This window comes from Sorex araneus, chromosome 2, assembly GCF_027595985.1.
Source record: "Sorex araneus isolate mSorAra2 chromosome 2, mSorAra2.pri, whole genome shotgun sequence".
NCBI classification, from domain to species: Eukaryota; Metazoa; Chordata; class Mammalia; order Eulipotyphla; family Soricidae; genus Sorex; species Sorex araneus.
Window position 1 is genome coordinate 45,875,442 of NC_073303.1, and position 144,179 is coordinate 46,019,620.

Here is a 144,179-nt window from a genome sequence, read left to right on the forward strand (position 1 = left end):
TTGTTAGACTTCTCAGGGAACCTCGCCATTGCTCATGATATACCCAAGAAATATATGAAAACATAGCATAGCAGGTAGGGCGCGTGCCTTGCACGCAGCTGACCTGGGTTCAATTCCTCCGCCCCTCTCACAGAGCCCGGCAAACTACCGAGAGTATCTCACCCACACTGCAGAGCCTAGCAAGCTACCCGTGGCGTATTTGATATGCCAAAACCAGTAACAATGATGGTCCTCATTCCCCTGACCCTGAAAGAGCCCCCAATATGCCATTGGGCTACACTAACACGCAACAGGGACAAATGGAGACATTACTGGCACCTGCTTGAGCAAATTGATGAACAAAGAGATGACAGTGATACAGTGATTCATTTAAAATAGGGTGCACATAAATAAGTAAATAAAGTGGCTCTTTTCACAGAAAGAAATATCTTGTGGCATAAAAGGAACTGAAATGCAAATATAAACTTTGAAAACATAATAAATGAAAGAAGTCATTCACAGAGGATACATATTATATGATTTAATTTATACAAAATATTCAGAATAGGCATATCCACAGGAATGGAAAACAGCTTAGTACTTTTCTAAGATATGTTTGTGTGTGTATAGATGCCATGAGTTGGAGAGCAACTACTATTGAGTTTAAGATTTCTGTTTGTAGTTAAAAGAAAGTTCTGCTCTCATTGTCATGATTACATGACTTTGTGAATATACTTAAAACAATTGAAATGCATACTTAAATAGGTAAGTTATAAAAATGGAAAAAATTCAAAAAGACACCAAAACTAATTGCACTTTAACAAAAGAAGAAAAAGACCTTGATATGAGAAAAATCCTCTCAATGGAGGTAACTTTTTAAAATTAAGGAACAATACAATCTTGCACTATCTTCCAATGAGGTAAATTATTTTTTAAGGAACAGTCACTCAGGCAAATATGTGGCTGTGTATTGAGTCACAGGAGGAGAAGTTTATTTTGAGCATGGAGTTTCCTATCATTTTGAATCCAGTGCTTAGGACCATGTCCAGAAGTAGAAGACATGCAGTATTTCCTGACTTAATGCCACTAAAAAGAAGAAATTAGAGGGGCACCGAGGAGAACCAGCTGACTGCAAATCACATGGCCACAGAAGGCACAGGACCCAGTGCCCGAGCATCCTTACCTCACGCTGGCATTCTCACCACTGAATTCACATGCATGTGGCCACGTTCAAAAGCTATCCTTGAGTCTTCAGTACTTTTCCCTTTGGGGAAGCAAAACCTCCCTGATGACCAAAAGAAGAGGGAAGTGCATCATTTGTCGGTGAAAGTTCACTCTGCCATCAGGAGTGAGTTGGAGGGAGAAGGCAGCAGAATAGGCTGTTTCTCCTGGCAGTTTAGGATACAGATGCATCTTGTTGGTTCCACTGAGATAAGCATCTCCTTCCATGGTTCTCTCAGTAATGCTGGCTTATTAGAACTCACTTGTCTTAAAAGTCTCATAGTATTACATTTTTTAAAAAGGTATGCCTATTTAAAAATGACTGTCAGGGAGCAGTGTGGGCCCGTCTGGCAGTGCGCAGGGGTCACTCCTGGCGGGGCTCAGGGAGCCATATGCCGTGCAGGGATCGGACTTGGGTCAACTGTGAGGAAGACACGCACCTAACCAGCTGTATTGTCACTCTAACTCAGGCTTGTATGCTTCTGTCTTTATTTAAAATAACGCATATAAAGTAAAAGTGACAGTGTCTTAACTGGTATTCCTCCTTTGTGAACAAGCAAATTTCCCTATTTCAGTAGCTAGAGTTGAATCAGTGTTTTTACTTGCAAGCTAAAGCATTCTAGATGCCTTGCGCATGTTTTAATTTAAAGAAATAAAGATGCAGACCTGGGGACCTGGGAGATAGTACAGGGTTAGGGTGACTGCCTAGCACGCATACGACTCGGGTTCAATACTCAGCACCACGTGGCTCTTGGGTGTAGACCTGGAAATCCTGCACACCACCAGCGGGGCCCTGGAGGCCCCTGACAGCACAGGCCTAAGCAGCACCATCCTCTGGCTTTACAGCAGTACAGGGAAGCCTGGGTGTCTCCTTTTGCATTAAACCTCTAGCTTGGGGAGTCAAGAATCACCAGGAAATCCCCCACGTACCCACCAGTGCTAAAGAAATAGTAAAATGCACAGTGTAGATCATATAGTTTTAGAAATGTGTATTAAATTTTCAGTCAAACTGGTGAAATGTTTAGGAGGACCAAGATCCTACTAACTAGAAAAAGAAAGCGCCCTCTCTTATCTCATCTCCCTAAAAATGAAGTGGGAGAAAATAAAAATGTGAAAATTACTGATGGTAAACAAAATGGAAAAGGAGAACCTTCCGGACATGAGTGGGGAAAAGTGCTAGGTCATCCAAAAAACGGAAGTGTGAGTATCACAGTGAGGTCAAACGCCCAGCTCCCAGAAACCACTTCAGTTCAGTGAATCCGGATGATTATCACTCCAATCTTGAGAGAAGAAAAAGTAGGGTTAAGTCTTAGCTTTGTGTCTTTTGGATGATGGGGGCAGCAAAATGGCCGCTGTGGAGATGAGAGGGCAAGAGCAAAAGCAAAAAATTGGCAGAACTGTTAAGACTGGAACCCTCATTGTTGGGAGTGGGGCAGATTGGGATAAATGCTTCCATCTTGCTGCATACTCTCGACTGCAAGGAGGAGGGAGCCTTGTACGTTCCACCAGGCTCACATGGGAAGGAGAGACATCACTCCAGCTAAGCCCACCTGCTATGCTCAGAGGTCATAGGAAAGCAGAAGGCACAAGGTTATAGGAAAGGTTATAGAAAAGCAGAAGGCACAAGTGTCTGAAGCTCTCAATCTTACTTAAGCCCAGGTAAAGGATTTTAAAAAAATCTGCTGGAAAGGTCAAGGAGTTGTCATCCACAGAGAAACAGGAAAAGAGGTTTTTCTTATCTGTAAAAATAACGTAAAAAACACATTAGCAATGATGCTAGAAGGGAGAAAGAAGAATCAGAATAAATACATAAAATAGAACCAGAGCAAATCAAATCAATAATGAGGTACCATAATGCACCAGTGAGAATGGTATATATTAATAAAGTCTGGAAATGTTAATAGCATATATTAATAATATGGTATAATTAATAGTATATATTAATGAGCTTATATAAATGGTATATATTAACAAGTAAACGAATAGCATATATATGATTTATTAATAAGTATTAAGAGTATATTAATAATAGTATAGGGCATGCCTAGCCAAACCTTAGCACAACAGTATATATGAATAAGTATATATAAATCATATATATTTATAAGTCAGTTTTGACGGGGTTGTGGTAAGAAAGGAAACCTTATTCACTGTTGGTGGGAATGTCATCTGGCTCAACCTCAATAGAAAGCAATATGGAGATCTGTCAAAAAAACACAACTCTTGTATGACCCAGTATTACCACTCCTTGGCATCTATCCTCCAAATAGATTAATTTAAACAAATATGTGGGGGTCCTGTCCTGTCCAGCAGGGAGGACCCTTCGTGGAGCTAAGGAGGGGATGCAGCCTAATGAACAGACGCAGAGCCAGGAGGAGGAGGAGAGAGAGAGAGAGAATTTATTCTCCTGCAGTTACAATACTTATACCTCTCTGCTGGGAGGAGGTGGTATAGTATGCATGCTTGGACCCCCATAGGAACAGTAGTAAAATGCAGATCAGGCATGGGCGTTGGCTAGTGAGAGACCAATGGTGAAATGATAAGATCAGCAGTGGCGTCTTTGTTACAGGAATCCCAAGCAGCCTCCGCTTGACGAGACGATAAGAGCCAAGCTCTGTAAAATGGCTCCCTACATCTCCCCCTGTTTTGTTTTAAATTAAATGTGGTCAGGGGAGGCATTGTCTGGTATCCCTTGTGACACAAAGACTCCATTTTTGCAGGGAGAGGAGGGAAGGGATGATCAGGTCTTATGCAGGGGGCTCCTCACAGGCCCCATCAGTCCCTGGTCTTGGAGCATCCTCTATGCTATCCAGAATACCTCACAGGGAGCTGGGCCCGGGTATCAGCCCTCCCTTGCAGTGCTTTGCCTGGCAACCTGATCCACAAGAATAAATTCCTGGGAGCCCGGCATCCTCAAGGTAGAGAACTGGGGGAAGATGAGGTATGAATCTGAACAGAGGTGTGAGCGTCCTGCAAACCAAGCCAATGATAATGAACCTGTATAGGCTTGGCTTCTAATTGCTGAATTTGTTGTCTAATAAAAGCCAAGATTTGATTAAAAACGCAAGGGCCAACAGTAACTAACAATAATACAGCTGACAGTGGACCCAGCAAGGGGAGTAAGTAATCTTAAGTCCTACTCTGAGCTTAGTCATGGAATCACGGACCACTCCCGTGTGATCTGCAAAAAAACAGCATTAGAACGGCATTCCTCCCCTAGGGCAGCACATAATCCTCCCCTGTTGCAACAATAATAAGTCCAGTCCTCTCCTGTTCTGCAACACCACTTCAGACAGGAACGTCCGGGATTTCTCAAGATGACTGATGGAGGTTTCCATCCTCTCCAGTAGCTGCTCGAAGGGATGAGAATCCGCTCTGCTGGGTTGAAAGTGAATTGATACCAGTCCCATCTCCTGCCAGTCCAGTTCCAAACAGCGTGGCTATGGTTAGAGTGGATATCACCTCCCTCTTCTGAATGGGATGATGGGTTACCTGTGGGGATAAAGAGTCTCCTTCATAGTAGAGGATTCAGGGAAGCACAGTGACCATCACATAAAATTCATTTAGTTCCATATTGAAAACATTGATTTTCCATGATCTAAGAGCACTGTAACAGGAGTCTGGATACTCCATCCAATATCTTTTTTTCATTTTTTTGCTTTTTGGGTCACACCCGGCAATGCACAGGGGTCACTCCTGGCTCATGCACTCAGGAATCACCCCTGGCGGCACTCAGGGGACCATAGGGATGCTGGGATTCGAACCCGGGTTGGCCATGTGCAAGGCAAACGCCCTACCCGCTGTGCTATCACTCCAGCCCCTCCATCCAATATCTTTTCTATAGATCTTACCAAAAGGTACTAGAACAATTCTGCATGTGAGTTTCTTATAACAATACAGTTTGATCAAATTTCTTTCCTTCAAACACAACCTCAAACCTTCTACACATTCCTTTATATTCATTCTGTCCTGTAACTTTCCTTCAACCAATTTCAAAGTCAACTTCACTTTAACAGGATTCCCTTTCTTTTTCCCACTGATGATACCTACATCCATTATCTTTCTGACTTAAGACATACATCTATATTCCTTATAGTCATCCCACAAGTTTAAACTCTTATTTTTACTGAATTTAGTACAACATGATCTCCCAAATTTGGACACTGGTTACCAATCATCTCATTTAACATGACAAAACTACTCTGCAGTACCATTCAAAAAGCATTATATCAGTTCTATAGATTTTCAAAAAGTTTTAAAGATGATCACAACTAAAGTTCTTACAACATATTCACTAGGCGAAAGTTCACTTTACATTAGAAATTAACCAGAGACATCTTTGGAGCACTCACAGATCACCATGAAACAGTAAGGATATCACACTTGTGCACAAAGTTCTCTGAGGATCAGGATTAGGTTGATACTGTAAGTCCCAGACTAAGTCCTCAGGCCAGTTCAGTCTGTCCTTCCCCATAGGAGTCCTGTGTTGCTGACTCTTCCTCAGATTTCCTTATGACTTCCAGCTGAGATCTGTTTGAGGTTGAAGTTTGGAGGGTTGTGGAATCTCAGGTGGTTTGGGGTCGGTATCAGGAGGATGAAGTTTACTCAGATGAAGCTATAGCAGGACCCAGAGTACAGTAGTAGGTGTTATCTGTTAAAATATAAGCATAGACTTTTCCTCCTACAAGGAGGTCTCCCACCATTTCTTTTTTGTGTGTTTGTCAGATTTTAATGCAAATATTAGAATCAATTGTTTCCCAAGCCCTTTCTCATTTACAAAGTTGCAAGAACCAGATACTTGGAAGAGTTAAGAAACTGGATTAGCAAGTCTTTTCTGCTGGGCAAAAGTGTGATTAGAATTCACTGTTGAGGTTAGGGAGGGTCTGGATATCCAGTCTGACTGAGGCAGAGCTTGCTGAGCTGGGAATGCAAGGGGATGGGCAGATGATCATTGCAACCCTCAGTACAATAGTCAAGATATAGAAACAACCCAGAATGTCCAACTACAAATAGGTGGGTCAAGAAGTTGTGTGACTGGTCCAGCCCCTTTGGAAAACAATATGGACGATTCTCAAAAAATTAGAAACTGAGCTTGCATTTGATCCAGCAATACCACTTCTGGGAATATATCCTGGAGAAACAAAAAAGTATAGTCGAAATGACATCTGCACTTATATATTCATCGCAGCACTGTTTACAATAGCCAGAATCTGGAAAAAACCCGAGTGCCCGAGAACAGATGACTGGTTAAAGAAACTTTGGTACATCTATACAATGGAATGCTATGCAGCTGTTAGAAAGGATGAAGTCATAAACTTTGCATATAAGTGGATCAACATGGAAAGTATCATGCTAAGTGAAATGAGCCAGAAAGAGAGGGACAGACATAGAAAGATTGCACTCATCTGTGGAATATAGAACAACAGAGTAGGAGACTAATACCCAAGAATAGTAGTATATAATACCAGGAGGTTGGCTCCATAGCTTGGAAGCTGGCCTCACACGCTGGGGGAAAGTCATCCCAGATAGAGAGGGGAACACCAAGTAATATGTGATTGGAGATCCTGCGCGGGAAGAGAGATGCATGCTGAAAGTAGACTAGAGACTGAGCAGAATGACCACTCAATACCCCTATTTGGAACCACAACACCCAAAAGGAAAGAGAGATATCAAATTGGAATGTACCGCTACAGAGGCCGGGTGGGGTGGGGGGATGGGACTGGGGTGGGTGGGACGGATACTGGGTTCATTGGTGGTGGAGAATGGACACTGGTGGAGGGATGGGCTCTTAAACATTGCATGAGGGAAAAACAAGCAGGAAAATGTGTGAATCTGTAACTGTACCCTCACTGTGACTCACTAATTAAAAATATATATAAATAAATAATAAAATAAGTTATGGTATATATAGACATTTGGAACACTGTGTGTAAAAAAAGACAAAATATGCAATTTGCTGCTCCATGGAGCTAGAGGGAATCATTCTGCGTGAAGTGAGTCAGAAGGAAAGGGATGTGTACAGAATGATCGGGAATTTAAAGATACACAGAAAATGAGCAACATGTAAGCAAAGGCAACACAACTGGATAGCTGGCCCACAGAACTGAGTTTGTGGGGGTGGCCGGGGAGGGGGGATTTGAACTGGAGGGGACTTTGGGATTTTGGTGGAGGGAAGTGGGTACTCTGGTGGAGGGTGTGGTGTTGAAACTAAATATGAATGAATCCATCATTTGTTTATTGAGGTACTGTGGTTTTCAGTATTGTACTGTATTGCAAATTGTGTTTTAAATAACTATAATACAAATAAAAAACTCAAAATAGATCTTAACAGCAACATTTGTATTTTTCAATAGCAATAATTGGAGCATGAGTTAAATGGAATCATGATTTCAAAAAAGAAGAAAATGATGATCAATTTAGAATTCTATGCATTCCAAACAATTTGTCAAAGTTGAAATTAGAGCTTTTTGGAATATAGAAGTTCTTTTTGGAAGAATTGACTTCCATTGCTCAGAAAATTCCTGGAGACTGTGTTCCACTTAAATAGTACAATAAGGGCTGGAGATATAATATAGCAGGTATGGCACTTGCCTTGCACACAGTCAACCCAGGTTTGATTCCAGATACCTCATATGGTTCTCCAAGTTCTCAAAATTCCTTGAGTTCAACAATTTACTAGAGGGGTTCCTGGACTCACACAGCTTGGATTTTAGTTTCCCATTCTACTGAGAATGAATGAATTACATCAATGGACAAGTTGGAGCACTGCGCCCATTGTCACTCACAATTAAGGAAATTCAAACCAAAACAACAGTGAGATATTATGTCATGCCTGTGAGAATGGCACATATCCCGAAGTCTGGAAATAGCCAGTGCTGCAGTGCTGGTGTGGTTATGGAGAGAAAGAAACCCTCATTCACTACTGGTGGGAATGTCGTTTGGTTCAGTGTCTATGGAAAGCAATAAGAACAATCTCTCCAAATAATAGGAATGAATTTCCATGATTCTGCAATGCCACTTCTTGGCATCTACCCCCAAAACACAAAAACATTAATTTGAAAGGATATGTACATTTTTCTGGTCATTGCTGCACCTAGTACAGTAGACAGGATATAGAAATGACCCAAATGCCCAACTACAGGCGGATACATCAAGAAGTTGTGGTCTATATGCACAGTGGGAGACTATACAGCTCAAAGAAAGAGCAAAATCATGCAATTTGCTACAACGTGGGTGGAACTAGAGGGTGTCATGCTGAGTGAAGTCAGTATCAAGGACTTTTTTTTTTATTATTGAATCACCATGTGGAAAGTTACAGAGCTTTCAGTCTTAAGTCTCTGTTATACAATGCTCAACACCCATTCCATCACCAGTGCACCTTTTCCACCACCAGGAGCTGCAGTAGACCTCCTCTCCCCCCACCCCACCAGTGTAGCCAATAGATTTCACTTTACTTTGATTACCTTCAATATTTCAACAAAAAACTCACTACTATTGTTTGGAGTTTCCCCCCAAAGTCAAACCTGTTGAAAAGGAACCATTTGATAATGCTTTACATTGCTGTCACTGAGGAGATATGAGGTTTTGGATTTCTGTATTTTAGTAACAAAGTCCAGGGAAATTTCTGCCAGAAATTGCATCACTGCAAGCTTTTACTTCCCATTTGTGGTGCTCATAAAATGGAAAAGCCGAGAGAGAAAAACCCTTCCCTCCTGGCGCTGCATGGGGCAGTGGCTCAGTTCACAGTCTAGAGACATTTCTGCGAGCTGCTGGTGCCCAGAGTAGTTTAGTTGGCCTCTGGGATCATGCTCGTGCAGCAGTGGAAAGGCCAGGGGCCTGATACTTTCAAGAAGCAGCAAGCAGCAAGCAAGGCCAATAACATGAAGGAAATGATCCACATCACTGAGTCAGAAGTTTGGAGGAGGGCTTGGGGGTCCTTGGGAGAAGGACAGGGTACAGCTGAGCTGGGGTGTTTGGAACATGGGTGTTGAGGTCCGTGAGAGAGGAAGGGGATCACTGGTGATGGGTGTGGTTTAAACTATATGAGAACCATTAGGAATAGCACTGTACACCACAGACTCTTAAACAATTTAAAACGAAAAGCAAATTGGAGCACTGCAGGAAGTTTTGATTTACAAATATTGATTTACATATATATGTAAATTTTGATTTACATACATTGTGAAATGATTATGGCAATGAAGTCACCTACCTACCTTCTCACAGACTGAGTAAGAAAGATAGGGGAGAAGAAAGAGGTCTCCTGTGGCTGCACACAGCACTCGCTCGGGAACACAGAGCAGTGAGCGAGCACGTGGCCCTGCCGCCCAGTGCTTCCCACTCTTGCCTCAGAAAGCGTCATCTTAAGCTTCCTTTCTTCACCTCCTCTGCTCCCTTGCCTGTAGCCACACTTTTAACTTCTTGTTCTATCCATGAGTCTGTTTTGCGCCTCACTTGAGATTCAGTATTTGTCTTTTTCCACTTGGCTTATTAAAGTGAAAGAAAGCAAAAGCAAGGGAGGTCAGGCACACAGGGAGGATGGAGGAAGATGATATGTGTCATGGATTTCATTCTTATGAGGTGAAAGTTAACCTCTTAAGATAGGGCCTCCCAGCAGTGCTGTTGGCCCCCACGATTACCAATGGTAAAGATGACCTCACCAGGAGGTGCGGGGTAGGGCTGAGGGGCCTTCGTCGTGTGCACTAGAACCATCACTCTTCTCCTGAACTCTGAAGCTGACTTACGGGAGAAGGAGCAGAGCGACACGAACAGGTGAGGTGGAGGTGGAGATGCAGCTACAATCAGCATTCCCAGGGAAAGGCAATTAGTGAATCCTGGCTTTTGCTTCTCACGAGCTGATTCCAACATAACCCCAAGGCTGGCAAACTCCAGCGCAGATTCTGCAGCCTCTGTTCAGAGCGTGATAGGGTATTTGGTTGGCTATTTGGTTAGTGACCAGAAACACACTTAGCTTCGGTCAACAAAAGGAACCACACAGAAACTTTACCTGGGGGTTAAAATATGAAAGGACAGAAGGCCCCATGGAAGAGGTGTGTGAATATTCCCTCTCAGTTTGGGGGTAGGTTTTTTTGGTTTGTTTTTTGATTTTTGGGTCACACTTGGCAAGCACAGGGGTTTCTCCTGGCTCATGCACTCAGGAATTACTCCTGGCGGTGCTCAGGGGCCATATGGGATGCTGGGAATCGAACCCGGGTCCGCAGCGTGCAAGGCAAACGCCCTACCCGCTGTGCCATCGTCCCAGCCCCCAGCTCCCAGCCCCCTTGGGGGTAGTTTTAACCGTCATCATTTTCATTTTGATGATTGTATTTCAGTTCAAGTTCCAGCCAGAACAGGCAATGGCATAGGGTTTGCCAAGCTAAGCGGGGGCCCGGGGAGAAGAGGTGCTTTAAGACCACCTGACGCACAGCAGGAGGGGTCTAAGCTACTCCAGACCTCGTCGGAGTGATGGGGGTGGAGGCAGGCCAAACTCCTGTGAAGCCCGTAAGGAGGAATTGAAGGACCTCGTTGGACAGGTAGGGCCTTTCCCTGCGCCGCTCAGCAGCCAAGTTGGCACAGGCCCGCGGCGGCGCGCTGGGAGGGAGAACAGAGCACAGGGACCAGAGGCTCTCCCGGCGCCTGTCCATAGCAGAGCTCAAGGGCCTGGCCACACCCTTCGCGGGCGCTGGGGACAACGACAGGGGCGCAGGGACTCTACGTGCTCGAGAGCCCTGTCGGGGTGGGATCTTGGCCCCACCCAGGCTCCTCTTCTCCTCGCAGGCCGGACTCCCGCGCCAACGTCCCGATCGTTGCCGTAGCCGGCGGCCTGCCGGGTGGCGGTGGCCGCGGGCAGCACTGGCCCACGGAGCGCCGTCGCGGGGCGCCCGTGGGGAGCGGAGAGCGGGCCCGCGGCCGGGGGGCGGCGGCCGGAGAAGGGCGGGCGCCTGCTGGGGCGCGCAAGGAAGTTGCCCGAAGGAGGAAGCGCCCGGCGCGGGTGCCGAGGCCACCGCGGCGTCGGGAGGAGCGAGGCGCACCGGGGCCCCGGAGCTGCCAGGGCGGCGGCGCCCCGTTTCCGTGCCCCACGCCCCGCCCCTCACCTGGCCCAGGTAGGTGCGGCCGCGCGGGGAGTGCGCGGCGCTGCGGGCCCGGGACTCGAACCCCCGAGGCTGAGCAACCCCTGCGCGGGCCTGCGAGCGGGGCGCGCCGTCGGCTCTACGCCGGGACCGCGCGGGGACCCGGGCCGCGGGGACCGCGCGGGGCCCCCGGGCCCCCGGCACCTGGGCTAAGGGGACCGGGCGGGGACCCCGGAGCCCCAGCACCTGGGCCAAGGGGACCAGGCGGAGTCCCGGGACCCCCGGCACCTGGGCTAAGGGGACCAGGCGAGGACCCCGGGCTCCGGATGCCTTAATCGAGGGGACTGCGCGGGAACCCCCAGACTCCGGGGTGTCTGAATCGAGGGGACCGCGGGGAGACCCCGGGCTGCGGGTATCCACAGCGCTCGCAAAGCACCAAAGCGGAGGGCCGGGAATTCGTGCGAGAGGAGGCAGGGTCGGAAAACCGGGTCTTGGTAAGCAAACGTTTAGGTTTGGCTCTGGGCAGCCTCAACTGGACAGTCCACTGTGTTTTTCCAAGTTTTTTCGGTGTGTGGAAGCTCCTGCACTCTTACGTCGGCAGAGTTTTATATTCACATTTCTTCCCCTACGCGAGGAGCAGCGCCTTGAAAACGTAGTAGTTGCGGTCCCGAAAAGATAGTACAGGGGTAAGGGTTTTATCTTGCACGCAATGGACTTGGGTTCCATTCCCCCAGGCCCGCCATGAGTGGTCCCTGAGTTTAACAAAGTCAGGAGTAAGCCCTGATCACTGCAAGGGGAGCCCCCCGAACAAACAAACAAGAACAATCACATATTTCTGATACCTGCTGAAATGAGCGAGAATGCGCCTTGTTGATTTTTAAGATTCTTTCCTTGTAAAGTAGTTGCAAAAGTAGTTACAGTTTCGTTGCTAAGTAGAAAAGTTTTATCTAGTACAATGTAAATTGTGTTGATTGGTTGTGCATGGTATGATTTTTAGGGAAGGGAAGGGTTTCAAAACACATCTACATATTTAGTATTTAGATGGGCTAAATACTATAAAAACTATACAAATGCTGTTTATTTTGTTGTTTGAATGTTCAGAAAGGTCGAAGGAAAGTAGTAGAGAAGTTAGAGTTTGAATACTTTTTCATTTGGAGCTGCAGTAGATTATTTCAGTAAACTTGTCTACCGCTTCAAAGATCCCATTGAAACAAAGAAAGCTATTGACTAGATGATTTTGAGATGTGCTGCCTCGAAGTTGTCCTGTATAAAAACAAAAACAAAAACAAAACAAAAAGCAATGGGAAACTATCCCTGGCAGAGAATTTCTGAAAGTGATAAAAATGATTTATTGATTCTAAGTATTTGTTCTGGTAAGAACAAATTCATTGTGATTGCACAGCAGCTTCTTAATTAATTGCAATTAACTTCATTCTGAATTTGAACTACTTAATGTGTATGATTTTGCAAATAGCTTGCCAGCAAAAATTTTTTTAGTGTTTTAGCTACAGTAGGAAATGTGATGTATGCCCTGTCCTTCCAAGGGATGTACTTAACAGAAAAGCAATTGTTACTCTAAATGTGCCTTTTTAGAAATGGCCATGCTTGGCCTTCTTTTTTATTATTATTTTTTCTTTTTGGGTCACACCCGGAGATGCACAGGGCTTACTTCTGGCTCTGCATTTAGGAATTACTCCTGGCGGTGCTCAGGGGACCATTTGGGATGCTGAGAATCGAACCCGGGTCAGTCCTGTGCCAGGGAAACGCACTACCCACTGTGCCCACTTCAGCCCTGCTTGTCCTTCTTTTAACTCATATTTTATTTTCTAATACCAGTCTTATTTTTCTGTTTTCAAAACAGAAGCTTTAGTCAGGCATCAGATTACAGTGCAATAGGATGTCCATGCCATTTTCCAAAACTGTGTACCAAGTATCACCTAAAATGGGTCAACACTGTGAAGCAATTCAAAGAGAAAACTGAGGAGTTGCATCTGGAGAGATGGCATCAGAAAAAGTGAAAACTTGTCTAAAGTTTTGTCATGGCTGTGTATACCCATGCAGGTGGGCAGCATGCACAGAGATACATAATTCTTTCAGTTTTCTTCTAGTATGTTATGTATCTACTCATTTATCTTCCTACCTCTACAGCCATATAAAGTGGTCCCTTTGCTGCAGAATCAGCAGTGATGTGCCTGATAACAGTAGCACAAGAACTGCAGCTTACATAGATTTTGTTAGAGTGCCCCTAGAAAGCCAGCTACGTTGCTTCCCTCTGATTCCTTCTGTCAACACTGGCAGATGGCCGATCAGCTTTGGTGTGTGACATCTTTACAGTGAAACTACTTAGGTATTATTATATTTTCCTTTCTTGTTGATTTGGATTCTCTGCAACAGCTGACTCAACAATCTCCCAGAGTGGGGAATCTCTAATGAGCAGAAGGCAATAAGATTTTTCTTGAGTTGAAGTAAGAGTTAAGGATTTTCTAAAATTACAACTCCAATTGTTTTTTTATTGTTTTTTTTGTTTTGGGGGCCATACCCTCCAGAGCTCAAGGGTTACCTCTGGTTCTGTGCTCAGAGATTATTCCTGGCTGGCCCAGGAGACCCTATGGGATACGGGGAATCAAACTCATGCGCAAGGCAAATGCCTTATCCACTCTACTGTTACTCCAGCATTGTCTGACTCTAAGTTTTGAGAAAGGTATTCTCATAAATTGAGAAAGCTGAATATACATTGATATGCTCCCCACTGTCATCCCGTTGCTCATTGATTTGCTCAAACGGGCACCAGTAACATCTCCATTGTGAGACTTGTTGTTACTGTTTTTGGCATATCGAATACGCCATGGGGAGCTTGCCAGGCTCTGCCATGCAGGCAGTATACTCTCAGTAGCTTGCCGGGCTCTCCACTAAATGAAATAAATTAAAAAATATACGTAACTGCCTATCACCACAATGACAGCTATTGTCATTAAATGAGGTTTCCAAAATCTTAATCCAAAACGTGTTTTAGAGCTTCATGAAGTGGGCAAAAAGACTGTTGGATTAGCTCTATGAAGCTAGTGATGGCTTTTTAGAGCGGAGGATAGCCCTCTTGCCCAGGAACTCACACTTTCCAGCAATTCAGTGGCGGTTTCCCCTTTTCAGACTCTTGAAATTGTGAGGCTTGTTTCTTCCTAGATCATTCATCCCCAGGCGCATGGTCCTGTAACGTGGGGTTAAGTGCCACTTAACATTGGCGTATTGCACTGCGATGTCCAGTGAGTGCAGGACATATGTGGAGGTGCTGTTTTCTTTCTTGAACCCTTGATTGTTTTTGAGGGGTGTGATTTTGGTTGTTTTTGTATTTTTCAGAGTTGATTCTGATCTTATGATTTTCTCTTTCTCTCCAACTCTCTGACACAAAGCTAACCACCCTTATGACTCAGTTTCCCACTGAGTCCCTTGGACCAACCACTTGCCAATCTGATCTTCCTCAGCTGTTCTGAATTCCTCCCTTTTCTTGCTCCCAGACAGTTTCTCTTTAGTCTTGTTCTACACATCTACTTAGACGAAGACTATTTTGGGCAACTGATTGTTGATGAAATACATTTTCTGTTTTATATTTTGGAGGGGTCTTAACATACTCCTGTCAACATTCTTGAACAGTTTTCTTAATATACATCCACTGTCATAGTTGTCATCAACTAACTTGCTATTTCTACAATTAATTACTTTTTAAAATTTTTTAATTTTTTTTTTGCTTTTGGGGTCACACCCAGCGATGCACAGGGGTTACTCCTAGCTTTGCACTCAGGAATTACTCCTGGTGGTGCTGGGGGACCATAAGGGATGCTGAAAATTGAACCCGGGTCAGCCGCGTGCAAGGCAAACGCCCTCCCTGATGTACTATCACTCCAGCCCCGGTTAGTTACTTTTTTATAGGACATAAATTTTCTAATTTCTTCCATTAAGATATATTCTGACTCATTCTTGGTGAACAAAATGTTTTTAAATACACTTAGCAGCAGGCACATTTAATATCTGTCTCAACATTGCCCTGTATTTGGTCCTACATCGATATTTTGTTATCTAGTTGGTGGGAATATATAGTATCCTGGGAATGGCATGGGGAGGGGGAGCCTGTGAGGGAAGGGAATAGACTTGGACCCGATGCCCGACCTAGCTTTTCTGGTTCCTGAATAGTACCATTCAATTGGCATTCCTGGGAGAATTTCCTTGCTCAAGTGAATTTGGAATGCCAGCTGAAATAAAGCAGAGTCAGTAGGTTGGAAGTCACTTTCCTGGGGCTGTGATGCTGAGGTCGGGCAAGGAGGGCTCTACCAGTGGCACGTCCTGGAGCTGGAGCATGTTGGGGACTGCATTCCTGAATGCGGGTGGGCTGCTTAGATGGAGAGAAAATGTGGAGGTTATTTTCATCTTCAAAGCAGAGTCTATTCGAGGTGTTTGATTGAAAGAACATCTTCAAGTCACATTCACTGCAATTTTTTTTTGTCATCAGTGTTGAGAGTTGGGGTCTGAACCTCACTGGGTTCAAGCCTCACTTTACGATCCTGAGCTCCTGTTTAAGATTTCAGAGCCGGATCAATCCCAGAAGCACTCCAGGCGCACCCTATCTCCCTTGTGCAGTATCTGGACATGCCCATGCTTAGATCTGACATGACCCTTAGGGCCACTCCCAAGAGCTAGCTCTGGGTAAGTGTTGCTGCAGTCTTAGTGGAGACTCACATTGGCATTGCCAACTAGGGGCTGGTGAATTAATGAAAGTTTGACCTATAGAATGGGAGAACATTCAATCATTTTCTTTGTGAAAGGTGTCAGTTGTGTAACCCATGCCAAGGACCTATCCATTAGGCAAGAATTCAGATTCGACTGACACACAGACTTGATGACCAACCTTTAACTCTGTCTCACCTCGACCATTAGAGAAGGCCATTGGAAGTATTTGCTTCCAACTTTTTATCCTCTAATTTCTCGTGTGTGAGCTTTAGAAGAGTGTGTGTGTGTGTGTGTGTGTGTGTGTGATGGCAATGTGTGTATTTTTTTGACAGGGGGTGTGAACTTTTTTATACCAATTATTATCGTTCTGCAATTTTTCTTTTTCTATTTCTTTTTTTTGGGGGCGGTGGGGGGGTGGGATGCACACTCAGCAGTTCTCAAGGATCACTCCTGGTTCTCTGCTCAGGGATCATTCCTGGCAGGGATTGGGGGACCATAGAGGGTACCAGGGATCAAACCCAGATTATCGGCATGTAAGGCAAGTGCCTTACCCACTATTCTATTGCTCCAGCCTCCTGCAATTTTCCTTCCTTATGCATCACTCTGCCAGGGGTGGGAGCCCTTCCCATCAGTGACAGGTGTACTTCGTTCCTCAGAGGAGACAACATGACTGGATAGGCATTAAGTATTTCTTCTTCCTTTGGACTTCATTAACTTTTCTGAATATTTTCCTTCACTCTTTCTTCTCTTCACCCACTCTCTGCTTTGTGTTTCCTGAAAGAAACTTCCAGGAGAATTATTATATCAAGAAGAATCTCCAACCCTGCCCAACTATTATTCAACCCATCTGCTAACCTTAAGGCTTTAGCAAGCAGGTAGCTCATTTCCAAGAAATTCAGCTTATTCTTTATTTTTTAAAGAATCCATCAGACTCTTGTGGACTTTTGTGACTTTTGTGCTTGAGTTGTGGGATGACACACTCTTCTTGTGTCATCATCACTTTTTCTTCCCTTTGGCATTGGCTTATCGTATCTTTTGGTACCTTTCCTTATGTGCTAGATATTTCTAGGGGGTACGCTGGTTTGTTTTCAAGAGTCTCCTGTTTTGCAATTGTATATATTTCATGGAACCGTCTGCCCATGGAACCTCTTCCTGTGACATGGGAGAAGAGTGAAACATGCACAGGAGCAAGATGAGCCAGAAACCATGTGTGGGGTCTAGAGGACCCTGCTCCTGGCACAGTGGTCATGCCCTGCCTCTCTGAACACATGTCTTTGCTGCAGAGGGACTGCTGTTGTGTGCAGGAGTGCCAACCACCAAGAGCTCCCAGCACTGCTCTTGAATCCTTCCCACCCTGCCTGGCCCCCGTGACTCACCTTTTCCGGGTGCCACATTCTTGGGTCTTCTCCTGCTTTCACTGCTATCTCCTTTGCCTACATTTGTTTTGAGATATTCAAGGAGAGCTCCGGTTTCCAGTCCAGCCCTGGTGTGCCTCCTTTTTTTTTCTTTTCTTTTTTTTTTTTTTTTTACCCGCCCTCCCCCTGGTGTGCCTCCTTTTCTACCAACACAGGTATGGATTTATTTTCCTGTGGAGCTGCTGTGGCTGTTTTTTATGGGGAGCAGTTTTAGTTTGGGGGTCGCAGCTATCGGTGCCCACTCCTTGCTTACTCCTGGTTGTCTGTTCAAGGATTATTGCCGAATGTACTTGGGGGAAACCATATGTGGTTCCAAGGAATGAACCCAGATCTGCTGCGTGCAAGACCTTATCCCCTGTCCTATCTCTCCAGTCCGGGTGGCCAGTGGTGTTGTTTTTATTGCTCTTTCTTTCCTTTCTGTACATTTATCATTGCTACAAAGGCTTGAAGCGGAAGTCTACCACTTCCTTTTTTTTTTTTTTTGTTAGCAACACCAATCAGCTGATGGTCATAGCCTGTGGAGGCATTGCCTGCAGGAGGAAGGCAGGTGGTCCCGGAAGCAGGGCTGATCACAGGTCTTGGGGTTTCTTTGGTCTTCTCTGTCTCCCTTGGAGCAATTTCAGCAAGAGCCAGGCAGCAAGTGTCTGCAAAGAGGCACTGCATTGCCAGGTGCACCCTGGGATTAGGAAAGAGTCCATTTGAAGCCAGACATTTCTGAGAAGCATGTTTAAGGAAGCAAGGGATTGAGATGGCAATGAGCTGGGGACAGCCTAACAGCCTGCTGACCGTCACTGAGGCCCAGGAAGGAGACACAGTTTGTGCAAGCACCAGTGGTGTTGCTGTGTAGGGCCTTGAAAATAGGTCATTGCTTCTCCCCAGAGTCAGAGTTTTGTTCCACCCTGCTCGGAGTTAATTCTGGTCTGATCATGTGCTCCCTTCTGAGAAAATTTAAAGTTGATCCTAGGAAACCAAAGGAAATAGCCAGAGGATGAGAAGGCACTTGGCTGGGACAGTCCTCTCCGTTTCCTGTAAGGACAGTGAAACTTGTTCTCGTGTTCTTTCTTTATAGCTTGATATGTGCAGACATTAAGGCAAGTCACTTGCAATGGAACAAAAAGCTCCTGAAACAGTGAGAGGACATCTGCTGCGTTGGTACCTGTCCATCTCTGTTTAACCCAATTTAGGTTCCCTGTCCAAACTCTCCACCCAGAGTGAATTGCCAGAGTGTGGGGGACCAGTTTAGAAGACTGCACCAGTCACATCTCCTTTCACACAGCACACCTTAGTGTCTGTGGGAGTGGAGGGCCTTCACTGTGCAAGTTTGACTCTGGGGAGGGGGCACAGCAACTGGAAGTGTTGGACTAGAGCAAGTGGGTAGAAAGAATGCAAATTCCTATGCATGTAGCAGTGTTTAGAGTCCAGTCCAGTGTTTAGGGCAGTTTGATGAGCGGAGCCAAAGGCTGCATTCTGGAAGGAAAGTGGAGAAGCTCCATCTGACTTCCCTGAAACACATATCAGCGACTGCAAAGACATGTGGCAAGCTCCTTTTGGCTTATCACTGCTGAGAAAACTCTGGGAACAGTGTCAGTGACCATTAATAGAAGACTGGTGTCATTGCTCTAGAGTCTCTGGAATGAAGAGCACAGTTTGTGTGACTTAAACACAAACACTTATGATCTCATGGTTCTGGGGATGACCAGTCAGATCAGGGTGTGGGCTGGTTCCCCTAGAGGCCTCCATCCTTGGATTCCATGTGACCATCTTCTCCCTGTGTGCTCATGTGACTGTCCCCTAGTATGTTCCTGTGTTCTGATGCACCTTCTTTTTTTAAAATTGAATCACTGTGAGATAGACTCTTACAAGACCATTCATAATTAGGTTTCAACACTGATCCCTCCACCAGTGTATGTTTCCCAGCACCAGTCTCTCAAGTTTTTATCTCATCACCCTCCACCCCTCCCCCAGCCTGTCTATTGACACCCCTTCTTCTAAGGACATAAATCATGGGGGATAGAGGCCTCCCCAGTGACCTCATCTTAACCAATTATATCCGATCCATGAGTCCAGTTGGCTGAAAGTCATTGAGGGTCCTAGGGCCTCCTGAGCACTGCTTGGGAGATAACCCTCCAATGGAAAAAAAATGTGAAACCTTAATAGACAAGGAATGATGAGTATTATTTGATGATTATTTTTTCTTATTATTTCTTAAAGTCTTAACCAAGCTCCTAAAGTTTTAACCAAGTTCCATTAAAAATGTGTGTGTCAGTAGCCAGAATCTGGAAACAATTCAAGTGCCCAAGAACAGACGACTGATTAAAGACACTTTGGTACATCTACACAATGGAATACTATGCAGCTGTTAGGAGAGATGAAGTCATGAAATTTGCTTATAAGTGGATGGTCATTTCACTTATCATACTAAGTGAAATCAGTCAGAAAGCAAGGAACAGACATAGAATGACTGCACTCATTTGTGGAATATAAAATAACATAATATGAGATTGACACCTGAGGACAGTAGACACAAGGCCAGGAATATTGCTCCATAGTCGGAAGCCTGCTTCATGGGGGAGAAGGCAGCTGGAATCAAGAAGGGTCACTAAGTCAATGATGGTTGGAGGGATGCTCGGGATGGGAGATGTTTGCCAAAAGTAGATAAAGGACTAAATGTGATAGCCTCTCAGTATCTGTATTGCAAATTATAATGCCCAAAAGTTGAGAGAGAGTATGTGGAAAACTGTCTGCCGTGGAGGTAAGGGGAGGGTTGGGATTGGGAGGATACTGGGAACATTGGTGGTGGAAAATGTGCACTGGTGGAGGGATGGGTGTTCAATCATTGTATGACTTAAATTCAAACATGAAAGCTTTATAACTGTATCTCATGGTGATTCAACAAAAAAAATGAATAAGACAAATCTAAAAAAAAGTGTGTGGAGGTATTGTAAGATATGTTTTTTTAATTAAGAAACTAATAGTATGCAAGGAGTTCTTTCAAATCAATAAGAGAAATAAACAGTTCACAAAAACACTCAATAAACACAGAAACAGTGAAATAATACATGAATCCAAAACACAGGACATGTGCCTCTGTGGTCAGGCTTTGGGTTTTGCTCTATGACCAAGAGAAAAGTGATTCTCTGCCAAGGTGGTTGCTGGCAGGGATGTATTGACATTTAAAATTCACATATGCTCTGTGAATAAACTATAAACTTCCAAGTTTTAGATGATTGTATCACGTGTAAATGGGGGAAATGAGAAATATATACATATGTAGTCATTTATTGTGGCATTTCATTTTGTTGCAACAAAGCTGTAAATATAAAAATGCTCACTAGGGGACTGGTTAACTAAATGCAGGTGTATCTATATGTGGAAATTCTCTTTAAAATGCAAAGTCTATGTAAATTAAAGGATGCAGATATCCAAGTTATAGTCAGAATTTCGATCGTCGCTGTATATTTTTAAAGACAATATAATGTAATGGAGGCTCTGTGAGATGATTGGCTACAGCGTGTGTGTGTCTGTGTGTCTGTGTGTTTGTGTTTTTCTGTGTGTTAATACCCAAAGCCTTCTAGAAGCAAAGTCATCAAACTCAATGTACTTCACTAGAGAGAGTGGTAAAATTGGAATTGGTTTGGAGGGAAAACAGTGTGAACGGCATATTTTCATGCTCCACACCGAAGCATTTGACTGTCCTTAGTGAAAGGGGGTTAGCTACGAGGGGTCAGGGCAGAGATGGGGTTTCAGTCATGGCCACGGTGGCTTTCCGGGTGTCGGGCAAGGTGAGGCGGACAGCTGCCTCACGGCGTCCCCAGCATGCCTGTGCCTGCACCTCGCCTCTCCCAGCTTCTCCCAACTGCCAGTGCCTGGCTGCCTCACAGGCCCTGATGTGGTCTGGCCTGAGGTTACCTCAGATGTCTGTGAGGCCTCGCAGCCCCCATGGACCATAGAGTGAAGCGGCCCAGGCATAAACACTGCTTTAGAAGACCCGTAATCCTCCCCAGAGCACATGGACACATCTTTATTTTTATTTATCTTGGGGGGGTGTACCTTCAGTGCTTACTCCTGAATCTGTTCAAGGGTTACTCTGGGTGGGATTCAGAGGGCCTTATGCAGTGCCAGGGATCAAACCCGGATCAGCCATGTGCAATCCTAATGCCTGACCCACTACTGTCATTTGGCCCCTTTTTTTAGTGCTCATGGTTTCTGTGTGTTGGTCTTGGAGGCAGCTGACCCAGCTTGGGTCTCTCAAGGCGTGACTAGATGCACTGTGTTATCCCAAGAACTGGGGACCTCTTTGAAGTGTCTCCTACTGCTCTGAGAAGCTCCTGCTGGCTCTGGTTCCTGCTTCAGTCTCCCCACACAGTGGCCCCAGTGGCCGAGGACCAGGCTTCTGATCTCCCCCAAGTGCATGGTCAGACACCAGAAACGCTGTGGGCTGACTGGACAGCCCATCAGCTCTGTTGGATGCATTTTAAAGCCTAACAAAACTGTCACCAGTTTAGAATGTACTGGAGTGCTGGGGGTAGTGTTAGGCTGATAGGTGTGTACTTACTTTTGGTTGCAAGAGGGGGCGATGAGGGAGAGGGAGGGGAGGAAGGGCGGGGACAGAGATGGAGGGTAGGGCGGGGAGCGCAGTGAACTTTCATTTCATATTACTCCAATGGGCTCCTCAGGAACTTGGCGTCAAACTGAAAGTCTAATTCTGTGATGCTGAGAGGGCAGACTGGCTGAGAAGGCTGTTGTGTCTCCACACAGGCTGTGTGACTGGGAGGTGATGAACGTGTACAGAGATACTCAGAACAGTGTGTCCTCGGGTTTGATGGTAAAATCCTATTCGCAAGATATGCAGAAGTGTTTCCACTTTGGAAGATACATTACAGCTTTGCCCTGTGTCCCCTGAGCTTGTCTGTCAGATAGCGTGTCTGTGAGATGTTTTCTCTCTAGAAGGCTGTAAAGCATGAACTGCGCCTGGTTCTCAGTCTAGGGCTTGGCCTCTTAACCAGCATGGCAAAGGCAGCCGGTATGATGTGAGGGACGCCCAGGCTGGCTTTTCAGTAGGTGAGATAGACTTTGGGTTCATTAAACTAGTTTTCTAAAGTAAAATCTCTCTCTAATAAATAGAGAGAAAGAGAGCTAAGACTCTGTTTGACCCAAGCAGAGAAAGAGCTGGAAGGACAGGCAGACTGGCTCACACAGGCTGTTGTTTCTTGGGTGAATTTGGAAGGTTTCCTTTGTCAGCCTGCCATCCTCTCTCCTTGATGCTGGGGGAGGGGGATGTTGTATGTGTGGTCACCCCAGCTCTCACACCTCCCTCCTGTGAACGGAAGCCTCACCTCTACTGCCCAGTCACTGACCGACAGCTGTGCTCAGAACACTGCTGCTTCCGCAGGGTGCATTTTGCATGGGCAAAATTAAGAACAATCAAGATTCAGTTCTTGGTCTCCCCAGTCACATTTCAGAGCTGGGAGCCGTGTGTGGTTTTGTGAGAGGTGGAGAAGAGGAAGCATTTCTGTCACTCCAGCAGGTCTGCAGGACAGATGGCAAACCCCATGTTATACCACTGTGGTCCTTCCTGGGGCATCAGTACACACCCTCCCCTGCCCCCACCTTGGCCAGTGCTTCCTATTGCTGCCCAGGTCAGTGTGGTTCCACACCAGATTCCCGTGTGTCTCTCACTGCCTGCAGGGGATGTGACCTTAAGACCCACAGTCTTGTCCACATGATCTGTCCTGGCCTCAGCATCCTCAATACAATGACAGTGTCCTACAGCCCCACATACACACACACACTGAAACACATATATGTGCATGCAGGTCATATGTCTGTTTGTACATAGCATGAGCCCTGATACACAGCATACATACAGATGCCAGTGAATTACATAACACACAAGTGAGTATGCATACTTGTGTATACACTTCTCACATGCACACACTTGCATGAAGAACATACCTCCATGGCCAAACATGGACTCACACACATATAGGCACAAAAACAAACACACACAAATACGCATGCCCTATTGCAGTCTGAGTTTGTGGCAGGTTCTCAGCTGTTGCCTGTCCCCCCATTTAATAGGACTTCAACCATGGGGAAGGTTTCTGATTAACATGCCCTTGGGTTAAGCACAGTTGGTCAGATAGTTTTGCTTTAGGACCACACCTGGTGGTGCTCAGGGTTTACTCCTGACTCTGACTCAGGGATCATTCCTGGGAGGCTAAGGGGGGACTACATGCAGTGCTCGGGGTCAGACCTAAATTGGATGTTTGCAAGTCAAGTGCCTTACCCACTATACTATTGCTCCTGCCCCATTCCAGGGGTAGTCCCTTCACGTCCCTCCCTCCCTCCCTCCCTCCCTCCCTCCCTCCCTCCCTCCCTCCTTCCTTTCCTTCCTTCCTCCCTCCCTCCCTCCCTCCCTCCCTTCCTTCCTTCCTTCCTTCCTTCCTTCCTTCCTTCCTTCCTTCCTTCCTTCCTTCCTTCCTGCCTTCCTTCCTTCCTTCCTTCCTTCCTGCCTTCCTTCCTGCCTTCCTTCCTGCCTTGCTGCCTTCTTTCCTGCCTTCCTTTGCTTCCTCCCTATATATTTTTTGGCCACACCTGTTGATGCTCAGGGGTTACTCTTGGCTCTGCACTCAGGAATCACTCCTGGTGGTGCTCAGAGGACCATGTGGGATGCCGAGGATTGAACCTGGGTCAGCCATATGCCATATGCAAGGCAAGCGCTTGACCTGCTGTACTATCTCTCTGGCCCAGGATAGTTTCTAAAAGAGTAAACTACTTTGTTGTTCAAGAAGTTTTGAGATAACAGAAAAGTCCTTAACTAATTTCCATGCAGGGAAAAAAGTTCACTGTTTTCTAAAAATAATTTGTAATCCACAATTCTGCTTAAAAAAGATTTGATAAGGGGGATGGTCAGATAAACCATAGGTAAGGTGCTTGCCTTGCCCTTAGCTTACCCAGATTCGATCCCCAGCATTGCTTATGGTTCCCTGAACACCATCAGGAGTGACCCTGAGCACAGAGTCAGGAGTAAGCCCTGATACTTCTGGGTGTGGCCCAGTATCAAAATCAAACAAACAAAAAATAATAAGAATGTGTTCCTCAGTGAAGCAAGATAGGGAAAATGTAAAGTTGATCATGTGACCAAGTTCTGTGAAACACAAAAAAGACCTTCCTGCATTCAGGCCCGGGGCACTGTGGCAGGTGCAGCCTGCGGGTAGCACAGCTGAGAGCCCGCACAGGGTACAGCCTCCAGCCCTGGCTCGGCCCGTCCCTTTGTGGGTGGTGGGAGAGACGTGGGAGAGATGCAGGGGCCGTGTCTGGGATTCCTGTGCTGCTGCCCTGGACGAGAGAGAACGCGCCCAGGGGAGCAGCTGGAGGCACTCGAGTATCCCGCACTTCCTCACGGTTCAGCTGCCGCCCGGAGCTGGAGCGGGGCCGCGCTGCCCTGAAGCAGCTGCACCCGGCCTGCGCTCACACGGCTGTGCAGGCAGCAGCCCCCCGGGGGGATGCCACCCTTGTTACATCCAAAGTGTGTGTGTCTGTGTGTGTCTGTGTGTGTGGTGTGTGTGTGCGTGTGCATGTGCACACAGGCAATGCTCCTCAGCCTGCATTATTGTCACATACTCTGTATGTTCAAAATAGGTGTGTGTAGTGTGTGTGGATGGCATGTGTGTGTTGTGAGCATGGGTGTTAGGTGTTTTATATAATCTGTGTGTTGTGAATGTGCTGCATGTAATGTTTGCGTTATGTAGTGGTGTGGGGGTGTGTTTGTGTGTACGCTTTCATTTTGTGGTACAGTTTCTCTCAAGTGTCCTTATGTTTTTTCAATCGTGCCACTTAATTTTCTTATTGTTTCCCTTCTTTCTCTTGGAGTATAATTGCACACAGACTCAGGATAACTTCCTCATCTTGAGAATGAATCATGTCAGGGAGCTGCCCAGGATGTGGTCCAGCCCAATGGAATAGTTTTCTCATTCTTAATAATGCTGTGTGTGTGTTAGGGAGAGAGAGAGAGAGAGAGAGAGAGAGAGAGAGAGAGAGAGGTTTGTTTTCACTCCTCCCTGACAGTTAGAGCCCCCAGCTATGCAGTACAACCTTCCTTGCTTTGGTCCCTGCCATATCCCCACCCCATCCTCAGATTGCATGCTCAGGGCTGTCTTCTGTTTCACTCTATTTCTCTCTTTTGTTCTTGTTGGTGGGTGATTTCAGAGCAAAGGGGTATTTTAAGCATCTTTACTTTCAGAGAAACTAACCTTGTTTATCTCATTGCTTCTTGTCCACTGCATTGATTCTGCTGTGGCAGCTCATCAACAACTCGAATAGTAATCCAGATCTATTTTTCCAAGCCATTGGCTGATTTTGGTATGTGTAACTAAAACCCTTATTTTCATGGCTCAGGAAATAGCTTATCTTGTTAGAGATCCAAATAAAAAGGAACAGAAGGATGATTATCAGGAACTGAGGCCGAATTGAGATATAAATCTTCCAAATATTAGTACTTTTCATCTGTGTATTAATTAAGACAGTAACCTGTACTTTCCTGTCTGGCCCTTGGTGACTATCAAGGCCTCTTGTAAATATTGTAATAATTACTCAAAGTGGATAAAGAATAAATTTTGGAGGCTGGAGCAATAGTAAAGCGGGTAGGGCATTTGTCTTGCACATGGCCAACCCAGGTTCAATTCCCAGCATCCCATATGGTCCCCCAAGCACGGCATGAGCCAGGAGTAACCCCTGTATATTGCTGGGTATGACCCAAAAAGAAAAAAAATGAATTTTGGACTTCTACCTAGCATTCATATATAAGGGGCAAGATGATAAATATGCCCCTTCCTTCAGGGACTGGAGTGATAATATAGTGGGCAAGGTGTTAGCTTGCACTGTTGACCTGAGTTTGATTCTTGGCACCCCATGTGTCTGTCAGGCCTCCCCAGGAGTGATCCCTGAGCACAAAGTCAGGAGGGAGTCCTGAGCACCACCAGGTGTGCCCCCCCAAAAAAGATAATAAGCCATATTCATTATTTGCTGATTATACATTTGCAAATGGACTTACCAGAAAATATTAGTAACTATCAAATCAATGCTTGGTGTCCCCATGGTCCTTGGTAGACATGACTAGAACATAAAAAAAAAGTTTACTTTTTGAGTTTATGGACCAAACCTGCAGTGCTCAGAGATTACCCCTCCCTGTGCTTTCAGAGAACACTTCTGATGGGCCTGGGAAGCAGGTGGTGTGCTGGGGGTGGAGCCTGGGCTAGCTGCACGTAAGACCACTGCCTCACCCCCTGCTCTACCTGTCTGCCTCAGAATATCAAAATATTTGCATCCTCCACCAAACATGTTCCAAACAAAGACAGGACAAGATGATGGCCTACTCATTATTCTGTCATTGTCATTGTCATTGTCATCCCGTTGCTCATGGATTTGCTCGAGTGGACACCAGTTAACATCTCCATTTTGAGACTCGTTACTGTTTTGGGCATATGGAATACACCACTGGTGGCTTGCCAGGCTCTCCGAGAGGGGCGGAGGACTCCAACTCGGGTCGGCTCTGTGCAAGGCAAACGCCCTACCCCTGTGCTATTGCTCTGCCCATTATTCTGGAGTGAGTGTCAGTGTTTTTCAAATTCAGGTGCTTTTGGTTTGCTGCTAAAAATGGCCCACAAGCCTTCAATGATATCTAGTGTTTTAAGTGCAAAGAAGTACTTAAATTACAAAAGATTCATTCAGCAATGAGTTACAGATCTGCTAGCTGTGAGTGGCAATATGTGAATGATCAATAGTGAGCATTAACTGAGGTGTCTTTCAATGGGAACATACTTAAAACAAGGTTATTTATAGGTTGTGTGGCTGAAGAAACTATGTAGAGGCTTTCAGAATTCAATCCTGTATTTCTCTAGGAATAATGGTTCAATATTCTGTCATGCAACAGGCAACTTTATAAACATGATTACCACTAACAGTGATAAATGGCTTATTTGTTTCTTATGCAGTTTGAAAGTACAAATTTAAAAGCCAATAAAACATGACTGGTTTATAAAAGACATTGCTTTGAAACCAATGAACTTCTTTACTGTGGCCTTCTCTTAGCTTGGCATTTCACATTCGTTCATTCATTCAGTTACAGCCCAAACTCCTGCTAAGCCCTGGACACGAGACACTGATTTGGAAGCGGGGGGACCCCACTGGAATTAAAGAAACATCTACTTGATTATTTTGTTTCCTTTTACTAGTTAAGTCCCATGGATTCTCAAAATAAGCACCTTCTATTCTCATACAAGTGTTTTGCTTATGGAAGAAATTTTCCATAGCCATCATTTCTCAGAAAATTCTAGTATTGTTGTGAAAATTCTAACTGTGGTCCAGTGAGAAACCAAGCCATATGCTCTGAAGGTTGGGAAAACTCAAGTTTATTACACTGTGGCCCCAGCAGAGCTCATGCTTCAAAGACTGGGCCCTGAACAAAGGGGCTGCTGACCCACAGACCATCTGCCGGGGGCTGGGGCACTTGTAGAATGCTGACAGGAGAGTAATACAGACATTCTCAGTCCTGTCTTCTACAAGGAGAGGAGAGGCCGTCTCCCGGACATGAGCCCATTGGGAGTGCATTTCCCGGTCACCACAGCCGAGACCACAGCCATCTCGGGGACGTCCCGAATGCTCGTTGCCCAGACTCTGCTGCCCCTGGAGGGTCCTGCTCTCTGATAGGAGCCTGTGTGAAACGTGGGCATGGGTCTGTTGTCCTCATCATAAACCAGGGATTGATTTTTATCCAGGTTTGTTGCCAGGTGCGTGGTAGGAGATTGGCATGGCAGGAGACATGGCGGACATCGTGCCCATCCATTCGGAGGCCCTGAAGCTCACAATTGCCAATGCTCGGGCTACCCCCATTCAAATGAGTACACACAGATGTGAAACTGGCAGGTGGCAGAAGCCTTTGGCACCCAGCTTGGGTTTCAGGAGAGAGAGCCACACCAGAGATATGGCCAGAGGGCTTGGGACAGGTAGTCCAGGGCCTTAGAGAAATAAGCTCAAAAGTTTGGATTTGATCAGGCGGTATAGTGCCTGCAGCCAGGAGTCAATGCACACAACAAGGTCTGGTTCCTGCTGTGGAATCCACACAGGTCTGGACAGCCATGGGCCAGGGGCTGTTTTCCTTACTGGGAAGACAGAACCTGTGCGAATCTCATGACGGATAGTTGTGCCTCGGAGGGTCAGATGTCATTTTAGCAGAGAGAGGGTTTCCGCTGGTTTGTTCTGCAAACAGAAACACTTGAGATGACAATGGAGAATTTTTGTAAGATTCTTTGCTTTTAAAGCTTCTTGCACATTGTCCCTCCCCCAGCCCCCAGCCTGTAACTGTGTGGTAGGAAGCACATCTGGGCCCAGGGTGCTGTGCTCATTCCTGTTCTCCCCACTAAGCTCAGTTTCACACAAGATGTGACACTGCCCGTCGCCGCCTGGCTGCCTCAGATGCTGCTGTGGGGAGTCGGGGATCCCTCAGGCAGTCAGGCCCAGACGGAACACACGGCTCTCCAGCCCGTATTAGGAGAGCTTTGTATCTTTTTAAATTTTATTGAATCACCATGAGATAGTTACAAGCTTTCAGAGCTTTGTGTTTCTAAAAATGCTATTGCCTGGAGTAACCTATATCTTTATAATGAATATTTTATAATAGACTGACACATGCAGAGGATGTAATGCTCTGACTGAGTCGTCATAATGCTTCCCCATATTTTTTTCCTGAAGGGTTTTTAAGTTACATATGATTTCACCCCAACTGGTGTTATACCTGGTTTTACGGATTCTCAAATGGACAGAGGCACACACAGAACAATGCAAAGGCAAAAGGAGTTTTATTCCAGTTAACTGGGGTCGACTATCTCACCCCCACAGTGGTCTCTTGATACCGACCCCGACTCCAAGTAGCAAGCAGTTTACATAGGGTTTGATTACATAAATAGTACATGCCTTATTGTTTAAGAAATATCTTATTTAGTTACCAAACAAAGGTGTTTTGGCAGGTGTCTAAGGTGACAGTGGTCAGGTAACAGTTAAACAATAATTCTCAGGACCAGCTTATAGTCACATAGCATGCTCATTTCGTTAGGGTAAACGTCAGACAGTTCCTGGGGCACTGTGGCTGGGTGATGGAGCCGCTGCTGGGCCCAGGAGCTTTCCCAGGGGGGTTCCGGTGGGCTGGTTACGAATTGTTTCATTGCTGGGAAACCGAATCTGTTTCAGTTCCAGAAACTGAACCTGCGGCCTCGCTGATTTTTCTCATTTCTGCTGCCTGTCATGGCGTCAGTTTTGCCCTCCCACGGGTTCCCTCGGTAAAAAGGCCTGACCAAGTGAGCCGCGGTAAGCAGGTGATGGCACTGGCTGCTCATGCGGTTCACTGGGCTCCATCTCCGCTACCACATATGGTTCCTTGAGCCCTTCCAGGAGTGATCCCTGACAAAAAGCCAGAAATAATCACTAGAACCACTGGGTGTGACCCCAAAACCAAGAGGGGGCCATGAAACTTAGGGCGCAGCCTCTGGCTTTGCTTGTGGCTGGGCCGCAGAGCCTAGTCCTTGGTGGAGAGGCTTGTTTGCACACGCCTTGCTGAGAGGTCAGGGCGGCAGGAACATGGCGAGGGTTTTTTAGGAGACCACGCCCCCGATCAGTCCCAGGACACCCAACAGACTCCAGGTCACTGCTGTGAATTCACACCCCGTGCTTGGAGGTGGGTTTCCTTGTTTCATGGAGAAGGAAGTGGAGGCTCTGCTGTTTGCTGAGAGACTGGTCTGCAGCTGGACCTTCGATGAGTTTTTTTTCTCTTTTTTCTTCTCTTTGTTCTCCTCACTCCTTTCTTCTTTCTTCTCCTCCCTCTCATCTTGCCCTCCTCTCCTCTTTTTCTCTCTTGTCTTTCCCTTTCTCTCCTCTCTGTCCTCTTTTTTCCTCCTTTGTCCACACTCGCCTTCCTCCCTTTCTTTTCCTTCTCCCATCCTTCTTCTCATTCTCTTTTTTCTCTAAATGAAACTATTTTACTTGATCTAAATTTTAAAAATGAAAGAAAAAGTGAATAGTTAAAGTATGAAACCCCTGATTTGTAGAACTAATGTATTTATACTGAGGTAGATGTCAAATTTTATCAAAGTGTAGGCATAAAGAAGAGAAATTAATTGAAGTGAGGAACTGAATAAAGAAACAAATGGATCCAGGGATTCTTGCAATATGGATCAGTGTTACAGTGCCCTGCCCATTGTGGCTGGATTTCATCCTCAGTACTGCTCTACATCTGAGTGTGATATGGGCAGCACATTTGTGACCAGTGTCATGACCAAGAATGTGTTCTCTGGCACACTACAACCATTGCACATGTGAACATTGAGACCTAGTGTGAGCCCTTGGGAAAAACAATCAAGTGTGTAAACACCACAACTAGGATTGTGATCATTGTGTAACAACAAAGGGAAAGAAAGGGTGAAACATTTTTAATAAATAGACAAATCCACTATTATAATTGGAAATTTCTATCCACCTTGTCAGAAATTGATGGATAATAATTAGATACTAAGAAATCAGAAGAGATGGACAGCATTATCAATCAATGTGATCTTAACATTTATAAAATATTCTATCTAGCAATAAAACAAATGCATATTCTTTTCAATCTTACATAAAACATTCACCCAGATGGAGCAGATTCTTAGAAAACACAAACAAACTTAATGCAATCTGATAAATCTGATAAATTATGCTCTCAGAACACAGGAGAATTAAGAAATGAGTAGCAGAAAGATGCAAAATTAAAATATTTTTAATATGGGCAATGAATCTCTAATTAGCCTGTGGTCAAAGACAAACATTGAAAAGATTTTAGAAAAAAATTAGAACTGAATAAAAATGAACTTAGCCTGTGGTCAAAGACAAACATTGAAAAGATTTTAGAAAAAAATTAGAACTGAATAAAAATGAACATGCAGTTTACTAAAAACACACGAGAAGCAAAGAGCAGTGCTTAGAAGAAATGTGTAGCATTCACTGCATAATTTAGGTAGATGAGATGTAAAGTCAGTCACCTGTGCACCTTAGAATGTTACAGAAAGAAGAGAAGATTAAGCCCAAAGCAAGCAGAGGAAAGGAAATAACAATGAGAGCAGATATTGCTGGAGATGAAAACGGACCAGGAAAATCAACAAAATCCATAGCTGTGTTTTTGAAACATCAATCAACTATGAGTCAGTATTAGAGAGAAGAGAGAGAGGACTCCAGTGACCAACATCAGGAATAAGAGAGGTCATCACTGCCCACATGGCATCAAAGGGCCATTAGAAAAAAGGCATGGATAGATCTACTTGCAGATTTTTTTACGCAGGGTTCATTCATGATTGAAAGCCATGAACAACTGAAACTCAAGGAGATAAAAGTAATTTGGAAGTCTTATATCTTTTCTGTTTTGATCAATAATCAATAAGCCCCTGGAAATAAAAGCATGCTCAGTGGCTTTATTGATGAATCATTCCACATATTAAGGAAGATATCAGATGAAATTCACCAATTTTCTCTTCCAGAAAATAGAAACAGAGGGATCCTTTATGTAGAGAGACTCTAAAGATTATAGATACAGTCCATATGGAGAGATGGTGAATAGATTTACAAATACTTTTAGATTTGTATATACATGGATCATGAATGGATGTGTGTGTATTCCTTGTTCTATTATTTTTGGTCTTTGAAACCATGATACTCTAGTAGTAATGGGCTCACTTAACACCCAAATCTCAGTTTCTAATGCCATCCTGTATGAGAGGAGTAGAGAAATTATAGAATCTAGGACTGTAGCAGGAAATGTGCTTCTTGACCCCCAAACACCTTGGTAGTCAAAAGCCCCAGAAGTAAGGAAGTGCTAAGAAACAAAAGCAAAACCCAAGGGTGGAAATGTCTAAAGGAACCACTTCTAGTGATCTATCTAAATAATTTGCCCAACACAAGTAGTATTGGGTTGTAATCCAGGGCATAAAATACAAACTATGAATTCACACTTAAATAAATTATTGAACAAATCAACGGGGGAGACTAGAGGGAGAATAGAAAACTCTACCCTGCAGGATTCCAGACAATTCATAAAGATACCCCACACCTGGGAGGTAGAATAGGACGCCCCTATCCTGAAGTGTTGGCTGTGCAGAGTTCCTTCCTTCCAAAGAGGACAAAATCAAAGGGCTGGGGCTGGGGAGGAACTTTCTAGTGGGGAAACCTCAGCCAGTGCTGCCTCAGCCAAGAGTCAGAGATCAGCATTAGACTGGAGAGAAAGGCACAAAGAGCTGGAACATGTGTTCTAAACGTTGGAGCCCCGCGTTCAATCCCAGCCACTACATGGTCCCCTGAGCACATCACGAGTAGCTCCTGAGCAACTCTGGGTGCAGCCCTAAATACAAAAAATAAGATGGGTTAAACAAAGAAACTATGTTATCATTATCTCCATATTTTCTGTACATACATTAAAATACAAGTTAAAATGTGATTAGAGAATATGATAGAGAATGAATGGAGAATGTAATTCTCTGTTTCTATTTTCTTTTTGATTTGTGTTTTGAGTTTTGTGCTATTCCCAGCAGTGCTCAGGACTTATTCTGGCTCTGAACACAGAGGACATTCTTGACTGGTCCCGGAGTACCACTGGGGTGCCGGGCATTGACCCCAGATCAGCCATGTGCAAGGCAGGTGACCTCCACACCACACTATCTCTCTAGCCCATTTCTGTTTTTTGAGAGAATGGTTCACGTTCATGTTCCTGATGTTGGTAAGACCCCGAAAAGGCCATAAGAACTAAGAAAGAGCATCACACAGACCCCCATGGATGAACATGTTGAAGTAGTCCTGCCAAAGACTCCTGAAAACTGCCAAGCTCATCAAAACTGCAAGAAACCTTAGAACGCATAGCAGCCAACAGGATATATACCAAAGCAGGCATAACAACATTATGCCAAAGGAGGCATGATGTGGATCTTGTGGAGGGAGAAGAGGGGGTCCTGGGGTAGAAAAAAAGACACATTTTTGTCAAAACAAAACAATTAAATCCAAAAATTATGGGCTTTCATTAATAACATGCCATGATTAGTTCCTGAAGTGTGAGAAATGTGCCAAGTCATGAAACGTGTTAATAAGAAGGAAACTGAATAAGAAAAAAAAAACAGGAAATTCTCAGCTATCTTTACAATTTTTTTCTATAAATATATTCCAAAATGGAAAGCTCCTGTGAAAAAGGGAAAGAGAGCTACAGATAGACTCAAACTCCAACCTTGTTGGGACCAGGCACGTCACAAGACAAGGCCACAGGGCACCTTGCAGAGGGCCTGCTGGTCCGGGAGCCTCTGCAGATGTAGTGCAGAGAGAAGCCAGTGGGAGTCGCTAGGGGGGACATCAAACAGGAGGCAGAAAGTGTGGCCCTCTAACAGAGATGAGCGGGGCTGGATTTTGTTTGCAAAGTGTCTGGAAGGTTGGAAGGTCAGATGTGCGGAGTTGGTGACGGCGGACTCCCAGCACCGTGGAGAGAAGCAATCTAGAGAACCGGAAGTTTTCTTTTTTTTTTTTTTAATTTTTTATTGAGTCACCATGTGGAAAGTTACAAAGTTTTCAGGTTTAAATTTCAGTTATACAATGCTTGAATACCCATCCCTTCACCAGTGCTCATATTCCACCACCAAGAATCCCAGTATAGCTCCACCCCACCCCCTCACACCCTTAACCCCCCCACGCCCCTAGCCCCCCCACCCTAAGCCCCCCCCCGCCTGTGTAACTAATAAATTTCACTTTACTTTCACTTTGATTGCATACAATATTTCAACAAAACTCACTATTATTGTTTGGAGAGTCTCTCCCCTAAAGTCAGACCTGCTGAAAAGGAAGCATTAGATAATTTGTTTTCCATTGCTGAGGATGAAGAGGTATGAGGTCGAGTGACCACACTTAGCGGCCTCTCAGTTTTGGGTTTCTGTAATTTAGTATTTTAGTAACTAAGTCCAGAGAGATATCTGCCAGAAGTTGCATCGTTGCCAACTTGTACTTCTAGAGAACTGGAAGTTTTCTCTGGAGTGGGTGCCTGGACAGTGCCTATGGGTGGCAGCACCTAGGAGCTGGCTAATGTCACAGTGTTGGACCCAACCCCAGAGCCTCTGGCTTGAGTCAAGGTGCCCCCCCAAGTTTTTCTATTCCAGGTTCTCAGTGGTGATGTGGAGGGTGCCGGTGGTGGACCACTGGTGTAAGGCTTGGTGGAGAGGGAGCCCAGCTGTGTTTGACAATGCTGACTAGGAGCGACTTTACCCATTTTCCAAGGGGGTGTGGATTTCTAAAGGCTGCAGGTCGCGGCAGAGGCTGACTTTCAACCTGATGCTGTTACTTGCTGCCTATGGAGCAAGTAACAGCTTTTGTCAGCTAATGGAGCCCAAAGGGCAGGTCTGTGCACTGGGGAACATCGTGGCTACTCCCTTTAGTGTAGTCGTACAACACAGCCAAGACCCCTTGAGCCAGTGTTCATGGAATGGCCACATCTTGTTGCTGTCCTTGTCATCTCTGTCAGTGTCAGCCACAGTCATCTTGGCTGGCATGAATGAACTCAACGTAACTCTCTGTGGGTTCAAGGTTTTGTTTGGAAAATGCCACTGCTTGTCCCAGAGAGACCCTGCAGTTTAGGAAATGCATCTGCTCTTGTGCATCCTTGAAAATCATCTTTGCGTATCTTTAAGGCTACAGGAGAACCCCGTCACCTTCATCGATGCAGCTCAGGTGTATGCAGAGGGTTTCTCTCTCCTGTCTTCACCCTCTACACCATTTCTTTGCTGTGACATGAAGGCAGGCTCAGCTGGACTCAGAACCTGGAATCTTCTTCCTGCACAGTCTGAGAGTATTGGGGAGGTGCTTAGGAAATGCCTCCTGTCTCGATGGAAGGAGCTTGCCAGTGGCTTTCTGTAATTTCTCTGCTGCTAGCCCCTGGTGCTGTCTGCCCTGGGATCTGGACTCCTGGCTTGTCTGTCTGGACCCAGTCTGACAGCCTTCCTGCAGTGGAGACTCAGTTTGCTCACCCTGCACACCCCTCACATTACTCCACGCCCATGGGTCATCTCACTACTTCCTGAACATCCTGCTGTGACTTTCCTAGAACTGCCTTCCAGTTCAGTCCAGTTCTGGTGGAAGTTGTTACTTATAATTCTTGAGACTGTTGTATTTCATTTATTTATTTATTTGCTTTTTGGGCCACACCTGGCGATGCACAGGTGGTACTCCTGGCTCTGCACTCAGGAATCACTCCTGGCAGTGCTCAAGGGACCATATGGGATACTGGGAATCGAACCCGGGTCGGCTGCAGGCAAGGCAAACGCTCTACCCTCTGTGCTATGGCTCCAGCCCCTGTTGTATTTATTTGAATGATAAAATCTTATCCAAGAAAATTCCAATATGTGCTGCCTAGCATTTCAAGACGAGGCTTCCTCCAGGAAGAAGTCCTGGGAGCGGCCCAGGCTGGCCAGGGTCACTGCATTCCCCACTGCACCACTCCTGAGACGCCTCCTCTCTTCTGGCCCGGTCTGTGTCCTCCGGGTGAGGTGTTGCTTCATTTGAATGTGCAATGAAACGGCCCCTTGCTCAGGGACGTGTACTTCTGCTTTCTGGGCCGTTTTGCATGCTGAAACTGGGGAGAAGGCCCACTTCCCTAATCGAAGACACCTTGGCGGGGCAGTGGAAGTGCCCCCCCTCGGGCTTGTCTGCCGCCCCCTATTCCTGCTCTTCCGCACACTCCGAGCTGTCCAGGCTGCGCGGGCTACAGACCAGTGTCTGACTCCAGGAGAGGAAGGTAGGCCCGGCATGTAGGAATCAAATCTCTTCAGAGCTGCCCCGGGAGTGCTCTGCTTCCGGCCGGGCTCTGTGTTCTGGGTTTTCTTGAATTGTGTCTGCTTGTGTGTCTTCACCCCTCTGAGTCCCTGGCTTTCCCCCGGCGAGCGGGGCGATACCTATGCTCCCCTAGTTCATTTTCTTTCTCTTTGTCTGTGGTCACTGTGTGCTAACACCATGCTTCTTACTCTAAGATTGTGCTCTGTTTATTTTTTTTTGGTCCTAGGTTTCTGAAGTGTAATTACATGGTGCTAAGTTTCTATATTTTACAGTCATGTCATCAGTAGTTATTCTTTAGAAAAACCAGTGGTGATTTATATACGCCACTAATATATTTTATATATGTATTATATATGCACATTTTTGGTAGATGTGTGCTCAGTATGTGCATGTGTTTGGTCAGTAAAACTTTTTACCTACCTCTTTTTCTTGAGTCCTTCATTTATTCCACATTTTTAAAAACCAAATCATCACGAGATACACAGTTACAAAGTTGTTCATGATTGGGTTTCTGTCATAGTTCCAACACTTCTTCTGTGTACCTCATCTCTGTGATATGTCTTTATTCTACTTAGATCTGTTTCTGCAGTTGACTTGGGAACTGCAGGTGGTTGGGATGAGGGAGAGATGGGAAAGTGATGGCCAGAAGCAGGAAACTGTGGGGCATTCTCAGTGTGGTGCGAGTTCCCTCTCTGCACCCTTCTAGCCTGTTCCCGGATGGGGGTGGAGTGGCTCCCGGGTTCTCAGGAATTACAGCCAATGGCTGGAATTCATCAGTGTGACATCCTGGCACCCAGACTTGCTCACCCCAAGATTTGGCCCTTTCTTCCTCTGTTCAGTAGAATACAACAATGCTATTACCAAGTGTCACCCTTGGAAGCAATTATTGATGATGTACTATGGGTCATTAATTATGGTTGTCCATGCAACCTGATCCTCTTCTTAATAACCAGTTCTTTGGGCATCCTCCTGCCTTGGTGAGCAGAGAGGGCTGTAGCCGGGCTGGAGAGGTGCAGAGTGGGTGGTGTCCTGGGTGTGGGCCTGTCCTAGCCTGGCTCCTGAGCCCAGGGAGAGGACCTGGACCCTCCAACTTGCCGTTTACTCGGAGAGTGATCAGGGGGCGATCATGTCAGGCTTTTTCTGCAGAGTGCCAGAAAGTCTCTGAGGGAGCTGCTTCAGGGCCAGACTTCCTGCCTGCATAGGGCAGGGCCTGCTCTGGGGTGGGATTCTGCGCACGGCCTCCACTTCCTGACTTCCTGTGGGGTATTTCTAGGAGTGAGTTTGGGGTGTGGTCCTGAGGAGCTACACTTGGGAAGTACATGACTTAGGGGGAGAAAGAGACAAAGGAACACACACGCGCATGCTCGCACACACACACACACACACACACACACACACACACACACACAGAGATCAGTTCACAAAGCTGAGTGTGTTCTTGCTTTAGCCTGTCATGCTGATCAAGAAAAAGAGTTTGAGTAGTTGCCCCCTGGGATTCCAACAGCCCCCTGCTGTGGTCTGTAGGCAGGAAGACTCACTCTCTGGACCCTAGGCCACGCAATAAATGAAGACTGCCTGGCGGAATTGCAACAAACATGCTGGAGCAATAGCACAGCGGGGAGGGCGTTTGCCTTGCACGCAGCCGACCCGGGTTTGATTCCTCCGTCCCTCTCAGAGAGCCCCGCAAGCTACTGAGAGTGTCCCGCCCCCAAGGCAGAGCCTGGCAAGCTACCCATGGTGTATTCGATATGCCAAAAACAGTAACAGCAAGTCTCACAATGGAGATGTTACTGGTGTCTGCTCGAGCAAATCGATGAGCAACAGGACAACAGTTATGCTATAACATAACATAACAGACAGTGCTATGCTGAAGGGAAAACCACTTTCTATTTTTATTGAATTTTTGACTCGGGCCATACCCAGTTATGCTCCGGGCTTACTTCTGACTCTGTGCTCAGAGGTCACTCCTGGAGGGGCTTAGAGGACTGTCTGGGTTGCTGACGACTGAACCTAGGTTGACCATATGCAAGGCAAGTACTCTACATTTTCTATTTTAAAAGTTAAATTCATTTATGATGGACTGGTTGCTTGTTTGTAACCAAATATATTGAGAGTTGACATGTTGAAATCAAGATCTAATTCTGTGATTTGTGCTAATTACCATGAAGGAGAAGAAGCAAGTGAACAGAAAATAAACTTAAAAAAATTTTATTGAATCACTGTGAGATAGTTACAAGCTTTCGTGTTTGGGTTGCAATCTCACAGTGATCAAACACCCATCCCTCCACCAGTGCACATTCCCCACCACCAATATCCCCGGTATACCCCCCATTTCCCATCTTCCCCCTGCCTCCATGGCAGACAGTATTCCCCATATTCTCTCTCTCTACTTCTGGGAGAAAAGAAACTCTTGATTACATCTTTTGAACCTGAAAATATCTAGATATTGACTGTGATACACCACTGTGACCTGCCTTTAAGTTCTAAAAGCATGGCCAAATAATTTTATTTTGAAGATTTAAATGATGTTTTAAAGTATTGGAACATTACCAACCCACTCCCATTTCAAAATTTTAGTAATATATCACTTATAGCCCTAATTTACTTTTCTAGTTTTAATAAAATAACTTGATTTGCTTGTTTGATTTTTGATTAGACATGTGTCCCAAATTCCATCCATATTTTTTCTAGCCTGAGCTCTTCCAGCTGATGAAAATTAGTCAACCCCCAAGTCAAGTTTTTATTTCTTGTTTGCTTGTTTTGCTCCAGAAGTGACACTAATTTTTCAGCTTTAAGGGGCCAAGGAAATTCTCAGGCAAATTTATCAAGGCTGCTTTGCATGGCGGAGATGATACACTGAGATCTCTTTTTGCATGGTCCTATTTTTATTCCCCTCGATGGGGAGGCAGCGGTAAAAAGGGCACAGATGTTGTTTGCCCAGGGCACCCATCACTAGCCCTGCAGACGCCCCGGCGAGGCTCTGCCCAGGCCGTGCTGTCGGCAGCCTTGCTGTGGGGCTGCAGCAGACTCACAGAAGGGGGCCGGGCGGCGGGAAGCCCAGCACCTGCTCAGCGCGGCTTGCAAGTATCTCGGTACTGACTGAGATACTTCTGCTTGTGAAAGCAGAAGCTTGTAGACCTGGGGTCTCTGAAACCAGGACAAGAGGCATTACGAAAAAATATATACATAAAGGTACAGTCTCCTTTAAAAAGATGAAATGCACACCCAGTGTTACCCTTCAGACCTCAGCCTCACACCAGTGATGTTGGGGCTTCCCAGGACCCTGGGGAGAGTGGAGAAAAATGACCTCTGGGAAAATCATGATTATTCATTGATTCCGTATTTTTTTTGGTAGGTTTGATATACAGAGGAACTCAGGGCTTACTTCTGACTCTGTGCTCAGGGATCACTCTTGGCAGAGCTCTTGGCAGGGGACTTTATGTGGTACTGGGGTGTGAATTGCAGTAGGCCATGTGCATGGCAAGTGCCTTCTCCCTCTATATCTCTCTGGTTCCATGATTGCATATTTTCACAAATTCATCTTCTCCCTAAAATGTGCTTGTAGTCCTCAAGTTGTTGCTAACGCATCATTGTCCTTTGTGGACATGTGCAGAGGGGTGAAACCTTCGAGTCACTCACTCAGCGTGGACACACACTCCCAGTGAAAGTGTGTCCAAACTTTGCTTTCTTGTCTTATCTCAAGCTACCAAGCCCTTTTTTGTGTCCTATGAACGCTGTGTTTACTTTTGTAGTTTCGTGCTTTGGGGGTGACGATTTCAGTTTTGTTTTGTTTTTTAATTTTTTAAATTTGATTGAATCACTGTGAGATAGTTACAAGCTTTCATGTTTGGGGGAAGAAGGCAGATGGAATAGAGAAGGGATCACTAAGAAAATGATGGCTGGAGGAACCAGTTGGGATGGGAGAAAGTAGATAATGGACTAAACATGATGACCTCTCAGTGTCTGTGTTGCAAGCCATAATGCCCAAAAGTAGAGAGAGAGTATGGGGAATACTGTCTGTGGTTTCAGTTTTAAAATGCCCTCCAAACCGAAGATAAGAAGATAAGAGCTTCTCCTTAAATGTCCTTGACAGGTTCTTGGAAACTGTGACTTTAAGTAAGATGACAGAAGCATGTGTGACTTTGAGCAGCAGCATCTCATACAGCATTGCTCAGGATTCTGATTTTTCATCGATGTTAAAACAAAACCAGTGAGCTTATAACTATTTTTATTAACAGGAGTGACATTATTCACCAACATGCTGACCTAAGTGTTGTCCATAGTCTGAGTATCACAGGGCTGTGGCATAATTTATGGAGAAAATATCGTGTTCAATGAGTTTCTATGTGAATTAAGGTGTGGCTGACTGGGAGTTCAATGTTGGAAGGTCCATGATGTAAATAAAACTGTGTGTTTAAACAGGAACATGCAGATGACACAAGGATCACTGTTGATTTGTTGATAAAACTGTCACCACTGAAAGCTCACATAAGGTTTTGTATTTGGAGGATGGTTTAGCAGTGTTCAGTGGTGAGCTATAGAGCATTGCTGGAAGTCTCAAATGCACTTTGTTCCATGCGTAAGATGAAAAGAGAAAGTAGAACGCAAGAGAATAGTGCACAATGGAGAGAGAAGACAAAGAAAGAGAAACCCAGTAGGAAGTTGGGAGTCTTTGGTGTTGCTACTGACAGTTCCCGAGTCTCAGCCCTGGAATCTGCCTTAGATCCCCAGCGAGGATGTGATGGCCCTGACTGGGTTAGGGGGTCTCACCCACTGCCCACGCGCAGAGTGAGCGGGCAGAGGACTGACCACAGCTCGTAGGTGACTGCTACGACACATGCATGACCACACCCCCTTTCTGACTAAACAGCCCCCTGTCTCCCCTCAGATAAGAAGATCTCATTCTGCCTCAAAGTACCCTGCATCTTTGTCACACCTTTCCTTGGTTTGGGGCCCATTTGTCTACAGTTCATTTAGCTTTACTCTGTACCTTCTGCCCCCTGTGCCCTGCATACTATTTACCTGCTCTTTCATAAGAACTCACCCCAAACTGTATGGTTTTATGATTTTTTGTTTGTTTGGAGCCATGCCCAATGATGCTCTGGGTTTACTCTTGGTTCTACACTCAAAAAATCACTCCTGGCAGTGTTTGGGGAGTAGACGGGAGGCCAAGGATTGAACCTAGACTGTGTGCAAGGTATATGCCCTACCTGCTGTACTACACTGCAGCTTCTAAGTTATATGGTTTTAAACAGCAATAATCATTTCTGTTCATTTGGAGCCACACTGACTATGCTCAGGCTTCCTCCTGACTCTGTGCTCAGCAATTACTCCTGGCAAGGCTCAGGGAACCATATGTGGTGCCTTGGACTACACCGGGTTGGCTGTCTGCAAGGCATGTCCCCCCCAACCCCCCCACCCACACACACTGTGCTATTACTTTACTACTGATCCAGCTCCTTTTTCTTAGCATTCATGGTTTCCGTATGTCGGGCCTTGGAGGCAGCTGACAACCTCGGTTTCTCAAGGCCATGATCAGGTGCACTGCATCACTCCAAGGCTCTGAGAACTGGCGGCCTCTTTGAAGTGGCTCCTCTTGCTCTGACAAGCTCCTGCTGGCTGCAGGCTGGATGCTTCAGCCCCCACAGAGCTGCCTGGGTTACTCACGACCTGACATCTAGCTTCCCCAATTCCATAGCCAGACATCAGGAGCCTCGTGTGCCATCTGGACAGCCCGCCGGCTCTGATGTAGTCCGTACTCATCACTGAGAGGGTCTCACAGGGAGGGAGGCCAGGGGGCAGGGCGCTGGGCACTGTGCAGAGTCATCAGGCTACTCATGGAATTGATGACTTAGCGTCTGCTCTGAGTTCAGCAGGTTGGAGGAAAGCACAGACCCTTATAGGAGCTGAAGTTCTGGAGCTAAGTCATACCTACTGGCTGTATGATGCCTGTTAAATTCCTTTCCCTCTCTGAGTTCCTTCATCATAGAAATGGTACCCACTTCTTGAAGTTTTGTGAGAATTACAATAGTAAATTTAAAGGGTAAATAAATGCTATTATATATAATTTTAAAAAGCTGCCCTCAACACAGATGTTTTTCATCTGTAGAGAGACTCTATGTGAAGTGGAGCTGTTCTCAGCAGCCTGTGTCCTCAGCAGCGCGAGATCAGATAGTGACCATGCTAATCAGATGGAGCTTTGGGGGGAAACACGAGAAATCGTTAGGTTACAGCGCTGAAGGAGGGAAAGGCAGGGCGGTTCCAGATGAGCGTGTGAAGTCCAGCCCCTCCATCAGTTCATGTTCACTCTGCTGCTGTTTCTGAAGGATGTGAGATATTCTTCCCCGAGTCCCCACAGATTCAGCTTCAGCTTCCTCTCAGACTCTGCCTGGAAACGAAACTAGCTCAGGCATTCTCTGAACCATTGGTGTAGGGGTTGTTTGGTATTGGGGCTCCGTCTGGCAGTGCTCAGGCCTTCCTCCTGACTCTGCTCAGGAATTACTCCTGGTAGAGCTCGGGGATCACATGAAGTGCTGGGGTAACACTCAGGCCAGCCACATGCAAGGCAATGCATGTAAACACCTTACATGTTGTACTGTTAAGCCAGCCCCTGATTTTGACTGATGTACTGTTTTTAACTACTTATTTTATGAAATTGATGTCTGATTAGCTAGAGCTTCACCCATGTTAAATGGATTGTGTTCGGCAAAGATTATCTAGCCGTTGTCTCAGGACTAGAGAAATCGGATGGGAAAGTCTGGTCCTAAGGGGGAGAATGTATTAAGTCAGGAAGTGTGAAAACCTAGAGGAAGGTTTAAGGGAAAGATTAGAAGGCACCAGGGAGCTTGTTGGGTGGAAGGGACTCATTGCAATCTTCTGAAGTTGTTTCTGCTGAAGCTCCAGAAACAAGAACTACTGGTGAGAGCCACAGTGAGCAATTCTGCGTCTAAGTTCTTCCACTGCAGTAACCTTCTGAGTGTATCAATGCATCCTCTATCCTCATTGACAGGATTTTGAAAAAGCAAGTATCTGGCCTGGTCCAAGTCTCTACTCACAATATGCCGACACACATTCACACATGTTTGCACACACATAAACACTTGTGCTCACATGTGCCTGTGTAAGCACATATGCACAAGGTTCACAGACACGCATGTGCATATGGATTCATGTGTGCACACATACACACAAATACACAGAGCACGCGTGTACATGAATGTGCATGCATGCACACTTTCACCTGCATGTGCACACATGCACACATGTACATGCGGTCATGCCACACGTGTACACACACATACACATACATTGTCTCTTGCAGTGTGGACTGCTCTTTCCCACCCCACCATGGCCCATGCCTAGTTTCTGTTATCAAGTCTCAGTGGTGAGGTGCGCGTTTCCGAGGACTCGCTGAAGCTGTCCGCGGTCATCCCCCAGGGTGGCTTCTGCTCAGCCGTCACCCTCCGCCGGCACAGCACTGTAGCACTAACATTCTGAATTGATGGAGCTGGGACAGATGCCGTCACCCTCTGCAGGGACAGTGCTGTGGCGCTGACATTCTATGCTGTGCAGAGCAGGGAGTTGGGACTGCAGGGGGCAGGCAAGCTGGTGCACCTGCCGTCCGGAGCAGCTCCCTCAACTGCACACATGGCACATGCTCCAGCAGGGCTGCCAACTCGCGGGAGGGAAGGAGGAGAGCACTTGTGTTCTCTCCGCTGCTGTGTGCCGACCACTTGCACCAGCGCCTGAGTACTGGGAGCCTTTGGCAGCCAGGCCATGAGCATCCTTTCACCTACAAGGTGGCCAGGGTGTCTCCATGCACAGATCTCTGGGGGTGTGGGGGCCCTCAGATGGGGGTATGGGCCTCTGCCCCAGACCCCGGGGTGTACACCATAGGCGTGCAGCACCTGTGCACACTGAAGGGAATAAACTCTCTCGTGTGAGAGAGGACAATAAGGGCCTGTGCCCCTCAGAGGACCTCAGTCAGCAGGCCTTGGGAGGTGACAAGGAGACCGCAGGTGAGGCGGAAACCAAGCCCAAACTGTGCAGTGGTCAGGACCCTGAATGACCAAGAGATATTGGGGCAGGAAGGAGAGTCACGTGGCATGGTGGTGTGGACTTGTGGGCCCAGCCAGAGTGAACCCCACGTGGTGCGGGGCAGGGGGCAGGGGGACAGGGCATCCAGAGACTTTAGGTTCTTTGGCTTGGCCCTGAGCGAAGCTGTGGAGCTGCAGCGGTGGGGAGTGGACGCAGCTGCCGGGGCTTCTGCAGGGTGGGCGGAGGTAGAGCTTGGGTTGGCCACATGCGAGGCACGCGCCTTCCGTGCTGCCCCATCCGCCAGCCCTGAAGCTCTAGAGGAAACCGAGGCTTCAGAGGAGGCTGGTGGAGGTCCCTGGACAGAGCTGCCGGCCCTCCTCAACGCCCCTTCCCCACCTCCCACTGCTCACACTGTTCTGCACAAAGTTTACCACCTTTTGAGGGGAGAGAATAGGAAAGACCACCTGGAAAAAAACATGCTCTTTCCTGGCCGCGTGGGTTTCCTGTGGGATGAGAGAGAACTTTCAGTTACAGCAAATGTGCGACTGTTGAAAGAATCTAAGGGTAGGAGGGAGGAGCTCAGGGAGGATGGAGGCTGAGGTTGGATCAACAGCCAGTGGCCTAGTCTATCAGCTTCTACAAAACCCCAGAAGAATGGGGTTCCTCTGGGAGGCTGTGGGGACAGGGGTGAGGGTCCCCACAGAGGATGCTGAGCCAACTTAGATCTCTTCTACCTGGCGGTACCTGAGTCTATCTTCTGAAGCTGCAGTCCAGCAAGGAAAAGGCTAGTCTGGGTTCTCTGAGCTGCTCCAGCAAACGAATGACACACAGGGTGGGGGAACCTGGGACTTGGTGCTCTCTGGCTTACTGGTCAGAAGTACAGATAACGACCAGAACCTGCTGCGGTCCATATAGCAGAGATGTGTGTGCACGTGTGTGTGCATGCATTTGTATGTGTGTCCAGGAGAGTAGTCTTGTCCTTTGGGATCTTAGCCCATCTCCAGGTTGAAGCTAGCTGAGTTGAACTGGGTTCTTGGCTGCTGTGCTGGGGTCTGAGGCGTGCCTGCAGGCAGAGCCCCTGGTGCTTATGTACCCACGTGCATGTTAGACTGGGGTCTGGGTACCCGTCCAAGCATGCAGCAGTGAATCTAGTTCTCATCATGCTCACACACAACAGGGCCAGGGACATAGTCCTGGGCCACTGCCAGACCTGAGTCTCAAGCAGCACCGGGCCCAGCTTGGAGCTGTACTCTATCCAGCCACTCTATTTCCTCTCACACACAGCCACCCTCTCTTCCTCAGGAAGCCTGAAAGGTGCCTCCACGGTGGACAGAACCCAGAAACATGCTCTGAGGATGTTAGAGGGCAGCCCACTGTGTGCCCAGGGACGTGGGGACCCCTGCTGCAGCCCAAGTTGTCTCAAGATCCTTTGCTTTGGTGCAGGATTCACACCAGCACCAATGTAAATTCTCATGAGCTAGTGGTTAATAGATGAATCTTTGCGGCTTGGGGGGAGCGACTCCCAAACAGTGCTCTGGGGACTCAGAAGGTACGCCTGACAATTCTTTACCAGCTGGGTCTGATGATGGTTTGCAAGGGCTTGAGGATACAGTGCCAGGGGCACTAGAACCACACCAGGGGTGCTTGGGGGTCTCTAGGGCTATACCCAGCAGTTGGGAGGTCAAGCCTAGGTTTCCGTGCATCATAACCAACCCTGTACAGCTACCTGATCTTGTTCCAAACAGCAGTTTCTAGGATCAGATACAGGAAAAAAATTTTGGTAATATTTGCTCTATTGTTCTTAGAGTCTTCATTTATTTGTTTGCTTGTTTTTGGTATTTGGGCCACACGCAGCAGTGCTTAAGGCTTACTCTTGGCTTTGTGCTCAGGGATCACTCCTGATGGACCTTGGGGTGCCACCAAGGATTGAATCTTGCAAAGCAAGTGCCACTGTATTGTCTCTCCAGGTCTGTTCCTGAGGCCTCATGTCTTGTCGAGGCTGGTGGCACATGGTAGATGAAGGAGGGCAGCGGCCATTGGGCTGCAGTGCTCATTCCCCATCTCTTAGGTAGGCCTGTGGGATAGAGGGTGTCCCAGGCAGGGAACGTGAACTGGGAACTGATGGAGGAAACCATGGCACCCTAGATGGGGTTCAACCTATCCTGTGTCCAGGACCTAAAGGAAAGAGGCTGGAAGGGCCTGGGCACGTGGAAGAGAAACAAGTGGGCACAGAGTGGGAGAAGCAGCCAGCTCTGGCCGCTCCGTGGGGAGCATGCGTGTAAGTCTGGCGGGAGTGGAGAAGGGAGTGGGTGCACACCGACGGGAGTAAAGAAGGGAGTGGGTGACACCGACGGGAGTAAAGAAGGGAGTGGGTGACACCGACGGGAGTAAAGAAGGGAGTGGGCGCACAGGAAGCCTGGGAGTGGAGCCCTTACAGTGGCCCAGACTCCGGGACTCAGGCTCCCCGGCTGTGGCAGCAGCCGGACCGCCCAAGGGTACTGCAGAGGCCCTGGTGATCAGCGGGGAAGGGGAAGTGCTGGCTGGAAGGAGACATAATCGAGACACAGGTGGGACTCTCGAGCAGGAAGCGGAGGCTGGGCAGCGCGGGGGAGGCGGGGGCAGCAGGAGCAGAGCAGAGCACGGGGGGGGGGGGGCAAGATGCAGCCCCCAGAAAACAAGGGCAAAGAGAGACCCCGTTTCCCTGAGACAGGTGGGCCACCTGCTCCCAGAGGTCTTTCCGTGAACGGCATCCTTAGAACTGGGAACAAATGTGGATGTCACTAAAACACACAAAACAAACTTGCTGAAAGGAATTTTGGGAAACAGGCAAAGAAACATCAAGGCCGGCTTCTAGGAGCTCATGCGAGAGCGTTTGCTTGGCACGTTGCCCAGAGACGCCTGGAGGGCCTCAGTCGGGCCAGTGTTTGCACGTTACAGAGCCTATGGGAGAATCCAGTTTGGAAAGAGGTTGTCTCATGCCATGGTGTGTGTGTGTGAGTGTGTGTGTGAGTGTGTGTGAGTATGTGTGTGAGTATGTGTGTGTGAGTGTGTGTGTGAGTGTGTGTGTGAGTGTGGGAGTGTCTGTGAGTGTGTGAGTGTGTGTGTGAGTGTGTGGGAGTGTGTGGGAGTGTGGGAGTGTGTGTGAGTGTGGGAGTGTCTGTGAGTGTGTGAGTGTGTGTGTGAGTGTGTGTGTGAGTGTGGGAGTGTGTGTGTGTGAGTGTGGGAGTGTGGGAGTGTGAGTGTGTGTGTGAGTATGTGTGTGAGAGTGTGTGAGTGTGTGTGTGAGTGTGGGAGTGTGTGTGAGTGTGTGAGTGTGGGAGTGTGGGAGTGTGTGTGTGAGTGTGTGTGTGTGAGTATGTGTGTGAGAGTGTGTGAGTGTGTGTATAGCTGTGGGTAAAGCACAGTGTGTGAAACGAGAGAGGCTTCCCCCTATATGTGTGGATGGAGGCATCTGGGTAATTTCCCATTGGGGATGAGCCATTTGATTGAACAAACATCTCTCCGGATACTTCCATAACCTCATGTACAATGTGGCTGAGGACAGAAGCTCCCTCTCAAGCCGGGCCCCGTCTCTCTCCTCTCCTGAAGCCCGTGTCTGTGTGAAGCGTCCTTGTTGTGACCAGGGTTCCTATCAAAGGTAGACCCTGCTCCTCTGATTCCAGCCATGAGGCTGCTGCTGGAGGCCCACGTGGGGAACAGGCGAGGGGAGTTGGACACCAGCCCCCTGGAACTGGTGGGGAGACGTCGGTCTCCAGCCTGCCGAGCCTGTCTGCCAGGCAGAGGCCAGAGTGAGGAGTTCGTGCCTGTGCATGTCTGGTCTCCATTGGGTTGGACTGCAGTGTGGAGTTGCCTGACGCAGCGAGGTGTGTCTGCTCACGCTTGAAGGTTCTAGCAGCAAAGGCTAGGCTAGGTTAAGTCGGTTAGATAAGTGAGGTTTGGTAAGTTATGTAGATTAGCGGAGGTAGGTTCGATTAGGTAAATTAACTTAGGTTAGATTGTAGGTTATAGCAGGGTTAGGTCAGGCAGGTTAGGTTAGGATAGGTTAATCTTGGATATAGTGGCATTAGGTTAAGTTATAGAGGTGTTAGGTTAAGTTAGGCAAGTTAGTTTAGGTTAGTGGGGTTAGGTCAGGTTATAGCAGTCTTAGGTTAGGCTACAGCCGTGTTAGGTCAGGCTATGGAGGCGTTAGGTTAAGTTTGGTCATAGCAGTGGTAGATTGGGTTCAGTCAGGTTCTATCTGTAGTGGGGATTAGGTTATGTTAATTACGCTAAATGTTAGTTTTGGTAGGTTAGGTTAAGTTATAGTAGTATTAGGTTAGGTTATAGCCATGTTAGATTAGACTGTGGTGGTCTTAGGCCATAGTGGTGTTAGGTTAGTTAGGCTAGTTACAGTGGTATTGGGTTACTGTGGTGCTAGAGTAGGCTAGGTAGGTTAGGTTCTGGGAGAGCTAGCTTAGGTGTAGTGCTGTTAGGTTAGGTTTGGCAGGATTAGGTTAGGCCACGTGGGTAAGTTAGATGATAGCTGTGTCTCTCTTGGTCATGTAACAGTTTTATTCCATTGTCCTCATCTCCAGAGAGTGCTTGGCTTGGCCAACTGGTTTCCTCCCACCTGCTCCCACTGCCCATCAGTCCAGTGCTCATTTTCAGCTTCAATCTTGGAGGGCAGGTTTGGGAATCTAGCGATGGGCTGAGCCACGTCCCAGAGGCAGCGGCAGAATTAGGCAACTTTGGGGACCAGGCGGCCTGACTGCATCTCTGTTTCTCCCTAGTGTCCCCTGCGGGGAAGGTGCCAGCATGGCAGACAGCGCCAGCCACCTGCCCTTCTTCTTCGGCAACATCACCCGGGAGGAGGCAGAGGACTACCTGGTCCAGGGCGGCATGAGCGACGGGCTCTACCTGCTGCGCCAGAGCCGCAGCTACCTGGGCGGCTACGCGCTGTCGGTGGCGTATGCCAGGACTGCTCACCACTACACCATCGAGCGCGAGCTCAATGGCACCTACGCCATCTCGGGCGGCAGGACCCACAGCAGCCCGGCCGAGCTCTGCCACTACCACTCCCAGGAGTCGGACGGGCTCGTGTGCCTTCTGCAGAAGCCCTTCAACCGGCCCTCGGGTGTGCAGCCCAAGACTGGCCCCTTCGAGGACCTGAAGGAGAACCTCATCCGGGAATACGTGAAGCAGACGTGGAACTTGCAGGTGGGTATCAGCAGCTCTCCCGTGGGCATTCCAGGATGCCAGATGCTCTCTAAAGTCCCATACAACTGTTTATTTTAAGTGGTTTATGAAACTGTTACTGGTAGGATTTCCTACACAAACTTCTTGTACCACACCCCCAGAGTGTCTGCTTTCCTCCACCATTTCCCTGTTGCTCCCTCTTTTATCCCCTCTACACCCTCAACAACAAGTCTCACAGTGGACACGTTACTGGTGCCCGCTCGAGCAAATCGATGAACAATGGGACGACAGTGCAGTGCAGTGCTACACCCTCATGGTAGTTTTCCATTGGAAACAAGCTTCCAGCTTCTCTTTACTTTGTGCATCTGTTGTTCCCCTACCATGTTTCTTTATATCCCACATCTGAGAGATTGTTCTGTGTCTGTTCCTCTCCTTCTGACAAACTTCACCCAACCTGATACTCTCCAGATCCATTCACGTAGCAGTAAATTGCATGAGCTCATCTTTTCTCCCAGCCAAGCAGTGTGGCACTGTGTATATTAACCATAGTTTCTTTATCTGGTCACATGTTCATGGGCAAATTTTGGGCAGTTGTGAATAGCACTGCAATGAACACAAAAGAGCAAGTGTCTTTTCTGAATATAATTTTGGCGCCCCTGGGGGAGATGCCAAGAAGTAGAATTACTGCATCATACGGAAGTTAATTTCTAGTTTTATGGAGCCATAGCCATAGCGCAGCGGGTAGGGCGTTTGCCTTGCACGCGGCTGGCCCAGTTCAATTCCTCCGCCCCTCTTGGAGAGCCCGGCAAGCTACTGAGAGTGTCTCACCAGCACGGCAGAGCCTGGCAAGCTACTTGTGGCATATTCGATATGCCAAAAACAGTAACAACAGCCTCACAATGGAGACGTTACTGGTGCCCGCTTGAGCAAATCGATAAGCAACGGGATGACAGTGACAGTGACAGTGACGAGAAGTATTTGTATTCCAATAAAAGTTAGACTATTTTGCATTCTCACTTGCAGTGACGGGGTCCCTTTCCCCCCACATCCGCGCCAACACTGATTGCTCTTGTTCTTGGTTATGAGTGCAGTCTCACTCGTGGGAGTGATATCTCGTTCTTATTTTGATTTGCATCTCCCTGGTGATAAGTGATGCTGATCTTTGTAGTTTTCAGTCTGTTTTGCTATCCATGTGTGTGACAGTGCGTTAACATCAGGCAGTCTCTTTCGTTTCCCCTGCTCAGTAAGTGAACGAATAAGTAAATTTGAATGTGATCCTGTTTTACCACACTGGAGCCTGTGCAGGTCAAACTGATTTCCACATCTCCTTTGCGGTACTCCTTCATATCTCTGCTCCCCCCCCCCATCCCCGGCAGGGCCAAGCACTGGAGCAGGCCATCATCAGCCAGAAGCCGCAGCTGGAGAAGCTCATTGCTACCACAGCCCATGAGAAAATGCCCTGGTTCCACGGAAAAATCTCCCGGGATGAATCTGAGCAAATTGTCCTGATAGGATCAAAGACAGATGGAAAATTCCTGTAAGTAGAGTGTCATTTCCCATTACTCCCTCCCCCTCATCCTCTACAGACAGGGGAAACCCAGCTGTCCCTTCACTGGGTTCCACCTGACCTCACAGCGCAGGTCACATGTGGTCATCTGACTCAGCGTGCATCGGCCTGCTGGGAAGATGTAGGTGTCCAGACTAGAATTGATGATGCTGTGCTTGTGTCCCCAATATGAGCCCAGGGTGGACACCAAAGGGACCTCATGTTGAAGGAAAATAGCTGCAAATTCTACTCTGCATGCAAGTGTCAGGGTGATAGTCTCTTCGCGACCTGAGATCAGGACTCCAGTTCCTTCACACGCATGTCCCAATCCTGACTTCTGTTTTCATTCAAACTCAGTGCCAGTGAGGTGACAGGGAAGTTTCTGGATGCCACTCCTGGGGATGGACAGTGGGTCGCAGGCTAATTCCTCTGGGTGTCATGGCTGGGTGGACAGTGGTATGGATGACCTGGATTGTCCCCCTCTATCAGGTGAGCTGCTGGTGAAACGAGCCTCAAGACAACTTCTTTTCCCACTTGGGACACTTACCGACAAGCACAGTCCCTTGTGGTTAGGCGTGCTGAGTCACCCCCAGCTGAGAGGAAACTTTTCCTGGAAACACAAGTGTATTCCAAATAGCCACCCACTTGAGGAACTTTCCTCCCGTCTCACCATCAGCCCTCACCTGGAGCACTTTCTGTTGAGCTCATTAAAGAAGGGAAATTTCCTGGAATGGGGATGGGTGACGGGGGGTGGGGGAGGAATACTGAGTAAAAATTTTTTTTCCTAAAAAAGGGGTTGTCTATTAAGTAATTCCCAGGAACCTCATCCTCTAGTGTGGGTGATGCTTCCTGTTGTGACAGGTGGTGAATGTCTTCACGTGATGTGACTTTTTTTCTCTTGATTCGGCCTTTACTGCCAGTGATAACCCAGCAGCAATGAAGTGTGGTGATTGGCTAATCTTCTCAAATCTCTTAGTACTCTGGACAACTCCAGGGAAGCCTGTCCTGTGCAGGCCAAGGGGTCAGCCTCTGAGGGTGCAGCGGGGATGCCTCCTGCCTAGATCAGCAAAGCGTGAAGGCGCTGCCCCCTCCCCCAGCCCAGGGATTGGTCTCGTTTCCTGATATAACACCAATATTGCTAGATGCCAGTGGTGCCCTCTGAGAAATGTGTTGTTAGGCAGTTTCGTTATCTTCTAATCTCAAGTATAATGATATTAACCTAGGTGATCTAACCTACTATACACCTAGAATTTGGCCACTGTATATTGTTCCAAAAACACATGCCTTGATTATGGGTCACAAGGCTATATTTGTGTCCAGGTGTTGGGGAAAGAAGGACCAGATCTCTGCAATGAGCATTTGTGGCAGAGTCTATCCATTCTTCTGTCACTAAGTCTGCAATCTCTGTGTTTGAGTTACTCTGTGTAGAGTTAAGTAGCAAGAATGAGTCTTTGTTTGGGGCATTCACAAGTTTACATTTATCTTTTATGAAGTGATATATATATAGATATATGATATTATTTCACATACTACTGACATTTTATTTTTCATTCCAAGTCACAGACAAATCATGATTCTAGTAGTTTGATGGACTGATACGGGCAAAAAAAATTCCAGAAATGCATTTTCAATCACAAAATACTGACACGATCACAAAATTGATCACAAAAATACAGACTTCACCTTTCATATAGATCATCAGCCTGGGAGTGCCAGCCTGGGAACCAGTATTTACTGGTCTTGTGCTTAAAAATATCAAGAGTGAACTGCTAAAACATTGTCAGGACAGTCACCACCCAGAAAGACCTTTGCTATAATAAATAGACAAAACATTGTAGAAAGGCAGCATATCTCTAAGCATGATGCCTAGAGAAATCCTCACGGACGTAGTTTAAAAGCAAGAGGTGCATCCCAGAAAACATTCTGGCAAAGGAGTTATCTCTGGGTGTGCTATCTGACTCAGATTCCATTCTTTTCATCGACTGCTGTGAAATCACTGTGGAGGAGAACACCAGAGCAGATGGGCCCTGATGTCAGTAGTTCCAAATCATTGACCTGTGGATGAGGACTTAATCATAGGGGAACTTGATCATGGTTGTTACCAAGAGGGAGATGAAGACTTGGAGGCCGGGGCTCTGGCGTGTCTTTCCTGAAAAAGAAGCAGAAAATTCCACATCCAGGGAATCACAGTAGCTGACCTCGGTCCCACACTTCTCTCCCTGTGCCAAGCTGGGTGCTCAGCAAGTCCCCCAACAGGCAGGAGCTTTCTACAGGCAACTCTCATGAACCAGGTACTGTGGCCGTAAAGAGCGAAACTGAAGAGGAGGCTTACCTTGGAGATGACAGAGTAGTCCATGGCCACTCTTTAGGCCCTTGGGAGCATTTCTACTTTTTGTCCGTACTGGGGATTGCTGGTTTGGTTGTGCTAAAAATTGAACCGATGCCTCAGACATGCAAGTTAAGTGCTTTGTCATTGAGCTATATCCCTGCTGCCCTCCACCTGAAAAAAAAAAAAAAAAGCTTTTTTTCCTAGAGCATTTCTAGAGTTGGTTAGTCATCCCAATGGTTGGTTAGCTGTGGAATGAATATTCCTTCAATTCGTATATTTAGACCCTAGCTCTGACCCCCCAGTGTAATGATAATCGGAGGTGGCTCTGAGAGGAACAGGTTTGCTTGAGGTGAGAAGGGGAACTGTGACGGCAGTAGTTTCCCAGTGGACAGGGTGTTGCTGGCCCTTTGAGGAGACAGAGAGTGATTATCTCTGGGTCCTCACCAGACCTAGACCTGCCAGTAGCTTGGTCTTGGGCTTCACCCTCCAGGACCCTGAGCACTGAAATATGAGTTGTTTGCCTTGTCTCTGGTGTAGATAGCAGTGGGGCTCAGACTTCTGTCTCCGTGTGAGGTCTGTCATATAGAAAGTGCCAGCCAACCTGGAGGAGGGTACAGCTCCGTCTCCGTGCGGGGTCAGCCAAACGGGAAGCGCCATCCATTCTGGGTGAGGGTACAGCCTGTCTCTGTGTGGGGCCCGTCAGACAGGAAGTGACCAGCCATCCTGGCCAGGGTTACAGCTCTGCCACTGTGGGACAGCAGGGCCTGTGGCGGAGTGTATGCGCTGACTCGGGGGTGCATCCCCTCAGCCCGCCGACCCTCTAGGTGAGGTTGCCACTTTGAGAAACTGCATAGCTCTGGGGTGACTGAAAAATGAATCTGTTCAAGAGTGAAAACAATGTGTATTTTCTAAAATATTCTGTATTTCCTCCTAAAAAGGAAAGAGCCCAGATTTGGGAGATACAGAGCATATACAAGTTTGGAACCCTCTTTTTTCCTTAAAAGGAAAGAAGCATTAAATTTGGTGCAAAATATATTTTTAAAGTGAAAAAAATCAATAAGTTCCAAATTGTAAAAATCATTAGTACAATATTTTTTCTTAAATGTGATAACTTTTACCTAACTGCATGACATATCTGATTAGCACTTTTGACATTTTTGGCTGCAGTTTCCCACTGTCTCTTTCACTTAACAAATAATTAATTCATGTTATATATATGTGTCTTCACTAGGTTGCAACTGATCATTAGTAAGGCCTGGACATTTTTAGGATCATTGCCAATGCTGAGAAAGGAAGTTAATGTGGCAGAAAGAGTGTGTAAATACCGTTAGTAAATCACACATAACCTCAGCCCATGTGGTTACATCACTGAGCCTTTCTGGACAAGCCTTGGGGCAGACAGTGGTTCTCTGACTGTCCAGTGCAGACATCACCTTACCATGTGGTTCATGAAAGGCAGCCAGTCCTCACGCAATGAGGCTACTCCGAGTTCATGCTGTGTCTTTGGCCTGTGCAGTGTCCTGCCTTTCACTTTTGAAGTATCTTAGAATGACAACAACAAATCTTTCAAATGAATCCCATATCTTGTATCACTGTATCACTGTCATCCCATTGTTCATCGATTTACTCGAGCAGGCACCAGTAACATCTCTATTACACTCAGCCCTGAGATTTTAGCAGCCTCTCCTTACTGTCTTTCCTAATGATCGGAGGCTCTTTCAGGGTCAGGGGAATGAGATCTATCGTTACTGTTTTGGGCATAACGAATACACAACGGGTAGCTTGCCAGGCTCTGCCATGCGGGCAGGATACTCTTGTAGCTTGCCGGGATCTCCAAGAGGTATGTATATATCTTTTACTGTATTTGGAATATGAATATGCCATGGGGAGCTTTCTAGGCTCCCCCATGCGGGCAATAGACTCTTGGTAGCTTGTCAGGTTCTCCAAGAGGGAGAACAAGGCTATTAGATGTTGCACGGCCACAAAGCTTCCGGGAGCTTGGTCTTATAGTCTCTGGATGTTGGCCGTTGGTGAGATTACAGGTGAGATTACACCCATATCCTGTAAAGGTCCCTTTTGTGTGTGATTTTGTAAGGAGTAGATTTTGTATTGATTCTCATCCAAATTTCTTGAAACATTACAAGCCCAAGAACAAGTTCAAGGTACATTTAAAACATGCATGGCAGGTGTCCAAATAGAGGAATGAGTGTCAGTGAGGAAAGCTGCTATTTCCTCTGGCCTCACATGCTAGGGGAAAGGGCAGCTCAGATAGAGAAGGGAACACCAAGTAGAGGATGTCGGGAGGACCCATTCGGGTTGGTAGATGCGAGCTGAAAGTAGACTATAGACCGAACACGATGGCCACTCAATACCTCTATTGCAAACTACAACACCCAAAAGGGGAGAGAACAAAGGGGAATGCCCTGCCACAGAGGCAGGGTGGGTGGTGGGGATGGGGTGGGGGTGGTGAGAGGGATACTGAGTTCATTGGTGGAGGTGAAGGGGCACTGGTGGAGGGATGGGTAAACGATCACTGTATGAGTGAAATGCAAACACAAAAGTTCATAAGTTTGTGACTGTACATCACAGTGATTCTCTAATAAAATTTTTTTTAAAAAGCTGCTATTTCCTATTGGTTGTAGTTAATGCATTAATAAGGGCCCAGGACTGTTTTCACTGTTGCTACTTCTGGACTTGAAATATTTGTCACTTAAAAAGAAGTTATAAAGAGTTGTTCAACACAATATGTGTGCATTCTGCTACAATGTGCCAGGGTGGTAGCAGGAGTGAGGAGATGTGGCAGAGATGAGCCTCTGCTCGTGCTTTCAGGCAAGGAAGCAGCACAGCATGCCCCTCCCTCACATTGTCCCTTACAATTTTCATGACTCTGGACTACTCTTTGTTTGGATTCTTTCTCTCTAGTTACTTACTGTCAGCTTCCTGGATCTGAACGCCATGAGTTCAGAAAAGTGTCTCATGGGAAGGAATATTTCTAGGGAAGGGCCCTCTAGCTGAAACTCTGACCAGTAAGAAGAGTCAGCATCGAAGGAGAAGAAAATCAGGCAGGCAGCACAATGTCCACAAAAGTGTTGGGGACAAGATCAGAATCCCCGGGATGTGGTTGCACAAAGGTGAGGGGTGAACCAGGCAGGAAGTCCCCCACGGGGACAGAAGATGCAATGGATTGTCACCTTGGGGGTGTTGAAAAGTTGAGGGGGTCAGCAGTGATGTCTTAGGTAAATCAGACTACAGATGCCACCACTATAGGATGGGAGGTGACCAATTTTAGGGGAGAGGATGGAAGACCACCAGTCAACCATGGTGCTGACTTTAGGGATGAAAATGAAGGAACTGAAGAGAAGCACCAGGGGAGAGCAGCTCCTCCGAGGGCCTGGAGGAGTCCGGGTAGTGGTCGTGCTGCCCTGCTGGACTCCTGGGCCAGTTCGTGGGCCAGGGACATCAGCGAGACTTTCAGTCCTGAGGTCCTGACCTTTCAGCCAGTCACACAGAGTGTGAAGAGTGGGGGGAATGGCAGCGGAGGCTTCTGTAGGGAAGAGGCAGGTGTTAGGTCAGACATGGCGGTTTGCGGCAACCAAGAACAAATGTTGCCTATGCAGCAGCCGAATTGTGCTGGCTGGGAGGGGCAGCTGAGAAACCAAGGCGGGGGAGCCCAGAGAGTCTGAGTTTGATGTTCTGAGAGACACAGGACTGGGGCAGACAAGAAGGGGCTGGGAGCTGTGGCCTGTGGACCTCACTCTGTGGCCACAGAGTGGCCCATCCCCTAGGGTAGGTAGGGGTGGCCTCAGCACCTGCTCTGGCCTGTGGTTGCTGTATGTGAGGGCTGGGATAGCTCGGCACACCCCTTTCCCACCACAGCTCTTGAGCACATCAGTAGAATCACCCCCTGGGTGGCCTGCAGGGGCCGGACAGTGCGAGACCCTCTGAGTCAAAGTGACTCGGACCATTAGAAACCACAGTGGTCAGCCACCTACCCAGCCTCCAAGGAAAATCAATCCCTGTGTGGCAGACTCTGGTTTCTGCGTCTGAAAGTCCCTTATCCCTTCCAAGGAAATCAACTCTTGGATCTTTGAGGCATTCCTTTGCTATTAACCTTTCCAGGTGGATATGGCATGACTCAGTTTCTTCCTTTCTTTTCATCTCCTCTGCTCTCCTTCTGCTTCTAATTCCCTCTCCCCTCTCCTCAATTCCCTGCCCCTCCATGTCTTTTTCCATCGTAGATGCACACCCCACATCATCCTCATCCTCCTTTCCACAGACACAGACACACACACCCTCATGTATGCCACTTGGTTGTGGGGCTCTGAAGATGAAACAAGGGTCGATGTGAATTGATGGTCCAGCAAAGCATGCACCATGCCGTCTGCAGAGGTGTGTGAGGAGCTGAGATGGCTTATATCCCACCCTTGAGTATTCAGATTTTCCCTTTCACTAACACCTTACCCTTACCTTCACCCCTCTCCCACCAGGGGGACTGGGTAACAAATATAAACTTTGCTTTGGAAATAGGTGCTAGCAATCTTTTTTGGATATACGTGCAACTTGGTATAAGGTTGCCGTGAAAGATGTGTGAGGCAGATGTGATAACTACATTATGGAAACTCCTTATGAAAGATGTTTCTGCAGTGTGGTATGTTTTTAGAGGTAGCTGCAAAGAATGCACACTTGTGTTCCTGGGAGCAAAGAATAAATGTAAATTAGGAGAAACAATGAAGAATGCATGCAGTACCTTTCTGGAGTTCCATGGGACTAGTACACCCTCTTGTGTAGTTGACGTAAGCAGTGGGTCACCTGGGCTGGTCAGTGCACTGGTTGCCACTCACTTTCGATCTTTTAACTCACTTTGACTTACAAACACACATTTGTAATAGGTTTCCACACTTGTTGATACTGTTGCTGTTAGTCTAGGAACTGACCTATGGCCTGTGATCTACCTAAACTAGATGAACAAGAGTTTGATATTCTCATGGTTCATCAGAGTCTGAATCACGTATGCAGTTGGACGTGCTTTGCATCCCAAGTACTAGGTGATTTGACTGAGTGAGGAGTTAACCCTAACACAGCTTTCACATAGAAACTCAAGTGACTGAGCCAAGAAGCCCAGCCACTTAATAACTCTTACTTGAACAACTTAGTTCATTTCCTTTGTTTTACTCAACAATAAATGGGGACAATGTATGTTTTATCTGAATTGCTATGAAGATGAAGAAAATGATGAGTAGAAAGGTAAACAAGAGATGATTACATATCTGCTGCTTACAACCATGGAAAATACACAGTTCTTTCTGGAAAATACATAGCTATTTCTAAAACATGCAAAACTTTTTTTTCTTCAAATATTACTGTTCCTTCTTCAAGAACTCTTATTAAATCAGAGCAGGGATTCTTAAACTTTTTCCACTTGCAAGCCCTCTTCACTGAGAAATTTCCATATAATCTCGGGTATATAGTTACATACATTAAATAGTGGGCGCTGTAACACTGTAGCACTATAGTCCCATTGCTCATCGATTTGCTCGAGTGGGCACCAGTAACATCTCCATTGTGAGACTTGTTACTATTTTTGGCATATCGAATACACTACGGGTATCTTGCCAGGCTCTGCTGTGTGGGCGGGATACTCTCAGTAGATTGCCAGGCTCTTTGAGAGGGACGGAGGAATCGAATCAGGGTTGACCACATGCAAGGCAAATGCCCTACCCTCTGTGCTATTGCTCCAGTCCAAATAGTGGGCATAACATTAAATATTTACTGATAATAAATCATAAATTGATTTTAAAATAATTTCCAAAATTTTTATTATAGCATTGTGATTCACCAAATTGTTCATAACATAGTTGTTCTAGGCATCAAATGTTCCAGTGCTATTCTGACCTCCAGTGTCCCCTTTCTTCCACCAGTGTGCCCCCTTTCCCACCCATTACCCCAGCACACCCTCTTGCAGGCATACTTAAATTCACTTCATATTGTTTGTTACAAAGCAAAGGCAAATGGAACTGTCAAATTTTAAATCAATAATTCAATAATAGTTAATTTGTGAGAACGGTTATGTCTCACAATGATGTCAACTAAAGTCATTGTGTGAGGACCTACTGTTCCAGGTAGTGCGAGGCGAGCCTTCCGTGCCGTTGTTTAGGCTTATTGAGTGGGGTGACCCCTGCCACTTTCCCATCAGGTGTGCTGTGACCCTACTGGGCTGACTGCACTGTGAAACATGGAGTGTCCAGGAGCTATAGATCTGGAACAGTTTGGTGGCCTAGCAGTTGTAGAGCTGGATCATTTCTATGTCGGAGAGTGTTTGATATGGCTGTAGACGGCTGCTCCAGGCTAAAACGAGACTCTGCTCCCCCTCATTCCAAGAAGACCCAGAGTTCTCAGCCCAGACCCATCTACTGGGCAGATTTGGTGATATCATGTTCTTTTGGAGATGTGATGGCAAGATGGGTAGTACTGGCTGTAGCACTGTCATCCCGTTGTTCATCAATTTGCTCGAGTGGGCACCAGTAACATCTCCATTGTGAGACTTGGTGTTACTGTTTTTGGCATATTAAACATGCCACGGGTAGCTTGCCAGGCTCTGCCGTACGGTACGTGCGGGATACTCTCTGAAAGGGATGGAGGAATCAAACCCAGGTTGGCCATGTGGAAGGCAAATGCCCTACCTGCTGTGCTATCACTCCAGATATTTTTAAATTAGGAGACTCCATATAAGATTACAGCCCATAATTTAAAAAGCTCAGCCTTAGACCTTTCCAGGCCATCTTTGGAAAGGAGAGAGTGCCATTCTCTGTGTGCAGCAGAGCAAGCAATTCTAGAGCAGATACCACTGGAGTGAGAGCAGAAACGGGCCAGGAGGAAGGACAGCCCCTCCTGGGAGACCCGCTTCCGGCGTCCTGTGCCCAAGGCACCCACATTCGGCCTTTTCTTTACTCTTGCCCTAGGGCCTCTGGGGTGTCTGTCTAAACACTAGCACTGGCTTCCGCTTCATTGGGAACTTTGTGCAAGTGCAATTGTGATGCCACTTTGTGTTCCTGGTACCCTCTGTGTTCATGGCAGTTGGTTCATTTCAGGGCTCCGTGAGGTTCCATCGTGTGAATGAAGCCCCTTTACTTGATGTACTTGCTCTGCTGTCTGCAAGCATTTGGCTTACTTGCAGGGTGTGCAGACAGAGTTTCTGCAGTTTTCCTAGTTCTGTGCAGAGGGCAGGGTTTTGGGGAACCTGGAACTGAATTGCTGACTCATGGTTGAACAGGTTCCATTTCTGCGAACAAACCAAATTACATTTCAAAGTAGTGGTGCCAACTCACATGCCCACCAGCAGCGGGCAAGGACATGCTGTGTACTCTCAGCTTCACGGGGTTTGCTGTCAGTCCTTTTAAGGTTTGTATTCTGGGGGCAGTGAAGTAGCAGGTGATGTGCTTGCTTGCATATGGCTGAGCTGGGTTATGTCCTCGGCACCACATATGGTCCTCTGAGCACTTGCAGGAGCGATCCCTGAGCAAATGAGTCAGGAGTAAACTCTGAACACAGGTGGGTGGGACCTAAATAACAAACAAACAAAAATTGTGTTCTTTTGTCCTCCAAATTTTATTTTATTTAAGCACTATGAGTTACAAAGTTATTCATAGGTGGATTTTTGACATGCAATGTTCCATCACTGATCCCACCACCGTGTCAACTTCCCTCCACCAGTGTCCCCAGCTTCCCTCTCCTGACCACACCCCACCTTCAGCCTGCTCTCTTGACAGGCGAAATTTTACTTTTGGTTGTAAAATTTGGGTCTCCTGATTTCAGTGTTGTTGACTCTGTGGTTTGGATATTCAGTTCCATCATTCCTTAACTAGAAGATATCATGTTAAATGAAGTAAGCAGAATAAAAAGGACAAAGGGTGGTATTACTTATATCTGGTACTCAGAGTACCTGAATAAGGAAATGCAATGGTTTAAAGGGGAGATGGCTAAAAAGAAAATCTATTCTGAAGTCTTGTTAATGGTGTTTCTGTGGTGATCTCAGTTTGCATTTTGCGTTTCTCCTGAGGCGTTGGCATCACCCTACTGGGCAGTTTGTGATCTTCTGGAACAAACAAGGAAAAGTTGATCAGCATTCAGGGTGCAATGAGGGAGCTATGGGCCCAGAGTGATAGCACAGTGAGTAGTGCATTCGCCTTGCACACAGCCCACCCAGGGTCCATCCCCGACATTCCATATGGTCCCCCCCAGGCAATGCCAGGGATAATTCCTGAGTGCAGAGCCAAAAGTAATACTTCAGGTGTGACCCCAAAAGCATAAAACAAAAAGGAATGAAGGAGTGTTGGATTATAGTTCTAAACATTTTAGGTTTAACATTGGTTTGCCGGTTCTCCTCTGACCCTTCTCCTCCATGACAAGGAGTTTAGATTTACTGAGTAACATCCATCACAGTGCTCCTGAAGCACTTCCGTTTCAGTATTCATCTTTAACTTCTCCTTTGTTCTACTTCCCTTGTCTGTTAATCACTCATTTCCCCTAAGCAGTGACTTGTAAAGTCAAATTCTCAGAAATCTGATTTTGTATTTGTAAGTGAATTATTGCTTTTCTCTTTCCCTTATGTTCTTTGCATAATTTACTTCAGAGCAATGTCCTTTTTGTATAGACATAGGAAGACAGTTAATGCCATGCTTTTGTAACTTGGGAGTTAATTGACTCTGAATAATATTCACTCCTGGGCATTTGTTTTCTTGACTTAAGCCTCAGTTGCCCTTAGTTCCTTCCTAGCACCTCAAAAGCAGGGTCTCAACTAGGGACTGAATGGACCCAGGGCAAGCTGTGAGCTACCCTAGCATCAAAATGGGCCAGGCCAAGCTCCATAATACTTAACTATAAGTTGAGTTTCTCTCCCTGCCCTGAGCAGAGCCCTGGCAGCCGAGGACCTGCAGAATCCAGCCACAGCCATGTTCAAGGCCACTCTCCACACATTCGGATGAGCCTCACGCATGAAGGAACCAGCAGAGGAACCCAGGTGTGAGGGACCCGGGACTGAGATCTCCAAGCCTGCTTGGACCAGGACTGGGCCTCTACCCAGATCCCCCATTTTCCCAGTAGCTTGGCAGCCACACCTACAAACTGCCCCCAGTGCCATGCAATCCCATCAACAGCCAAGATCCAGAGACTATAAAACAAAGCTCCCAGAAGTGTGTGGCCACATTTGCTGCTTTCTCTTGGAGAATGTGGCAAGGTACCGAGAGCATCCTGCCCCACACGGCAGAGCCTGGCAAGTTCTCCGTGGCATATTCGATACGCCAAATACAGTAACAATGGGTCTCATTCCCCTTACCCTGAAAGAGCCTCCAATACAGCACCACTGGGAAGAACAAGTAAAGAGAGGCTCTAAAATCTCAGGAGTAGGATAAATGGAGATGTTACTAGCACCCGCGCAAGCAAATTGATGGTCAACGGGATGACAGTGATAAAGTGAAGAGCGTGGTCATGAACAAATTCTGTCATGATCCAAAGAGTAACAACTGTATTAGGACCCTGCTAGGGTTAGGAAAGACTGACCTAGCCTGAGCACTGTAGTCTGAGATCTATAGTGAGATGTCCTCAGGAGAGCTACCCTATAAGCTTGATATATCTTTTGCTGTGTCCATACAAAATGACCAATATTAAGAAGTAAATTAAGATGAATGTTTAAATGGTTGTTGGACTAAGGAAAGAAGAAACACACTCTCTGGTACTTGGCCCTTGAACAGACCTCCTGGCTGCATGAGATCTTTGTCTTATCTTAGAAGAGCTTCCCCAGAAGGAAGGGCCTTTACGTCTGTTGGTTGTGCTGTCTTACCTGTGTGTAGTTGCTACCCCCAACCCTTGGAGTGGGAGAATAAGTAGGTTGTGGGAGTGGGCAGAGAAGGAGATGGGCAGTGCGTGAGACTGGAAAGAGGCGGAGGAGGAATAAATGGCAACTGATTGCCAACCAGCCTGGCTCCTGTTTTTTACCTTCTTTCATCCATCACTGTCAGCCATCTGGGGTGGGAAGATGGCCTAACCACCAAACACACGTGGATAGAGAGCATGCACTCTTTTTATTTTGTGATTATACAAAGTAGCTAGATATGAATCCAAAAAATCAAGCTCAGTTACCCTTTATTGCCTATCTGGCCCTGAGAGTGTACATGCGAAGGATGCATCTACAGATGTGAAGATTATCGATGTGAAAAGATACTGAGGTGTGACCTTGTGACATCATCCTCACGAGGACATCTGTGTTTTGTGTATATGGAAGTACTTAATGCTTGGTATTGAGAATTTGTATTGTTCCTCATACTTCCAAAGCCTTCTACTTTATTTTTATTATTATTATTATCACTATTATTATTATTATTTTGCTTCTAATGCTTCTGAAACAGCCAAAGCAGTCCCATGTTATGAAACAACTTCCTTAAAACAGACTCTAGATGGGTGGTAGTACAGGGGTTAGGGCACGTGCCTTGAATGCATCTGAGCTGGGAATCTGTTCCCAGTACCCCACATGGTATTCTGAGCACTGTCAGGAGTGATCCTGGAGTGCAGAGCCAGGAGTAAGCCCTGAGCACAGCTTGGTGTAGCCCCCAAACAAGCAAACAATGCAAACTCAGGTCACCCCTCTATAAAACATTTTAGTGTTATCTATATTTTACTTTTCTCTGTATCTTCTCTTTATGGTTTTCATTTTTTGTTGTTATTGTTGTAAGGGGACATAGCCGGCAGTGCTCAGGCATTGCTGTTGGCTCTGTGCTCAAGGCTGACTTCTGCTAGATGTCAGGATTCGCACCCAGGTTTGCTGTGTGCAAGCCAAGCACCATACCCACTACCCTGTCTCTCCAGCCTCTGAGACAGTAGGTGAGGGCCAGTCTGACTTGCCCTCCCCTCCCTGGGAGGCAACAGGGAGGCCCTGAGGCTGCAAGTCTTCATGTGGTTCCCAGGGTCCTAGGGAAACCCTCACCCAACACCCCATTGTGTGCAGGGTCGACAGTGGGGCTGCAGTGCCTGGGATGGGGCCCCACAGAGCCCAGGGCACAGAGAGGAGAGAGGAAGAGGTGTCGGAGTGTCAGCCCAGCTCCAGGGCCCCAGGTGCTCCAGAGCTAACAGCTTCAGCAGCAGAAGAGGGTCCCGTGAGTCAAGTCTCAGCTGTGGCCCTTACAGCAGGTCCTTGTCCCCAAGAAGGGGGCAGGGTCCTCCACCCTGCGTTCAACCCCTGGCTGGAGCTATACCCAGTGCAGCTGTACCTCCCCCCGGCACTGCTCTGACACTCCTGCACACAGTGACCCCCACTGTCTGCTCTCTGACCAGGATCAGGGCCAGGGACAGCAGCGGCTCCTACGCCCTGTGCCTGCTGCACGAGGGGAAGGTCCTGCACTACCGTATCGACAAGGACAAGACGGGGAAGCTCTCCATCCCTGCCGGCAAGAAGTTCGACACGCTCTGGCAGGTACTGGCCCCGGGTGACTGATGAGAAACACTTCCGGGACGGATTCGGGAATGGTGAAGGAGGGTCTCGCTGCCCATCCATGGTGAAGGCAGGGGTCTGTGTCCACCCACGGCAAGGGCCGGGCTCTGTGTTTGTCCGTGATGACCGTGGGTCTCTGTTCACCCACAGTGAGTGGGGTTCTCTGCGCACAGTCGCAGTTCTCTGGTTCTTCAACATTTTTAAGAGTGAATGTGTTGTGTGATAGAGATGCTCAGACTCAGAGTTGGAAATAGAAAAATTTATTGGAAAGTAGAGAAACACTCTCCCAACAGGGAAGAACTCAGTATTAGACTAAGAGTGGCTCCATTTTTGTAGGGTTTTTAAAGAAAAACTGGGTCTGTGTTTCTTATCAAAGTCTCAGAGGATTCTCATTTCTTTCCCAGAGAGTCTTGCCAATTTAAGGTCCATTTGTGTTGTTAAGATAAGATGAATCTCTTTCATCCACACTTAGACTGGTGGGGATCGTCTGTTTATTTAAGACCTTTTGGATTATATACTCCACCATATGCCCAAGTGTTGCCTCATAATTTCTTAGTCTTCTGTGAGTCCAAGGTTTGGGGCAGGATTTATGGTGCTGGGAAAGTTCCCAGGAAGATCCCAGGAACTTGCAGGGATATTTAAAATATATAATGAATACAGCTAACATGGAGCCCCTCACAACAGCTGGTCAGGGGTAAAACTGCACTTCCTCTTTCAGGTCCCCATGCTCATTCCCAGAGTCGAAGGTGGAGCAGGTAGCTGTGTTCTTGTGAGAGGAACAGGCTCTCCAGGACACAGGTCCCCAATCTATCGGGCTTACTTCTTCCTTTACAGAAAAGTGCCTCACAGTCAGTGCCCCCAGTCTGCCTTCTTCAAGTGAACAACTGGAAGTGCTCCCCTTAATTGCACCAAAGCTACTACCACCCCATCCTGAATTGAGCCTAGAGCAGCTGGTCCCAGGAGTGAGGCCTGGGTGTCTGGCAAAGGTGGCGTGGACAAGGTTGATGACACTCCTTTGAGCTGAGAAGCCAAGTTGAAGAAGCATTGCTGGGTGCTGTTCTCACTGCAGGATGAGACTGGGTGGAAATCGTGGCCCAAATGTCTTCCCACACTATTCTCAGGGCTTTGTTTCTCCTAGGCTGTTCAACTCTGCTGGAGAAGATGTGTGTGTGTGTGTGTGTGTGTGTGTGTGTGTGTGTGTGTGTGTGTGCGCGCGCGCGCGCGTGTGCACATGCACGTGTGCACCTATGTCTGTGTCTGTGTCTGTGTATCCATGTGTCTGTGTGTCTGTGTGTATAATAAATATATTTTTAAATTTTGGGGCCCTTGGGCCATACCTGGTGATGCAATCAGGGGTCACTCCTGGCAGGGTTCTAGGGACCATATGGGGTACCAGGGATTGAACCCAGCCAGCCAGACAGGGGGCATCAACTTTGCAGTTCTAACATTGCTGTGAGCTGATGAGCTGAAGAGGAGGGCAGTGGCTGGTACTCAGCAGCCCTGGGTACCCCCTATCTGTGCAGCCCCCTGTAATCCAGGTGCTCCAGAGACAAGCCCTGTCAGCTCAACAACCAATTGAACTTTGGTGGGTGAGGCTCGTAATCATCGCTCCCATGAAGTTAATTGCCGGGAAAGTACCTGGCCGAAATGTATCACTTAAATGGTGGAGAAGGGGGAATCCTTCTTCCACTTGCTGTATTCAGTTTGTTATTATTACTGGTGGGGGCCATACTTCGCCATCCTCCTGGGTTGGTCCTGGCTCTGAGTTCAGGGTTTCTCCCCTCAGTGCTGAGGCTCACACCTGGTCCCCCACATCCAGATCAAGCTCTCTGCCTCTTGAGCCATCACCAGCGCCTGCATCCTGCTTCTTTGGGTGTGGGGGAGCACACTCAGCAAAACTCAGGGATCATTCCTGGCTCTGCACTCAGGAATCACTCCTGGTGGTGCTCAGGGGAGCATACGGAATGCTGGGGATTGAGCCCAGGTTTGACCTGTGCAAGGCGAAGGCGCTGTACGTGAAAGTACTCACTCCAGCTCCTGCATTCTGCTTCTTACGCAGTACTCAGTCTCTTCCCTAGATGCTGGGTATGATTTCCTTCAGAGGGCAGTTGGGCCACACCCGGAAGTGCTCTGGGTTCACTTCTGGCTCTGTGCTCAGGGATCACTCTGGTGAGCTTGGGGTACCATATGGGGTGAAGGGATCAAATCCTGATAGGTCACACGCAAGGCAAGTGCTCTACTCACTGTCCTATCTCTCTAGCCCGAACCAGATATTATTAATCGTCATCGTCACACTTGCATTGGCTTAGGGCTCAGTAGCATGTATCTCACTGACTGCCGGGTGCGTGGTTTGAGCAGTCTTGATTTGCAGAAGCGTTTAACCAACAGAGGTAGGTGAGAATGAGACATGCGGCCTCCCAGTATTAATTGCCCAGCACAGTCATTCACTCGGATAAGAATTGCAGATGTCCTGTATCGAAGGGGCCCGAGTCTTCCAGCCCAGCACACACAGCGCCAGGCTCAGCACCAGTCCTTTTTTTAATTTAAAAAATTTTTATTGAATCACTGTGAGATGGTTACAAGCTTTCATGTTTGGGTTACAATCTCACAATGATCAAACACCCATCCCTCCACCAGTGCACATTCCCCACCACCAATATCCCGGGTATACCCCCCCTTTCCCACCCTCCCCCTGCCTCCATGGCAGACAATATTCCCCATACTCTCTCTCTACTTTTGGGCATTATGGCTTCAACACAGACACTGAGAGGTCATCATGTTTGTTCCATTATCTACTTTCAGCATGCATCTCCCTTCCCAACTGGTTCCTCCAGCCATCATTTTCTCAGTGATCCCTTCTCTATTCCATCTGCCTTCACCCCTCTGCTCATGAAGCAATCTTTCAGCTATGGGACAATCCCCCTGGCCCTTGTATCTACTGTCCTCAGGTGTCAGCCTCATGTGATGCTAACCTACATCCCACAAATGAAGTGCAGTCCCTCTATGTCTTTCCCTCTCTTTCTGACTTCTTTCACTTAGCATGATACTCTCCATGTTTATCCATTTATAAGCAAATTTTATGACTTCATCTCTCCTAACAGCTGCATAGTATTCCATTGTGTAGATGTATCAAAGTTTCTTTAACCAGTGATCTGTTCTAGGGCACTCAGGTTGTTTCCAGATTTTGGCTGTTGTGAACAGTGCTGCAGTGAATATATAGGTACAGATGTCATTTCTACTGTCAGCACCAGTCCTTATCATTGGCTAAACACCCTTATCACAGGTTCTAAACCTCTGCCGTCACTGTCAAGCTAAATTGCTAGAAAGTTCCTTCCCAAGATTATGTTTAGCTGTTGGTTGAGTCCTCTGGCCTGCCCTTGTCTTTAGCCATAATGAAGTTTTTGTTATGGGTGTGTCCCAAAAAGCTCCCATCTCTCTACTAACAAAGAGCCTCAGAAATGCCAGCAATAGCTTCCATCTTGGACAGGGATTAGTGGGCTTTCTGGTGATACCCTAGGTACCCTGGCACCCTATTTTTAAAATTTTATTGAATCACCGTGAGATAGTTACAAGCTTTCATGTTTGGGTTACAATCTCACAATGATCAAACACCCATCCCTCCACCAGTGCACATTCCCCACCACCCATATCCCGGGTATACCCCCCCTTTCCCACCCTCCTCCTGCCTCTAAGGCAGACAATATTCCCCATACTCTTTCTCTTCACTCAGGAACCCAGTGCTGCTGTTCTGAGTGTTGGTCGTTGGCACAGCAGTCTAGTGTGCCAACTTAGGAGCAGGGGCAGCAAACCCATGCCCTGTGTCTGCTCCCAAGCCTGTTGTGTTAGTCCTTGTAGCAAATGTTTCTCCCACTGGCAGGGGTGGGAACTTCTGTCCCATGGCTGGGTAAAGCCTTCATGTGCTGTGCTCTGGCTCTGGTGCATGGTAGGACAGACAGAGATGCTTCACCAGCTGCCCACTCCCACCTGCCTTTATTGTATGGTCCATGGACGAGGTTATAAATTTCTAAACAGCCCTTCACAGAGAAAGTTCCCTCATCCCTGCTTTAAAGGATTATGTTTTAGCTTTTTGGGACACACCCAGTGATGCTCAGGGGTTACTCCTGGCTCTTCACTCAGGAATTATTCATTATTTGCAGTGGTATTTGGGGAACAATATGGAATGCCAAGGATCAAACCCTGATAGGCTGCATGTAAGGCAAGTGCCCTACTCACTGTACTATCCCTCCGGCCCCTGCTTTAAAGTATATTTTTGCTAGTTTGACAGAAAACCTTCAATTTAGAGGCGTGAACTTTGAAGAGAGTACATAGATAATCTCAATATAATCACTTGGTATAATATTTTGGGTTTAAACATTTAGATAGCAATAAAACATATTTATTTAATTTTTTGAGTTGGGCCCTTTGGGAAATTATTTGCACAAAATTAAAGCAAGAAGTATGTTAATGACAACAAAGTATGACCAACCCCAACCATCAGAATAAAATACTGATTTAAAAAATGTACCCTTGGGGCTGGAGCAATAGCACAGTGGGTAGGGTGTTTGCCTTGCATGCAGCCGACCCGGGTACGATTCCCAGCATCCCATATGGTCCTCTGAGCACCGCCAGGGGTAATTCCTGAGTGCAGAGCCAGGAGTAACCCCTGTGCATCGCTAGGTGTGATCCAAAAAGAAAAAACAAAACAAAAAAATGTACCCTTACTATTGTAGTATGTTAGATATTTTAAAATTCATCCCCAAGTGAAACAGAGCAAATGGAAAATAATTGTTGGTGTGGAGGGGATATTACATTAGAGCTATTAAAATGTCATTTTTAGTAATCCCTAGTTCTAAAGTGACCCAAATTTCTCTATTTTTTGCCTCTATTATTTATCATACCTTTCTACTTTCTCTTTCAGCTAGTGGAGCATTATTCTTATAAAGCAGATGGTTTGTTGAGAGTTCTTACAGTTCCATGTCAAAAGATTGGCGGGCAAACAGGTGAGTCACTGGGTCATCAGAGTTTAAGCTTTCAGCTCTTGATGATAATCAGCTTCGTTTTGGACATGGTCTCTTATAAACTCAGGTGAGATGAGACCTTGTGTTTATTGACTGATGAAAAATGATGTCACAGTGATCCATTTATGTATGTATGATTTATCATGATTTATTAAAAAACAAATTATCTATAAAAAAGACTAATGTTTTCATTGCACATATGAGAAGCTTCAGTGAAAACAGTTAGAAAAAAGTACAGGCAGAGGATGTATCTAGCTATGGAGCAACAATATTTTACTCTCACATTCCTGACACTTAGATCATTTATCAAAAAATGACCCATACGTTACTTTTCAAAAACCTATCGTGTTTTCATTGAGTACATGAGAAAGTTCAACGAAACATAATAGAAAGAAGTGTACACTGAGAATGCGTCTAGTTATGGAACAGAAATATTTCACTCACAGGAACTGGCCTGTGGTGTGGGAGAATTAACAGGGGCTTCGGGACACGGCAGTAATTGTTTATGCTCTTTCTATCCAGGGAATGTTAACTTTGGAACTCGTCCCCAACTCCCAAGTTTACATCCCGCGGTAAGTGCTAGCAGAATCCTGATGGGGAAACACAGTGAAAAGTGTCTTGCATCCAACAGGTACCATGATCATTGCTGCTGATACAGTGGATTGTTACTTATTCACTTGATAAATAGGGATTGTGGGTGAGTGTCAGCTAGACTCCACCTGCTTTCAAGCCAGCCAAGCTTTTGTAATTTCTGGCTAGGTTGATTCTCCCCCACTTTCGGAATAGGATACCAAATGACTATAGAACCCAGTGCACAATTAGGCAGATGCCTTCAGGCTGACTTGAGAGATGGGTGCACCTATTGTTCACGTTCAAGAATCTTGACTCTTCTATTTGGACCCAAGCCCATGATCTACACAGCCACATGTTTGATGAGTGTCACATGTCTGATATATTAGGTGTCTCTCTGAGCTTGTCAGACCCACCTTTCTTTTCAAGTCATCTCAGCACTGCTGTGAGAGTACCTGGCCGCTCTGTGAGCTGGGTTTGTGAAACCTAAACGGAGGCAGGCTTAGGATGGGGAGCTTGGTTGTGTCAGACTAAGGGAGTCCCCACAGAAGGATTGAGAAGGGGACTTGGCCAGAGCCCCCTTAGACCTTCATGGCAGTAGGGCATGAGTCTTACTTGACAACATTTATCCATGTGGGTTTGCCTGAGGCAGAGAGAGAGAGAGAGAGAGAAGAGAGAGAGAGAGAGAGAGAGAGAGAGAGAGAGAGAGAGAGAGAGAGTGAGGAGAGGACACGATTATAAGCTGTTGCAAAATTTTGAAGCAAGGATAGACTCCCTGCTGCTTTGGGACAGGGTAGGGGTACTTAACTGTAGATTGCTGGTGTCCTTTACTTCCCTTTGGGAAGTGACCCCTGCTCCCATCTTGGTTTGTGCATGTGGCACCACAGTGCTTCCCTGTTAATCTTTAAAAAGTATGACCCACAGAAAGAGATATGCTTTCTGCCTCTGGGTCCCAGGAACTGTCCAGACACAACAGTGGTCATCAGGTTGGAGGCACAGACATTAGCTGAAACATCACTGAATGTGGGGTCTGCACGTAAAAGACAAAGCAGACCCCAAATCCACAGGTACCCTTTCATTTTCTCTTTAGATAGCTCATGGGTCTGGTGACTCTAAACAAACACTTGTGCTTCAAAGACAGACTTATTTTTCTCCTAGATGAATGATGGTTTAGAACAGAGAGCTCCCTAACGAATTTTAACCCTAGGTTTAGCCACCCAGAGGCATCAGGAAGTTCTATATTTGGGGGAAACATTTTAGTGACTGGTAAAATTCAGACAGGGAAACATATTCCTGCCCCACGAATGCTCCTCAGTGAACCCCACGTATTCCACAGAACCAAGAGCTGGGCCAGAGAGATAATCCAGTGGGTAAGGTGCTTGCATTGCACATGACCGACCTGGGTTTGACCCTGACATCCCGCACTGTTCCCTGAATACCACGAGGAGTGCGGGAGTGATCCCTGAGAGCAGAGCCAGGAGAAGCCCCTGGGTATTGTCGGGGGTGCCCCTCGCCCCAAACAAGCAGCAGCCCCCGGAAAGGAACACAATTAGACAATCAGAGGAACTTTTAGTTTAGTTCTGTGAGCATGATTTGTGACTTGATCATTCTATACTATGTATGGGCTTATTAATGTAATAACTCCAGTTTTATAGACTTCTATGGGAAATATTACCCAAACGTTTCTCTGATCCTTCTGCTCAGGCAGCACTTTGTCCTGAAGTATTTGTTACCAATAACTGAAGTATTTGTTGCCAATAACTGAAGGCTGCCTGGAGTTAACCCCTTCAGGGAGTCTGGAGTGGGCCCTGGCAGCTGGACAGAGACAGAGCACGTCGCGTACGGTGCCGGTGTTTGTTTGCTGAAATACTGATTCTTTCTCTCTGCCATCGTGGTTTCCAGAGTTGGTCAGCAGGTGGAATAATCTCAAGAATCAGATCCTACTCCTTCCCCAAGCCGGGCCAGAGAAAGGTGCTAATGCGTTCCCTTCTTGCTGGAGTGGTAGGACCGACCCGCACTCAGCCCCGCCTGCCCTGGGGCACACGGCCCGCCACCCTCTCTGCTTGTCTCTGTAGCACGTCGGTGCTCACTGTGCTTGCCATGTGGGTCCCAGTCACGCTGTCGCCACGTCCATGCCCAGAGTCTGCTCGCTGCTGTGTGTCCGTGAGAGTCACTGCAGTCTGCTGGCAGAGGAGGGTCTTTACCATGACACACAGATCGCTACTGAGACATGAAAGTCACATGTGGCAGTGTTGCAGTCGTTGAACATAGGAACTCTATGCCAGAAAGGCAAGGTTTTGTGGGCACTGCGCAGTGAGGGCTGGAAGCTGTGTTCTAGGTGCTGAGTGCCAAGTAGCTCATCACGGAAGCAGTGATACATACTCTAGTGCTTGTATGAAGGTAGCAGGGAACTTGAGGATTAGGAATACCATTTTGTTCAGGCATTAAGTTTTGTCACATTATTCTTTTAATATCTTCTGTTAAGATTAAAAAGTTAGGGAAATAAGAAAATTCTTTTAAATGACAGATTTCTAAAGAATCACATGTCTCTCAAATGCATGCACACATATGTGAAAAGTACGTGTTTTCTTTCCTACTTTTCTCACTGGTGGTATAAAGTTGATTCTCTTATAGTAACAATTTATACTGTAATTTCATTTGGTGTTTTTCAGGACATTTCAGCATATGGCTAGGTTTCAGCTGGTAACTGGAATAAGTGAGTTGGGATCCATGGTTAAAAGCTGGAGAGTGCCAAGATTTTACTTATCAGCCACTCTCAGGTGGACATTTATACTACAAATGCCTCAGCTTCTGTTCTTGTTGAGCAAGAACAGAGAATTAAGCTTAAGGTGGCGATTGAAGGGAAAATTGTGGAGTAAGCCTGAGTGGACTCATGCTCTCTGTTTCCATGCTGTGGTCAGCACTGATCAGCTTGCAGGAAACATTACCACATGGGGCAGTGCAGTTTGAGAGTAACATCGAGGACTTGCCTGTGCCACAGACAGATGTATTAAAAGTGGGACAATCAGTTCTCAGGGTGATAAGCTCTCTTTGCTGGTATTCCTTATACCCTTAATTTGGAGTCTGTTTCCAGCACCAGGACCAGCAGGTGATGGAGTTTTGACTCTGAAGAGATCAACACGTCCAGGAAGTCTCTGGTGACCCCAGAGCTGCCATACCTGTCTCTTCTGGCCTGGGCTAATGACGAGGGCTGTGGTCGACTGCCAGAATGGCACAGGCCGGATGATAGTCCAGTGGGGAGAAGGACAGACGTCCCTTGTCCCTCATTAGCTGCTGATGTTGCTCTGAGGTTCTCTGAGAAGTGCTCAGAGAGGTACTCAGAGTACCTCTCAGGCATGAGCCTTCTGCTCAAGGTGCTGATGACACACAAATCCAGCTTCAGTCATCGGCTTCCCCACAGTGGTCCGACAGCCTGGTGCAGAGAACAGGGAATGTAGATTCAGCAGTGCTCTGGGACCAGTGAGGGAGTCTCCCAGGGCCTGCATCCACCTCTTCCGCTGCTCCCTGTGGCCTGGGGCCGACTGGAGGCCACAGAGTGCAGGGGCCTGGGCTCCACCCTGCTTCCCACTAGTCTTTTGTTCCCCTTGCTCCTCGTGAGGGCCCACGGGCCAACTCTCTGCCCCAGCCCCCAGTCACAGACTCAGAGGGGGTTGTTTCCTACGGATGCGGCAGACAGCACACCTCTCTGGAGCCCGTGCTTCCTGGGGCCTCTCCAGACCTGTGCAGGCGCGTGAGCATCAAGAGCTAGGGCTAAGGCAGATATGCTCGGGCATGTTCATCGGGCACACACGCATGTTCATCCGCAGTCTGCACACACACACTCAGGCACCATGCACAGTGCACACACACACTCGCAACGTACACAGCCCACATCACCACATCTGTGCACACACACTCTCGTGCACGGCTTATCGCTAGGACTGGCCTTACACAGTCATAGGAGTAGCTGGGTTCAGTCCCCCTTGAGGAAGAGAAGAACTGGGCCAGGAGAGGCCCTCTCGGGCAGCTGGAGCTGTGACCACAGGCGGCGCCAGGCATCCTTGGTCTTCTCCAGCACTCTTCTCCTCTGGGGAAGGGTTGGAGTCTCTGAAGAAAGCAGCACTAATGATGTCAGTGCCCCCCCCCCCCATAATCTTACTAATTTGAATGAGCTTATTTGGGTTTTTTTGGGGTGGAGAAGTAGGAGGTTGGGATCAAACCCAACAGTGCTCAGCACTTCCATCTGTCTCTACAGCCATAGGTCACTCCTGGAGGCGCTCAGGGGACCATATGTGGTGCCAGGGATAGAACTAGGGTTGGCCATGGGCAAGGCAAGTGCCTTACCCACTGTCCTGCCTCTCTGGCCCTTAATGGAATTTTAATGATATTGCACAGCAATATTGAGGTCTTGGTTGGACTTCAGAAAGTGGAACAATGGGCAAGCCATCAACCTAGGAAATGATACCCTATTCTTTCTGTCATTCTTTGCTACAGATTTAGACCATCTCTGGTCACTCACATGATGAAGGAATATCTTGAGCATAGGTTTTAGAAGATTTGTAGTCAAAAGGAGAGCAAACCATAAAAAAGTATTGAAAAATATATTAGTAAATCAGATGGGTGGCAAAAAAAGTAAGCAATATATGCAAAGAAAATAACTAAAACATCATCAAAGCAGAAGTAAGAAACTGGGTATAAATACTAGTAGTGACGCATCTCTAAAGCTAACTTATTTTCTTTTTAATTTTTTGAGCCATAGCCAGTGGTACTCAGGACTTTCTCCTGACTCAGTGCTCCGAGATCACTCCTTGACCAGGCTGAGGGGACTAATATGAGGTGCCAGGAATCAAACCAGGGTCAGCCTCATGCACACAAGTACCCTGCCTGCTAAAGTATCTGTTCAGCCCAGTTCTTTTTGTTTTTGTTGGTGTTTTTGCATTTGGGCCATACCGATTATTAGAAGAATATTTGTCTTTGCTCTCTTAAACCCATCATCCTAGTAAGAAAAATGGGCAGAGTTTAAACAATAGCCTCCTTGAGAACTAAAAGACACAGTTGTCTTTCAAATGTCCCAAGTGCGTTCTCAAAGATAGAGCCTTCTCTTTCCTCTTAGTTAGGGAACTGTATTACAGAATCCTAATTAGTATGTTGAGGATGCGAATGCTTGAAGACCTGTTGAAATCCACAACTCACAGCGTTCTCTCTAGAGAGAGGCAGGGAAAGAAACTCACAGACTGAGACTGTTTCCCTGACAATGCGGAGTCGCAGGTCAAGTCAGGTGCAAAACTGGGTTTTCACATCCCGATACAGAGCCGGAGTTTAGATCTTTCCTTCTGAGGTAAGAGCAGATCTTTTGTGAATGTCAAATGCATATTTCCTGGACCCCACACCTGACCAAGGGGTCTCCCTGGCTCTGGGACGTTGTTCTCCAGGACCACAGTCACCACCTGTGACGAGAACTCGCCCGCTCGGTGACTGCCAGAACTTCTAGGCTGGTGGCTCTCTGCCACTGCCACTTTGATCAATATGGTGCTGCCTGAGTTTTATATACTTTTTCTTTTTTTGTTTTATGGTCACATCTGGAGATTCTCAGGATTTACTCTCAGCTCTGTGCTCTGGGGTCACTCTTGGCAGGGCTCGGGACCCTATGTGGTACCTGAGATTGAACCCAGGGCCGGGAGTGCAAGGCAAGTGCCTTACCCACTGTACTATTTCTGTGCTATTTTTCTGGCCCGCGCTTTTTCTGTCTGAGGAGGAAACTAGCTTAGCCTACGAGTCACTGTCTGCTCCTCTTGTTCCTAGAGGCACTCCAAGAAGAGTCGTCAAGCACGTTTTCTTCTTAAACTTGACCCTAGACAATAGGAGACTTGCCTTGGGAAAACACTTTATAACTTAACATAATTTTCGTTTCATTATTGCAAGATGATCTGGTCTTAGAACGTTTAGAGACTGGCACAGAGCCCAATCGGAAACAGAACGTTGATGGCGCTAAGGTAGACGGTGCCACCTAGTGGTAACTATGCAGGCTTACCCTCTAATTTGACCAGGAGCCCCAGGGAGAGGAAATCAGTTCATAACTTTTCATTTTACACCTGCTTTGTGGACATGAAATTTGAGACCATTGTTTATGGCAGAGTGAACCACAAATACACAGTAGAAAAATGGTTTCAAAGGATAATGTGGATGAATACCATGTTTTATTAAAAATGTAAATAATAATCAATACCTCTCTCATTTATTAGTATTGTCTTTGGGCTCATTCTTTCCAAAGTTCACAAATTAATTTCAACTAAATTTCACAGAGGGAGGAATTTTGTTGTTGCTCTATTCAACGGTATGTTCCTCGGGTACTTTGGGAACAATGAAATTTGAGGGGTTGTGTCTTCATCATAAGGCAACCGTTGCTTTTCAACCAGCATATTGGAAAACTGCCCCCCAGCACATTCTCCTGAGTGCCATGTCACCACTGTCCTGAGTACATGGGGAGCCTCGAGGTACCAGGACAGAAGCGTCACTGGAACTGTTGGCAGACAGTGACAGATTCTGCAGAGCAGAGCCTCTTACTGTGCGTGGTCTAGGTGGGCAGTGTGGAAAGGAACCAGTAGGTCAGTAAGGACCCTGGACTCCAAGGGAGACCCCGTCCATGTCCTTATCCATGGTTAACACACTCAGGGGAACACCCCTCCCCATTCTCACGCCTCAGGACAGACATTTCTCTGTCCAGGTGTTTGGGTTTATGTTTATCACTACGAGCGTCCTGGAACCCTTGATAGTATCTTTTCTGCACCTCTACCTTGATTTTAATATTCATTCCCATGAGGTTCATGAATTCTCTATTCCCATAGTTTGTTATCGAGGCCTTTGAGTAAGACCTGCTCTAGAGAACATTCTACCGGGGGTGCAGTGGCCCCCCAGCCGTCTGGAGATCTGAAGAGCGGAAGAAGCCCCACGCCCTCTCTTTGTCGCTCATGGCTTGGTCTGGGCCCAGAAGTTTTGTCTCTGGTCCTCAGGACCACACTATACTGCCTCACAGAAAATAAGGAAACTTGAAATGATAATGGGCTCACCTGAAGGAGAATTTTTAATTTCATTTCAGACATCTCTCTATCCTAGAATTTGATACAGCAGGAACTGAGAAAGAGGCCCTATAGGAAATATTCTCCTAATTTCTGCTCAGAAAGTTCTCTCAGAACAGTGAGACGTGAGGTCACAGCATATCCGACAGTCCTGAGACCCCACATGGAACGTGCAAAGAGAGTGTTGGTCATGTGGAATTACCCAGACCCAGTTCCTCCTTGGGGTAAAGACTCGAGAGAGAACTCAGTTTTCAGTCACATTCGTTTACCCTTCATATTTCCCTACTTGCAGTTGCCCCACTCATTCATTCACTTTTATTCACTCACTTATTTGCTCACTCACTAATTATTCACTCATTCATTATTTCCCTCAATCACTCCCTCATTTGCCTATTCAGTCAGTCATTCATTCATTCATTCTTTCACTCATTTGTGCATTCACTAGCTCATTCATTAACACATTCACTCAGTAATTCATTCATTCTTTTTCTCAATCACTCACACACACATTCTTTCACTCATTCACTCACTCTTTCACTCTTTCACTCATTCATCCAATCTTTCACACATGCATCGTGTGTTGGTTGGCACATCCCACTTAGCACCATCAGGCATGGCAAAGCTTTACTGCATTTGAATTTTAATGCATTTAAGCTTTAAGAGCAAATAAATCACTCTTCCCTGGAACATCAACTTTCACTCTCATTCCTGATATCATGGCTACTGATGTCAGCCAGCTCAGCAAAGTGCCAGGGTGGTTTCTGAGGAAAGGGTTTGGTGAGTGTGAACTCCTCAGCTCTCACAGGCCTGTGATCCACAGCTCCCTGTCACCCTGGAGAGAGTGAAAGGGGAAGTCAAGGCTGAGTGGCACATTGCAACTTCACTATTGACCCTCTGGTCCCTGGGCCAAGGTGTCATGGAGGCAGATGGGGACGTGGGGTGCTGGACGTTATGTGACTGTGGACCAGTGAGCTTATTGTGTCTGTTTTCTGCAGTTTCTCTAAAATCCGGCAGTATCTCATTTCTTTATGGCGGGTGTTTGGGCACTGAGAATTAAATGGAAATAGAGCATCTCTATTGAACTCACACCCAAACTAAAATGGTTTGGATTATGTGGGGGGTGTTCCCCCATAAATTAAAATTGGCAGCAGCAGCATCTTTTCAGTGGGAGGGAGATAAAGTTGAACCAGAAACATTTGAGAGAGAAAAGAGAAAGTTCATGAAACTATAGATTTGATTTTTGCCCCGTTATTCCATACCACAAATGACTATTAACCAAATAAATATTCGGGAAGGTCACTGTTACTAACAACCAAAGTTTCTCCATATCTGACCTCCCCATTCTTTAGATTCCAGACCTCTGTGGGAGGAAGAATCACTCTCCTGCAGACTAGTGGAGAGAGATTCTCCCCTCACTGCTGTCCTGGTGAGGATGAGGATGATTTAGCACGAGAGCAGCCTGGCAGCTATGGGTCAGCCGCCTTCTGCCTGAGACCTTTCGCCCCCGGCCATTGTTCCTTCTGGGACCCTCTACCCAGATGCTGCCCGGAGGCCACCCAAGATAAAGACTCACTGGGGGAGAAAGGAAACGCTTCATCCTTCATCCTGCGGCAGGTGGCCAGGACCTGAAAGGGCTTGGAAAAGGTGGAAGGGAGAGAATTGCACCTAGAGGTCAGTTAATTCACTCCCAAGGCCTCAGGGCACCAGCAACCTTGAGTGGAGGGAGCCTGAGCTGTAGCCAGTGTCACAGTGCCCAGCCACCAGCCCCGAGAATGAGATATTCCGGGTGATTTTTCTTCTCTTCCCCTACGTCTTCCTCTGTCCTTCCCGCCTAAGTAACTGTGTGACTCTCTGAACCTAAAAATCACTGTGCACATCTGCTCACCTGTGTGTCAGTAAGAAATGTGACCTGTTGTCCTTGTCTGCTTCAGCCCTCCTCCTCCTCGCCCTCCTCCTCCTCCTCCCAAGGGAACCGGACAGAAAGCACCTTCAACCCCTATGAGCCAGACCGAGGGCCTTGGGCCACAGAACGAGGTGAGACACGTGCGTTTAGCCCCTGGGTACTTAGAGCACAGGCACCTCCCATGGTCACTCGGAGATGACCCTGGGCCTTCATGGGGGGTGGTCAGCACTGCCACCCACTGTCTGGCGGCAGGGGCATGTGTCACGGGTCTGTGAACAGGGGGGTAGATTCAGATGCAAGGGTCTGTGAGCTCGGGTAAATATTGAGCTGGAGAAATACGATCATCGGATCCTTGTGCTGCTCCAAGCTTGCACTCCCATGGCAACGGTCTCCTCGGAGAGCTGGTCCCGAGCCCCTGCAAAGGGCACCCTCTGGATGGCCGGCGAAGTTGGGGGGAGTCTGTGAATGTCCGAGTTGCTGCCTTCTAGAAGCATGGAGGGGAATTTGTTAACTTGGAGCAGGCCAGAAGGTGTCCTCAGTGACACCCTCCGGCCACTTGTGGCTCGGGGCCATCTGGATGAGACTGTGGCTTGGGAATGGAGCAGGCCCAGGTCTCCACTCTCTAGGATGAATCTGGGCAGCCGGAGCCCTGGCTTGTGTGTGGAGCTTTTTCAGCCTTGCCTGCTCATGAGTGCCAGCTGACGCTTGCTGTCAGTTAAGCATGTAAGAGAAGCCACCAAGGGAAGTGGCATCCCCCAATTTCTTCCAGGAATGAAAGACTGATAATTTTCAGACAGAGTTTAAGATGCCTCTGCCCCCTTAGGAGCTATGCAAAACTTTGCCATGTGTGCACTGAGCCATCCTTGTCCCAGTGACCTGTGCTGGAAGACGAGGGGTGGCTGGGGTGTGTGCTTGGGAGGGGATTGAGCAGTGGGACTGCCCAGGGTCCCAGCCTTGGTCCCAGCTGTGCTGTCCTTGACTGCCTTGCAGAGGCACAGAGGGAAGCTTTGCCCATGGACACGGAAGTCTATGAAAGCCCGTACGCGGACCCCGAGGAGATCCGCCCCAAGGAAGTTTACCTGGACAGGAAGCTGCTGACCCTGGAGGACAAGGAACTGGGCTCTGGAAACTTTGGGACCGTGAAGAAGGGCTACTACCAGATGAAGAAGTAGGTGCCCCTCTGCCGACCTTCTGGTAGGGACTCCACCGTCCACTGTCCATGCTCCCCACAGAACTGAGCCCAGCAGATCAACCCTTTATTTTTTTTAAATTTATTTTTTACATGCTGATGTTTAATCTGTGATGTCCATTAATTCTGTATGTAATAATTATCTACTTCCAGTTAGTATTTGTGCCTTACCAACAATTAGAAAATAGAAGGAAGCAGAATAGTATTGTAAATCATGGTGCCCAGAGCTTTTAGAAAATAAGGAGAAACAAAAGTCATCAGACATCCTACCCTGTGTCACCTGCTTGAGAATAAACATAATCATAGTACAAAAGTGTACGTATACCCCTAGAACACCACAAGTCACCTAATCTTAGTGCATTTTTCTTTCTTTTGTATGAATAGATATATCCACTTGTTTATTTAATTTAAATAATTCAATGATAACAAGTGTTTTCACCAGCTTCCTTTTCAATTATGTCTCATTCATCTAACCCTGAAAATACCCAATTCCAAATATCGCAGTGTAATTAAATCTTTTCTTCTTTAAATCATTTCAAGTAATAATATATATTACCCAGCAATTACAGTTGTTAAATTATCCTAATTTATTTGTAGTTCTGTCACTCTTTAGAAAGTACCTCACATAGATTGTTAGGTAAAAATGCAGATTTCTAAAGTCTTTTGAAACAAACCCCTTTTTTAAATATAGGTATTTGAATCACCTTATTACTGATGATAAATATGTTGTATTTAGTTGTCTGATGTATTTAAATTTAAGGAACTTTTGTAGTTTTTCCATGAGTTGCTTCTGATTCATGGGCTAAAACTGCAGATTAAAGTATTCACTGAAACCCGTTTTTAAATATTTTTATTGAAGCACTGTAATTTACAAAGTTATTCACAGCACCCGACTTTTCAATCATCCATGATCAAATTCCATGTGTACAGTTTCCCCAACCCCAGCCCCATCACCCAGAGATCACTCCCGCCTGGACTCCAGGCCATATGGAGTGCCAGGGACTGAGCCCGGATCAGCCGCACTTCAAGGCAAGCACCATGACCGCTGTCCTATCACTCTGGTGCCTCACTGAAGCTCTTGCTTTTAGTTTTCCCCTTTTCACATGAGTGAGTGTGTGTCTGTGTGTCTGTGTGTGTGTCTGTGTCTGTGCGCATGGGCATGTGTGCCTGCCCGCATGTGTTTACACCCAATTATACACATGAATTCTTTAGACTTGTTTCTATGCTCTGGCAAATATTCCAGTAACCCTGCTTCTGCATTAAAATTCTATTTCGTGGGGGCTGGAGAGACCGTGCACAGTTGGTAGGGGTCTTGCCTTCCAGGCGGCCAATCTGGGTTCCATCTCCAGCACCTTGTATGGTCTCCCAGCCCCCACAGGAGTGACCCCTGAGCATAGGACTAGGAATAAGCCTGTCCACAAACAGGCTTATTTAATAATAAATAAATAAATAAATATAAATGAAAATCACTGCGCTGAGATTAGCTACTGGAAGGTTTCTCACGTATGATGGTTTCTTCCGCAGAGTCGTGAAAACAGTTGCTGTGAAAATACTGAAAAATGAGGCCAATGACCCCGCTCTGAAAGACGAACTGCTGGCGGAAGCCAACGTCATGCAGCAACTGGACAACCCTTACATCGTGCGCATGATCGGCATCTGCGAGGCCGAGTCCTGGATGCTGGTGATGGAGATGGCGGAGCTGGGGCCACTCAACAAGTACCTACAGCAGAACAGGTACCTCGGCATGGGCCCGGCCACCGCGACGTCCCCGAGAAGCTTCCTTTCCTCCTCCTCCTTCCCAGTGTCAGCCACACTCGGGGGCCTGAGGAAACAGTCTCCGTAGCGATTGCTCTGATCATTCCAATGAAGTTCTCGTATAACAATTTGGGTTTTTTTCTACCTCCTCCTTGGCCCAATGATAAAACTCACCGAATCATTGGAATGGCTTGGGAAGCAGTTGCCTTCACTAAGCAGAACACATTCTTTCAAAAAAATATTTTTTTAATAACCATTGACTGACTATCTCACACATTCTACTGACTCCGTTCATGTGAGTAATTATTGCTGAAAATGTCCATTGCTTTTTAGTGATTGCAGGCATTGATGGATCAATCATGGTGTGCTCCCCCACAGCTAGTGCTGTATTTGAGGAACTCACTGGGACTGTGTCATAATAATAGTGGACTCTAAGTCTAGGCAGTTTGCTACATTATGTTTGCACTCGGATTTGGTTTTCAGTTTCCACAGAAGGAAGGTGTTATTGCCCTCCTTTTTCACGGGTAAGAAAAGGAGACGTGGGGGAGGTTTTGTTTTCTACTAGTGCTGAACAAGTATTTGAACTGAACCCCTGGAGAAACAGGTCTGACCCTCCCACTTTTATGTCTTGTAGATGATACCAGTTGAACATCTGAAGAATGGTTTTTGTTATGTAACAGTTCTAGGCTCACAAGCTATGGGTTATTTTGCCACCACTCATGACTTTTGCTTAAGAATAGAAAATGAGAGAATTCAGCTTTTATCTGCTTGAGGAGCACAGTTGATTGCTCTAAAATAGATCTCTGCCCATGGCTCCTAATGGCGCATCTGCAACTTTTAGGCAGGTCAAGGATAAGAACATCATAGAACTGGTTCATCAGGTTGCTATGGGGATGAAGTATTTGGAGGAGTGTAACTTTGTGCACAGAGATTTGGCTGCAAGAAATGTACTGCTGGTCACTCAACATTATGCCAAGATCAGTGATTTTGGACTCTCCAAAGCACTTCGTGCTGATGAAAACTACTACAAGGTAGGAATAACAGCCATTATTTAAAGAAGCAGATATTTTCATGAAAATATGATGCCATTGTGTGTTCATTTTATTATAGTTGGGTTTAAAGAAACAATTTTCCCCATTTAGGAATGACTATGGAGCCTGGGATATGACTTGGTGGTATGGCAAATGCCTCATATATATATATGAGGTGTCCTGGATGCATTCTCCAGCTCACACACACGTGCACACAAATTCTAAAAAAAAAAAAAAACCAGCAAAATACTCTGTACAAATGCTCATATTAAGCTTATGTCTACTGTCAAAAATGGAAACAACTGTAATATATTGCACCTTAATATTTACTCACAAAAATCTGTGCTTAGAGCAATAGAGAATCAAAGTACTAATTGATGGTGTATTTTAAAAAGTTAGAAGTTTGAATTAAAAATATAATAATAAAAGTCTCACATTGATTCAATTTTAAAATATTTTAAAAGTTAAGAAGCAACTTTTTCATGAAATCACCTTTGAAAACATGGGGCAAGTAGGGTGATAACTCCTGTAATTTACCAGAACTCCTTTCTAGACCCTCAGATGGAGTAATAGCAACTGAATAAAGAGAGCACAGGTAAGAGAGGTCCTTGCCATAAGCACTGAGCCACAGTGTGTACACAGAGTCAGGTGGCCAAGGGGACAGTGTCTTGAGCTCAGTCAATAGAAGAGAGTTCAGAGAATACACTTCCCACTGCATGTCTTCAGGAGTGCACAGGGTCCTCAGAAACACATGCCGCCTCCTGAAGGTGCATCACACTGGGGAAGTGCAGGGTGGGCAGTTAAGGGGTGATGCTATTACCCTGAGTTCCACACTGTGGCGTGGCCGCTCGGGGACCATGTCCACACTCTCACCCTTTCCCCGAGAGGCAGCCCAAAGGCACAGTAGGTGAAAGGATGGCAGATCTGTCCCAGAGCAAAGCTCCTTCAGAGATGAACTGTCTGCAGGAAAGCATCTCGTGAGCTCTGTCTGGAAAAGAATAAAGAAAACAAAGGGCTGGAATGACAACCACAAGGGCACGCCGGAATGAGGAGATTTTAAAGCCAGAGACTAGGCAGCATGCTTTTCACCCTGATCATTAGAGAGAAGGAAATACAGATGGCCTAAAGCAAGGATTCAGTGAGGAGATGGAGAAGATCAAATCAGAGAGACTGTTCCCATCATCTCTTGCTGGACAGCAAATCATAATGTTCTCAAACAACCCCAACTCTTATCTCTTCACAGTTCTGCAGTGTGACGTGCTTGAGGAAGATGGCCATTTCTGGCCACAAAGTATTCTGGAATGGGGATAGAAGTGGACAGGGGGAGGGCGAATGCCAAGGGACCATCCGTCAGAGACAGATTTTCTCCCACCCTGCTCAGCAGAGCTAGTGTCTGAGCTGATAAGGGGCTGTAGACTGGGACCCCAGTGGACCGTTCCTACGAAATAGCAGCTTACCTGCTGGTGGCCTTCCTGGCTTTTCTCCAAGAGTGGAGACTGACCCTCAGAGTAAGCATGTCATAAGCAGGAGAGGAAAGGTACCAGGTCCCCTTCATTCTCCTGGTCAGACCTGTCACAGCTCCTCAGGCCTACCCCAGATCCAAGCATGACGGATGGACAGAATCTGCCTTCTTTGAATAAGGAATATCGAAAATGTGGGAGCCAATTTATAAACCTTCCACGCATATTAGAACATTGCACCAATGAAAAGTAAACCAGTGAATCTCTGAAAACAAGTGATGAGGGAAAAAGATACTGTAGAAATAAAATCCAGAGGATTCTGGCCATGATGGGGAGCGAGCACCCCCAGTTCTGTTTCCTGACAAAGCTCGCATACTCTCCGAGTGGATCCGCCAAGTTCACTGAGAAGTGTCAACACAGTGAAACAAAAACTAAGGATAAACAAAAACTGAGGAAGAATTGCATCTCTGCCTACCATCCCGACCCCTCCTTCATCCGTTGCTAAGCACCAAGAGGGGTGCTCTTAAGTTCAAAAGTGTTTCTACCTCTAGGAGAGGAAGAACTGAGGCACTGCAGGAAGGACCCACTCCAGTTTTACCCCATTCAGAGGCCAGCAAAACTGAGACATCTAGAGACAGCTAGGGATACAGATGCACACATACATGCTCTCTCTCTCTGTCGCTCTCTCTCGCTCTCTCTCTGTAACACATACAAACATATTCAGTTATAAAAGGAAATAAATCCTACCAAATAGCATAACTTGTGTATAATATAATTGGAGCCTTTAGGGGACTGATCTCAGAGGAATAAGCAAAATTAATGTGCTTGATCTCATTCATATGTGCAATCTGAGAATGTGGAACTCACATAAATAGAAAATAGGATTTGGTTTCCAGGGACTGGGGCGTAAGGGAAATAGGAGATTTGGGTTAAAAGGTGTGTACTTCCACTTATAAAAATGCAAGCCTTGGATGCCTAATGTCAGCATGGTTTAAGTCAGAAACTTACTAGCTACTTGGAATTTGCAAAGAGTGTAGATATGAAATGTTCTCACCATACCAGTAGCAGCAACAATAAAAGGAAAAGAGGGCTAAGAGGAAAAGATTTTACAGTGATATATATGTATGCACAATAAATTCAGTCTGAACCATAAAGAATATGTGTATAAATCCAAAACATTTAAGATTTTAAGATTTGATTCTATTTTTTAAAGATTCTGACCACTTTTATGGGATTATTTTTTTTGCATCATGATTTTATCCTTTCTTAATTGTGGTAAAATACTCATACCATCAATGAACCCTCTTAATCGTTCTCTTGTCTTTGTTTTGGGGGTTTCCACTTGGCTATGCTCAAGGCTGACTCCTGGCTCTGTGCTCAGTGATCACTCCTGGAATGACTCAGGGACCATGTGTGAAGCTGGGTATTGCATCCGGGTCTGTTACATACAAGACGAATGCCTTACCTGCTGTACTATTGCTCCAGATATTGTACCATCAATGTACCCTCTCAAACATTCTTAATCACTCACTTCCACAGTGTTCTGTGTATTCACAATATTTACAAAAGTTTCCAGAATCCTCTTCTTCCCACCTGAAGATCTACCCTCACAGAACAGCTGCTTTCTACCCACTGCATCAGCCTCTGCCCTCCTGTCCCTATCAGGTAGGGGGCCCAGGGGCCTCCAGTGAGTGACTCATGCACAGTTCGGTCCTTAGTGTCCAACTCACAAATTTCACTCAGCATCACGAGAGGCTGTGTCATAGCAGGGGTCATACTTCTCTTTATAAGGCAGAATCTTCTTCTATTGTGTGGAAATGCCCCGTCCGTCCATGGACACTGGGGGGTTCTGCCTCAGTGCTGCTGTGAGGATGCAGCTGCGCACACGGGTGTCCACGACTTTATTGTTCATGATCACCTCCTTCTGCCTTTCCCCCAGGCACAGACCCACGGCAAGTGGCCCGTGAAGTGGTACGCACCAGAGTGCATCAACTACTACAAGTTCTCCAGCAAGAGCGATGTCTGGAGCTTTGGGGTGCTGATGTGGGAAGCATTTTCCTACGGACAGAAGCCATATCGGGTGAGATGCTTGACTTCCCAGTCATGTAGCCAGCAGAACAAACAAGGGCCAGGAGCTCTTACAGAACCCTGGAATGCTTAAAAGTCAGACACCTTAGCCAAGCCCTGGTACTGTCTTCTAACAAGGGGCAGTTCCTAGAATTTCAGTTCATCCCAAACTGAAAGTCAGATATTTGGTGTTAGCAGGATATAACGCTGTTTTCATTGTGTTTTATATACATAAGTGTGCATTAAAACCTATCCAGATGCACTGATTATAGTTGAAATAGAACAGCCAATTCTGGGATCAGATTTATCACTAGTATATTTTTTAAAAGATTTTTTCCAGTTAAAGTAATGAATCTCAAAGTGCACCAGACCTAAACTATAGCTTGATGCGTTTTCACAGATAGGCACCTGGAAATCAGACCCATAGTGATAAAACAGAGCAATCCCCAAATCTTCCCTTTGCAAGGCGAATCCTGTTCTCACTTCAAGACCCTGGCTTAGGTGCTCTTGTTCCTGTAGTTGATACGGGTGCAGCCACACTGGACTCTTGCCATTTTGTTTTCAGGGGTTATTCATTTGTTGCTTGGCTTGGTTTTAGCTCACATTAGGTTTTCACAGCTCGAGTGCGTTTTGTGTCCTCTAGGGAATGAAAGGAAGTGAAGTTTCTGCCATGCTGGAGAAAGGAGAGAGAATGGGCTGCCCTGCCGGGTGTCCGAGGGAGATGTACGATCTGATGAACCTGTGCTGGACATATGAGTGAGTATCCAGACACCCGGGGACTTTCCCGGAGGCCCAGCAGCAGAGGGATGCTGCCAGCAGTTTTCCACCAGTGTGTGTCGGTCTCCACCTTCCCACCGCTGTGAGTCTGCTGGGAGAACGAGGCTCCTCCCAGCTCTCGGTAGAGTCACAGCTACCCTCAGTGGGTTCCCGCCAGGGCCAGAGCCACCGGACTGGGCACAGACCCGCGGGTGGGAATGAGCTCCCCTCCCAGCCTCTGCCCTACTGTCAGCGGATGTCACCTTCCCTGGACCGGAAGCTGGGTTACAAACACGGCCGCCTTCGTGTCTTGTGTGTCCCCCGTGAACATGGCGGACATGCAAAGGCATGACCTAGGGCTGTGTGAGGCCAGCGAACACTAACAAGACGTGTTCTTCACTTGTGCCAGCAGCCACCTCAGAAGTGTTTGCCTCCCGAGGAAAGGAAAACAAGCCCTCAATCATTTTAAAACAAAGGAGAAACTGAGAGCTCAGGGCCGTCACCAACATGTGTGTTCGTGCAGTTCGTGCTCTGTGGGCTGCTTCTTGTCCTCTTTCATTGTGGAAGTGTGAGCAGAGGAGGAGAGGTCGGGGTGCCAGGAGTTGTGCCATTGGGGTGCTGCTGCCCTGCTTCTGGGGCCCACGGTGGTCCCTGCTTGCCTCTGCCCTCAGTAGAGAGAGCTTCGTGCTTTCCCTTCAAGAACCGCCCTCTGGGGGCCAGAGAGTTCGTCCCGCAGGTGAACTGCTGGCAGGAAGCTGATCAGGATCTAGTCCCTACCACCCCATATCGTCCCCCCAAGCCCACCAGGAACGAGCCCCAAGCATTACCAGGAATAAGCCCTTGCACGGTTGAGTGTGGCCACAAAGCAAAACAAACAAAACACCCAGAACAGTCCTTAGTGAGAACATGAAGTAGCAAAGGTTCTGGGCACTCTGGACTTAGTGCTAAATCAGGTGATCATTTTCTATCTCTTTTTGGAGCAGGGATGTTTTATTAAAACATATTTAGAAAGATCTGAGGGGCGAGAGAGGGAGAGGTACATGAGAGAGGGAGAACACAAACCTCCAGAGTGAAGAAAAGAAGCAAGTAAAGAAACAGAGAAGCAAATAAGCGAGATACGTCTTCAGGGAGAACATGAGCTTTCAGAGCAAGCCGGTGTCCATCTTCTTAACAGAACATTTTCCCCAAATGCGTTGCCCCACCTGCAGACTCAGTCCCAGACCCTCCAGCTTTGGCCTCCTCGTGGCTTCTAACCTCAGGAACTGGTCCAATAGCTCCTCCTGTATATCTGGGTGAGCCACGGGGGTTGAGTTTCTGCAGAGTAGAAGCAGTGATAACAGACAGCGTCAAAGGTTAAAAATTCCTCTTAGCAAACCTTCATTTTTCTTCCAGCGAAACTGTCTTTCTGCAGGTCTGGTTTTATTCCAATAGTGCCTTAGGAATGCACAAAGGGTTATGAAAGCTGCATGAGGGTTTGGCTGTGGTCAGGGGCAGAGCACTTGTCTTTGCCTGTGAGCCCTGGGTCTGGGGATTGGCCATGCAGAACTGGAGCTGAGCTTTCAAAACTAAACAGTACATTCTGGGACTGGAAAGATGGTATGGGGGTCAAGGTGCATGCAAGGCCAGTCTGATCCCCGGCACCACATGCTGCGCCCCCAGGCCCTGGGGACCGCCAAGCACTGCCTGTGTGGCTCTGATGACCTCTGGGCACCCCTGAAGGGCCTGGTGGTTCGCTGGCACCGTGGATCTGGGCAGCACTGAATTCTTCAGTCTTTGCATGGACCCACATGCTCAGCTGGCCAAGAATCAAGAATCGTTAAGAGTGGCCCCCCACTGGGCACCACTTGGGAGCTTCCCCCCTCAAAAAAAACTAATGTTCTTAGGCACGGCAAGCAAAGAAAACTAAAAGCCACCAGGAGCTGCTGCAGCCATCTTGGCGTTTTCCTGTAGCCCTGGGAGACCTTTGGATGTCCTGGACAGACCTCAGGGGGACTTGTGCTGAGGCTGCCCAGTCCCCTCCTTGCCCCAGAGTCAGCTGCTCTCCCTCTGAGCGCGCTGACCTTGAAGAGTCCAGCCAGTCACTCAGCCACGCCCACTGCCCAGGCCCACCATGTTGCGGGAGGACTGGCCAGCAACCCCCAGAGGGCCCAGGCCCGGCCCGTAACAGGCCCTGCAGGAGAGGGAAGGGGCAGCCACCTAGAAACCGCTGGGAAGCAACTGTGTTCCAGCCTTGTTCCCAGGAGGTGTGGCTGGGTCTGGGTTCAGGCGTCCCTGTGCGGGTTGTTGGTGCTGGCTGCCGAGTGACGTGAACCCTGCAGCAGGTTCTCGAGTGTCCTGTGTGCGTCTGTAGGGCAGTGGCTAGCTCAGGTGCTGTTCTGTCATGTTCACTTTGGCTCTAGAAGTTTAGAAGCAGGAGGGAAATGGCCCATGCGGGTGGACACACATGTCCACAGTGCACACTCCTGCCCGGCGTGCTCACCACTTCCCCTTCTCGAATACTAGGTGGTCTTTAGAGTTACGGCCCCATAGGGAGGCTAAGGGGGAGGCCTGTGTCCCCAACTTAGCCAGAGCAGGTTAATTTAATTGCCAACGGTTTAACAATGGATTTTTGCTGGCTCTAAAAAGCTGTAAGTGAAAGCACTGATTTTGCTACAAAACAACCCATTTTGGTGCAATAAAAATGCCTTGCCCTTTTCATGGTGAGTGACACCAGGTCCATGCATGTGCTTCCTGGTTTCTGGACACCAAGGCACAATCATACAAAGCTGGAGTGACGGGTAGAAAAGGCTTAATGTGGACCATGTACACAATGGTACTTCCAGATCTGTCTCCATGACTGGGCTTCTTTCCACACTGGTAATAGAGCCCCCAGATATTGCCACTCAAGGAAAATAACTCACGGAGAAGAGAGCGTTTGCAGCTAAACATCTTCTTTCTGCTGGTCCTGTTCAGTTCAGCTGTGTTAGAGGAAGCCAATGTGTCTGTAAAATCTTGCTCAGAGGCAGGTAAAACACCTTTTACTGTCATTATCACACGTGTTTACCTCACCTGCCAACAATGATGGCCTAGTAGGATGAAGATCAAGAATTGACAGTACCTGGGTCTTTGCTTCCTCAGTAATAAGTGTGGGGTTTGTATTAAAGGCACAGTTTTAGAAGACCGGGCAATCTGACTGGAATCTGAGGAGCAAAAGATTAAGCTGTGCCCATATTTTTTTTCATAAATGAGAGACATTGAGTTAAGTGTCAGTTATATGCTTGTAGCATTTTTGCCCTTGAGGGTTTCCAGACATATTCTGTTTGCTGGAGCACAGGAGCACTGCTGTGATCAGAGGGTGAAAACCTTGAACTTCTAGCACAAAACTTCTTCACTCAAGTAGATAGGAGTTGACTGGGGATCTTACTAGGTGCAGATCAGGGCTCTAGAGGTACAGGGTAATTTGGTTTGATTTTCCAGATTTCTGGGGAACTCAGTGCTAAGGGGCTGCAAATTCTTAAGGATGTCTCCAGGGAAACGACCATGCATCCTTAGGAGCAGAATCCCAGCATGGAGACAAACAATAATGTTTCCCTTCCCTTCCCAGGGTGGAGAACAGACCCGGTTTTGTAGCAGTGGAACTGCGGCTGCGCAATTACTACTACGACGTGGTCAACTAAGACTCACCCCCCACCCCGCCTGCCTTGGCTGCCACCAGCCAGCAAGGACAATATTCCAGTGCACGGATTTCTGGGTCTCCATCACTCTCTGCCCCTGCGGGAGAGCCTGCCCTGCACGGACTTTCCTCTGGCTCTTATTCCCCAAAGTGTTGGAACACATCAGAACTCCTGAAACACGCCGTCCATAGAGCCAACCTGCCCAGATGAGCCATAGGAAGTAAGAAGAACAACCAAAGCAAAAGCCGTATGTTCCTTCTTGGCCTCTCTGGGACAGGCATTGCCTGCCATGCAGCTCCCCAGCCCGAGGCTGCCTGGGGCCCTGACGCCCAGGCCTGGAGACATCGCCACCTTTGGGGAGCAGGAAGCAAGAAGAGAAAGGGGCTCCTGAGCATGTCACCTACAAACCACAGGACTGATGCCTGACATGGGAAAGATTTTTCCTGGTGTTGAAAGGGCTTTCAGGCTTAAATAGGTAACCAGTGAACGCGGGATGGAAACTCTGGCTGGAAGACTACTGCTGTGTTTGCTCTGTTGGTTCTGAGTTAGGAGGGGACCCTTAGAATGATCCGGAATGATTTATGCCTCTGGAAAGCCTCTCTCCTGTACACTCTACAGGAGTGGAGACAGGAAATGAAGTTCCTTATGGGACCACCAGGGGGAGGAGGGCTGCCCGCTCGCCCCCAGCCTGACAGGCAGCAGGGAGAGGAGCACTGCCATCTGTGTACTGTGCCTGTGCTAAAGAGAAAGTGGAACCAGAAGTCCCTCTCCTGGTATTCAGAGCAGGGGGCAACTGGGTGGGCAAGCCAGCTGAAGGTAGGTTTCTAAAGCATTCACTCAGAACAAGTCCTCACGCCCTGACCTCCGCCCCAACCTGGCCTTGCTGAGTTGGACCTTGGGTTGGAGATACCGACCTGAGATTGCAGCGCGAGTCCCCAGCTGATCCTGGGCTGGTGTCAACCCGATACACATCACCTTCCTGTTCACGGCAGTCTTGCTCTGGCCTTGCAAAGTTAAAGAGCTCTTTAGCATTATTCTAAGGTTTGTTGACACCCATAAATTTAGATGGGCTCCTCAATAATTGCACTTGTGACATTTTTCACTTGACAGAGGGTAGAGATTTTACTCACAATAAAGCCAGGATTGGAGAAACCAAGAGACATGAGTCACTGGAAGAATGTATTTTGATAATATTTTAGAAGCCAGCCTGTGGGCAGAGCTCAAAGGTCTGGAATGCTTTATGTTTCCTCACTTACGCAGACAGCATCCTGAGTACCACTCGAGAAGAACTCTGAGCACCAAGGTGGAAATAGTTCCTGAGCATCTCTGGGCCTGGTCCCCACACCAAAAAAGAGAAATAAAAAAGAGGATTTTGGAATCTGTGTATGGGTGTTTTGCATTTGCTACCTGGTAGCATAGTCATATTCCAGAAAGAGTCACACATGTGTGCAAGAAAACACACACTTGAATGTGCAGCACATACGAGTGTATGCTCACCACATGCAAATACATGTGTTCTTACACAGCACACAAATACATGCATAGTCCACATGTGTGCATGTGACATGTGTAGAGATGTACATGCATTGTGTGCAAAGTGCACATAGCAACACAGACAGGTGTGTCTGTTGCATTCAACTGCACGTGGCATGCACAGCATACACATGTGTGCACAGCATACACATGTGTGCACAGCACATATATGCATGCCTAGCACACACATGCATGTGCATGTCCCTCAGAACCACTTGGCAGGTAAGAAAAGAACCTTCCTCCATCGGGCGAGTCCAGTGGTCCTGTGTGTGGTGGCCACAGGATGTGGCGGCACGCGCTGATTCTCTAGAGACCTGAAGGCAGTGCTGTGTATGCAGGCGTCGGAAGGCCCGTCCCAGGGCAAGAGGGCCCACAGGGTGGGCAGGGCAGGGCTGGGTCCCCTTTCAGTCTGGGGTGATCAGAGCCAGTGCTCCCTCAAGGGCAGCTGTGTCTGGAGATGGGCCTGGGGCCTGGGACTGGAGGCCTCAGGGCACACATGGGCCCGGTGGGTGGCGCCGTCTGGGGGTAGTAGGCCCCGCATACACAGCTCCTCCCTCCCTGCAGCCCTGCTCCTGCCCCCGGCCCTCCCCACACAGACAGTGGCCCCAGAGCCCCTGGGAGCACAGCTCAGTGGAGCCCCTGCCAGCAGGCTCCTGGCCCTCGGGTGCAAGGACCCTGCAGAGGGGCGAGGAGCCGCCTGCAGCCCCCAGGCTTGGCGTCCACACAGAGCTCCCAGGCATGCTGCAGCTGCAAGGTGCGTCTTCGCTGGGCATTTCCTCAGGTCCCTCAGGTGCCCGAGAAGGAGGCGGACAGTGGCACAGGCATGAAGAGAGGGGACGCGCCCTGTCAGGGACCCCAGCCTGACAGGCCCTGTCAGTTAGGGGTCATCTCTCTGTTCCTCATTTGCCACAAGCCAGCCTGGGGCCTGCTCACGGGGTCTCCTGCTCATCGCAGTCTGTCTCTCTGTCCCTCTGTGTCTGTCTTTCCTCTCACGCACCAGCACACGAATGACGAATCTGCTTCAAAGCCACCGACACTCGCATTCTGACCCAACAGAAGGACACAGGGTGCACACCTGATGTTCCAGTGAAGCATGTTCTGTGCTTTTTGCTCTGTGCTATTTGCACGGCCACTTGCTGCTCTGCTGTGTGACCAAATTCACCTTAAGGAAGAAAAGCTTTTCCAGAGCCACGGGATCCAGTCAGCGGCCACCCCACGCCCAGCTTTCTGGGCACGTTACCCTCCCCACCCAGCTGCCACCTCCTCCTCACCTGTCACCCACAGGGACAGTGCCAGGAGCCCCTGTGTCTTGGACTGTTCCCTGAGCTCTGAGCCAGGGGTCTCCACACATGCTTCTTCTCTGTTCACGCTCCCTTTCCCACAGCTGTCACCAGGGTGTCTGGAAGAGCAGCACCGTGGACTAGCCATGGACTCACAAGCACCCTCACTCTGCAGCTGTCAGAACAAGGGACTAGGGGCCCAGGGAGCCCCGCTGCAGCCTCCTCTTCCCCTTCATCATGTCTGGGGACACTGGACCCCGAGGAGAAATAACCAGAAACCAAGCCCAGATCTCACCCCACTCCACGTGTGGCTTGAGCAGGCAGGCACAGGCCTGGAAAGGAGAGCCCAGTCCCAGGGAGACGAGGTCTGAGCCTGGGACACTGGGGCTGAGCTGAGGGGGTGCAGGGTCCCCTGGAGCCAGGGAGGGTCAGTCCAAGAAGGAACTTCTCACTTGCTCTTCAAGCCCGTGTTTTCCGGAGAACACATGGCTCACCTTCTTGTCACAGTGTTTCTTTACTTCCATATTTCCATTCTGGAGAAGCCTGTGTTCGCTCTCAAACACTCATCTTGCTTTTCTTCCCCTCACAGCTTTCTAAATAATTTTCAATAAAATTATCTTAGTTCACAAAAGAAGGAAGGAAGGAAGGAAGGAAGGAAGGAAGGAAGGAAGGAAGGAAGGAAGGAAGGAAGGAGGGAGGGAGGGAGGGAGGGAGGAAGGAAGGAAGGAAGGAGGAAGGAAGGAAGGAAGGAAGGAAGGAAAGAAGGAAGGAAGGAGGAAGGAAGGAAGGAAGGAAGGAAGGAAGGAAGGAAGGAAGGAAGGAAGGAAGGAAGGAAGGAAGGAAAGAAGGAAGGAAGGAGGGAAGGAGGGAGGGAGGGAGGGAGGGAGGGAGGGAGGGAAGGAGGGAAGGAGGGAAGGAAGGAAAGAAGGAAGGTAGGAAGGAAGGAAGGAAGGAAGGAAGGTAGGAAGGAAGGAAGGAAGGAAGGAAGGAAGGAAGGAAGGAAGGAAGGAAGGAAGGAAGGAAGGAAGGAGGGAGGGAGGGAGGGAGGGAGGGAGGAAGGAAGGAAGGAGGAAGGAAGGAAGGAAGGAAGGAAGGAAGGAAAGAAGGAAGGAAGGAGGAAGGAAGGAAGGAAGGAAGGAAGGAAGGAAGGAAGGAAGGAAGGAAGGAAGGAAGGAAGGAAGGAAGGAAGGAAGGAAGGAAGGAAAGAAGGAAGGAAGGAGGGAAGGAGGGAGGGAGGGAGGGAGGGAGGGAGGGAGGGAGGGAGGGAGGGAGGGAGGGAGGGAAGGAGGGAAGGAAGGAAAGAAGGAAGGTAGGAAGGAAGGAAGGAAGGTAGGAAGGAAGGAAGGAAGGTAGGAAGGAAGGAAGGAAGGAAGGAAGGAAGGAAGGAAGGAAGGAAGGAAGGAAGGAAGGAAGGAAGGAAGGAAGGAAGGAAGGAAGGAAGGAAGGAAGGAAGGAAGGAAGGAAAAGTCGCACTGTGCTGGGGAGAGGACAGGGGTTAGGCCTTGCACCCCACTGACTGGGTTCAGAACACCGTCAGGGAATGGCTCCTGCCTTGGAGGATGCTTCCCTGAGCTCAGTCCCCAAGGGCTGCCTGAGAGGGTGCTGTACAGTCCTGGGTGCCCGGAGCATTTGCTTTGGTAACCAGATATGTGCACAGTATTATTTCCGAACACTCTTAGAAGTCAAAGATGTGTTTTGTTTCAAATCAGAAAGCGAGTCAGTATTGAGAGTCCTTGCTGATGCCTCACTGAGCAGCTGAAGAGCCAGGGCAGATAAGAACCCCAAGGAAGAGGCCACGGTTGCTCTGTTCATCACACCCACTCCCGGCCCGGCTCCGTGGCAGACCAGCGCAGCCCTGCAAGGCCAGCTCTGGGGCGTGGCCACAGGTGTCTGCACTGATCTGGGGGATCAGGTGCAGGCACTGGTCCCTGTGGAAGTGCCCCAGGGGTTAAGACACACCCCCTCCCCGTGGGTGGAGGCCTGCTCACCCATGCTCTGACTTGAACTAGTTGGAACCTTCTGGAGCCTGGCCAGAAAGTGGAAGGCCCAGGCAGGCAGCACTCTCTGACAGACTGGGCTTCTTCTCCACTCCGGACCAAGGGGTATCAACCACTCTGCCGTCGCAGACCCCTTGGGCACCCCCAAAGTTCCAGAGTGTTCTCTGACGAGTGCGGGCTCGGAATTCTCTCCGCTGACAGGTGGGTTCGGTGTGGAGTCTCCTGTCTGTGCCCTGGGAGAGCAGGACCCTCCCCAGCCCGGAGAGGTCACATCTCCCCCTGCTAGGACAGCGCCGGGGACGGGCTGCGCCCTGGAGCCTGCTCTCCCCTCCGCCCACAGAGTTCAGCCCGTGGTGACTTGAGCAACCCCAGGGCCTTCTGCGCTTGGGAGAATCTGGAAGGTACCAGCGTGTAAGTTCACCTGCCCTGCGCCATCTCCAGACCCGGGAGAAACCACAGCAGTCAGCGCCTGAGGGGGAGCCCCCCGCAGCCTGGCCGGTGTGGAATGGGAGCACTGCACCGTGTCTTTACAGAGAACTCCGGGGCCCCACTTGTCACTGAACTCCAGGCCCCAGTCTGGAATTTTGGGGGTGCCCAAGGGCCCTGTAATGGCAGAGTGGTCCAAGACGGGGTCCCTCGGGTGCTGGTGTCTGTTGCACACACAACTCTGGGGACAGCAGAAAGGAAGACGCTTCCACCCGTACCCCAGAATTCCATCCTGTTCACCTCGCGCGGGGCGCCCGGGGCTGAGGCTGCTCCCCGTGTGCCGAATGGCACAGCTGCGGAGCCCAGTGCCAGCGTCTGAGGCCTCTGAGCCCTGGGGTCTCCAGGGACGGCCCCGCGAACCCAACAATACGGAGAGACTCACGAGGCCTCATTCCCCTGGGTCATGGTCACCCCAGGGGTCCCCGCACGTGGGCTGGCCGCCTCTCCCAGCAGAACTATTCCTCTGCCGCAGAAACTGCCTCGCCCGCGGGCAGCTTGCTCCTGTGGGCCCAACCTCTGCGGAGGTGAGAGCGGGAGGAGAAAGGAGAGGACAGGCTCAAGTCTGCAGGGTCAGGCGGTCCAAAGGGACTCAAGTCTGCAAGGTTCTGTGGCTCCCGGCAGGACGGCCCGTATCCGGCGCGGCCCACTAGGGGGCGCCCGACACCAGGCGCAGGTGAGACGTTTCCCCGCGCGCGGAGGAAGCCGAGGAGCCGGGTGGCAGTCCCCGGTGCAGGTGCAGAGAGCCGGAGCCCTGGTGTGTTTTCAGGGCCAGGGTGGCAGCTGGTGACTCACGTCAAGGACGCACTTGCAAATCTTGCCGCGAGGACCGGGCGGGAAGCCGCGGGTGCTCCCGTTAGAGACCTTGACGGCGTTGACCTTGGAGCACTCACTCGGGCGCGGGGAGCTGGATGCCTGGGGACAGCAGCGCCAGCGGGTGGAAGGGGTCAGCCCCGCTCCTGGAGGGTCCCTAGGCCCGGAAACGCTCGGCTGGGTGGGGACGGAGCGTCCCCGTGAAGGACCCTGGCCGTGTTGGCTAAGGCCCAGGTCTGAGACCAGACCTCCTGACCCCAGCGGCTGAGGGGCGGGATGGAGGCCAGGGCCCCCCCCCCCCCCCGGAATCCCCAAGGGAGCTGTGGCTCCTGAGGGGCCACACATGTGCAGGCTCGGGGCCCCCAGAGCCACCCTGCGGGGGACGCAGGGTCACAGCGGTGAGGGCTCAGCCAACGTGGGCACGTGCTGGCAGGGACCCCGGACCGTCTCCGTCCATGCGGTTCTCGCCTCTCCTCTAGGCTGTTCCTGCCCGTGGGGATGGGCTGCCAGACGGATCTGGATGCGGCTGTGGTCCCTGCGTGTCCTCGTTGCTCCCACCTGTCACCTGGTCTGGCTTGGCGTGCAGAGGCCACAACTCCCCAGGCCTGATGGAGAAGCAAGTGGACGCTGAGGGTCGGGGATGGGTTGCGTAGACTCTCCCCACCCCTGCAGCAAGGCATGCTGGGCCCCCACCCAGCCAGGCTAGCTGAGCGGGGCCCTGAGAAGTGTGCTGGTCTCCCGGCCTGGCCCGGCCATCGTGGCCACTGGAACTCAAGGGTCCTGGGGGACACACAGGCACCAGGTCGGCTGCTGGCCCAGCAGGTCCCTGAAACTGCACCCGAGGCTCTGATCCAGGCAGGCTCTAGGGTCAGTTTCTCCACAGGCTTTCGGGGCTGTGCTGAGTGAGGCTCCTGGACACAGCGTGGGGCCACAGCTGCCCCAAAGGAGAGCACCAGGGCAGGAAAGGGACACTTGGCATCCCCTCCCTCTGCAGGAGAGTCCTGCCTGCTGTGGGAAGTGACTCCATGGGTCCGGGTCGCCTTCACTGGGGACTCTCAGGGCGTACTCCTGACCCTATGCTCAGGGATCACTCCTGGTGGTGCTGCCAGTGGGTGCCAGGGATAGGGCTGGGGTCAGCAGTGAGCCTGGCAAGCGCCCTACCTACTGTCCTCTCTCTCTCTAGCCCCCTGTGTGTTTTTCTCTTTCTTTTTCTTTTTTTTTTAATTGAATCACCGTGACCTACACTGAAAAAACTTTCGTGTCTGAGTCTGTCATACAATGATCTAGCACCCATCCCTCTACCAGTGCACATTCTCCACCACCAATGTCCCCAGTACTCCCCCCATCCCACACCTCCTCCTGCCTCTACGGCAGACAGTTTCCCTCTTTCTCTCTCTGTTTATGGGTAATAAGGTTTGCAATACAGATACCGAGAGGCCATCACATTTGGTCCTTTATCTGCTTTCAGCACACTTCTCCCATCCCGAGCGATTCCTCCAACCATCGTTGACTTAGTGATCCCTTCTCTATTGCAGCTGCCTTCTCCCCCAGCTCATAAGGCAGGCTTCCAACCATGGAGCAATCTTCCTGGGCCTTGTGTCTACTGTCCTTGGGTGTTAGTCTCATATTATGCTACTTTATATTCCACAAATGAGTGCAGTCCTTCTATGTCTGTCCCTCTCTTTTTGACTCATTCCCTTAGCATGGTACTCTCCATGAGCATCCACTTATAAGCAAATTTCATGACTTCATCTTTCCTAACCACTGCATAGTATTCCATTGTGTGGATGTACCAAAGTTTCTTTAACCAATCATCTGTTCTCGGGCACTTGGGTTGTTTCCAGATTCTGGCCACTGTGAACAGTGCTGCGTTTCTTCTGGAAGCCACTCCCAGTGGCGCCCAGGACTTACTCCTGGCTCTGCACTCAGGGATCACTCCTGGCAGAGTTTGGGGGACCATAAGATGTGCCGAGGAATTGATCCTTGGTTGTACAGTGCCCTGCCCACTGTACTATTGCTCTGTGAAACGCCCCATTGTCTCTCAACTGTGTGACTTTAAATAAGTCATTCCACCTCTCTGAACCTATGTGGACAGCAGCTGCATCTGCCTGCCCCATCCTGACTTCCTGTGTGCTGGGCATGGATGGACAGTCCAGAGTGGGCCGCCTTGCTCCCCCACGGCCTCCCACATGCAGGGACCTGCTCACAACCCCATGGTCAATCTTAGGTGGCGTCTTCAGAAGACACAGATACTCCGAAGAGCGCCTGAGCCTGGTCCCAGGTGATGTACTCTGGTCACAGCACACTGTCCAGCTGCAGCCTCCTTCTCCTTCCCCTGGGCCCTTCCTGGGGGTTCCTCCATGGCTAGCACGTGGCTGGGCCCCACGGCTGCCGCTCGGCCGGCCACAGTGAGGGTGAGGACGGTACCCCCAGCCTCAGCCCAGACAGCTCACTCCTCACCAGAGTTGGGTGGGCTCAGGCCCAGGGGCCCTGGACGCTCTGAGAGAAGCTTCTGTGACTGGCCACTGGCCACTGCTGCCCCCCCCCGGAAACCGCATCAGTCCGGATCAGTGGGTCCTAGAGTCCCCGTCCATACAGCCCCCAGGTCCCAGGGCTGCGCGTCACGGTGCTGTGACTCAGGTTCCCCCTGGAAGGGTCGGGACTCTACACACTTCTGGCCCGGCGTGAGGCAGCTGCGGCGTAGACGGTGCCCGGTTCCGTGGCTGCTGCCGTGAGAAAGGGGCCACCTCCGCACCGGCACGGACGCTGTTTCTGTTTTTGAATGACTGGCCACGGAGATTCCGCACACACAGGCTCTTTCCAACCACACAGACCGAAGCATGTCCCGGCCTCCTCCCTCCCTCGCCGCCCTGGCTTCCGCCATCCAGCACCGCGGCAGGCCCCACACAGACCCAGGAGCCAAGGGCCACCAGAGGACGCTGCTGCCTGCGAGAGCTGGGGCAGGTGAGAAGCTGACAAGCCCCTGAGGGGCACAGCAGGAGCCCTGCGGCCTGGGCGGGGTCTCCCCTCTCGGACACATGCGGCTTTGGTCCATGAGACAGGTCTGGTTTCTCCTTGCGACAACGTTGTTTCACTTGCACACACCAGGGGGCCTGCTTGGTGCCGAGTTCGTGGGGGCTTTCACCCACCGTGAACAGGCTGTGTGAGCGGAGAACCACGAGCAGGCGGTCAAAGACACAGCTGGCCTCCAGCAACTCCTCCGTGCTGGCCTCTGGGGGGAGCTGTTGACCTCTAGGGAGGGGATATTCCAGGTATGACCTTTGGACACTCAGGGTCCCGACTCCATGGTGCCATATGCCCCCAGCCCAGACCCTCACAGCCTGCACTGCTGCTCCTGTCCGGGGCCACAGCCCCCTTCTCAGGAGTTCCAAGACCCCTGCCCAGAAAGCACATTCAAAACACACAGAGGAGCCAGGGCAATGGAGAGCACTGCGGGTAGAGCATTGCCTTGTATGTGGCCTATCTGGCTTCAATCCCCGGCAGCCGATACGTTCCCCCAAGCACCACCAGGAGTGATTCCTGAGTGCAGAGCCAGGAGTAACCCCTGAGCATCACCAGGTGTGGCCCAAAATTAAAAAACCAAACAATAAAAGTACCTTCAGAGGGGGTTCAGCCAGATCCTCGGGACCACCAGTCCAAGGAGCATAGTCCTGCCCACTCTCTGGCCCCTGCAGGCAGCTCGTTCTGTCACCATAAACTAAAAGGCCTCGGGAACCTCCCTCCTTCCCACACATCCCTCCTTCCCTGACATCCCCGCCCAGGTGCCCTCCCTGCACCAGGCACCGTGAGGAGCAGGTCTTCCGGCTGTGTGGGCCAAGTGGCATCTGCCGCTCCCTGGCTGACCCGACCTCCTGGGTGTCCCCCAGTGGGTACCAGGCCTTCCACATGTACCCGCAGGCGGGACCACGCCACCGGGCAGGCATCAGCTGGCTTTTCTCGTGGATGCCTTGCCCAGGCAGAGAGAAGGAAAGGACAGAGCCCGATCTCAGGCCCTTCTCCGGCTTCAGGGGGACACACGAGCTTGCTCGACCAACCTGAATTGTTCGTATAATAGCTCTAGCCTTGATCGGCCCAATGAGAGATCCCCACGCGTGTGTTGGGAGGCTCTGTGTGTTACGATGTTTACATGACTGAGTTTGTGTCCATATCTATATATATGTATTTGGGGTATGTGAATATTTCTGGACTCTGCTGGTGTATGTGTGGATGTATACCACTGTGTGTGTCGCTGTGACCAGCATCTGTGTGTCTATGTATGTCTACCTTCATCTTCATGTGTGTTTATTGTATGCATACAATAAGTATGTACCCTTATCTATGTGTGTGTGCCTGTATATGTGCTTATTCATATGTCTGTCTACATGTGAAACTTTGCATATATATTCCTCTGTACCCCCTGTATGTTTATCTGTATTTCTGTGTCTGCATGCCGTCGTAGGTGTGAGTGCTCATAGACCTGTCTTGTGTGTGCCTCTGAATGTTCATGTGTGTGACTGTAGTTGTGCATCTGCGTGTGTGTTCCAGCAGGTGTGGTAAGCACTCAGAGTTGTGTCTGCTTATCGCCCACACAGGAAGCCCATCTCTAATAGCAATTCAGACTCTGGACACACTCAGAGTCCAGCCCGCCCTAGCTAGCCTGCTTGGGTTTCTTGCACGGGGCACTGGAGCAATGCACACTAGTGTCCACTTGCCCTCACCCTGCAGCCCACCTCCCACGGCCTGCAGGACTAAGCTGCATCCCTGCCTCCGGTGGGCTGGCCTGGCTCCAGAGTCTGGGCATCTCCCAACTAGACTCCACTGTGCCCGGCTGTGAGCATCTCTGCCTTCCCATTTCCTAGACCAAAGGAGGATACAGGACACGGGTCTGAGAACATCTTGCTGTTTGCTTAGAAGAGGGTCCTGCCTGCAGGGGTTGTGCCTCAGAACCTGTGCCCAGTGGGGTGCAGGTTCTTGGGGCCGGAGACATGTCACTGTGGGTAGGACGCTTGCCTTGCATGTAGTCAACCTGGGTTCAACCCCCAGCACAACATGTGGTCCCCTGAGCCTGCCACGAGTACTTTCGGTGGCAGATACAGGAGTAAGTCCCATGCTCTGCTGGGTGTGGCCCCAAACAAACAAAAAAATAAAGACAAAGAGGTGTAAGTTCCTGACAGAAACTTCCTGGCACTGCTGTCCCCTGTCTCATCTCTCAGTTCTCACCATAAACTGCTTTCTCTCTCTGCTCAAATTCCGTTTTAGCTCTCAAGTTTCAAAATAAATATTTTAAAGCTGTGCTCTGCAGTGAATTTGGTCCTTTGGATCAAGACTGGCTACCCCATCGTAGAAGTTAAAATACACAACACTGTTCAAATAGTAGGAACTGAATTTTTGTCTTGTCTTGGATTTTCATTGCTTTGCCATGGTGCTTTGGTTATCTACTGGTGGCCTGAGAGAGTTAAACATGTCATTAAATGCATGAATTTTATACTGTTCAATGCCAACACAAATGCAAACATGTTGACATGCATGAAGAACCACTGGCACTTATATTTTACAGTTTATACAGAGCTATTTAATACTTACCAGAACAGAGGGGATTCTGCACAAAATTCAATTCCTTTCAAGTGTAGGTGTGCAATTAATGCTTGAAACTTTGTTCTTATTGAAGCGCCATTTGTTAAGAAGACTGTATATGAGCAAGAGAGAGAGTACAGTGGGTTGGGAGCTTGCTTGCAAATGTATAGCTCACCCAGGTTTAGTTCCTGGTGCTGTTTTATTGTCCCCAGGGTACTACCAGGAGTGATTCCCGAGCATAGGTCCAGGACTAAGCCATGAGCACTGATAGTGCTTTTGGACTAAGCCAAAACCACTGTTCTGTGGCCCCCAAAACAAAAATACTGTATAGGCATTACATGCCCTGCATTCAGCATCTGTGCACACTCCATCACTGTCACCACCAAAAGTCTATCCTGCTCTGTCATGATGTAAGTTCAGAGGTCAAATTACTTAAGATTTCTTTTGGGGGGGTGGGGGTGGGGTCACACCCAGCAGCGGATTATATGATGCAGGGCATCAAACCCGTGTCAGCTGCGTGAATGACAAGTGCCTTATCCACTGTGCTATTACTCCAGCCCCCACTTAGACTTCCAAGGTGGTGATGACAGAGCGTTCCCCTTTCCAAGTGTGGACTCCAAACGAGTGCTCAGAACGACCCAGAGCAGGAGACATGCCTCGCTTAGAACCTAAACTAGGAGAACACGCATCTGTCGGAGCTGATTCTCCTTCCGCCTGGATTCTTTCTGTTCTGGAACTCCCGGGAAGCACACGATGAGACTCAGGGCTCTCCCCTCCGTGCGCCAACTTACCTTTCTCAATTCTCCTTCTGGTCTTGGTAAACACTCTTACGGGAATTCCTTGGTCTTCGGTTCCCCAATTCATTCGACGTACTTGTCTGCAATTTAGCTAATTGAGGTCTTTCCAACAATGGTTGTTTTTTTTAAATTTCAGAGTCAGAGCTGTGAAATGTGACTCTTTTCCACAGAAATCTTTGTGGTTTCATGTGTTTGGTTCTAGTACAGCCAGGCCCAGCTACAAGTGGACCAGCTGTGCTACCAGGGCATTTCAGTTCTCCTATTCCTTGTTGGGTACACCCAGATGTGAAAGGTGGTGGCACTTCTGCCTCTGTGTTTGTTTTGCTAGGATTCTGCAATGGGAAGACCCGACACTGCGTCCTCATACCACCTCACAGACAGAGATGAAACTTCTGGCGGTCAGTAGCATCCAGAGAAAGTCTAAACAAAGTACAGTACAAATAACACTCAATTGCACTTCTTTAAGTGAATCTCCTGACTTGAAGGAAACCATTTCCAGAGGTGGGAATTGGTTACACTCCAGTCTTTGTGTGATATCAGAGCAGAGGCCCAAAATTAGCACGTTCATGGCATTTGAGCACAAAACATAGAAAATGGCTTATTCCAGATCCCACGCCCACCGTTCCCAGGCACCAGGTGGGCCGGGGTTCTTATGGACCTGCCTTCCAGCTTCTGATCTAGAAATAAGTCATAACACCAATGTGGAAATACCTGCTGGTCTTAAAATAAGCCTGTGGGTCTCCGTGTTATTCCCCCTGCCCAAGTGCACTTGAGATTCAGCAGAGAATGAGGAAGTGGAAGTTTTGAATTGGTTTGTCTTCTTTTATCTGGGGAGGATGGTTCTTTTCATAAGGGCTCCTGAAAGGGAAATTGAATTTCTTCCTCTTAAGAGGTCAGTTTTACATGAATCAAGTTAATAATAACATACCCTAGATTAGAACCTCAAGACTTGCGGCAGGAGGCCTTCTGTTTCTCTGGCCCAGGAAGCTCCCTCCCCACCCCCCGTCAGGACTCAAGTACTAACACCTGGAACCACCCTCTGCTCTCTCTTACCCACTTTCCTTTGTTCTTTCCTGCGCATTCTAGAAGAACCTGGAATGTTCCATGGAAAGTTTTACCATGCTCTTAGGGGTTTCCGTTATTCTGAATCATCTGGGAGGTGAAAGCAGCAGTGGCCATGATCTTTGTTCACTTAATCGACTTTTGTGTTGGTGGCCTCAGAGCCATGGTCCCACAGTGCTCAGGAGCCCTCTGCAGCTGTCTTGGCCCTGAGCTGATCACTTATCACTCAGAAGAGAAAAAAGGGGTAGAACAAACTGCAGAAGAGCAGAGCGGATGAGATAGTGAACACAGGGTTAAGGAAGGGTCTTCCTAGTCCAGAGACCCTTGGGCCGTCCTGTCTACGCACCCTCCTACAAAGCAGGCCTTGCCACCTTTTCTCTGAAGTGCAAACGTTTCTGTAGCACATTGTCCCAGTGCATTGTTCGCTGATATCTCCCAAACTTCTCACCTTCCAATCAAACCAGAACCAGAGCAGAGACCAGAGGCACTAGCGCAAGGCCACTGCCTGCCCCCTCCTGGGTCTGGGCTCTCCATCCTGACTTCCAGTAGCAGAGTTAGATTCCTCAGGACTGTAGGTGACACAAAGTGGGTTTGTACTTGGATGTTTAGCTTCTTAGGCCCAAACCACGCACATGAGATTCTGTTTGGAGCTGAAGCCCGCGTCATCCTCATCCTGCTTTACAGTCCCCTTCGTCATGGCAGTGACCTGATTTCCCTCTGCCGTGGGCATTTACAGAGCCCACTTGTACTCACTGGGGGAATGTCAAGGGTGTTTTTAGACTCAAACAGCTGCTCATCTCTGAGGAATGTAGGGAACACACCAGGCACAGATCCACAAAACCTGCTGGAGGCCGTCCTAGGTGACCCCCATGGCAGCCCACCTGCCTTTTCTGGGCAGGAACTATGTCCTGTGCCTCAGAAGCTCTCACACTAGGGAGACAGTGAGTGATCCTTGAGGGCTGCTCACCAGTCTCTCCCCTGGACTTGTGGAATGATCTTCCAGAACCAAAGGGAGGTTCAGAGAGAGAAAGAGAGCGAGCGAGAGAGAGAGAGAGAGAGAGAGAGAGAGAGAGAGAGAGAGAGAGAGAGAGAGAGAGAAAGAGAGAGAGGAGCGGGGGGCATTCATAGGAAACAATTTTGGATCTAGCTCTGAACTCCTGTCCCAGGTGCATCTCTGGTCTGGAAGTTCACAGACATTCTAGCCATTCCTGCTAGTAAGTGAAGGGGAGGAGCAGGTGAGACCCTGGACTCATTCACAGACAGTCCTTGTGCTCAAGGACTGTAGCCAAAGGAAGAGCTTGGAATGAGAATAGTACATTAATTAGAAAACAATCATTTGAAAGGGTTTGAAAAGTTTGGCATAAATTTACCCATGGAAGTAGATTGAAATACGATGGATGAAGATCTGGTCTATCCCAGGGTGGGTAAGGTAGAAGGACCACTTAGACATTAACCACACACCAGATCAAGGAGGCACAGAGACCTTATGGGACACAAAAGGACAGTGACAGGCAGGCTTACAGTTACAACAGTCCATGTATGCCCATCTATATCACACTCCAGTCAACCCATAGCATCCTTCCTGAAAAGGAGTGATATCGGCATCCTTTGAGCTACTGACTAGCACAGTCCCCTTCAATAGTCAGCCTTGTATCAGCTTCCGGTAATCCTGAAGACCGTATTCAATGTTTCTCAATAATCCCGGGTGGCCCAGAATGCTTCTGAGACACACCCATGCACTGCACATCCCCTCCACTTCCATAACCATGAGTGAGACCCAGGCCCCATGGAAGAGATGCCTCAGTTCATTTACGTGTCAATTTGGCTGGGATATACGGTATTCAATTCCTTGGTCAGACATGATTCTAGTTGTGTCTATGAGGATAGGCTGGATAAAATTGACATTTGGGTAGGTAGGTTGAGTAAAGATTATCCTCCCCATAGCAGTAGATGTTGTCCAATTAGTTTCAGGCTGGAAAAGAACCATAAGGCAAGAATATTGGAGAATATTTCTTCTGTGACTGAGTGTCATGTTTGGGGCATTCATTGGCCTTCTCCTGCCCTCGGTCTGGAAGCCATCAACTCCTGGTTCTCAGACTTGTATTGGGATTACACTTCCCACTCTCCTGCGATTTTCAACTTGCAAACATTAAAGCCTCAGAACTTCCATAGTCCTGCACGTTGATTACCCATAAGGACATCATTTCTCAATCTTCTATTGGCCTATTTTTCTGGACAACCTTGGAGAAAGCAGTCCAATTTCCTTGTCTGTCAATGGAAGAAAAGAAGGAAGTAGATCCCCTCTGAATGGCACAATCATGGGTTCTCCCCACTTATCCACCCTATCTTCCCTGCAGGTAGAGGACAAAAGATGAGTTGAGACTAAGGAGGAACTGGCTCATCACTGTGAGCTAACTTGGCTAATTTCCCCATCCGATGGCTGACCTGAGAACTCTCAAGTAAAGGATTGCCTGGGTCCTCTCGGCAGACTGGGAGAGCAGTAGGGAGGTGTTCACATAGACTGCTTTGAGTGAAGAGAAGAGAGGGCAGTGTCTCAACTCAGCAGGACTCCCTGTCAGTAAATCAGCTGCTGGACTTTCCCCAGCACACCTCAGTGTTCATGAGGGACCCGCCACTTGAATATTCTCCACCCAATGGAGCTCAAGCAAGGACTGATGACAAGACCCTATACCTCACATGCCCCAGTGCCAGAGAAGGAGCTGCTGGGGGAGAAGAGAAAGCTCATGCTCTCACCTCCATTCCAGGCTGACAGGGGAGCCCCATGAAAGAAGGGTAGAGAGAAACACAGCTCTGTCCTGAGACCACAAGTGTCAGCGGAGCGAGACTGAGTCTTGGTTATTGCCAACCCTACTCCAAGATCCTGTGGGAATCACTGCAGTGTCGAAGGTTAAAGCAGTGGGCTGAGGGAACAGTTGCAGGTCACTGAATGGCCAAAGATAAAACCACCTTGGGTTACTAGCACCACAATTCAAACCATTTGTATGCCTCTATCAATTTTCTTTTCTAGGAAGTATTTCACAAGTGTTAAATCAGTGCTGAGGATGACGGAATTAAAAGGGCAAGATGAGTATCTCCAGCCCAAGATGGTGTCACATCTGCGGGTGAGCCTCAGAGACCCCTTCATTCAGAGATAGGACAAGGGTGCGCATTTCCCCAGTGCCACTCAGGAAGCAGTGAATCAAATCACAACATGAGATGGAAATATTGCAAAAGAACATGCTTGCTGCTGTTCTTTGTACGTAATATGATCATAGGCTAGGAGTCAAAAAGAAACTGAAAAAAATAGAAACACTAGGAGATAATAAGGGAGCTCTGACAAAAGTAATTTGCTGAAATAAACAGCATTTACCACACACAAAAATTCTTTAGAATATCTGAGGGTGGAACAATGCTACAGTAACACCAAACATAATGGAATCTGTGACTATGTCACTATAAATGGAGCCAGGAAAAAGAGCCAGGAAAAATATAAGAAATGAGAAGGCACTTTCTTACCTCATAGAAGCTCTTATTTATTATAGAGCAGGAATCAGACAAAGCCAAGTGACTGGTGATCTAAAACTTATTTTAAAAAATAACCGTGTGATCACTCATAGCCTATGAAGCCTAAAAGAGTTTCCATCGGGTGTATTTGAAGAGTTTGTTCTTAAAGAGTTTGTTTTACAGCATCATCAAATACAGTAGATCAAATATAGCCCTGGTAAAGGGTGAAGTTAGTATTAGACACTGAGTCAAATACTGTATGAGAGAAATAATCAAGATCCAAGAACAACTGAGTGTGTAGATAAAGTTGCCATTTCAAATTATGGGGGGGGGAATGAACTTTCAGGTTAACCTCGCTATTCATTTCATGGAGGAAAAAATGGGATCATTGACATACCAGTATCTTTCAAATAGTGGAAGCCTTTCTCTCCACACAAACCAATAGTTAATGAATAGATGGAAAGGCGCTGGAAAGATCATTTAGCAGTCAGGGCACTTGCCTTGCATGTGGTGAGCTCAGGTTCAATACCTGTCAGCACACATGGTCCCCCCAAGGCTCCCAGAAGTGACTCCTGAGTGCAGAGCCAGGAGTAAGCTCTGAGCACTGCCAGGAGCCTCCCCTCAAGAAGAAAAACAAACCAAAAATACTGGCATGCCCAGATTTTCCTTGCTTTATTTTGGGGGCATGGGGCTGGGTTGTAGTCCCAGTATCAAGACTCACTGGTGGTGCACCACATGATTCCTGGGTTGGAACCCAGGTTGGCCTCTTGCAAGGCAAGCAACTTACTCACCGTACTGTCTCTTCAGCCCCATGGCCCGATTTCCCGACTCACGAAGTCTGGGATGGAGAGTGGGACTCTGCACGTTAGACAAGTTCCCATGTGCTGGCCAAGCCCCTGACTGTAGACAGAAGCCCCCTTTCCTGGACCCGGGGCTCCTCTCTGATGCAGGCGCCATCTGACTGGGGTCAGCAGGGGTTTGAGTTTCCTGGGCAGAACTGTTGAGGAGCAGGAAGGACTTACAGAAACAGCTCCTTGCCCCGTGCCCTCATTCCCCAGGGGGACGTGCTCCTGCTGTGTGGCCCTGGCCCTGCAGGGGGCAGAGGTGCTGCACATCCCACCCCGGGATGCTGCAGGTCAACAGCAGAGCCTCTGGGGTCCCCTCTGCAAGCTTTCCCGGGGCTGTGTGGTCACTGGGCTGGAGTGGAAGCTCCCTCAGGTCAACTTCCCCAGAGGCCAGGGCTCATTTCCCATCCCTGGCAGGAGGATTTGGGACCCAGAACATTTAACAGAATGTCAAGGAAACTACAGAAGTGACAAGGAATGACTGTCTTCTGTCACAATTACGCTTCTTACGGTATAGAATATGAGGAAGCCTTTAAATCTAGGCCCTGTTTGTGCACTGTGTGTGGTCTGTTCATTGGGGAGGACCACTACACAGAGGGTCGCATTGATTAAATGATCCCCCGGAGCTGGCCCATATAACCTTTGCCACTAGCTTGTCAGCAACCACATATTCGCGTCCCAATACACACACACACAGAGAGCCATCATTCTTGGAAAATGAGCCTCCACACAGATGGAAGATGGGTCAGTGGGAGTATTACTGCCTGGCTTGACTATCTCAAAGTCAAGAAGTACCTCTGGGGAAGATGCCAGAAATGGGCCAAAGAGCTGGATCCAAAGCAGATGGGGTCCTGGGAGGGGCCTGGGGTTGCAATAAATTCCCAAACAGATGTGTGCAGAGGCAGAACACTGGGGATCATCTCAAGGCTGTTTCCTATGGGGCTCTCAGGATTGATCCCCATGGGGGCTGAGGAAGGAGCAAAGCAGGGAAAGAATGAGAACTGGGGAGACCCCTGCAGGCTGGGCTACCACGACCCTTCAGGCAGGTCTCAACTACAGGTCTGGATTGTGGGGGTTGGGGGCTTGTGGGACCTTGCAGTTTACGACCGAGAACCCTTGGCAGACCAAGGTTCCACAAACAGTGACACTTTCCGAACCATCAGGGTAGAAAAGTCCAGAAGCGGCAAAGAGCAATACCTCTCCCAGAGCCATTCACGGGGATCCGTCTTTCCAACGGAGACGAATAGTGTGGGAGTCTCACAACACGCAGTGGCGGCTGCCCCATAGTGACTGGAGAAGGAGCAGGATGTGGCGTGTCTCGTAGGCGTCAGATTTGGCCTGGGCATCACACGCACGGAAAGGGACAGAATTAACTCCTCAGAGATGCATCAGTGAACACACGCAGCTGTGCTAGCCTCAGTTCCTGGACTCAGTTCCCCGCCCTAAGACACAAGCAACAGGGTAAGGACCCTAAGTGTGGAGCTCGGGAACTGCAGGCTGCCACAGACCTCAAAACCACCCCCCCTTACACAGAGTTGAGGTGGTCAAGGTCCCTCATGCCAGCCCTATCGCCCTGGGCAGATTCTAGGGCCTGAGGGAGGTGTATGGAACGTTGTGATCTAGCAGTCATCAGAGCCCTAGTCCCAGCAGAGGCCACTGGGAAGGTCTGGGGGGGTAAAAGAAGGGCAGCATGTTCCCTGGGAACAGCTACTCAGAACCTGCCATTCGGGACCCAAAGGATCACAGAGCCAGCACAGCTGAGAGCAAAGGCTGCAAATGGTCTCTGTCTACGCTCACCTCGGGGACAGCCTGGGCTGCGGCCGTGGGTTGGTCTCTCTTCACTCACATTGCACATACAGGGCCTAGAAATGTCAAACTCTACACAGCGGGTTTGACAGAGACCCCAGGAAATGGGGCCAGTGGAGAGCTAGTGAGGTGCTGTCTCTGGAGCCAGCCCTGGGCAGCACCTCAGGAGAGCTTCAGGGGGTGTAGCTCAAGGAGCTGGGCCTCTGGCACTGGGAGGAGAAGTCAGCCGGGCTGCCCGGAGGTGGTGTTTCTTTCTTTTTTTCTTTTTCTTTCTTTCTCTTTCTTTCTTTCTTTCTTTCTTTCTTTCTTTCTTTCTTTCTTTCTTTCTTTCTTTCTTTCTTTCTTTCTTTCTTTCTTTTTTATTTTTGGGTCACACCCAGTGATGCACAGGGGTTACTCCTGGCTCTGCACTCAGGAATTACAGGTATTCAGAGGACCATATGGGATGCTGGGAATCGAACCTGGGTCGGCCGCGTGCAAGGTAAACGCCCTACCCTCTGTGCTATTTCTCCAACCCCTCTTTCTTTATTTATTCTTTTTTAATTGAATCATTGTGAGATAAAGCATTACAAGCAAATCTCTATGGACTAAATTGTACCTCCTCTGGAGAGATAGTACAGAAGGTAAAACCCTTTCCTTGTACTCAGTTGGCCTGGGTACAATCCCTGACACCCCATTGTACTCCCTGAGTCTACCTGGAGTGGTTCCTGAGCACAGAGCCAGGAGTAACCCCTGAGCACCACTGGGTGTGGCCCCCAAACAAAGTAAGAATCAAATAAATGGTGCTCCCAGTTTATAACTTGAAGCTTAACTCACAGTATTTAAGTGTATCTGGAAGTGGTATCTTTAAAGAGGTGACTAAATTCAATTAAACCATTAGAGAAAGAGTAGAGTCCAATCCAGAATGACCATGACCTTATAAGATGAAGAAATTTGGACACAGACACATACGTGTGAATACACGGGAGAAAATGATTATATAAACTAAGGAGAGAGAGGCTGAAACAGATTCTCGTTCTGGGTCACAGAAGGCACCTCCCCTGTCAAGACCTTGATCTTAGATTTACTCTGAGAATATTGTTCTGCTATAGGTACTCTAGTCTGCTATAGGTACCGTGTTATTGTAGCTCAAGCAAATAAGACACTATATGCAGCAAGCGAAGTCTACTTCCCACAAACCAATGAATTCCCATGGTCAATATATTCTCTGGAGGTGTAGCATTTTAGTTTAAGAATATGGACAGAAAAGAGGATGTATGCTCCTGACACTCACATCACGATGAGACAACGGACTCTGAGCCTGCCACACAGAACCACTCATTACGCAGCCTGCAAGCAACGTGAATCACCCCGTGACAACTTTCACATTTCTGATCATGAGCTCCATGGTATAATTAAACAACTGAAGAATTCAAGGTCTCTGGAGCATGTAGCTAACCTTTAGTTTGTGAATGTAGTTGCCATGAACACTTGTCCTTGATAAATACAGTTCTATGGTGTATAGCCTGAATTTTTGTTGCAAGCTGTGTCTACCACAACCTACTCATGTGGTAGCTAGAGACTCACAGACCTAGCAGGCAACCTCTGGCAGCATGTGTCATAGGATGCTGGGGCCTGAGGGATGGATCTTGGTAAATAGTTACTGATTTCCATATCAGTTTAAGGTGTCACCCTAGAGTTTAATTTCTCTGAAATTGGCTGCTGACTGAGGAAGTGAATGCCTTCATCATCGCGTCCTTTCAGGTTCAACAAAAAAAGCCTGACAAGCAGTTCCTGGAAAAGTTGTTCTGGGCCTTGCATCAAGTACAAAACACTTTTCCAGTGATGGATGCAGGGAGCCACTGACCCCTGGCTTTATCTGAACTGCCCACCAATTTGTTTCCCACATAACCCTGGGCGCCTCAGTGCCTGGGTTCTAGTTTCTCAAACATAAAGTCTATTTTTAGAAAACTTAAAATTATGTCAATCATATGGCATAGCTACTATAAACCTGCAAAGGTGTTCGCAACCTGACAAAAATCCAAGTTAACTGGCACTGGACCTGCAGTACCATGGGTCTGTGGTGGGATCAGAGCCGCCTCAGACACCTGGACTTAGATGAACAGACTGAGAGACGATGGTGCCTTGCTGGGTGAATACTCACTTTTCGGTGATGGGGGCTGTGGGTGAAAGGAAGCAAATGCCAGTTCAACAGGTCTGTTCACCTCTGCACCAGAAGTGCTGAAGCCCTCACCGAAATCCTCTCCAAATCTGTACTCAGCCCAAAGACTTCAGACAAAGGAAAATAATCCTTTTTTTTTTATTTTGCTTCCATCTTCATATAAACATGGTATAAAGGTTATTGAAGGATCTATAGTAATTAACTTAAGCAACAAGTAACCAATTGGTATATCAATTGGTGTGTCAATCATTCTTAAGTATGTCATCAGGAGTGGCTTCCTCTTAGCCTGGAGAGAAATGCTAAAGTCAAATCTCACATCATACCACAAGTGAATTCATCCTATTTATAAAGTGGGCAGTATACTCGCCTTGCATGCGGCTGACCTAGGTTTGATTCCCCCAGAATCCCATGTGGTACACAGAGAATTACTTTGAGTGATCCCTGAGCACAGAGCCAGTACGAAGCCCTGAACACCACTGTGTGTGAACCCCCCACCCCTCAAAAAATAACAGAAAGAGAGAGAAGATAAATTTTAAGTTCATATACATTCACGGTGCCATTATAGAATCCAAATGTCTGATACCTAAAACATACTCAGTGACATACTTCTCCTAGAGACGGTCTCATTTTGTCTTCTCTGCCAGTAAACATTGCAAGGTTTCTCACTGTAAAGTCAGAATCCCAAAAGGAAGATCTGCCACTCAAGAGATGAGAACTTAGATTGCATGCCACTCCCAGGGGAGAGAAACCAGTGCGGGACAAATGGGCTGACTCAAACCCAGCCAGGGGAGACTTGAGGATGAGATCCTTTCACAGAAACGTACCCCGCTGTACTTGTCACCCGCAGTTACCAATAGTGTTGTCTTGTAGAGAAATCAGAACACACACTGGTAGCTTGTTTTCAAGAACTTCACCCAGCGCCCAGCCTCCCACACTCAACCAAGGTGGTGACACGTGGGATGTGGCATGACTGTGGTATGCAAACTCAAGGCTTGGTCACAGGAGGCTCTGCAGCTTCCACTTCAGACTCTTGAGCCATTTGCTTTGGGACAGCCAGTCATCCGTCATGAGACTATTCCAACAAGTCTGTGAGGACAGTGGTGGGGGGAAATCAGGCCCAGTACAGTCCACTTCTCCAGGAAGAGACACTCCAGGTTTTAGGGGCACAGGGAAATAACCCACATCTGTCCACAATATCAAGAGAGGGCTCTGTCCAAACTGGACCCAGCCAACCAATCTGCTACTGGATGCCTACATCACAGGAACTGTGAAAAAGTCATAAATAAGTCTACTTTGTCTTATGTCACTAAGTTTTGGAATTATTCCTTGCACTGATATAGATCCCTAGCACATATTAAAAATATATTTGTACATATTTATTTATGAGATAATTACATATTGATAACTTATAATATGTTGAAAACTTAAACCAAAATGTTCTCAAAGAAAAATCTGTCCCTTTTCACCATTAAGCACACTACCTGTGGATTTGTCGTCAAATTCTTAACTATGCTGAAATGTACACTTTGCATTCCCTTGTTTAGAGGTTTTTGCCATAAATGGATGTCGAATTATGAAGATTTCTCTGTACATGTTGATATAGTATTATGATCATATAATTTTTATGTTGCTTTTGTTTGGTGTGTTTCAGTAATTTAAATTTAAACAATTTAAATTTTAATAATTTAGACAAAACTTTCTCGTGCTCTAGAATAATCCCACATAGTCATGACATAGAAGTCTTGTAATGTGTTGTTGGATTCAGTTTGCTAAGATTGTGTTGACAGCCTTTGTTTATTTTTAAATTTGTCCTTAGTTTTATTTTTTGTATGTATGATGTATCCATCTTTTTTTAGCATCAAGACAATGTTGGATTTTATTCATAGAATTTGTAATAATTACCTGCTTTTCAATTTATTGGAAGAGTTTGAGGATAGGTATTTGGTCATCTTTCAAGTTTTTGTAGGAGTTGGGTCTGGGATTTTGTTTGGAGGAGACAATTTGGATTATTGTTCCAATTTTTATGCTTGTAATTGTCTGTCTCCTCCTGATTCAGACTTGGGAGGCTACAGGGTTGTAGATTTTATCCATTTATTTTAGTCTCTCCAACTTAGAGGTATAGTAGACTCTGTGATCTTTCATATTTCTGTGGCATCTACTGCAAATTCTGCCCCTTCATATATATATATGTAATCCTAATTATTAGGATTTATCTGCTTTCTTAGTGAGCCTAGCAAAGGGTTTATTAATCTTGTTTATCCTTTTGAAGAACATGCTCTTTTGTAGAGCTCTTTTTCTCTCTATTTTATTCACTTTCCCTCAATTTTTAGTTATTATTTCCTTCCTTCTTCTAAAAAACTTCATTAATTGTTCATTTTCCAGTTCTTTAAGATGTGAAACTAAATTTTGTATAAATTTATTATTTCCTGAAGTAAACTCCTAAACTCCTATTATTTTAAGTAGTAGTCATAATACTACTTTTTCCATGTCCCATATGTTCTGATAACATTTCGACCTCAAAGTTCATTCTCAATGGATTGTAGGAAATTTACTTTACTTGTTTAATTTCCTCATTGACCCAGTTGTTTTTCAGTAGTATGTTATTCTGTCTCTAGGTCCACTTAGTCTCCAGTTTTATTCATATGGTTGATTTTTAATATTATTCTATTCTATCTAAAAGTACACTTGGTATTATCTCCATCTTCCTGACTTTGTTGATACTTTTTCTATGTTTCAGCAAATCATCTATCCCTTAGAATGTTTCAGTTGTCCTAGAGAGGAACATATATTTGGGTTTTGTGGGAATGCCTTTTAATCATCTTTAAGACAAGTTCCTTCATTCCAAACTTAAGATTGTTGTTTCCTTATTTATTTTCAGCAGATTGATCTATCCAGTGGTGAGTGTGTGTTATAAATGTTTCCTTTGGTATAGATGGAATTGGATGAAATCCTGCTAATTGAAATAATTCTAAAAAGAAATAAATATCATATAATCTCAACTCCTACTTGGCACATATATATAGAGTCAAGCAAATATAGAGTCAATAATGAATGAAAACAAGCCCTTAGACTAGGACCATGAAGTTGAGATATCAAGGGTTTTTTGGGAACGGATTGAAAGTGTCAAATAGACTGTCTTGGAGAAATATTGGAACCTTGGTGGTGGATATCATGTGGTAACATTGTACCCCTAGAACAGACACATTTACACTCTTCTAAAACAATGTTGTCTCAATAAAAATTAAATTTAAAAAATTTAAGGGATTTTAATCCACCTAACCTACCACACACCATAGTTTAGTCTACCTACCCTGAACTCGGTAGAAAACCTTCAATAGTCAATAGTGGGTAAATAGTGGGTAAAATCAGTAGTGGGTAAAATCACATAACACAAAGCCTATTCTATGATAGAGAGTTTCATAGCCTAAGTTATGCATTCAATTCTACACTAAAAGTAAAAAACACCTTGAGGAGTATGATATTGACCGTTGTGAATATGTGGCTGGCCAGGAGTGTACGCAAGGCCACCATTCAACCTCAGCAGAATCAAACCACACATCACTGATCTGAGAAGAGATCTAAATTTTAAGCACAGATTCAAATAAACATGTATTGCTTTTGCTCCTACTGTAAAATGACAAACTATCAATCTAACCTATATGCTATCTAGTGGTTAGACCCTGGCATCATCCTGACAATCAGAACAAGTGGTGGATAAATTAAATGTATGTTTCATCAATTTCTTTTCTTTTCTTTTTTGGCCGTTCAGGTCACACTCGGCGATGCACAGGGTTGCTCCTGGCTTTGCACTCAGGAATTACTCCTGGTGGTGCTCAAGACCAATGGAATGCTGGGAATCGAACCCGGATTGACCGCGTGCAAGGCAAATGCTCTACTCACTGTACTATCACTCCAGCACCTGTTTCATCAATTTCTTAACAGCAGGACCCCAGGATATTCAGTGGTTCCAAACTTCTATTACAACCATTTTACAGGGTTTAGTGTGTCGTTAGAAACTAGCCAGGCAGATTACAAATTCTGGTATTCCTACACTTATACCATGAAAAAGAAATACCCATTTGGCTTCTTTCCTTGATTGATTCTTGCCTTTTTGCTGTCCTCTTTCCAAAATACCCACTTTAGATAGAGCCCAATCCCTCTCTCCACTTTCCCTCTGTTTATTCCTGCATTGTTATTTCAGATACAGTCCTCTATCACATCCACTTATCTCTCAATCTCACGCTACTGCCCACGACAGCGTCTGTCACCTCATATATGCTCAGGAAAAGCTGGCTGCACGGGCGTGGAATGTAGACATCTGGACATATTCGGAGTGACCAAGACACCTAGAAGAGAAAAGCAAGTTTGTGTGTTGATGGGGGAGTGCAGAGGAATGGGGGGATTCTTTACATTTCTTTGCATCTTCTGCTTGGTCTCAATACCGGCTGAAATGCCTGACGCTGACAAAACCAGCTCCGGGTTGTGTGCCACTGGTGGTTCTCACAGCAGCCCAGTCAACGCGGCCCCACTGCAGAGGGTCAGAGTAACCGTTCACTCCGGCTACAGCGCAAACACCCCAAGGTTTGCTAGCTTAGAACAAGCATTTATTTAGCTCGTGACTCAGAGAGTTGGCACCAAAATCTGGCCCAGCAAGCAGCTGTGGCAGTGTGGATGTGTGCTTTCGTGTCACACCTCTAGAAATGTGTGGGTCGCCAAGCAGTGTGCTGGTGTGGTCGACGAGCCGTCAAACTGAGATGCTTCAGTTCTGAACACACAGCTCTTCCCTCTGCGAGGCAGCTGAGCCTTGTTCTCAGCAGCCCAAACCAGGAGTGAGCAAGGCACGCGGAGCTCTGGACCTGGCCTCTGTATGTGTTTGGGTTATTGTTCTGTTTAGTTTTATTTTGTTTGGAGGCCATGGCAGGCGATGCTCAGGCTCTGCTCTCAGGGAGTCCTGACACTCTTGGAAGACCATCAGGATGCTGGGTATCGACTGCAGGTCAACGTGCAAGGCAAGCACATTCCTGACTGTACTTTGCTCTGGCCCTGGACCAAGTTTCTGACCTGGCTCCCCGTCACTTCTGCACCCTGTCAACTGCTGTGACGCATTAACTTACAGCAGGACAAATTAGGTTCTATCTCTCAATGACAGTCTGAAAAGTCACACTGGAAAGACGGCAGGTGGGTAAGTGGACTCATTTTTTTCAAAGTCCATAGTCATATTTTACAGAAAGAAGGAGTCAGAGAAGATCCTTCGACTTGCCTGAGGTCACAGGGATCAAACAGTGACTCAAGCCTGAGTTTTCTGCTCCCAAACTCACTGCTACGGCCTCAGCTCTGGGCACACAAGAAATTCCCAGCAACTATCCCTTCCACTTCGTCCCCAAGTGTCAGATTCATCTGGGATTATGGCAGAGATCTGAAAACTAGTAAAATACTGACCTAAGCTGAGAGGGAAGCTTTTCTCATTGACCCAAACCATTCATCTTCGCTTTAAATCTTGATATTGCATGACGAGGGTGGCGAGGACATCAATGTCCATCCCCTACAGCTCAGAGACCTTTTGATCTGCTTTGATGACCCTGGAATGCCATCTCGAGCACACTTCAAAGCGGTGTGGGTGTGCTGGGTCATGGGGAAAAGTGCAAGGCCAGGTGGATTTGGAGATAGGGAGGGATAAATAGGAGAGGCCACACTCTCAGAGATTGTCCAAATAGAACCAGAGAAGGCCATTAGAGTGTGACTCACCCGCTGTGGAACTCTACCAGAGATTTCTGGTACAGCTATGCAGTCAGCAAATTAGACACTAAAACCTTATATGGTTGGAAAAAGTCTTTTCAGCCACTATTCCCTCTGCTGCTCAATTAGGGAAAAAAAATGAAAATGTAACACCTCACATTTACTAAAAATGGCAATTAAAAAATGTCATTAAGGGTTGGAAGACAAATGAGACACAATTTTACCAAGTTATTTTTGTGTGGAAAATAGCTTTATTGATTCACTTAGATTGGGAGTCAGTTTGGCCAAATCTAGCATGCTTCCTGGTTTTGCTAATAAGTTTTCTGGGAGCACAGCCACACTCACTCATTTACAACTTATCTGGCTGCCTTCATGCTGCATTGACAGGGATGATTCATCAGAAAGCAGCTCAAGGAGTCTACGGATTCTACAGTTTTAATTATCTGGCTCTTTCCAAAAAAAGATTGCTGTGCTCTGCTCCATGCCCGGAGGCCAAGCTCTGTGGAGTCCTGGGACAAGCCCAAGGCTATGTGTGGAGGGTGTGAGGCAAGCTCGGCTTCTAACCCCAGGCCACTGGTGCAAGGATAGGGTTAGCTCCTGGGACAAATTTGTGTGGCACAGAGTCAAGGCGTAGTTGATCTCAGCCAGGAGAATATAAGGAACTAATCCTGTTAATCCTGTTACCTAGTCTCAGAGTACAGAGTATCTAGCCTATTACCTAGTCTCAGAGTACAGAGTATCCAGCCTATTACCTAGTCTCAGAGAACAGAGTATCCAGCCTATTACCTAGTCTCAGAGTACAGTTCCATCCAGGTCTGAAGATTTGCTCCCAGCTCTGAAGAAAGCCACAATGGAGGGCCCTGTGTGCTGGTATCTCTGAAGCAGAATTCTTGCCTGACCCGCCCTCCTGCTGTTCTGATGGAGACTCCAATCCACTGAGGAGTGACCCAAAGGTAGACCTACTTAACCCTGCAGATACTTACCTGGCCACCAAAGTGCGCCGGAAATGGCCAAGATATAGTTCAGACCTGAATGGTTGCCACAGTCCAAACACAAGTGAGCCACTGAGGTAGGTCACAGTTATAACTGACGAATGGTTATGTCTGAAAGGCCAAGAGCAGCAAGAGCTGGTAAGGCTTGGTTTACGCCAGGCCTCCTGTCTGGATGGCTCCAAGTCTGTCCTACTGCCATCCCCCTTCTGCTCACCATAAACTCGTCCTGTGAGTCCTCCAAGTTTCTGGGCCTGCAAGCTGGGAGTAGGATTGAACAACCCACACAAAAGGGTTGTCAGTTCAGATCTAGGGCCCTGTAGAACATGAACTTTTCCAGGTGATGCCAATGGAGTTGAGTTGTGAGGAGGTGGGTAAAGAAAAGAGTAAGAACAGTTTCCCTAAGGGTCATGCAATTCTGATGCTTTTGTCCACCGGCCCTCCTCTGCCTCCTTTCCTCTGCTGTTGACTTCTTGTCTCCATTTCTCCTCCCAGACTTCCCTAATTGGCTCTAGTGTCACGGCCATAGACCTGGTCCAGACAATGCTACAAGGCTTCTTTGTCTGGGAGGCCCTTTCTCTCTATCCTATGCATTGCCCAAACATAGTCTTACTATTTCTCCCAGCTCTTTAGAGGGGGTGCTGGTGTATACATCCCAATCCCAAAAGCTAGAGCTATGCAGTGGAAACCTATGGCAATTGATTAGGTAAGCACAGTTCAGACCATTATTTAAAGAGACATGAAACCAGGAATGGCTGGTCCATGGAGAAGAGACACTAAACACAGCTGCTCCCTTGCCCCCGATGTCTCGGATGCTGGTCACAGGTGCCAGTAGAGGAGGTCAAACAGGGCACCCTCCCCATATGCAAAGCACATGCTCTGCCCTTTCAGGCCTCTCGACCACCAAGAACTGTGTTATAGATTGGGAGTACCGCCGGGTAATAAGTGAACTGACTCTGAAATCAGCATAACCCCAGACTTTGCAAAAGGTGAGAAAATAGTTCTTTGTCACCTGAGCCAGTTTGGATTTACCATCAGGTTTGTTTGTTTGTTTGTTTGTTTGTTTACTTGTTTGGTTTTTGGTTTTGGTGTCTTTCCTCAGGAGATGTGAGCTTTCCTCTGAGTCTCCATCTTGGTCTTGAACCTCAAGGGTATCCTATCACGAAAGCTAACATGATTCTTGAACCCATATGAGGGAGTTCCAGGATTCCTTGTCTTGTCTGGCCCCCTACATTCCCAATATGTTCAAAGGCATTGTGAGCTTCATTTAAGACAGAATCCTGCACATCTACTTCCTCTAGCAATTAAATGGTCATTCACAATAAAACTTCTAACGGGAATAAGACGAAAACTGAATACCATGTGAAGATGTCAATTTAAGAAGATTGAAGACGGAAAATAAAATTGAGAATTTTTGACCAAGATGGGAATGAAGATAGAGGCCATGGGAGGAGAAACCATTCCTCGGGAGTGAAATTTAACTTAAAACATTTAATTGTTCAAATATTTTCCCATCCCTCCCACCCCCTCTTTTTTAACAAAGCTATACATACATTTTTACATGCAGAAGGTATCAGGTATCCTAGGAACGTTACACAGATGCACATCACACACTCACACACACTCACACACAGCCTCACAGACACTCATACACACTCACAGACTCACAACATTTATACACACTCACACACATTCATACAGACTCACACACCCATGAACACTCTCACAGATACTCATACTCACTCGCACACACTCACAACATTCACTACACACTCACTCATACACACTCATGCACACTCTCAGACACTTATAAACACTTTCACACACAACATTCACATACACACACTTATGCACATACTCACACACACCATTCATAGACACTCACACACTCATACACACTCACATACTCACACATACTCACATTCATACACACACATGCACACTCACACATACACACTCATGCACACTCACACACACTCATTCACACACACTCATGCACACTCACATTCATACACACACACCTGTTGTCTGGAAAAAAAGGCAAAACTTTTAAAGCTTTTAGACAAAAAAAAAAAGTAAAAATATTTTCCCAGCATGAGAAAGAAAAGTTAAACAAAATGCAAAAGAAGCATCAATTATAAAGGGAAAATCTTGGTAAATTATTCTACAATAAGACATGAGTAAAATAGGAAAAGAAGAAGCCCTGAAGGAAAGACCTGCAGTGTTGGTATTGACCCTACAAAAGACACTTTACAGTGAATCGGGGGATTTCTCCAAATCAACTTGGAAAACCACAGTCAAATAGAAAGCTGAGCAGAGGACTCAAAATGGCCAATAACATATGATGGTAAGTAAGTGTATTGATAACCAAGGAAAATTCCATTCAAATCATGATGGTCAGGCTCAGGCACCGCAGGCCAGCCGCAGAGGAGGCGCTGGTGTGGGGAACTTGTTGCGATCATGGACTGCGGGGAGAGTTTCTGTCAGAATAAACACTTTGGAAGACAACTTGGCACTATTTGTTAAATCAGACGTAAGTAATAGAGAGCCCTCAGTATGTTCCCAAGAAAATTGCATAGACACGTGCACGAGAGAGATGCGTATACAATTCTCACTGCGGCGGGTTCCAGGTTCCAGGCTGACTGAAGCACCCAACTGTACAAGGACCCCAATCTCAGTGAACAGGGATGCTGCTAGGCAGAAACAAAAGGAATGGCTGACAGTTCAAGGTAGAAAACAGAGACATGTCTATCCTCCAAGCTCTTTCCTTAGAGTTATGTTATTTTTTTCTAAGCCTAATCTTTGTAAGGTCCTCAATGATCCATATTAATTGAGACTTTTCTTATACATAGCTTGATAACCAATAGTATCATTTTTTAATTGTGTCATCATATGTTTTCTGGGCCACACTCATCAATGCTCAGAGCTTTTTCCTGGTTCAGTTCTCAGGGCTCACTTCTGCCAGGACTTAGAGGACTGTATGTGGTGCCAGGGATCAAACCTGGCCTGCCATACTCAAGGCCAGTTCTTTACTTGCAGTACTATTGTTCCAGTACTCTCTCAATCATCACTGTGACCCTATAATGTGAACATTTAATGAGTCAAAGCAATGATACTTGGCTCTTGCTCACAAATCTGTTCTCTGAGAGGCGGTAGCAGGATCTGCTGGGGTTGGAGCAAACTTAGTGTTTGAACTTGGACAGGGGTTGCCTGTGAAATTTTCTCTCTGCAGTGTTTTCCTAGCAGTATACCTCCATCTATTTACATATGGTTTCAGATTTCTTAAAAAGTGGTGTTTGAGATGATTGGTTAAAGAAACTATGGTATATCTACACAATGGAATACTATGCAGCTGTTAAGAAAGAGGAAGTCATGAAATTTACTTATAAGTGGATGGACATGGAGAGTATCATGCTAAGTGAATTTAGTCAGAAATTTAGTCAGAACAGACATAGAATGACTACTCATTTGTGACACTTAAAATAACATAATATGAGACTAACACCCAAGGACAGTAGAGACAAGGGCCATGAAGAGTGCTCCATGGTTGTAATCCTTCTTTATGAGCTGGGGAATAAGGCATCTGGGATATATAAGGGATCACTAAGTTAATGATGGTTGGAGGGATTTCTCAGGATGGGAGATGTGTGCTGAAAGTAGATAAAGGACCAAACATGATGGCCTCTCAGTATCTGTATTGCAAACCGTAATGCCCAAAAGTAGAGAGAGAGAGTAAGAGGGAAATTGCCTGCCATATTGGCATGGGGAGGGGTGAGATGGGGGGTGGGAAGGATACTGGGGACATTGGTGGTGGGAAATATGCACTTGTGAAGGGATGGTTGTTCAATCATTGTACAACTGAAACTCAAACATGAAAGCTTTATAGTTGTATCTTATGGTGATTAAACAAAATAAATCAATAATTTTTCAAGTGGTGTTCTAAGAGGGTGAGACACAGATCTCATCAATCTTCCTGGGAAGGTTTAATGCCACATTGGCCCAAGCAAGGCTAGTAGCTGAGTTCACCAAGGAGACAGCACAAAGATGAGCACAACACAGGACGTGAGGCTGAGTTCATCACAAACCACCCACATTAGTACAGATAATATCACAATAAATGTACCAAGTAACTTGTTAAAAATAGAAATACATAGAAGCAATCAAAACACACCCATTCAATAACATACAGTAGACTTAGAACAATTAATAATTTTTGGCCTATTGGACCAACAGCTCTCTAGAGATCAATGACAGCATCCGCTCTCATCAGTGCTCAGTGTAAGTTAACAGTGCTGACTCCTAACTCCTTCAGGGATTTCTGTTAACAGTCCTCGGGAGACCAGATGTTGTGCTGGGGATTGAACCTTGATAAGCTACGTGTACTGCTGTATACTGTTTCTGTATACTGTTTCTGGCCTCGTGAAAGGGAATTCTTACAAAATGTCCCTAAACTTTAGACGAGGGAGATGAATGCCGTGAGTGTACCATTGAAAGACACAGACACCTTAAGACTAAAAGTACAATGAGCTGAGAAATTCAACTGGTGTGCCTTGAAGTCTAGGGCTTCCCACCACTTTCCCTAAAACCCAGCTCCCATCCTCAATACAGAGAGTTCTGCTTGACCTTTCTCCCCACTCCTGGAAACAGCTACCTGAGGAGCAGACCCAAGTGCAGTCCTATTAGGAATTTTCTGAATGTATTTTTTTAAGTTGAGATGTCCTAGTTGACAATAAAGTTGACACCATAGTTTTACAGTTGCAGAGCACTGAACCATTCCCTTGCTGGTGTTTCAAGATCCCTCTACCATTACCCCAGGGCTCCTACCTCCCCACCTTACCTCCTCATGGTTCTGTTGACCAGGTCTTAGGGTTTGTTTCCATCAGCGGTTGCCTAATCCCTTTCTTTGCTTCTTTATACTCCAATAAGCAAACTCATCCAGTATTTATCTTTTGCGTTCTCACTTGCTTCACTCAGCATGACACCCTCAAAATCCATCCAGGAGGCAAACATGGCAACAACTCATCTTTACTCACTGCTGAATAGTGTTCCATTGTGTGTGTGGACCACAATTTCTTTATCCACTCGTCTGTTTTGAGACATCTGGGTATTTCAACCTGAACAAATAAAAACAAGAATTCCAATAACCAGGCGTTGTCCTCAGGCCAGGGGATAGCGCTATCTGGGGTGGAAGGAGCCTGGATGTTCAAAACTTTAAATGCAGATCAGTGATCTAGGACTCTGGTCGACCCCCGACACTTTCCCTACTTGCTGCCTTGTTGTATATCAACCCTAAGAGTTTTAGGCTCACGGTGAATTGCCCCTGTCCCCCTCCCAGAGAAGCTTACCATGCCCTTGCTAACATCCCATCCGTAATTTGGTTAAAGTCTACCTTCAACCTTTCCTTTGAGTTGGATATTGACCCTAAGTGCTTTAGGTTTCAGCAGTAAATTGTCCCCTATCTTCCTTCCAGAGAAGTTTAACATGCTCTTTCCAGCATCCCTAACTTGTGTAAAGTTTATCTTTAACCTTTCCCTTGTATTTTACCTCTCATTGTTACAGTTCCCCAAGTCAGTCTTGATTACTTGTAAGCCAAAACTTTCTGGCAATCCTGAACTTGTATTTCTACTGCTTTGTATTTGAAGTGCTGTATATTTGTACCTGCTTTTCTATCTCCCCTATAGCCATTTTATATTTCACTATCAAGCAAAGTTCTTTGGTTAAACACAGAAAGACCATTAAGGCTATGCTCCTAATATTTGGGAGTTGATTGACTCTACTCTTGCATAATTACTTGGCCATAATTTCTCAACTCAGGGCTTCAGTTGCTATCATTCCTAACACCCCAAAAGGGAGGTCCCGCCGTGGGACTAGGACGGACCCGGAGCGAGTGGCAAAGCTACCTGGCATCAAAATGGGACATTCTAGAAAGCACAAATTCATGGTCTTGATGCAACTTATGAGACAGGACCCCCATGGGGAAGGACTAGCTGAATTCCCTGAGGACTTAGTCTGGGATTTACGGTAAAAGCCTTGCTTGCTCTCAGCCCAGAGAACTAAGTGTTGGGATCTTTGTCTCTTACTGTGTTTATCCAAACAACCGCAAGTATTGATAACTTATATAATTAGAGGGAAAGATAAAAGCAATGTAGATGTCCCTGGGAGACAAAGTGTCTTCTTGAGTTGCTGTCCCCAAGAGAATTTCCTCTGCCAAATGTTTATCTATATAAATGACCAATCACACCTGTCTTTAAATCCCCCCCTTCAGATGTACTGTAAGTATTCGAGCAACTCTGCATTAAATGGACCATTTTCACCCTCAGACTGTGGTCCCCGTCTCATCTCCCTATCTCTGTCTCTCTGTTGGGAGCCCTGGGGAGGTGGGGAGGCGGGGAGGCAGCTCAAGGCCACCGAATGCACACGTGTGTCACAGCAGCAGCCCCCGAGGCTTACTTTGTGAACTCACACTGCCCCACAAGCAGTGTGGAATCCCGTGTTTGTAAACTTGGTGCCTGGCAGGGAACTGAGCTTCACACTCTGTTTTGCAATAGTGGAGGCTGCTCAGGTATCCCTCAAGACCCACAGTCTTGCCTCTGCTCCCCTGCACCCCAGTCTGAAGGTTGTAGCATTCCATCCCAAGACCAAGTGCTCTGAGAACTTGCCATACCGAAGATGTTTCATTGTAAAAGATCTTCTCGTGTTCATATTTCCACCAGCTGCGATACAGAAATCCAGATTCACTTGTCCATGGTCCCAAAGGAAACAGGAAGTAGGAGAAAATCTGTCTTCCTTTGGTGAGGAGCATAGGTTATTGTTTCAACTTTAACAATCCTTTCTGGGCACTGTTCCTGGCACAAAAATCAAACCTGGACTAGGGTCTAGATTGGTACTGCTCAGAGAGTTAAAGTACATTTTGAATTTGCTAGCAACCTCATTAAAAATGAAAGAAAATAGTTGATCTCAATCAAATGCTTTAACTCAGCAAGAATAAAAAATTCCACATGTTGTCAATGTAAAAAAAAATCACTAGTGAGATATTTTTCTTCCCTTTTTTACCATGCAACCTTTCAATTTGGACTGGTCACATGTCACTGTCACCAAGTCGGTTGCTCACTGTGCTATGGGGCATGCCGCTTTCAGTACAAGGAGTGTCTCCACTCTCTCAAAAAGGGCTGAAGGCGTTGTTAATTGCAAAGATGCATTTGTTCTGCAAAGCACATGGATGTGGGTGGCTGTCGGAAGGAAAATATCAGATGTGACTGAAATGAGTCAAGAGTGTGGCGTACCTCCCACAAGTCAGAAATCAAAGCTGAAAGCCTGTGGCCCAGCCCTGGCCTGGGGGTAGGGTTGTCTCCAGTCACCCAAGTTCCTTTCATGCATAGGGCCTCAAGTCCCAGTAGCACCAAGAAAACAGCATGAGAAAAGTCTTTTTGACCAGTGCTCTGGCCTGCCTAAAATATTTAACTTACTTTGAAAAGATGAAAACACAGCTGACCTGAACTTGAAGGAAATGAACTTTTTTTTTTAATGCTGTTAGTTTGTTTTGGGAAAGAAAAGCTATAATTTTGATAGTCAAGAAGTATTTGAATGCCTAGTTGAGCCACAATTGGTCTCAATGAACAAAGCCAACAAAAATAGGGAAAGTCAGTTTGATTCTCGATAGGGAAAATAGTCTCGGTAACTAAGTTTAGGACAAATGTTCCTGCCAGGTTATTCTCAGAATTTTCTTCAGTCATCTGTGATGCAAAACAGAGTGAGTGATAACAAGTTCTGTTCATTGAGACTTGGCTGGTCTCTGGTGACAGGATGCTCTCTTGAGTCTGTGCGAGGGCAGAGAGAAGAGGGTCAGCAACGACTGACAGGTGGGCAGTTCCCGAGTCAGCCCGCCTGGCCTGCTGCCGCCCTGCAGGAAGCTGTGTGCGGCGGGGCAGGTGCACAGAGAGCGGCCACCTAACAGATGCTAGCGTGGGTAGATTCTGACACCACTGACACCCGGGCATTGCTCTGTGCCAGTCTCTGCACATGGCTCTCAGGAGTCTGTCCTTAAAGTACATAAAAGAAATAAGCACTGCAGCGCTTAATCTTCAAAAATACTTTAAATATAGGGGCCTGAGAGAGAGTACAGTGGATAGGACTCTCGCTTTGCAGGCAGTTGACCCCAGTTCCATCCAGGCTCCACATATGGTCCACTAAGCCACACAGCAGTGACTCCTGAGCAAGGAGCCAGGAGTAAGCACTGAGCACCTGGTGTGACTCCCAAAAAGAGCACTGTAGCACTGCACTGTAGCACTGTCATCCCATGTTCATCGATTTGCTCGAGCGGGCACCAGTAACGTCTCCATTGTGAGACTTGCTGTTACTATTGTTGGCATATCAATATGCCATGGGTACAGATTTAAATATAAAGTCAATGATACATTCAAGTACATCATATTATTGAAACACTGAGTAACTGTATATCACGATGAAGCTACAGCCATTCTTTTATCGTTATTTTAACTATGAGAGTTTTCTTTTAAAAAAATTTTTTCCCATTCAAATTTTTAAAAATCAAAGTTAACACTAGTTTATAACATGTTTCAGGTTTTCCATTTTGCAGCCCTTTGAGTCAATGTCTTGTATATCACATTGTTTCCGCCACCGGAGTTCTCGTGTCCACGCGTCACCACAGAGTTGACCCCTTTCACACCCTTTGTCTGCTTTGTCCCCCGCCTCTCCCTCCCCCACTCCTAATCACCCCCTTCCGATGATCACCATTTTGTCCTGAGAGTCTAAAAATTTGTTCTGTTTTACTTACTTATTTATTCTGCCTCTTTATCTGCCATCAAAAGGTGTTAGTCTTTCTACCTGACTTATTTTCTAGGCACAACATCCTCTAGTTCCACCCAGTTGCTACCCATGGCAGAATTTCATTCCGTTTCAGAGAAGAGATGCTTACCATCGCCTATGTATGCCTTTATCCAACTATCTGTCATTCGAAATTCAGGAGAAATTCCAACAAATTCCGTGGAATACAAACATGATGAGTAACTACTGCGGACATCGAGACATCAAAAATTGGACAATTTTGAAGACGGATAAATTCTTAGAATCCTACAAGATTTTATCAGGAAGAAATAGAAAACAGGAACTGACCTATTACTAATAAAGAAATTGAAATAAAATCTCCACACACACACACACACACACACACACGAGACACACACACACACACACACAAATATTCGAAAACAGACAGCTTTACTAATGTATTCAGCCAGATTTTCAGGTTAAGTCTAATACTTATTGTTCACACACCCTTCATAAAATGTTTATCTTTGCTGGACTAAATTCCCCCAGTCGGTTTCTATAGATTTAATAGGTGCAATAGTTTTCCTGCAGGGAGTTATGCCAGTGAAGATGTTCTGAATTTGTGAGACACTAAGATGGACATGGGTGATGTAATCAAGGAAAACGGACATACTTGAGTTATTTACTCTAAGTTCCATCTGAACTCCACTGTGTTGTTTTTAATGGAGTAGCACAAATCTTTCCCTCTGAGAAATCATCCAATAGCCATAAGGAAACAGGAAATAGCACCTACTCCCTCGAGTAAAACTAGAGCTATGCAAACCCCTGGAGCTTGAGAGGCTGGACAGGTTAGAGAGGGGTCACGCAGAGTGTCGCACACGGGAAGGAAGGTGCCAGAACTGGCTTCTCAACCTGGATAAGGCCCTGAAAATACCAATCCTACCACCAGGGACTTACAGCTTGGATAACAACACCTAGCACTCTGCTGTTAGGGTTAGCTGTGGCATACTCTGCACCAGTGAAGGCAGGGGAGCAAGCCAGGCTGAGTGAGAGTGGTTTGGTGAAGAAGGCTGGAGATGTCAGGTGTGAACTGGCATCTCAGCTGGTGGGAAACAGAGTGACATAATGACCAATGCACACCATGTCATCAGAGATGATGGCTCTGCTCACCTGGGCAGTGCATGTCTCTTGGCTTGAAGTACTTTCAAACTACTTGTGCAGTAAGAACTCAGTTCTTTTCAAGATATCTTGAATAATTACAGGCAAAAAGATATCTCTCTGGACTTAGTTACTAAAATACTAAATTACAGAAACCCAAAACTGAGAGGCCGCTAAGTGTGGTCACTCGACCTCATACCTCTTCATCCTCAGCAATGGAAAACAAATTATCTAATGCTTCCTTTTCAGCAGGTCTGACTTTAGGGGAGAGACTCTCCAAACAATAATAGTGAGCTTTGTTGAAATATTGTATGCAATCAAAGTGAAAGTAAAGTGAAATTTATTAGTTACACAGGCGGGGGGGGGGAGCTTAGGGTGGGGGGACTAGGGGCGTGGGGGGGTTTAGGGGTGTGAGGGGGCAGGGTGGAGCTATACTGGGATTCTTGGTGGTGGAATATGAGCACTGGTGAAGGGATGGGTATTCAAGCATTGTATAACTGAGATTTAAACCTGAAAACTTTGTAACTTTCCACATGGTGACTCAATAAAAAATTTAAAAAAAATTACAGGCAAAAAATATTCCTCTGATAACATTACTAGAGTCTGAATAAATGGTGAACGGACATATTCGAAGGCAACAGGAAAAACTTTCCTAAAATGACAAAAATCAGAGAAATTGCTACATGTAGCACTGAGTAAACAAACAGATGAATGAGAAGTCGGGTGGAGAGCAGGACTATCAAATTGTTGAACTGAATTAAAGCAAATCTAGAGGGCCAGGAGACAATACAGGTTTGATTATTGGCAAGATTTCATCCTTTTTAGGGAAGAGAGGTTTCCCATTGCCTTGTCTTCTTTATACAATTATCTCTCATTTGGAACTTAGGAGAACTCAGGAGGTGTTCAAATACAGAGTAACACGTGGCCCCCCAATATTGCTGAGCCTGACCCTGGTGGGCCCTTGTGTCAGAGGACTTGTGCTAAACCACACCCTTGGGGCTTTGTGTTTAACTGCCAACCTGATTGGCTAAGAATCACTGAGAGTAGACCCTGGGCCTCCTGAGCACTGCTTAAGAGCATCTCCCAAAAAATAAATAAAAATAAAATAAAGCAAAACTAGGATTAAAAGGAACATTAGCAGAATGTGGCAAAACACAATATAGTTGTAGTTATTTGAATAAAAGTAGAGAAAGGAAATCATGAAAGACTGATACTCTAAGCAAAATGGATCTTCATCTTTAAGAACCAGAGACCTGGGGGAGAGCAATATGAACAATGAGTAAGATGAAAGAGAAATACACGTTTTTAAAATATTCAGGGAAATTCCAAGAAAAAATATAGAATTAAGCTAAAATGACTTGCTGGCAGGAGAAGAGAAAATGCATTCACCAAATTTGTCTTGAGGAAGAGTCAACTGATTTTGTTCAAAGAAAGGAAGGATTAAGTGCATTGTGTTTATAAATAAAAGTTAACTACCTTTACGTAATATAAAAGAAAACACAAATCTAAAACAAGACACCAAGATGTAAAAGCTATTAAGAGAAGACACTAACAAATGCATATAAAGGCATTAAATTAATATATAAAGAGAGAGGCTCAAATATTCCATCATGAGGTATAATCAGACAGCAGCCACAGATCAGGAACAAGCATAAGTAAATAAAGATGGTTAGACAAGCAAACCAGGGAAGGGTGAGGGGAGGCCTGTGAGGCAAATGGGAAGGCGAAGAGCAGAGCGTCAGCCTCATAGTGAGGATTCACGGGAAACGGCCTTGTGAGGTGCAGGAAGCTACAGGCACCGCCCCGAGCAACAGCAGTATTGTGTCCACGCAGTTATGTACGTCTCTCTACCAAGAGCAACACCCACAAAGAACGCTATGGAAAGGAGACCTGCATATACTAGGAAAGAAGACTTATTCACAGATTTTCCAGTGAAAAGCAGAATTAAAAATATCAGCTCTAGAAAACCAAAATAGCATACTCCTTTTTTGGAATGCCAATGATACATGGCCAAAAAACCACCACGAAAACATTTAAGAGGGCACACAATAAAAACCAGATACACTCCAGATACACTCCATAAATTAAGCATGAAACGTAGCACAGACCTTGTCCTCTGATTATGCTACAATTAAAGTGTTTGTCTTAAATAAAAACTAAGCACAAACACTCCTTATGATCTGGACATTTTCAATCTCTTTCTAAACCAACTCAACTCAAAAAAGGATTGAAAAACCAAATAGTGGAATATCTAGACTAAGATATCCATGAAAGCTCACTATATCAGTCACGCCTACTTCTGCTGAGAGGAATTTTATAGCTTTGCATCGTGTACTGTACTCATTCACAAGGGTCAACTGGCAGATGTATTGAGAGTCAGTCCTGTGCCTGAAATTATTCAAACACTACATTGAACCAGATGAAGACCCTGGGCCTACAGAGTGTCCATTCAGAAGGGGAAGAGGAAATAATAAGAAATGTGTATACTCACAGAGATACCATACAGTGAAAATAATTGAGAAAACAATAAATTAGGAAAGGGAATTTACAAAGTGCTGATGGTGGGAAAGAAAAAGGTTGAAACTGTAGATAGGATGATGAGGAAGTCTAGTTGAGAAGGTAACATCTGAGTGCAGAAAGAGGTGATCCATTTGTACCTCAGGGGTAGAAATGTTTTCTTGCAGAGGAAAAAGAACGTGCAAAGGCTCTGAAGCAGCAATAAGGAGTTTGGGATGGGGTATTTGCAGGCAGCGGGTGGGAGAGTCCAGAAGCAGAAGTTCTCAAGCATGTTAATTTGCAAAGCAGGGTCTGGACAACTTCAAGGACATTTTGCACAGATGTGCACCAGAGCAAGGAGGGTTCTCTCAAGGATATCCCAAGAGCTTCTCACGGGTGAGGTGCAGCAGCCTATCTTTGGTGGATCTTACTCCCCTGGCTGCTGGGAAGTGGGTGGGGAGCCGAAGGGGCCTATTTCTTTCATCACTTTGGAGAACAGAGGGAGCCCCAGTCTCTGTTGCCCCCTGATGGGGCCTCTGTGCACAGCCATCCCCACTGCTTGGGCCTTCCCAACACACGGGAGAAGCAGAGACCTAGAAAGGGGGCATGAAATGACAGAACCATCTTTGTCCTCCTGGCGGGCCCACAATCCTAAGACCAGCTCTTTGTTGACCCTGCCCTGTGGCTGCAGCGAGGACATGGCCTTCTCTCCACCCCTGCACTGAGCAACATGTGCCCTGGGAGGGGCTATACTCAGCAGCCAGGAAGCAGGCCGAGCTCTCTCCTTTCCTGGCCTGCAGTACAGAAAGCAAATTCACTTGTTCAAAGTCTGCGGATTTCTATGTTAATGGCTCCTTGGGAAACGTTGGGAGCCCATCTCTTTTTGTCTTTATTTTTGATGGGGGGGCCTCACCCAGAGCTTCCTGATTTTGTGTTTAGGGATCGTACCTACTGCTGCTCAGGGGACCATACGTGGTGCTGGGGATCAAATCAGGGTCAGCCACATGCAAGGCAAGAGCCATAACGCCTGTGCTATGTCTCTGGCAGAATTTCTTTGGAAAGTCCCTCAGCCCAGTGTTGGCCTGTGAGGTTCTGACCTGATGGGGTAAGTTCCTCCTGCAATACAGAAAGTAAATTCACTGTTCAAAGCCTGTGGATTTTTATGTTAATGGAACATGAAAAGTTCCTTCACTGTGATTTAACCTAGTGTTTGACCAAGCAGTTACACCCCACAGCCTAGTAAAGTTGGTAGCACTGATATCAATCATGATATTGTTCAGAATTGTATTATTTGAACAAAGGCCTGGAACTTATGCTTAAATACTCACTGCCTTAGAAGCAAAAGTGGAAATGCTGCTCTGCATAAGAGAGGAAAAGTGCAGAGAACACTCATGCATGGTTCTGCACTCTCCAATTCTCCTGCAGTAATGTGGGGAAACGCAGGCCAAGCCCAGGAGATGGGCACCGGGAAGGGCATGGAGACGGGCAGGGAGGGATGTCGGGGCTGATTGACCACGTGAAGGTGTCACCTTTTAAGGAGAAAGGGAACTACCAAATAGAGTCTAACTGACATTATAAAATAACAACAATAACTAGACTCTTTTTACTATGGATCTCTATTCCATAGAATTTAGTACTTCTGAAGTTTTTGCTTGTTTAATGGAGGTCTTGATCTCCAATCTTCTGAGTCCATCCTAAAGAAAACAAAGCAAACTTAGAATTCAAAGATTATTTACTGGTAGAAGAGATTTTCCCTAAACCTTGGCCAGGTGGGGTAGAACTCGAGAGACCCCGAATCCGCTAAACATAACTGAGGAGTTCTCACAGGTCCTGGCTCAAGCAGGGGTGTCCTGGAAGGTGGAGGTGTCCTCGTGCAGATCCCTCTCCCTCTCCCTGCTGCCTGGGATAGAGCACCCCTCTTCCGTTCTCTGTTCTCTGTCCTCAGAGACAATCCTCTGAAGCCCACAGGCTCGGCCTTAGAGGAGCTCCAGCACTTTCCAATACCCTCAGGTGACACATGGTGGCTCCACGTTGGTCTCTGTGCCCACTAGGTACCTTCCAGGTAGCTGCCTCAAGATTAATTCTGAGTTTAATTCTCCAAGTCAGTAAAATGCAGGGAATCACAGATCACTGTTTGGCTAGCTGATGTAGGGTGGGCTTCTCATGACAGGGCCTTGGCACTTCCTATGCAGGGTGGCTGGAGCCGGGGTCTTTGATGGACTGTCAGGGCCTGGGGGCTTTCATTTAACGTCCACATTGCAGCTTCCCATCTGGGTGATGGGAAATGGCAATGGCAAAAACTGAGTCCCACACTGAGAAAATCTTGTGGTGCAAACTCTTGGTAAAGGACGAAGGGCAACGAGGGAGCTGAACAGTTATAGCATAAATAACACAATAAGCCATAGTAGCACTAACACAGAAGCCAGAAGAATATGGCTTCTCCCATTGCTGGGAGGTAGGGCCGTGGGCCTCTGAGGAAGCCAGTCGCATCAGTTTTGCATGACGTGTTGCCATCAGTCCTTCAGGCTGGGCCAGATCTGGAGTACGATGTGGCTCTCCCAGGTCTCTGTGGCAGATGACAAGGCCATCGTGTGGAGGACGCCTTGTGGAGCAGCGCTTCTCTGAAACCATCTTTGGGATATGTCACACACCCAGACGCCCTAGCTGTGAGGACAGGTTGAGTCTTATCAACCTCCCCCTCTTTCCTTCTTTAATCTCTTTTAACTTTCAATATTTTTAAATTTGTTTAATTTCCAATTTAAAGAACTGTGATTTCCAAAGTTATTTATTGATAGTTGAGTTTTAGGCACAGAATCCTCAGTGTCCTATGTTCCTTCCACCACCCTCCCCTGCCACCTCCACACTCACATTAACGACAGGCAGGCCTTGCCCTTGACCCGGCACTCTGTGTCCCCTACAGCCTGCCCCACCAAGCCACCAGGCTCCTCATTCACATTCCAGAGTGAAATAATCCCTTATTTATTAAAAGATACTACAGAACCTTTTTTCTATGTGTCCTAGAGGCACACCAGTTTTGCTCAATAATGATTTAAGATAAAAATTATCGATAAGATTGCTTTTTATCTTCTAAATGAAAGTCGGAGAAATATCCTTGCTTCTCAACAGAATGGTCAGAGTTATGCCCACTCTTGCTACTGTAAGCATTCCTTGTCTCCTTTAAGACTGCATTTAGTGGATCGCAGCTAACAGCCGAATGCCAAATGCCTTGCTCAGACTTGGGTATGTGCAGGATCAGGAGGGAGGGAGAGGAGCTGGGGAGACCCTCCATGCTGCTGAGCCCAGATCTACAGGAACAGCCCCCAAGCACTTCTGGGTGTGGCCCACCCTCCTTCAAAGCAAGAAAGGGAATGGGAACCTGAAGAGCTCTCTTAATACTGCTAGTCCTGTCACTGTCACCCCGGTGCTCATCGACTTGCTCGAGCGGGCACCAGTAACATCTTCATTATGAGACTTGCTGTTACTGTTTTTGGCATATCAAATACACCACGGGGAGCTTGCCAGGCTCTGCCGTGCGGGCGCAATACTCTTGGTAGCGTGCCGGGCTCCCCGAGAGGGGCAGAGGAATCGAACCTGGGTTGGCTGCATGCAAGGCAAACGCCCTACTTGCTGTGCTATCGCTCCAGCCCACTACTATTACTACTAATCCATTTGGTTGAATTACGTGGGTAAGAATACAGGCTGGGTGGCTATCACAAAGACCTGAAAATATAGTGGCTGAAACAATACAAGCAGTAATGTTCTTTCTCCCTAAGATGCCAGTAGCCTGGGCTGCCACTTCACACTTGCTCCCACCTTGGTTTCCAGCAAGGGCTCCCCCACACAGAGGGAGAGCGGACAGGCGGGGCGGAGCCCCATTTCCTCAGCTACCACGTCCTTCCCACCTCCAGCGTGGTCACATGGTCACATTATTCAGCAGTTAAGGGGACAGGCAGGTGCACAGCAGCGAACACCCTGAGGGGTTCCCTCACTGAGAGAAAGAAAGGGGGAGTGAATACTGAAGGACGACGTCCCACCCCGTGCTTGTCCTTCTCGGTTTCCCATGAAGAAAGAGAGTCCATGGGATTGGACAAAGGAAACGCCAATGATTGGCTCTTCCTGGCGATTATTGTGCATCCACATTGAATGACTAGAGTTGACACAGCATTTGGTGGGGAGGGGTAGTGATATTTTAATATCACTAAACAAGCACGTTTATAAGAAAGAAATCCCACAAGCCCACTAATTCTTGGTCATTAGTTCTGTCTGACATGGTGGTCTTGCTCTTCCTCTTCTGTAGATAAAATCTGCAGGTAAGAATAGAAACATGGTTTACTAATAACTTTTCTGCCAAATCTGCATAAAAGTTAATGTGCACATGTAGAACCTATTTTGCCAAACTGTGGCGTGAAAGGATTAATTGGTGGGGGAAGCTTGCCCACTGGATCCCATTTCTAATATTGGAGAAGGGAAGATTTTGTTCCTTTTTCTTTCAAAATATTTTCCTTGGGCCAGAGAGATAGTACAGTGGACAGGGCACTTGCTTTGTATGCAGCTGACCAAGGTTCAATTTCCAGCACCCCATATGGTCCCTGGAGGCCCACCAGAAGTGATTCCTGAGCACAAAACCAAAAGTAAACCCTGAGTACTACAGGGTGTGGCCCATAAAAAAATAACTATAATGATGATAAAGTGATAAAGAATAATATTTTCCCTGTCCTTTTCTTTTTTTTTTTTTTTGCTTTTTGGGTCACACCCAGCGATGCACAGGGTTTACTCCTGGCTCTGCACTCAGGAATTACTCCTGGCAGTGCTCAGAGGACCATATGGGATGCTGGGAATCACACCCGGGTTGGCCGCGTGCAAGGCAAACACCCTACCCGCTGTACTATTGCTCCAGCCCCTTCCCTGTCCTTTTTTTTTTAAATCTCTACCACTTCTCACTCAACACATACAAGCAACTTTACTTGGCATTCTACAAAACTGTGTCCTGTGGCCCACTGTTCTGACATGCTAATAAAGATTCCACTATAGTGTATTCACTGTTGGGATCAAAGAGATAGTACAGCAGGTAAGGCACTTGCCTTGCACGTGGTTCAACCTGGGGGGCCTATATGGATCCCTGAACCCCATCAAAAGTTACCCCAGAGCACAGATCAAGGAGTAAGCCCTGAGAACAACAGGTGTGGTCCCCCCCAAAAGAAGTATTTATTGTTAAATAGCCAAAGACATCAAAAGTAGAGAACTGATCTACAGAGCTGAGTTTCCCCAGGTGGGGTCCTCAGGACATCGGTAGAAGGAAGCAGACACTCTAGTGGTGGGTGCAGTGCTGGAGTGATGCATGAATGAAGTCATCACTTAGAGTGTTGTGAATCACAGTTCACCAATGAAAATGGGAAGGAAAATGTGTTCATTGTCAAATCTTTTGTGACCACTAAGGCCTCAGTCCTAGACATCTAAAATTCCAAAATGCACTGAAGAAAATCAAAAGCTCATTGCAGAAGAAAAAGCACCTTTGTCCTGCCAGTGGTGGATTGATTTAAGTAAAAAAACGTCACCAACTTCAGAGCTTCAGACACAGCAGGACCCACATTCTATTTGAGACCCAGCAATGTGTGGGTCTGAGTTTCTTCACCTAAAAAGTGAAGCATCAAAGGACTTATTATCTAGAGTTATTGGGAGGAGTGTCGAAAGAATGTCTGTAAAGGAACACAACGGAAGCTCAATAAATCAGTTTTCAGCATTTTACCGTCACCAAGAGCCCGATATGCCAGATCCAGTTAGTCCTAGGAACACTGTCTACACCTTCTCCAACCACAGCGCTCAGAGCAGATGCAGGAAGCCTGGTTACATTCATCCTGCTGACTCTTGCCTTCCAGTGCTCTGAGAACAAGCAGGTCTGAGGCACCTAGATCTGCCTCCAGGCTTTAAGGGGAACATTCTGGAACCCTGCTGATAGCCAGTATCTAGTCCTGGGGCACAGTTAGACTCAGATATGGGTTGATTTTTATTTGGGGGAAGGGAACTTTGGGCCAGGGATTATTTCTGGTTCTGAGCTCAGATATCTCTGCTGGCAGTGCTTGGGGAACCACATGGGATGTCAGTGATTGACCCAGGTTGGCCGTGTGCAAAGCAAGTGCCCTACCTGCCCTATTACTGCCCCAATCACCTAGACTCAGAGATGACTCAGGGGTCCTTGGGGCTTTTGTCTCCTGGCAGACCCAGGAGATGCACTCAGCAATCTCTGCTGCTGATGAGCCATGGGCTCTGGAGGGGTCAGGAATGTGAGGATTATTCATCTCAGGCCCGAGGAGGCCAGACTTAGTGTCTGGGGGCCTCTGCTGGCCTTTCCGCATTGAGGAGCCCCTCTGCCAGTTTCTGGCATTAGCTTTGACAATCTCCATGACAAACTGAGGAAGTCAGAAGTGAGAAAAATGGAGGCCAAAGTCAAAGGGTGCTCAGCATACACAGCTCATGCACAGCTTCTTACACGCAAGCTCACACCCTGCACAAGAGTAGTCTCACCCGTCAACTCAGAGCCAGCCCTGATGTGTCTCTGAGGTCCAGAATGCCCCCCAAAATTTTGTCATTCCCGTTTAGGAGAGTAGGAGACAACTTAATTGGGACTCAAAGGTTCTCATTTCTTCAACTATTTAAAAGTAGTTTCTTTCAAAATGATAATCATGATGTCCAACTGTAAAAAAGTAAATTAAGAGAAAAAGAGCTAGAAGGAGGGAGGCAGTAAAGAAGGAAGAAGACAGAAGTTAGTGGGACAGAATGGACACAGGCTGTGTTATTTTACAGAAGTGAGAAATGGTATCACTGTTTCCGCAAGACGGATAGTCTGGAACGAGTTTGGGTTTGCTCAGAACAACTGGTAATGTTGACTGTCATCTCCCCATGGTGCCATTTTTTTCAAACTTCTATTTGCTGGTGACAATTTGGGAATATTATGTAAAACCTCTAAAAGACCATGTCACATACACCAGGCCACACTGCAGCACACCACCTGGGGCCCACACACCCCGGGGCACAGAGCAGCCGTCACACAGGCCAGCCGCCCCAGGCCACACTGCACGTTAGCCAGGCGGTGCCCCCCCTGCCATGTGCACTTCATGCCTCCGCTCTTCAGCTTTTCATTTACCTCCAATGCACGAGCTCCTTGAAACCAAACTGTCACTTGTTGGGGCCCTTTCGTCTACCAAATATAGGTAAATTATGTGAAAGTGACAAGCCAACAAGCCACAAAAGTACACGCACATGTTAAATAAGAGCCACTATATTTTAAAGCACCAGCACAGAACTTGCACTGAGTAAAAGTTAAATATTTCTGTTCCATTTGTTCTAAAAATAGAAAAGTAGAAATTGAATCTGATTGATAGTTTATGGGCAAAAGGAAAGAAACCATTCCGAGGCATAACTATCTTTAGCAACATTTTGTGACTGACTCAGAAATTCTTAAAAGGCAGAGGGTATTAATATTGCAGGGGCTGGTGTAGAACTATTTGTGGCGTTGTCACACACCCGTTCTGCTACGTGCCTGGTGAGATTCTAGAAGGCACATGGTGAACAGGGCCCTCTGGGACTCTGGGACTGAGCTTCATACTAACACGCAGCTCTTCATCTACGGAGGGATGCCTCCCTCCTACCTCATCGGTCCGGGACGCCCCACCTTTAATGCTCTGACTTGCTTTGCTGGCCTGGTGACACCCCCAGACAACACAATAGCTTCAGAGCTAGTAGGAAAATGCCTGCAGCCAGAGGTGCATTAGCTGCAGCCACGCTCAGCCAAGAGCTTATTGTTCTGTGCAGACAAAAGGCCGGCAAGTCTCCACAGGAGTTTCAAGTGGCATCCTGTACTTAACACACAGGAGACCATTTTTCTCTGGCAGCTAAGGAAGTCCTACTGCTGCATTAGAGAAGTTAAATCATAGAAAAGGTGAAGGCTGGAAAATGTAATTGCACTAGCGTGGGGGTGCTGGTGTTGTTTCCTGTTCCCACCGAGGTCCCAGAGAGACATCTCTGTTCCCTGGGATGTAAATATCACATGAGCTCCTATGGATTGAGCATTTGCTGTGTGGCAGGTGGTTTATAGGCATCGCCTGTTCAATCCTATGGTTACCAGAGATCATGGAAATCTCCCAGCGACCGAGTGGAACAGACACCAGTCATTCTGGCCCTGGGCCCTGCCAGGAGGTGCCCCTGCTCCTGCAGTCAGCGACAAGAGGGGGCACGGCCCTGGCCCTTCCCTGCCAGGAGGTCTCGCCCGGCTTCCTCATGTTGTGTTGAAGGGTTCGCCTTTGTCTGTAGCACCCCACCTCAGAGTTCACGATGGCAAACTGAGTGACAGAACTGAGAGGGAAGAGCCTCCTGCATGCAGCAACAGTCAAGATGGGCCCTTTGAAAATACAAGAGCATTATTGCCAGGGCTTTAAAGCCACAGTCACATTCATCTTTAAAAAGCATGGCCAACACATAGCCTGATCACTTTGGCTGTTTGAAAGACCTGTCTAAATTAGGCTCCGTCTTGAGGAAAACTTTTTGAATGAACTGAAAAGGTGGTACTACCATTAACACTTCATTTGTGTGTGCCTGAAAGGTCCTAAACCAGTTTATCCTGAGCAGTTTATAACACTTGCTACATGCCATTGTAGGTGTTAATTCATACACATGAATCTGCACTTGATAGAAACCTGGTGTTTCCTGCAAAGATCCTGAGATTCCTGCAAAAGATCCACCAGGAGTACAATCTGTACCCTCTGCCTGACTGCGCATTCCTCACCTCCTGGTGAAAAGAGAAAGTTGGGAGCCAGGGAAACAGCTCGGGCTGGGGGTGCACACTTGGCAAGCACTTGTCCCTGAGTTTGGTTCCCAGCATTGCATGGCCCCAAGCACCGTGGGGTGTGGCCCTGGAGGTTCCCAGCTCCAAAGGCCTGTGCAGCATCAAATCATGGACCCTACGAAGAACCACCCAGTCTGCTCTTGAGCTCTGCTCGGGAAACCCTTTTCCCCTAAAAGGAAAGTTAGAAATGGTACAGTCTCTTTTCCCGCCCCCCTTTTTTTTTAAGCATTGCTCAGGAGCCATCCTGGTAATAACCAAACTGGAGGGAGGGACCAAAAGTTCAAGGTTCAGGCCCTGCAAGGTGCTGCTGCTCGGGACTGGGAGTGGGGTCTTGGGGATGGGGAAGGGTACCCTGTGGTGCTGGGAACTGGATTCAGAAACTCAAATGCACCCCTTTGAGCTCTCACCCTGTGTTCCCCCAGCACATGCTCTCTCTCTCTCTCTCTCTCTCTCTCTCTCTCTCTCTCTCTCTCTCTCTCTCTCTCTCTCTCTCTCTCTCTCTCTCTCACACACACACACACACACACACACACACACACACTCAGTACATTCATAAGGAAAAATGCACTCAGAATTTGCAAGAGTGGGGCTGGAATGACAGCACAGCAGGTAACACAGGTGCTCTGCATACGGTTGACCCAGGTTCAATCCCTGGCGCCCGTTTCTATCCCTCGAGTCCTGCCAGGAGTGATCCCTTCCCGAGCACAGAGCCAGGTGTAAGCCCTGAGCACCACTGGGTAAGACCCCAAAATCAAACAAAAAAGAAGATAAGAGAGTTAAGTCAACAGTTTCCAAACCTGAGGAAATAACAGCAAAGAAAGCCACACCAGAGGTGCTTCACTGCTCAGGCCTGGGGGAAGAAAGAGCACAGGGAGTGGCCTGAGCTGAGGGGCGGGGTGCGAAGGTGTCCACCATCATTCCCAGGTCTCCAGCGCGGGGCATCCTCTGCTCTCAACCTCCTCTGAACTCCTCCTCCTGGCCTGGGCGCTCTATTCCATTTCTGAAGGTGGGCAGTGTTCACGGCACAGGTGAGAAGTCTGCTGGAGCAGGTTGACGGCACCCCAGGGTAGTGTGGAAGAGCCAACGCCAACACTGGGTCAGTGTCCATGCACCCCACAACCAGAAAAATCTATAAACACTGGAGTTTACATGTTGGACTCTCTGCATCTTCCAATTCTGAGCCCCACTAGGAGTGATCCTTGTGTGCAGAGCCAGTAGTAACACCTTAACACTGCTGAGTGTGGCTCCCAATTAAATATATATATATATATATATCCATACATACATATATATTCATATTCTTACCCTTATCTAAAGGAGCGAAAAACTTCTGTTGACACAAAACCTGGCACATGCATATTTATAACGGTTTCACCCATAACTGTTGAAACTTGGAAGAAGTCAGATGTCCTTCTGTCGGTAGCTACATAAACCACTGTGCCATCTAGACAATGAAAGAATATTCAGCAATAAAAGTGACCAGCTGTTATACCATGAAAAGCCACTGAGAAAACATAAATGCATGTTTTAAATAAGAGAAGCCCACCTAGAAAGACTCTATATTTCAAAACTCTCTGACATTCTGAAAAGGGCAAAACAGTGATAGCAAGGAAGGAGTAGTTTCCGGGGGTGTGGGGAGAAGGAAAGTGTGAATAGCTGGGGCATAAAGGACTCTGAGGGAAGGAGCTGCTTCTGTGTGATATTGTATTAGTGACCCATGCCATTATATGTTGTCCAAACCCATAGGGTGTGCATCACCAAAGAGAATCCTATGTGTCTCTGGGTGATTGGGTGTGTAGGGTCATCAGTTATAATAAACGTGCATCTGGTAGGAAAGTTGATCATGAAGGAGGAGGGGTTCGGCAAAGGCATAAGAAAAGATCTGCATCTTCCTCTAATTTATGCTGTGTACCTTCAGCTGCTAATGGGTGTGGTGTTGGAATTATGTCTGTGAAAAATTGTTATTAGTGGTATCATAAGCCAAAAATAAAATTAAATTCAATTTAAAAATTTTAAGAGCTGTTTAAAAATGTTAATGGGTAATTCAGCAGAGTCAGAAATGGGCAGTTGATGTTGGGGATTGTGAGGGCTTTTCTACTTGGTTTTAGGGATCATGCCTTGTAGCTACGCTAGGTTCAGTGCTCACAGGATGCTCTCAGTGATGCTGAGGTCTATGTGGTCCCAGAGCTCAAACTGAGGGCTCTTGCATGCAAAGCATATGCTCCAGTTCATTGAACCATCTTCCTGAGCCAACTTTTAAAAAATAATAATCTTTTATTATATAGCCATAAGTTACAAAGTTGGACTGGAGCGATAGCACAGTGGGTAGGGAGTTTGCCTTGCATGCGGCCGACCCAGGTTCGATTCCTCCATCTCTCTCGAAGAGCCCAGCAAGCTTCTGAGAGTATCTTGCCCACACAGCAGAGCCTGGCAAGCTACCTGTGGTGTATTAGATATGCCAAAAACAGTAACAAGTCTCACAATGGAGACGTTACTGTTGCCCACTCGAGCAAATCGATGCACAACGGGATGACAGTGCTACAGTGCTACATGCTATTTACAAAGTTATTGATAGTTGAGTTTTGGGCATATGCTCTTTCAACACCACTTCCACCACCAGAGTCAAATTCCCTCCACCTGTGTTCCCATACAATATCCCATCCCCTACTTCGCCCCCCAACCCCTGCCTAAACCTTGGCAGGCACATTACAAAGTTCGGAGGTTGCAGCTTAGATCTCACGTGTTCCGGATTCTGTGTCTGTGCTTCAGATGTAAAGCGATCCACTCTCCACAGCACGATGGAAGCCACACTGCTTCCCTTCCTCATCTTCCTTCTTCCCTTGATTTCTTTCCTCCTCTTCTCCCTGATCCTGGGGCCAAGGGTGATTTTGGCATTCCTCCTTGCTACCTTAGAATGTGAGGGTTTGTTTGAATGACAAAACAAGAGGCTTAGGAGAGAGCTAAAGACAGGCCTAATCCCTCTTTTCCTGGCAGA

The 144,179-nt window shown here is 47.2% G+C and overlaps 1 protein-coding gene across 1 annotated transcript; it reads left to right on the plus strand.

Moving 5' to 3' along the window:
- The first annotated feature begins 11,188 nt into the window (after window positions 1–11,188).
- SYK (spleen associated tyrosine kinase) lies at window positions 11,189–92,661 on the plus strand. Its single transcript, XM_055127509.1, has 14 exons — window positions 11,189–11,303; window positions 49,087–49,513; window positions 50,869–51,029; window positions 64,690–64,828; window positions 69,765–69,846; window positions 70,387–70,436; window positions 72,337–72,405; window positions 79,442–79,544; window positions 80,404–80,581; window positions 82,127–82,336; window positions 83,199–83,388; window positions 86,788–86,928; window positions 87,559–87,671; window positions 91,255–92,661. The coding sequence occupies exons 2-14, from the start codon at window positions 49,112–49,114 to the stop codon at window positions 91,325–91,327; spliced, it is 1,911 nt and encodes a 636-aa protein (XP_054983484.1). The 5' UTR covers window positions 11,189–11,303; window positions 49,087–49,111; the 3' UTR covers window positions 91,328–92,661.
- Window positions 92,662–144,179: the final 51,518 nt, after the last annotated feature.

Coding starts and splice junctions, on each gene's coding strand:
- SYK (XM_055127509.1), top strand. CDS start 49,112: ATGGCAGACAGCGCCAGCCACCTGCCCTTCTTCTTCGGCAACATCACC. Junction 51,030..64,689: donor AAGACAGATGGAAAATTCCT/GTAAGTAGAGTG, acceptor CTCTCTGACCAG/GATCAGGGCCAGGGACAGCA. Junction 79,545..80,403: donor GCCTTGGGCCACAGAACGAG/GTGAGACACGTG, acceptor ACTGCCTTGCAG/AGGCACAGAGGGAAGCTTTG.